Raw genomic sequence first — 144,179 nt, 5'->3', positions numbered from 1 at the left:
GCTTTTTATTATTTTGGAAGGAGTCCATAACTGTTACAGTTGGGAATTAGCTGGTGTAGGAATAAAGTGCTCAAGGAGGGTCTTGATCAAATGAGTTTACTGAACATCGAAGGAGATTACAGACTACAGTATATACAACTCATTAACATCATTATAACATCAACTGAACTCACATTACATTAGGTTAGGTTACAATAATCACGGACGAGGAAGAACTGAACAGACAGGGTATTTGAGCACACGGGAGGTAAAAAGGGAACTGGCGACAGGTGAGTATCAATCAATTAACTAAACAAGAACAGGAAAAATACCAAATAAGTAAACAGACAGTCCATGAATGTAACAGTTCGCCCCCTCCCAGAATGGTGCGTCCTCGCACCGCAAGAGGAATACCAGCGGAACGAGAGTGGGGGTTCTGGAGGCGGGCGTGGGGCAGGCAAGGGGCAGGCGAAGAGGGAGCAAGGAGGTAGGAACCAGGGTGGAGTGGATGGAGGAAGGAGCCAGGGAGGAGCCCGGAGCAGGAGAAGCCAGATGGTGCTCCAGAGACCAGCCAGGACGGAGACGACACCAGGGGGGCGACAGACGGGGACTGCACCGGTGGGTGAGGAGCCTAAGATGGAGCAGCACAGCCACAGAGCCAGGGTGAAGCCGAGGATCTCGGTGGCTCAGACGGAGCAGAAGGCTCAAGTGACCAAGGCGGAGGTGGGGCCCTGGAAGACCACTGCAGAGCCGGAGTGACTGAGGATGGAGGTGGAACTTTTTTGGATCTTGGCTTTTTGTTTTTAAACTCTGATTTATTTATTTGGATAGCTTTGTTTATTTTGCCTTTTGTTCACTCTTTATTTTCAATTGTCTGTGTCATTTTGAGTCTAGTCTTGTTTTTGTGTATTGTCCTGTCTTGCCAGATTTCCTGGCCACTGAACCCCACTGCCTGGAAACAGCTCACCTCTCTCACGTGTCAAGTCTCTGGTCTTGTGAGTCTCTACCTGGCGACTAGACTGGTGACATTTGAGTTTCACTTAAAGCTACGGGTTTCCTGTGTCTACCTGGCCCTTCCTCTGGAGCTGCCTACTCTGTGCTTGGGCCCGTGGTCTTCTTGGGCTGTCTCAGTGGTCATCCCTCCTGCCCGTTGTCTGCCCTGCCCATCTGTTTGAACTGTTTCACTGCAAATTCCCCCAGCTGTCCCAGTCTATGTTTTGTTAATAAAATACCCTTGTCTGCTCATTCTGCATTTGGGTCCCATTTCTGGCAGATCCCTGACAAACATCATTATAACATCAACTGAACTCACATCACGTTAGGTTACAATAATCACGGACAAGGAAGAACTGAACAGACAGGGTATTTGAGCACACAGGAGGTAATGAGGGAACTGGCCACAGGTGGAGATCAATCAATTAACTTAACAAAAACAGGAAAAATACCAAATATGGAAACAGACAGTCCATGAATGTAACAATAACAGTGTTAAACAAGCCACTTCGTTTTGCCAGCAGGTGGCGCTAAGACTATAATCAAATACGGGCATGTTGATGTATTCAGGACAGGACTCTTATCAGACGTGTGAATTTTGGAGCAGATCGGACATTGCTTGACTGAATTAAAACAACTTCCTGTTTCACTGCATTATTAGCATGCTTTAACACTAAGCTAAGTGTTGCTAGCATTTTTTAGTATGTTTCTAAGAATGTTGGCAGCCTATTAAGCACTTCCTGACACTTTTTAAAATGTTCCTAGGAGTTCATAACAGTGTTAACCTTGTCACTTCCTGTTGCCAGCAGGTGGTGCTATGAAATTATAACTGAATTTGGGCATCGGTGTTTGTTCAGGGCATAACACCTATCAAACGTGAAGTTTGGGGCAGATCGGACAATACTTGCCTGAGTGAGAGCAAATTCCTGTTTTATAGTATTAAAAGCATGCTTTAGTACTTAATTAATGTTGTTAGCATGTTTGAGAATATTTATAGCATGTTTAGCACACAATGGCAGTGCTCTGAACTGGATCAAGGAATGAAAACGAAAACCGGAAAACGAATGAAATTTTGACAGGAACATAACCAGAAACAGAAACAAAATCAAATTTCATTGTTTCCGAACAGAATCGAAAATTTCAAATGGCCTTAATAATGTTATTTTATCGTTTCATTTAATATTTGAAATTTGCTGTCAACCAATCACGAATTCCAGCAGTAAGGCATATGCAAATGTGATGCTAAAGCCAACAAGTGCAATGTCCGCTCAGCTGTGGACTCATCATAGTCAAGTCTCAATGGCAATGCACCGCCTTCAGGGTCAAATTGGGCCTGATGTTGCAGCGCAAAAGGGGCCTATTTTTTCTTGGCGTTGGTGCATTTGCATTCGACACTCAAGCGGCAGCATGCCTTTCCTGCCCAACTGAGGACCACGGCTCTCCTTTGATTATTCCCAACTTTGAGAAGCTCCGCTCACCGGACTCATTGGACACCATCATGCACAGATGCGCAACCCAATTTCGACTTTTGGAAACGTCTGAGAAAGATTCAACAATGACAAAAGCTCATACGAGCTCTGCTGATTCGTTCACAGTCACCGGTTGTTCGCATGAATGCAGCAAACTGTATCAGCTAATTTTGACCGATTAAGAATCAGTTAAACGGTTTAAAAAGTAATTTATTAATTTTCAGTAAATTATCAGTTTGCTGCATGGTTAAAATACACTACGCGTAAATATATATATATATATATATATATAGGGATGTTCATTTGTGTTATTTTTATAGGCAAAGAATATTGTTATAGGCAAAAAAAAAAAAAAAACGTTATTAACTGGTATTTCTTCCACCCGAACCAGTTTTGGAATGGTAATAATATCAGAGGAACACAGAACAGAAACGTTAAAATATCAATTCTGCTCTGAGTGAATCGGCTAAGTGAGCTACTAGAATGTTTAAGTGTGTATCTAACATGTTGCCAGTGTATTTAGCACTTGCTATAACCGAATACGGGCATGTTTCTAGCATGTTGCCAGCCTATTTAACACTTGTTGACACTTTGTAATATGTTCCTAGAAGTCCATAATAGTGTTAACCATAGCACGTCCTGTTACCAGCAGGTGGCGCTATGATTATAACTGAATTTGGGCATGAGTATTTGTTCAGGACAGAACACCTATCACACGTGTGAAGTTTGGGGCAGATCGGACATTGTTTGCCTGAGTTACTGAATTGCCTTGAGCAACTTCCTGTTTCATGGTAAAATATAAAAAATTTATCAGGCTGCCAGGGACACAAAGGTCTTATGATGACGCTCACCAAATTTGAAGATAATCTGATTAAACTGTAGGAGGAGTTCGTCAAAGTACGAGGCATGGAAATTACAAAAACTGCACAAAAATCGTTTTAATTTAAAATAACTTACTTCCTGTTGGGTTTTGGATTTTGTATCTTGCCACACCCACTTCTGAAACCTGTATCAGATGTAAATTTTCACCAGTTCTGATGTGTGTGCAAAGTTTCATGAGTTTTGGAGCATGTTTAAACCCTCAAAAATTGAAGCCCTCATTTCGGAGAAGAAGAAGAAGAAGCGGAGGAAGAAAAATAATAAACAGAGCAATTCCAAGAGGGTCCTCGCACCAACGCTGTTCGGGCCCTAAATAGACAGATAGATAAATAGATGAGAAATAGTAAACTTCTGATACATGTGGGACACAAAAGTGGAAACACTTCAGGAGTGTTGAAGTCATCTTCAGATTGGTTGAATTCTACAAGATATACGCTAGACGTGTGGTTTCCGCCTGGAAACAAAGATCCCGTTGCGCCAAACCCCCTCACGAAAGAAAAAAGCTGTCATGTTTACAACTGTGATGACGAACACTTATCAGGATCAACTAAATGCTGGATTTTCAAAAATATGTGATATATTTAAAGTTCTTTAAAATCTTTAAAGTGCCCCTAGATGTCACAGTTGTAATTAGTGCTAGGGATAGTAAATTATCTCTCCCTTGTGTCCTGCAAAATCACATCTGCTATCCTGCTAAGGAGAAATAGCCACTTTAGCCAGGTGTCACCCTTCTAGTAATGTCAAAGATTTTAGTTTTTGTTTAGTTTTAGTTAGACCTCTGGTCTAAATGTTTATCAAATTAGATTTACAAAATGTTGTTTATAAACTTAATACATATACATATACATTTTTTCTGGGTACTTGTCTTCTGGTTTCTAATGATAATTTTCTACTTTTTTTTTTTTAGAGTGCATCACAGCAGTACATTGTTTCACAAGCCATTTCAATTTCAGGCATACATACTAAGGTGGCTTGTCAGACTGACCTTCCTCTGTTTAGGACAGTTGCAACAAACCGAATTGGCTAAAATATCTGTTGGCACTCAACTTTTCCGGCAGTACACTGAAATATATATTTCAGACAATAAATTTGTTGTAGTTTTTTCCAGTCATACTCTGTGTTGTTTATCTTTGCACTACATGCAAATTTTTATATATATTAATGTTTTAATTATCAGGCTCACAGGCAAAGTGAGATTTATATTTATAGACCACTCTAAAGAAGAGGAAGGATTGAATGTAGGTTGAAAAGGGTTGAGTCACAAATGTTCTAAGTAAAATATATATATCATATGTGCTATTAAGAGGATATACAAACAAAAGATAGAAAGGTAAATTTACATGAGTAATTATTTTCTTTTTATAGGTTTGTGCAAAGGTCTATGGTGACACAAAATACATTGTTTTCAAAACATGTCTGCTTGAGCTTTTTGCAACCTGTCCTAAATGTAAGTCTAAGTCTGATGTGCAGACACAATGAATGGGTACATTTGTGACAATGAGCCAGCTTTGGCCCAAATGTAATTACCTCAGGAAATGGCAGAGCCAGCCGATAGTTTGAGGTACATCTGTTGGAAAAATACTCTTATCAGCTGCCACCTATTTTACAGGAGGATCATTCATTCATGTATAGAACTTTAAGTGTGCACAATTTTAGATTGTGTTCTCTATATTACCATTTTACTTATTTTCTGTATTCATAGATTTGCAAGGCCATGGAGTTGTACATTTTCCAGTACAACACTTTCAGAAGACATTGTCTTATAGATTTGTAGAGCCAGCCATTATACACACTTTGTAAAATCATCACATTTTTGTCATGATATGTATAGCATTCAGCCAAATATGGTAGCTACACAGTAATGCACATGGAGAGCAAAATGATTTTGGACCTCCGGCTACTTCAGGTATGTTACCTGTTTTATATAAAAACATGACAGACCTCTAAAATATTTTATTGCTTTTATTGCAATTTTTTTGCTGCATACCTAGAGCAATAAAGATGGTAGAAGTTATTACATGGAAGAAGAAGGCCTAAAGAGATTTCTGAATCTGTTGGAGTGTAAAAGTTTAGCTGTGGACTACATAGCGACCATGTCTACTGATCCGCTATGTCATCCACATCAGGACCAGAGAAAGTGGCCAAGTGGACTTCACTGGTGGACCATCTTCAGAATGTGCATGTGCACAACAATTCAATTTTTCCGAGATTTGAACATCCTGATCGAGCATCTAATAATCCAAAGAAATGGACTGAACTAGGTAATTACAGATGTTCATTCTATGCTATCAAATTTGAGTAATGTTTAACAAGTGCTATGCTATTATTACAACAATATTTAAAAAAATAATAATTTGTGATTTTTCTATTTGAATGGTATCTATTGTACAATAATATATTTTCATTACAATGTAGGGTTGCTGGCAATCCACAAGGTTGAAAAAATCCTATGCAACAAATGCTTTCTCAAAGATGTCGAGAAGCTGTAACCATTTTAAAACTTCCTCACTAGAGGCTTTCCACAGCCTGATCCTCTGCTTCACTGTACCTTGCAGTACTGCATCACAACGAGAATGCAAACAGAGAACAAGGCAGTTCACAAAATGGTCTTCCCCAAGTCCAAAAAGGGACAATGCACTGGCCTTTGAAAACTGATCCAACATACAGTAAGTTAAGAAACTTTTTTAATGCAGTAAAGTAAAATATTTATATACATATTTGACAGTCATTTTTGGGGGGCAGATTACGTGGAGGAGCTGTTGAGGCTCGTTTTCAACCCCACTCCATTTGTCGATCAGTTTAAGACAATCCCCATTCCCACAGATTTTGTTCGGAGTTTGAGAGACCATCAAAGGAGGAAAAAGTTGCCCACCGTGTCTCCAGATTCACTCAAGAGGTGGTCGGAAGCCAGCACACTGAACAGCCGAGTCTGGAACACAGGCTACAACACAGGATGGAATTACAATTCAGACATGTCAACCCAAGTAGCCCCAGCACCAGCTAATAAAGCTGCGATACAACAGATGATGAAATTCCACAGAATATTTAAGATTCATGCCCAAATGGTAACATTGTAACAATTGTGACAAATTGTACATTTTTAATATAAAACTTTATTTCAGAACAAAACTGGGTTCAATGTCATCGTTTCTTGAGTTAAATTAGGTGAAAACATCTTAGTTTCCAAAAAAAAAAAAAAAAAACTCCATAACATTACACTAAAACTAAATATTGCAGAAATGTATTATGCAACCTGTCTTACTTCGAAGGTTTTCACCTTCTTTTGGCATTCTGATACAGCTCCCCCACACGTACACATTAAACAGTATGTGACCCTTTCCTTAACCTTAGGGGTTAATTAAATTAATTTATTTAACATGAATCCTGGATTCCCAGTTTTTGGATGGTGAATTGGGCCAGTAGCTCCTCTTTATAATTACATAAAAATATATTTTATTATTTTATTTTATTTTTTCAAACAAACACAGAATTTATAACAAAATATATAACACCACAAATTGTTGCTAATGCACAAAGAAACCTCTTCTCAAGACATTATACAATACTAAACTGTCCGAAAAGGAGTGGGATGAAGCAATAGTTTATTCTTTTTCCCACCCCCTATGCACTTTCAAACATTCTTTAATATATTACATCCGTCCCTTTTCTTTTCTATATTTCTACCCATTTAACTAATTCATAATTACTAAACACCAACTTTACTCCAAAACACCATTCTTACTATAATCAAGACAGTTAACATTTTAACCCTCACAACAAAGTTTTTAGACTTTGATATAAACTGTTTCATATTTATACAATGCTTTAACCCCTGCTCCAAACCATTCCACAACCACACCCCACAAACAGAAATACACATACTTTTTAAAGATGTTCTTATATTAATCTTTTTAAAATTTGACTCTTCCTTCATGTTGTACCTACCCTGTGTCACGGTTTACGCTGCCTGAAGGAATACGGAGTCGAGGATAAACGGAATAAGGCTTTTAATATATACCATTCATGGAGCACAGCGATAGACACACGTAAGTGAGTGATTTAGTCACAAGTGAGGCATCAAGTGAGGAGACCCGACAAAACAGAACTGAAAGGACAAGGCTTATGTACAAAGGATAATTGAGGAAACACAGGTGGATGGCATGACTAAATTAACAGGGACATGGAACACATGAGGAATAGAATAGACACACCTGGGAACTAATCAAACCAAACACGGAAAGACAGAAACTGGGTCACGGGCAAAAACACACTAAATGAGTCCAGGTGTGACACCCTGCCTTTCCAGAATGTTTTTTTTTTTTTTTTTTTTTTTTTTTTTGCAAATTCCCCGTAAGTAACTTCTTTCTTGATTTAAATTTAATTGGTGCAGTTTTAAATTTAACCAACTCAGTGAACTTCAGTATATTAGACTATAAAAATAATCAATTTGTCTCTTCCAGATATCCTACATTATTAATAATTCTAATTGCTCCCTTTTGTAATATACTTATCGATTGTAAATTGGTTTTGTAGGTATTTTCCTAGCTTTCCACACCATAACTTAAATACGGTAATATAAAAGTGTTGTAAATAATATGCATTGATTTCTTATCCAGAATATGTCTTTAAGAATTGCTATAGTCTTTGCCAGTTTTCCTTTAACATATTTTATTTGTGGCAAAACTTAATTTCATATACTCCTTCTATATTTACATTATCAATTTTCAATTCCACTTGAGGGTTTATTTTATAGCTTCTAAATAACAATCTTTGTTTTACTAATATTTAATGACAGTTTATTTACATCAAACTACTGTTTTATTTTGTGGATTTCTATTGTGATCACTTCAAGAAGCTGTTGTAAATTATCCCCAGAACAAAAAAATATTTGTATCATCTGCAAATAAAATACATTTTAATATATCTGATACCCTACACGTCACTGATGTAAATGAAACAATGTTTGACCTAATACCGATCCTTATGTCAATCAAGGATAAAATAAGTTTTCCTCCTGTACCTGTCACACACAGACTCGGGAACAGAAGGTTACAGTTTTTTTTTTATAACAGTTATACATGTAAATCGGGAGAGATGCAGGGGTGAGAAAGCAGAGGAGTTGAGCAGGGTTTTGATGACTGGACAAAGGCTTTCTCGGTAACGATAATGGGGTGACCAGGATGAAGGAATAGTTGCATACACCTCAGGGGAAACGCAGGAGAGGATATCTTGAAGGAGGGAATCGCTGGAGACATGCAGGAGGAATGCTTTAGGAACTCTGGAGGAACACAGGGGTCTAGGAGGATAGTGCTGACAAAGAGGTAGCTAGAGAGGTTAGTAGCAAGTCAATGCTAATAGCTTGAAACCAGGAGATTTCAACTGTGCAGCTACAAGATCGGACAAATGAAAGTGTCTTATTCGTGACCAGATGTGAATAATGTGTGTAACATGTCGATAGAATTGACCCGGAGGTAATATAGCCTCGGTTAATGACATAATCGGAGCGCACCTGCAACACGGGCTATAAATAGATAAGCCACAGGTGCATCAACAGGATATTTTGAAGAGCAGTCTGAAGAGCAGTCCTGGGACATCTTCAGCATGGCAACACATCGCAGCATCTCGTTCCGCTTTCTCAGGGAACAAGGTTACAGTTAAGTAACCGGGAACATTCCCTTTCTAAAGCTACAGTCGATGCTGTGCTGCTCAGCGGATTGGGAACGAGAATATGCCCACGCCGCCGTGCTTGAAAATGTCTGGACACCTAAGGTTGTGCAGGTGTGCTTCCAAACCATAAGAAAGCCTCAGACATTAGCTTGTGATGTTGACTCAAGGACATGAAAGCCCGGAGTACCATAAACGTCCACTATAGAATCTTATGAATGTGTGCGGAGAGGACCAACCTGCCGAATCACAAACCTTTTGTAAGCTGTTGTAAGCCGACCCTCTCAGTGGAAGAGGAACATGTTCTACCAATTTTAACACTTATTTTTAAAGGGGATGTTAGATGTTCCGTGTCCTGAAAGATGGCAGGAAACACTGGAACATATAATATCTCACCGAAAACCACAGCACTGAGATGATACAGATATGCGATTATGCGCTATGTACTGACTCCATTTATTTTTCTGACTAGGCTCAAGGGTACCCATCATATCGAACATGGTCCTGTTAAATCTTTAAGGCTGGGGATCACCTTGTGGGTGATAAGGTAAGGTTCTCCATTTCTTCACCCCTAGCATAGTCAGCATGTCAGCCACCAAACTGCCTCTCAAAATCCCTGCCTTGGTCTGAGTGTATTTGAGTAAGAAGACCATAATATATTAAATACTTTTCCCATGATGTCTTTGACACTGTAGAAGCTTTTTGGTCCCTCGTAGGAAAAGCTTGAGCATAACATGTGTTTCACTTATTTGCAGTACCTGCAGAAGATGGATACACCTGCAGAAGTTCATTTAAAGGTCGGCACAACCTTGAGAAATCCTTCACAGAATGCAGGTTGTCTTAGGGTGACCATATGCACCATTCATACGGGACACGTCCCAGCCAGGATTATTTTTTTTTAATTAATTTAATATTTCCTAAAATATCCAGGTTTTGGCTATTTGTACTGTGCAGATTGATTGTTGTGAATCATGAGAGCTATAAAGAGCAGAGCAGACTGCTTTTGCTTTTGAATCGCTTTTACGTGTATGTTCGTTAGTGACTTGAAGGATTGTGGCGCACTTTGTTTTTTTGTTTTTTTTGGATTTGTGCGCAGCAACGCTTCAAGTCAATCGAACGAACAAACACGTGCGCATATTTGCATAGCTTTGATTGTTCTCTCTAGAGCTCACCTTCTCACACGCAGCCCCACGATTGGTCGACTATGTACAATATCTGCATGTTATTGGTCAAGCTGCTCTGGATGTTTAAGGCATTATTAAAATTCTGGCTGGGACGTGTCCCGTATGAACGGCGCATATGGTCACCCTAGGTTGTCTCTGTCACTGTCTGGGGCTGAGCCCAGGATACAACAGTCTCGATCTTGGAAGGATCAGTGGATATTCCATCTTGTGACACTTGACACTTGTCGGTGGAGATCTTTTGTCCCTCATCTCTCAACCTATCAAGGGCTTTCAAAAGAAGTCTTTTAAAACCAGCAGCCATATCACCCTGGAACCCAAGACCGGTTTCCCACTAAAGCTAAGCAGGGCTGAGCCTGGTCAGTACCTGGACGGGAGACCTCCTGGGAAAACTAGGTTGCTGCTGGAAGAGGTGCTAGTGAGGCCAACAGGGAGTGCTCACCCTGTGGTCTGTGTGGGTCCTAGCGCCCCAGTGTAGTGATGGGGACACTATACTGTCAACAAGCACCGTCATTCGGGTGAGACGTTAAACCGAGGTCCTGACTCTCTCTGGTCATGTAAAATCCCAGGATGTCTTTTGAAAAAGTGTAGAGGTGTGACCTCGGCATCGTGGCTAAATTCGCCCATTGGCCCCCTACCATCATGGCCTCCAAACAATCCCCATATCCACTGATTGGCTTCATCACTCTGTCTCCTCTCCACCAGTAATCTGGTATGTGGTGGGTGTTTTGGTGCACTATGGCTGCCGTAGCATTATCCAGGCGGATGCTGCATACTGGTGGTGGATGAGGAGATACCCCCTGACTATGTAAGGCAATATATAAAGAAAAGTGCTATATAAATGTAATGAATTATTGTTATTATTATTATTAAAAGGCACTTTTCGTCCTCATAGATTGTTCATCCAAAAATGATTAAATCATCCAAGTACACTAGCAGTTCCAAAAAGTTCATATCCCGACAGTGCGTTCCATTACTCTTTGGAAAGTGCCCGGTGCTCCGCAGATGCCTTGAGGCATTCTCTCAAATTCATAGAACCCCACCAGTCAGATGAACACTGTCTCCTCCTCCACAGTATTCGCTTGTTAAGTCTGACATCATGTAGCAGCGCTTCCGTGTCCAAACACTCTATCAGTTACCACGAGGAAACAACAAAAGGTGCTAATATAAACTCACAATCTGATAGAATACTAGCGAAAAGGTTATGATCTTAACCTTTAACTCCATACCGAAGTCCCATATAGCCAGACAATGAAAATATAAATATAAAAAATATATCTAAAAATTATTTGTGTTTGGGACGCTGTGAGCACGGAGACTGTAGTGTATACCGTAAGTTTGAAAGCGTTTAGCTTAAATTATTAATATGAATAAACAGTGCTCATAAACGGCTGCTGAGGTCGTATTCACAAGTAAAGCGAGTTGAGGCTTGGACCCGGAAACAGCGCTTCTTACGTCATCACTTAACAACCGAATACTGGTCTGGTACAGTCCATTGGTTGAGAGTCAGATGGTCCACACACATTCTAATCTTCCCAGACTTTTTGTGCACTACAACAATGGACGTTGCATAGGGGCTGCAGTACTCTCATATAATGCCATTGCTCTGCAGTTCTTGTAAGTGCAGTCACACATCTTTGAAATCAGCGGGGGCAAGACGACAAGATCTTTCTCTAAAAGGGCGTGAGTCATTCAACCTTATCTTATGAGTGGTGCTTTTTTGGAACATCCAACATCCCACTCATGTAGAGAAAACACTTTTCTCTGCATCATTTTCTCACGCAATCTTTGTTTTGCTTCCTTTGGCACTTGAGAATCTCCAAAATCAAAAGATGCAGCAGTCAAAAGTATTTTGTTCTGGTGGCTGTTTGGCGGAAAGTTGAGGCACTAAGGATACTGGAAAAACATGGGCAAGAGGAGTCCCTCATTTCACCTATACTTCTTTTGTAGACATGTTCCTGAAGGTCACTGTGACCCGGTGACTGGATTCAACAGATGCTGAATGAAGTTCAGACCTCGCCTCTAGATCATCAGAGCTTGTGTCCCCAACTGCTGCTCTGTGTACTAGCACTAGAAATTCAGTCATTTGACCAGCAGACTTAAGCAGACCAGGAAGTTGCAGAATTTGATTTGGTGTCAGGACAATAGGGTTATGCTTCACAAATCAGCTGCTCCATGCTTGTCTGGGTCATCCTGTGAAAAATATGTTTGTTAAATAATCTCATACACCTCTCTAATTACAGGATGTATGGTCAACACCAGTGGTCGACTGATATTTCGGCAAGGCGATATTTGGCATTTTTCAAATATCGTCATCGGCTGTTAAGTTTTTCTGCTTGGACGATGTGTTTGAGGTGGGACTTTTATTTTGACTGCACATCTGACTTCAGGAGACTCATAAAACAATATAAGCAACCTTAAAAATAGCATAATAGGGGCCTTAATAATTTGTCAGGGAGTTTTACATACCTGTCTGTTTTTATGGCGACATTTCCACATCTTGAAACGTGATGATGAACAAAACAAACCGTGATTTGTTGTACGACATGTTGGTCAAATGACCTCATGGTGGGCCTTGGCCAATGAAAGCTGCCATGAATTCCAGACCTTCAGTCTCATTAGCAAAGTTATTAGCATGTTGGTAGCATGATTAGCAATTGTGTAGCATGTCATTATCATGTCATAATACGTTTATACTTCATCAACGGTTCGTCCAGCGAAAATAAAATTCAGTATATAATTACAATTCTGTTCATATTACTTCATGGACAATGCGAATACAAACAGAATGATAATTTATAAGATGCGAGCAAGGTAGCACAGAATCTGAGCAAAGTTTAATCTTTAAAAAATTAGGTACTGATACAACTCTTCCAAGTACTGGTGAGTGGTGTAGGCGGTGATGAGGTTCAGGTCACCAGGTTGGTACAGCAGGTGTAATGGTAGTGTCATTTGCCGTCACGTCATTATTTAGAATGAGGGTACTCCGGTAGACTGGTGAGGGGTGGCCCTGATGGCCATCAGTACCAGAGGAAGCTTGACATCCCAATCCTTCTGACTGGTGGACACATACTTCTTCAACATGCTTGCCACTGTCCTGTTGACTCGTTCGACCTGACCTGAGGAAATTGGGTTGATGGCTTATATGAAGCTTGGCCTGTATTCCCAGGAGTTTACATATTTCCTGCATGACCTCGGCGGTGAAGTGGGTTCCTTAGTCAGAGTTGACTCTTAAAGGAAGTCCAAATCTTCAGAAGATGTGGTTCATTAACAGGAAGGCTGTCGTTTCTGCTGTATCATTGGGAGCTGGGAGACACTCTACCCACTTTGTGAATTCGCAAACCATGGTGAAGAATTATTTGTTACCCCGTGTCAACCGTGGCAGAGGTCCTACCCAATCTATTTGGAGGTCTGACCGTGGGAAGGTCATTCCTTTCCATTGTAGTGGTGCACGTGGTTCGGGTTTGCCGGTTGGAACTGGCAACACACCAGGCATCCTTTTACATATTCCGTAACATCTTGCTGCATACCAGGCCAGTACGCCACTTGCTTGAGTGTTTCGTAGGTGGCCTTGGCCTTGGGTGTGAGTCAGCATCATTCCCCTTTGGCCCTGAAGAACTACGAGCTTTGGCGCAGTTAGGGGCTTAGGGGCATATTTGAGAACCCCATCTTTGAGATGCAGCATGTGCTTGATTGAGTAAAGTTGGCGGAGATCAGATGAATTGGATAGGTCGGAGGTGGAAATGCTATGAGTTAGTGGGCCGAAATGTGAGTGGCAATGGTTTGTAGCACTGGATCCAATGCTTGGAGGGTGAGGAAATCATCAGCGGCGAATTAAGGAGTTGCGTGGTGGCAGCGGGTTATGGCTGCCACTGATGGAGTGGGTGGGAGGGCAGGAAATGTCCAGGACTCTCTGTGTAATGGACCTGCTTTGGTGAGGGGATCAGTTTGGTCATTGAGATCTTTGTCTTGTCCTGGTTAACTGAGTGACCTCTGACCTTTTTCCAATAAACGATCATGTCATGTTTGGTGACAATATTATCACATGCTTGGAAGAGTTCCTGATGTTTGACAGGCTTGTTGTTAGCTGTCTTGAATCCATACTTTTTCCATCCAGCTAGATGGCATGTGAAGCTTAGACAGGCATAGATGGAGTCGGTACAGATGAGGAGTTCTTTGTCAACGGGGACCTGATCAGCGGGGACCTGACTCGACTCTGGAAAGTCAACGGGGACCTGATCAGCGGGGACCTGACTCGACTCTGGAAAGTCAACGGAGACCTGATCAGCAGGGACCTGACTCGACTCTGGAGCATCCACTGGGACCTGGAAAAAGTCAACTGGAAACTCTGGAAAGTCAACTGTGGCTTCCATCTTGTGCAGTGGTGCTGGGCTGGTGGCCATCTTGTGCAGTGGCACTGTGCTGGTGGCCACCTTGTGCAGTGGTTTTGGGCTGGCGGCCCCCTTTTGTAGTGGCGCTTGGCTGGCGGCCATCTTGTGCAGTGGCACTGTACTGGCGGCCACCTTGTGCAGTGGCGCTTGGCTGGCGGCCACCTTGTGCAGTGGCACTGTACTGGCGGCCACCTTGTGCAGTGGCGCTGGGCTGGTGGCCATCTTGTGCATTTGTGCTGGGCTGGTGGCCATCTTGTGCAGTGGCTCTGGGCTGGCGGCCATCTTGTGCAGTGGAGCTGAGCTGGTGGCCATCTTGTTAGGAGACACAGGCGTAGATTCAGCCATCTTGTCTGGAGACACAAGTGTAGATGGTGTATCCCATAAACCACGATAGTGTAGGTACTTGGTGAAACCATAAAAATTCTAGGACCTCCAGCCCCTTCATCTCCCACCATGGAAAAGGGTCGTCCAGGCAGTGATTTAGTAAATCCTTTAATGCCTCATTGTTATTTTGCAGCCCTACCGCCATGGCCCATAACACCTGAGCCAGACCACCCACCTCACACCCCCCTTGACAAAGGGTGGTCAAGCTCTGGAGTCTCCTCCTCCGCTCGTTCATGGTTTCTGGGGGGACGGATTTGAATTCCCACACTGCTGAATCTAGGTTGGATGGAGTCCTTCTGTCGCGAATCGCACATAAAACTGGTAGATACAAATGCAGTTTATTTAGGGGAATCAAAAAATCATTATCCAGTCAGGCAAAAGGTTAATATCCAGAAAAGCAGTCCAAAAACATGAAACGCGACAAACACCAGGGAACACGAAAAAGCAGGGTGACATAAAGCAGGGACTCCATGATAATGATAGAAACAAACAGGGTATATATAGACAGGTGAAAACAATGAAAGTGGGAGCAATTAACAGTAATGAATCCATACAAAGGCTTGTGGGAAATGCAGTACCTGCAGTGGGGTGACTATATGGGGAAGTGAGACCACTAGTGGACACCCAGGGATACACAGACCAGACACTGTGACAATAAGTTCCTACAATTTCTGCATTGCTAGTGACAACCATAACTTTTGATTTGTTGCCATAATACTTTGCACAGTTTTTTTTTTTTTTTTTTGTTTTTTTTTCTTCTCTGCAGTTCTGAAAGAATAAAGTGCAGGACTATGTGTCAGACTCAGATTCAGACTATGGTGAATCCTGAAGCCCAGAAGTCATTTTGAGACAGATAACCTTGGCTCTTATAAACAAACACCTAAGCCTAATTTTAAAACCAGTTTCTGCCCTTGTTTAACTAGTTTCACTCCCTCGGGCTCTGGCTGCAGTTTTGATCAGGTTCCTCCAGACTGAACCACAAGGGCGTATGCTAAAGCATGGCTGAGATCCTTACGGATTCTCTTGAGGGACAAAAAGGTTTTGGGTCCTCTTATCACTGACAGAGCGCTTCTAACTCTATCACAACTGGGCAGCATCAGCCACGCACCCATTCCCAAGAAGATAGAGACGTTGATGCTGACCCCTGGGGTGATTCTCCAACTATGGTACTTTTTCTGTCCTTGACAGATATAAAAACTAAAAAACATTTGTTGTTGGCTAGCGCTCTGGGTTTAAGAAAAGCGCATTACAAATAAAATGTATTATTATTATTATTTCCACTTTTTTAACACTTACTACATGTGTAGGGGAACCTTTATATGTATTAAAAAATCATTGTTCAATTCTGTTGTTTTATATAAAATAGGAGGCATTTTATATGCGGTTTTTTACTATTTTTCCTCTGTCCCTAGGCCAGACTTTGAGTCTTCAACCTTATCTCACTTAAAATCTAACACTGATATAATTTTAAATTCAAACAGAAAGTATACATTATAACCCGGTTCATTCAAATCTAATGTTTTTTTTTATATTTATTTTTAATTTTACATATTTTAAACACGTGGAAAACACGTGTCCCTTGGGTTCACTGTCATTTCCACACCTCTGCATTAAATGCAATCCCAGGCTCAGTGCTCTAGATATGTATACTCAGTAACCATAGTAACTGACACTCCAGAGGAAAAGAATGGTCCCAGCAGAGGTTAATAAATTGGAGATATACCAAGGTAAATATGAGAAATACTGCAAGTATGTTTATTGTATGTAATTTCTGAACCGCTCATAATTAATTCAGACAGAAACATTTCTGGATTTTTACAATTTCATCAGGTGATATTTGAGATTATTTAATGCTAACTCTAAAACTAATGCTAACAGGCTAGTCAAACATGAGATATTAGAGGGAAAGGTGGAAAATGTCATTTCCACAACCGTCTTTTCCACATCTGTCTCCATGGAGAAGTAGTTTGTCTCCAAAGTAGTTTGCCTATAGTACTAAAAATATAGTGTAAACACATAAACTTTACATATAATGTCATAGAGAATGTTTTAAATTGAGATATTTTATTGTTTCCAACTAAATCTGACATAGTCTCTCTGTTGTTCTTTAAAATGGCACCCAAAACATCAGCAGAGAAGTCCAGACTATTCAGGGAAAGACTAAAATCGGATCCAATTTTCCAAGTTCCTAAGGAAAGACGGAGAAAGATATGAAAAGAAAAAACAGCAAGGACTTAAGTCTGTCAATGAAATGTCAGTAAGCGACTGTGACGAGTGGGGCTGGGCCGAGAGTCGTGGGAATGGAGCGAGGCCAGTGGAGTGATTGGAAATAAGCGACACCTGCGACACTTACCAGTCTCGAGTCCCACGGAGGAGATAGGAAGGATATAAAATAGGAGCGAGGACAGAGAAGGACGATAGAGGACCAGGCCTGGATTTTAGTTGTGTTTGGTATTTGTTTTCAATAATAATAAAATAAAGACCCCTCACGGATGACTGCCGCGCTGTTTTGTCTTTATTTTATTATTAAAGTAATTTGATTGTCCGCCAGCTCCCGCCTCCTTCTTCCCATGAAAGAACATTGTTACAGCGACAAAAATAATAATAATAGTTATCTTTTTATTACTACTACTCTTAGGCCAGTTGTTCATCAATTCACTATCCCTGTTTGAAATAAAAATAAGAATAAACTTCAAACTTGAATTTGATATTCTATTGTGTCCTACACATTAAGGTCATGACTCACTTTTGCATTTCCATCATTTATAATTCTACTACAGGTTTTATATCTGAAATGTTATTTTCACCATAACCTGCCTTTCCCTTGTCATTTCCACAACCACAAATATTTTTGGTAAAACATAAAATAAAATAAATAAAAGTTAAGGTAATGATGGTAGTGTCGATTATTTAGCAGTTAAGGGTAAAGTATATGTATATGAGTTGAAAAATATCAGATTTGAAAATGTCAGAAATATGAATGAAAGGGTTCGGTGGCTTAGTGTTCAGCGTTTTTTTTTTTTTTTTTTTTTTGGTGTTAACTGTGTAAAATCTTCAAAGTTGCATTTCAGAAAAATAAATCTATTTACAATTTGGAAAGATGCAAGTCTAATGTGTAACCCAATATATTTATAACTACAAATATTTAAATGGAAATTACAATTTATTTTGCGATGTCTTGAAATAAAAAATAAAAAAAACATATTTTTCCATAAAGATCAGCACAGCCAACTTCAGGGCAGGTATCTAGGCATACTGGGGAAACAAATTATGCCAGTAATATTTTAATAAAAAATGTTTCATTTTCTGAAAATGTCCAGGTCCAAAAAGTATCATAGTTGGAGAATCACCCCCCTATAATGATATCATCCAGGTTATTTCTGAGAGCAAATTGGGTCGAGCGGATGAGGATGATCACAGTGGCGAGGAAGATGATGGTTCTGAGGCCGTAAGCGTCGATGTGAATGGCCCTGTGGTCTGGAGTCAGAACGATTGGTGTGGCGAGCACAAGGCCAGCACATTTTCAAACATGAGCCTTGGACCCTCTCGCAGGAGGAACAGTGTCTTCAAATCTTTCACGCCCGAGAGGAGGTGAAGAAGAGGAGGAAAAAGAAGAAAAGGTTAATGATGAAGTCAACAGGAAGGCATTCATGAAAATGTGTACAATAGTGCTTGGGCACAAGAGAGCCAGCTAACTCAGGTACAAGCCTTTTCAACTTACAGTTTCAAATGCTAATGTCCTTCCTCATGAGTTCTTTGAAAAATGCAAATTAAACTTGTGATTTCCTCACTATGCAAAGCTCTTTTGAATTGCCTGTGTGGAGAAAGAGTTTTTTTTTGTTGTTGTTGTTGTCAAAATGTGTAGTTACGACGTCTACCAGCAGGGGGATAATTTATGAAAAAAATGTGTATTTAGTTAATTTATTCTGTGTATTCTATTTGAATTTTGGGGAATTATGTTTTAATGGTTTAGTTAGATTTAAATAATCAAAAATTAACTGATTTCAATTCAATTAGCAGATTGAAACAATGTAAAATCACAAACAAATTGAATGTTAGCAATTATTATTATTATTATTATTATTATTACAGTAATAATGCCCTATGAAATTCTGAACTCATCTGTTTTTATATTTAGTTTTTTAGGATTTAATAAAAACATTTTGGTAATCAAATGAATGCGTAAAACCTTACCATCTTAATTAGTCTTTTAGAATGTAATCAAATACAATTTGAACAGTTTTTTTTCTTTTTTTGGCAAATAAAGGTGCCAAAACTTGGAAGAACAGATGTCTACCCTTTATATTCCTTTAAAATAATAACAATAGTAGTAGTACACTGAGAAGTACATTTTAGTATACAGCAGTAATATATTTGTCATAATTTCTTCAAGATTTATGACCAAAGCTTTATCAGATGAAATGGTCAAATGTTGATGAAGTGACTCTCAGAGTAGATCTGGAGGTGAAGCTAATTAATTCACATATTTATAAAAGAAATTATGACTAGATTCCATATACATCTTCATGCTAACCAGCAAAAGCTTGACCATTCAGCTACAAGTCATTGCAGAAAGTAAAGTTAGTTTTGAAAGGCATATGAATGCAATAAAATTCATACATTGTATGTGTTACTGAAGTGTTTTGAAGGACACTATATTCACTGAAACGAAATAGATTTGCAATATTTGCATGTCACATGCTGTTTTCTCTTCTTTCCAACTGTTTGCTGTTTTTCAGTCTCCTCTGGGGTCTGACAGAAAAGCTAAATAAAGAGTTTCAGCACGTCTTCACCTTGAAACTACCCTGATAAAGCAAATGTATGGAAGTTTCCACTAAAATATTGAGCAGCACAGATGTTTTTAGCATTGATAATAATCAGAAACATCTCTTCAGCAGCAAATCATCATATTAGAATGATTTCTGAAGGATCATGTAGTGATTCTGAAAAATCAAATTTGATCAGAGCATTAAATGACATATTACAATACATTCACAAAGAAAACAGATATTTTACGTTGTAATAATATTTCAAAATTGTACTGTATTTTGTATAAAATAAATGCAGGCGGGCAGAAGATACTTTTTTTTTTTTTCAAAAACATTAAAATACCCCAACCCCAAACTTTTTTAGTGTATATGCATTGACCTCTTCTTAAGCTGTTGACCGCAGTGCTGGAGAAGAATTTATCAGTCCAGTGGAAGGAAGAGTATATGAGTGTGGATGTAGCCTTGTATAAGGCTACATCCACATGAAGCCAGAGCTTTACCTATCCGATCTTATTTTTTTCCTTGTCTCAAGAAATATCTTTGTCCACAGGAATCCTCAAAACTGACACAAAATGATGTAGTATACATGCCAGACCAGTATGTGGCTCTGTAATTCTGCCACAGAGATACACTAAAAATGGTGAAGAAGACCGCATAAACCTTGCATGCGGTATACTAACTAACATGGAACAATACATTTATTAATCTGTGTTAATATTATGTAATAAAAAGACAATCGTTCTGTGTTTGTTCATGTTTTTGTTGCTGTTACGTGGCGTAGGCTGATGGCGTCATCGTTTCAGAAAATATACAGGCTGTGTTTGAAATGGCACACTTGTCTACTGCTCACTGCTCAGTACACAGTATACACTGCCTACAATTTTTAAAGAATAGGGTGTGAAACAGTATACAATAAGCAACAAATGTTGACAACAAATTAGTAATGTGCTAAAGTGTTGTCACATGACAAAACATTAATTCAGTACAGATGCTGAGGTTGTCACCTCACAAATAAATGTACTAATGGACTCACTGTCCACACGAAACAAAAAGGCAGCTTTTTCAAATGCGTCTCTCTATCGCCACCTGGCTGCAGCTTTGCGTCACTGTCCGAGTGTGAGGAAGAGCAGGAAGCTGCAGATTAGTTACAGGGGTTAGGGCTGATAAATATTGTTGATTGTTCTAACATAAATAATAACATACGTAACGAAAGCCCAGTCAGCAGCATCTGTAGAAATCTTTTTCCACTAACTGAAAATGTTGGTATTTTTGACTCGTTCCACACAAAAGTGGAAGTCAAAATGATCAAAAACCTTTACTGGCATGATCGACAAGTTCAAGACAAAAACACACAGAAAGAACCACACACAAATGTATTAAGATAATAGAATAGCAAATTTTTTTATAAAATAATATTAAAATAATTGTTAATATAATGCTCATATTATTGAAAATATTATTAATAGAATAATAATTCTAACATAAAATGTAAATTCTGTCTTTAGTACACAGTACACAGAGTAAGTAGTACACAGTGCATTAATAATCAGATCACATTATAGAGCACTTAATAATTTGGCCGACAGATACAAGTATTTTATTGGCATAATTGACACACACACACACACAGAGAGAGAGAGAGAGGGAGAAGTGAAAAATAAAAGTACAAAAAATAACTCCAAAACTAATAATAATAAATAATAATAATAATTGCAATATGTAAAATTTTGCTTGTGAGTTTAATTTGGCTGACAAAGACAATAATTGACTCAACTAAGACAAACACACACACAAAACAAGAATTTAAAGATAACAGAAAAAAAATAAGATGAAAATAAGACTAAAAAATTATATTGGAATAATAATAGCAAATTAAATTAAATTAAATTAAATTAAATTAAATTAAATTAAATTAAATTAAATTAAATTAAATTAAATTAAATTAAATTAAATTAAATTAAATTAAATTATTTAACACATTAAGACTTAACTGTTGTGCAGGCATAGACAGACTAGTGAATATGAAAATCTGATCAAATGTGTAGTGCACATATTAATTTGACTGACAGTCTTCCCTCAGTAACATATGTTTGTGGAATAAAAAAAAAGAGGAATTAGACGTGACTTTTTCAAAGTATCTCTCTCTCATATCTCTAAACTGACCACATGTAGGCCTTTTTAGCCGGTGTGCCTCAACTGTGCCAGTGTCACTTCTTCTGGAAGCCATGTTTGTCTGTGTCTGATTTTCTCGATCATCTCCAGACATATGAACGAATCATGATTTCGCCACATGCTTGTTCTGATCTCTCTCTCTGTCTGGTGCTCTCAGGCATGCAGTGAATATGCTGTCTGCTCTCCCGTTGAGCTGTCTAGACGTTCTGGTATCTGCGCCTCTGGCTCCAGACTCACACCAGATGAATGGAGCCAACATTGACTCTGTGTGCACAACCTGCTCATGTACATGGAGAGAAAACTGGAGCAGGTGAAGAGAGAGTGAAACATCTTTTACCTTGATATGTTGAGAATAAATCATTCATTAATCTATAAAACACACTGTATTAGTCTGCATCTGCTCTTTGTGCTCAGGTTTACACACTCTGGTTGACTCAGAGCACAGCTGAAACAAGTATCTATTTCTATTTTCCAAAGTTTATGTATTGCTATTGACTGTTCAAATACGGAGTTTTGTGCATCATGTGCATGTGTGTGTGTGTGTTAGTGAGAGAGAGAGGGCCTCCCCATCTACTACAGAAGTACACTGGATATGGAAATGCTGCTGGGCTCCTGGCCACTAGAGGCTTGCTCGGAGGTCAAAGGTCAAATCATCAGACACACAGTACTCTAGTGATTCAGACTCGGACAGCGAGGAGTACTGGCAAATCAAAAACCGAGTGAATCCAGTGACGGGACAGGTGGAGGAGGAGCAGCCCGAGCCGATCGAGGGAATGACAGAGGAGGAGAAAGAGGAGGAGCCTCACCGGCTCATCAGTCTTTTTAACAAACTCTCAAAGTGAGGAACTAAAACCACTGAAAAACCCCATACACACATACTGCTTTAATACTCTTTAATACTTTAATACTCTTAAATAGTATCTTTAATACTTTAATACTCATATCTTTTCCTAAATGGGGATAATATGATTCAGCCAATGTAATTGAACGAAGAAGGTCAGCTGGTGCCGCTGTCAGAGCTCAGGGACCTTTCAATGGAGGAAATCAGAGGAAGAACATGATTATCTGGAGAACGAATATCTAGTTTTAACAGTTTATGGCATAACCTCATCTAAACATACCTGAATATATCGAATCAATTAAAGGTGCCATATGCAAAAATTGAGGTAAAAATATCCATAACATGACCTGCACGCATCAAAAGAATGAGAAGAAATAAGGGCGATGATGTCATAAAAAAAATGGCAAGTTATAGTGCTGCAGAGATATGAACCTTAATTAGCATTAGCATTACTAGCCCCGGCCCGACAAGTGTCGTAATACCAGTTTCGGCCATGGGAGGCGGTATGCTGGCAACATAACCACCAGCCAACCTGCAATACACGAATAACTCGCACGGCTTGTGGGCGTGTACTTGAACCTGATTTCAATCGTGTGGAAATTACAGCACACTACTTCATTTCAGTTCAGGAAAGAGACCTTCACCCGCTACAGGGAAACAACCCCGCGAAACACAAATCAAATCCGATAAGAAAAGGACCAGAGTAAACATCAGCACTGCTTTCAATCGCTGGGGAAAACTGATTGACCTGAAAGAAATGAGGTTCGACTCAGAACTTGCAACATTTCTTTTGGATTGGTAAGCTAACGTTAGATGCTGTTAGTATTTCGCTAGAAGTCTGTTTTATATGTTTGTGTATTTGTTTTCGGGAAGTTATAACATAGAAATGTATCGAAGGCTGTTCGATAAACATGCTTATGTTAGCGATGGCTAACCGTAGCTGCGTTTGATAATTAGCTATCTATAACTTACCCGTTGTTTTATTTCATAACTAACCTGCTCTGTCTAGTCTATTGGTCTCCGTGTCCTCTTTGCTCCGTGGTTTTTCTGTGCGTGAGAAAATTGATGTGTGGCGTGAAAGCGTGTGAAAAGAGTCAATTGTGTGTGTCTCACGGTGAATGCTTGAGAGTTGGCAGCTCTGGTTACGTTGGTTGGCGCTAGCTTTGATCAGATGTCTGATGTTTACCAATGATGTTGACAGAATGCTGTCTGTCAAATTAATTTAATTCAAATAATGTGTATATACAACTCATAATAATGTAATATTAACAAAAGAATATGAACATATTCAGTGGTAAAGGTGAAGGGGAGTAGCTTGAAGATGTCATGTTTCAAAATCACTTGACATCACCCAACGTTCCTCTGGAGGCAAAACCTCCTCTTAGGCTTCAGCTATGGCTGTAGTGTTGTTGTGAAGGTAGAGGCGGAGCATAGAGACTATGCCATTTCTCGTTTGTTACTCTAGAGCAGACCAATTCACTTTATTGAGACATACTGCCCCCATCTGGTATGGAATGTGGAGTATGACTTGATTTTTTGTGCCAGACATGACAGATGGCACCTTTAAGACACTTTAATTAACACATGACCGACCTCAAAAGTTTGGATCAAAATGATTTGTTTAAATAAACAAATTCTTTTATTTAGCATGGATGCAATAAATTCATCAAAGTGACAGTAAAGATATTTGTGATGTTACAGAAGATAAAACATTAAAATGCTTTACAGTCTCCACAGAAATTCTCAACATTCTCAACATTGATCATAATCAGAAATATTTCTCAAGCAGCAAATCAGCATATTGAATGATTTCTGAAGGACCGTGTCACACTGAAGACTGGAGAATAATGCTGAAAAAATCTGTTTCGATAACAGCAATAATAATATTTTAAAATATTAATATTAAAATATTTAAAATGACACTAAAATAGAAAACAAATTGATTTTAGTAACATTTCAAATTTTCTACAGTATTTCTTATCAAGTAAAAGCAGCTTTGGTTGGCATTTTGTTATTAAAATTGAAAAATCTTACCAAACTTTTGAAAGGTAGGTTTTTTATATATATATATATATATATATATATATATATATATATATATATATATATAATAAAGATTGCATCATAATTATGCAATTAGTCAATGTATTTATGTGTTATGAAGGACTTTGTGTTCTTTAAATGTTCACTTCTTTTCGCTATTGTCCTGAACAGGTGGCAGGACATTGTTACACAAATGTTAAACTTACATGTGACTGAATCATCGTTATAGAACTGGCTCAAATGATTCACACAAAAATCTGACATTACAGCTTACAAACTAATTTTACTCTTCAAAATCAATATCTTTCCAATTAAATGATTGGAACAGGGCATAATGCAGAATATACATTTTCTTGACATATCCATGACATTGAAGAACAGGCCTGGAAAACACATTGAAATCCCTGAAATTTCCAGGTTTTACATGACCACAATACTAAGTGCCAACCTCTTAGTTCATATCAGCGGAAAAGAAAGCTGAAGAAACACGACATGTCAGTGGAACAACAGCTCAGATGACTGCCAAAGATAAAACCACAATCAAATTCAGGCCAAGACTACAAAGCATACTGTAAAAAGACATCATCAAGAGAACCGTAGTAGTGTAAAACAGACTCGAAACGCACATTAGACTTGGATTTGAGCACTTTTTAAATGTTTCAATCCTCGTTCTTTCATCATAGCACACAATACAACATCTATTTGAAAACTGACCGCACTTGTAAACTCATCTTTGTATTTTTATCCTCAGAATCAGTGACAATTCCTTTGTACTATTCCTGAAATCCTGCTCTCCAGTATTAGTCCACACACCTTTAATAAATACAATTATCCATGGAGTCACCGCTAAGTAAACTGTTTCAGTTTAGGAGCCCAGTAAAAGTGTGCAGTCAAGTCTTTCTAACACAGCTCCATCATTTGCTCCAGAGAGAGCTGGAGCTCCACCGACTGCAGTGAAGACGCCCCGTTTTCAACAGCCATCGTCTTCAAATCCTCCAGTGAAGTCAGAATAACCTAAGCATATAAAGAGAGAGCAGATGGGAAAGTTGAAAATGAAACATAATACATTTTTTCTTTTATAACATACATTTTATATGCAAAGATATAACATTTGGTGCAGATGTTGATATTTATACGGTCAGATGGAAACATGAGTCAGACAGACTTTTATAACAGCATAAGTGTATAAACATAAAATGCATATAAATCACTCTATATCTCCTAATAGTATGTCTTAGTAAGATTTTATTAAATGCAACATTTTTACAATTATACTTTAGGCGTTATATTTGCTATAAATGTGTGATCTCTCAATCAGATGACAGACAGCGTGTACTAGATTGTGTTTTGATCATGGCTTATATTAAATATATAAATATTACAAATATATATTTTAAAAAATATATTATTTGCTCAGGCCTAACCTCTATCATGATGAGTTTCTTCTCCCATGGCTTCTTTTTGGGGTCGGGCCACTTCTCTCCCAGAAAGAAGTAAAGAGTGCAGGAAGGAGATTCTTGGCTTGTCTGCATAAACTCCATCAAACCTGAACGAATGACATCCAGCACACCTTTCAAGTGACCAGACTAACATACAAGAATCTGCTAAATATTTGTAACCACCAACGTTCAACAATGTCTGAACAAATACACAATTGAATATTTTCAATTTAATTTATGAGAAAAACATGCTACCTGACCCATGTGAACCATTTTGTTCATATATGGGAACAGACTTCTATCACGCAACAATTTGATTCTCAAAAATGTATTTACTCACTGAAATGGCTGGGAGAAAGCACACACTAGATCTCACCTGATATATACTCTCTGAAGAAGTAGATGGTTTCAGGTTTGTTTTTGGAGAGCTCTCTGGGTGTTTGGCTGTTTTCGTGTTTGCAGAGACCCCAGTAGATCCTGCTCAATCCCCAGCGGTGACCCCAAACCACGCCATCCAATCTCCTGATCTCCAGACCCCCCAGATTGTTCAGAATTTCATTCGTATGCTTGGCCTGGATCTGATCCACAATAGCTTCGGGACTAGGCAGCCGGACCACTGGTAGATCAGCCCTGCCCATCAAGTTGGACTCGTCCCTGTGGGAGTTAACAGGATACTGTTAGGTTCTCATCTGAATGAAACATAACCAGTGGTGCTAATTTGTAGATTAGTGATGAATCATGTCTAAAAATACACACATGTTTCCCTGATACGTCAATCTGAAACCAATATCATTCTCCACCAACTGTTCCTTTACCATCTTCCCTTTATAATAAACCTTAATCCGAAAAAACGTCTCTGTGAGGAAAACATATTAATAGAAATAAAACTGTGTGAGTAATCAAACACCAGTAGTAGATGTGAATATTTGATGATCTTGGGATCCACCTACCCAGTTTTGGCATAGGAATACTCCCCTGATGACCTACACCTTCAACATCTGGTTGATACGCAGCCGTCGCCCCCTCAGCCGAAGAAAAGGGCGCATGAGTATCCATTATGTGATAATGGGATTCTGGACATGGACTGGTTTCTTGGAAGAGTCCTTGATCTCCGAGCCCCAGATATAACTGATCAGGATTCCAAACTTCATGAACTGGAACAAAAATGAAGACTGTACGCATACACAATACACAGTACACTGCCCTTTAAATCAGTATATACGGGTCTTCTGCTCACCAATGCTGCACTTATTACAGAAAGTAAAAACCACCAGTGTTCTGGAATATTTTTGAAGTTTGCAGAAATTTATATCCCAAATTTAGGATGATTTCTAAAGGATCATGTGACACTGAAGACTGGGGTAATGATGCTGAAAATTCAGCACAGGAATAAATTACATTTTATAAATGTATATTCATATAGAAAACCGTTATTTTATATTGTACTGATTTTACTGTGTTTTTAATTAAATTAATAAATAAATGCAGACTTGGTGTGCATAAGAGACGTTAAAAAAAATCATATCCATTCGACAGATAGCATAATATAATAATATAGTATAATATAATAATCTATATATATAAGTATATATAATAAACTTAATTCCTTCTAGAATGGATGGATATATAATAAAACAATTATCGTTTCAAATAAATAAAAGTGGTTTATTGGTATGATTGTAAAAAAATAAAAAAATACATACTATAATACTATAGGATAAAATACTATATTGAACATTATCCAACCATACGGAGACTACAGACCCAAAATAAAGGTAATCAAATCAATTAATCTATAGCATATAACACTTAGTCCTACCTACAACCTGCTATAATGAAAATACAATATAATTTCTAGTCTTTTCAATCTACCTCGTGAGGGACTTTCTTTAAGGTTTAGTTCTGTGAAATCTTGCTCCAAGCCTTGGGGTGGATGTGCTAAGAAATATAAAGTAAAACACTGTCATCACGATGAAAGGCCTGCGTCACAAATTTATATAACAAATGCAAAATGCTGTCTTACTAGTGAACACGTCGCTATCCTCCAAATACAGATCTGGTGAGAACTAAAAAATAAAAAACAGATGTCCCAAGTCAGTGTGTGTATGTCTTATCTGATGCCAGAGGCTTGAGAGAGAGTGCTTTAAAGAAGAAAAAAACTGATACTTGCATCAGTCTCTTGAGAGCCCTCGGATCCTAAAGCTGGAGAGGAGAGAAAACAAATATCTGATTTAACAGTGCAATCAATCTTCTTAATAGCAGCAAGCACAAATGTGATGTTTTCTACCTGCAGAATGAGCTTCAGATGGAAACTGATAGACTTTGTGTGGATTAGCGGCATCGTTCTTGTTGTCAAGTATCATCTTGAAGCCTTTTGCTCGAAGAGCGCTACGGAAGTTTCTCTTCCAGACAGAGTTATCTCCATTTATCCTGCCATCTCCCGCAGCGCTCGTCTGAGCCCAGGCCTGACGGGACAAAATACAGATATCAGAAGAAAGGGACACACTGTGGTTACAGCATGTCTGCTCTGATGATAATGATAATATACTTTTGTACTGAATGATTTATATTGATATAAGTATTTACTCCGAGATACTTCCAAAAATTCTACAATGCATTACTTGCATTAAATGTAATATGTGGTTTTGCCTGATGATAATAAATTTAAATGTATAAATGCTGATTTTAATGGTAGTCTAGTAATTATTTGGTAGAATATAACGTACTAATAATATACCACTGAATTACCGTAGCATATTTGGGGTACTTGAAATAATATAATAATACTTATTTTTTTAACTCATGTAAAATACCATTCCTTACTAAAGAAAAAAGTCTACTTAAGTACAAAATGGATTTAAATGTTTTAAGACATTTAACTGCACATTATTTGCAATTAAATGAAAATATATTACGGTTTAAATGAACATTAAATTCAGTTTTGACCCATTGAAGTAGGACTCATTTACCTATTTATATGTAATTACATAATTGTTTTATGTGATTAAAATTTATGGCCAAATTCACTGACGAGTATCAGCAAAAATATGTTAATGTAACTTTTATTAAACCATGTGTGCCATGTATTTACATATATTTGTAATTAAGCATTTGTAACACTGCTACAAATGCGTATTGATTTATATAAAGTTGCAATTTATTTCATTTAAAAATATTGTTTAGTACGGTATGTTACTTTAGAGCACGACAAAACACCTTAAAGTGAAACTTTTAATTTGACATTATTACAAAGTTTCATAAATATTATATTACCTGCACGTACATTTACACATTTTGTAGACCTACTTGTAAGTGCACATTTAATATAATTAAACGCACTTCTCTCCACAAGGGATGCCACAAATAAGGCACAGCAATCACTGTCCTGAAACAGGGTCTTCTATATAGAAATGTATTAATGATGAATGACAGATAATGTGTATTTTCACCTTGAATATGAGGACATCATCACTGTTGGAGTCCTGTCTTAAAGCATGCTTCCAGGGAATGCTAAACTGTCCCTGTTCTTTATTGATCCAACACACTCCAGGATAACCTCCACTTTGGATTTGTTCACACAGCCAGGGAACAAAGAGCGGTTTTGTTTGAGCCATGATGCAATCAACCCACCAATGTACCTGCACCTACAAACAACACAACCAAAACCATACTGAAATATCCTTACAACTGCAACAAAAAAAACCCATTAAATACAGCTGTCAGTCACTATCTGAATTCATGAACCTTTTATTGTTAACTCTACAATTATAAACACTGTATTACATATCACAGATAACATTTTATTTAAAAAAGGACCTGTTTTAGTAAGACGTTCTGTATAAATATAATACATTCATATAATAAACCGTGAGTACAATAAATAAAACACACTTAAGTTACCGTTCTTTAGTCGTGTGAAGCGACAGCGCGTTCTGTGGCCTCTTGTGTTCTTCAGCGATGTCTGGACGATGAGACGGCTTTCTCTCCTCAGTTGCTGCTTTAATACCGAACTTTCTTCAACAGTTTGTGTCTAACGATCAGGTGTTAAACATTACTCGGGAAATCCATGTCAGTTTCGATTTCCCAAATTGACGTCACTGCACGCGACGCTCCGAGTCTCTTGCCTCAGATGAGCGCTAGATGGCGAGACGACCATTCAACAGAAGATCTCTATGTGCTCTTTTTTATTATTGAAATACATAATAGGGTTTGAGCAACCTAAAAATCATTAACGACGTTTTTAAACATATTTTTGCTTTAATTAGTTACTTTAATGTGATAGTAATCAGTACATTTATCAGATGTGAATTTGACGCTGAGCTGTACATCCCTTGTATCATTTAATAATCCTGACATTGTTTAATTCAATGATAATATATATATAAGGGTTGTCAAACGATTAATCGTTTAATACCTTAATATTAAAATAAATACCTTTTTTTATACAGTCTATTATAAATATACACCCATACATGTAGAAATGTTATATGTGTATTTACATATAAATTATATAAATATATACATATACATTTAAAATAAATTATAGTGTGTTATATTTATATATACATAAATATACACAGTACACACATATTACATGAACTTTTATTTTGGATGATATTAATCGTTTGACAGCACTATATATATAAAAACCAGGACAAGCCTATTTGTATTTCATGTTATGAATAGTTACCATATTATGATCATCAAAACAAAACTGTCCTCCTTCTCAATCTGTCTATGAAACTAAGAATGTAAAGGTCATTAAGGTCATGAAAAATGCAATATAACCCAGTGGCAATGTACTTTTTGACTTTGCATATTTGCTAGTTTATGTCAATTGTAGGTCAGAGTTGTACTTTCTTGTTATACTTTTGGAAAATATTCCAAACCACTTCTGACTATCATCAGAAAAGGCGACTTTTGAAGTTCCTGGCTGGAAATACCCTGCTGCAATGGTAAGGAACTGAAGATATAGAGAAGAGAAGATATAGAGAACATATGATGTGCAGAACAACAGAAATAATAAACAACAACAACAGGAAAAAGAGGAACTGTAATGAAGTCATGGCCAAAGTTCAAGAAAAAGTACAAACCTCTGCATTTAGTCGTTTAGGGAAGAAAGTTCGGTTGAAGCCAAAAACATTTTCAAAAGATCAGACTCCAGTGTGATTATTAAACCGGTCACATCAGTTCGTTTCCAGAGAACGGAGACTTCTCACCCTAAACCTGAGGAGAAAAGCAGCGTCTCATCCCACACAATGTAGTCGTTGATGGTTTTATTTGTTTGTCAAATACAGGGATAGTCCTTGTACAGAAGAACCGGGAGATTTTTGTCAAGAGCTGTACAATATATACACAAAGGCTTTAGTTTTGAAAGAAGCACAGTATTAGATTGTTCCAAAATAATACTCAGAATACAGACAAAAAAAACAACTAATTTTCATTTTAAATAGTACTAATACATAATCCCTCCCTAATGGGAACCAGATGCTTAGCTCTCGCTTTCAATTCTGTTTATTTTCTCTGTAGAATGCACTGCGATAATACCGTTTGCGTAGCTTGATTAATTGTTCTACTCTGTCTTTCTCTTCTCTTTCTGTAACAGATAAAACCGATAATACATTTTCCATGGTATCTACCCACCTTGGATGAGCAAAAAGGAAGACAGCTCAGAATGTGGCATTTATAACATCTGAAGGAGCATTATTTGAACCGTTTTTATATGAAGCATCACTGGTTTGTATTGTATGTGCGAACACCTGTTAAAAATGTCTTTATAAATAATAAAAATGTCATCACATGTTGTTGCACGCATCATCTTCCCGCGACTGCTTTCCCATCAGCGCTCGTTTATAAAACAGAACCGTCTCTCTTTCTCTCTCGCTCTAGTTTAAGAAAAAAAACACATTTTTGTCTTAAAAAATTATTCATGTAAAATTCAGTCTCAAACTTCCTCCTAGTGTCGTCGCCAGGCGAACTCCTCCTGTCAGTAATTCCCACAATCCCAAAGTATAAAGACTCCCCGCAGTATATTCCTTCAACCGTAGCTCTGTGTACCATTTCCTTCGGATTCAGTGAAAATTCGGTTAAATCGGATCTCAGTTTGGTCACATCCATTTGCCTGAACGTCCAGGAGAGATCCTGCATTTTTACAGGCGTCTGTAAAGAGTTAATAAAGTTACTGTCTCCTCTCTTGTCGCCGTTTAAAAGAACGATTTCTGTAAGGAGGAGGAGGAGGACAGGAGAGCTAGGCAACAATAAACCCAGCTTCTTTGTACATCGAGGCCTCCTTGATTCCTCAACGTTTCTCCGTTGTCTTAAGCTTTGGTGCTGCTGAGGGTCATCAGCTCTAAGAAGGAGTTGAAGAGCGTCTCCAGCCAGCTCTGATTGGCCATGCACTGCTGAACAACTTCCTCTTGTCCGGGATCTTCTGAGGCCTGCTCTATAGTGTTCGTCTGAAAGAAAAGATGGAGTATTTCATTGAAGATTTGCATGGCGCTTGTTTGCTACAGCTGCTTATGGGAAATGCAGTTCAATGCTTACCTCTTTCTTACAGTGTAAGAAGGTATGATATTTATAATGATGCAGAGAGTGGTAGAGACTGTAGAGTCGACATGTTTCTGCTGATAACTTGAGGTCCTGGAGGAGACAGGAAGGGTGACATGTTAGTTCATCTTTTATCCTTTCTACACAGTCACTGTTTATTATATATATAAAAAAATTGCATGTATTTAATTATGTGATATGCTGTTTATGTTCTGTTTCTCTACAAGTAAGCTAAAAAAAGATACTATTACACGTATATGTATATTATTAGTTAATAAAGCAAACTAAATAATTTCAATTTATGAATAATATAATTTTGCATCACCATTTATTGACTAATAAAATACACTACCATTGAAAATCTAGGGTTGCTAAAAAAATATTTTTGCACACCATGGCTGCATGTTTTTTTTTTTTTTTGAAACAGTAAAAATAGTAAAAGTTAACAATTATAATGTGAAATATTATTACAATGTAAAATAACTGTTCTATATTTGATCATATTTTAAAATGTAATTTACGCCTGTGATAAAAACCTGAATTTTCAGAATAGCTACCCCAGACTTCAGTGTCACATGACCCTTCAGAAATCATTCTGATATGCTGATTCGCTGCTCAAGAAACATTTCGGATCAATCCTCAATTTGAAAACAGCTGTGCTGCTATATATTTTTGTGGAAACAGCGACACATTTTTTCTGCAATTTTCACTTTTGATTAATATAATGCAGCCTTGATGAATAAAAGCTTTATACATATATGTATAAATAATAATAAATCAAATCAAATCAAGAATAAATTGACAGCACTATTCATTATATTTCAGAATGCAGGGGTAGGGCTGTGAAGCTGCCATAATCAAACCAGATTCAGATTCAGAAAAAAAAATGTTTTGTTGACCTGTGGTTTGGGAACACTCTTTTTAATGCGGTTCAGCGTTTTGCGGTTGTAGCATTCACCACTCAGTCTGACCCTCACTGTCCCCGAGTCCAGGGGCTCCGCTGTTATCTGAGGGAACGTGTGAAGAGCTTCCTGTGCAGCAAAGACACAAGGGACGGTCCTTAAATGTAGCTTTTAAAATGTTAAAGTCTTCATTTAAATTTAAAAGGAATCTGTGACTTGAGTTAGCATACATGAGAAAATGTAAATGCTGTAAAAGTATAAAAAAATCTGATATTCGATTTAAGTGTTATGAAACAGAAACTGAGCAGTTGAATAGAAAAGAAAAAAAGAAATCAAGCAAGCACAAATAATAAGGTGAAGTACCTGGTGCTGAGAGTTGATGCTGACTCTTTTCAAAAGCTTCCTCTTCTGCTCACTCAGGAGGCTGTCGATCTTGCGCATCGGAGGAAGATAGAGCTCGTCTGAAACAAGCAGTAATGCAGGAGATGGGTGAGTCTGATCGCACGTTCTGATGATGAGAGAGCGCTACGGTCAGTTCGGGAGGAAATCACATTCGCTTACCTTCTGTGTCCTCTAGAGCCTGAATCATGTCCGGGTCGAGTGCTGTACTGACCAGCATCTCCACGTAGCTCCGGTACATCTCACGCATTGCTCGTGTGTTCAGGCCCACTTTCACCGAGACTGCCGGACAGACACACATCAATAACTGCACACTGCATACTCACTGAAAAGTCATTTTGCATTCAAACTGCACTCGAACAAGTCACATTTCACCTGAAAATCCCCCCCAAAATATTATTTATTTTACACAAAAAAATCAAGCATATATTTTACATTTTTCAGACAGTATTTTCATGAAAATCAATGCCTTTAGCAATTTCTCCTCCAATAAATTTTGATTACAGTAATGAACATTTTGTTTTTAAATCTTTCCATTATTCTTGATGTTTCTTAGAAAAAATTGTCTGTAATGCATTTTTTGCATTTTGCTTAATGTTTTATTAATATCTGCATATACATAAAGAGCAAAAAATAAAAACTAGGTGAAATTATTTATAATTAAATGTTCAGATTATGAAAATAAGTATAACTTAAAAAAATCAAGCAAATAATGTCACAATGCAACAAAATATATATTTTATTTTAGGGGCTTTAAATCTTATGTATGGTAATTAGTCTATTATAATTTTGTATGTTGTTATAATATAAATGGTATAAAATAAATAATATAAGAGTTGAACCGAAGTTGAACTGACCTGAGCTTTTTATTCTTTTCTATGCAAAACATAATTTCCTTTTTTGTCTGGGTAAAATATAATAAATGAATATAGTTTCAGCTGTCTTATTGATAAAATAAAAATACAGATTTAAGATGACTGTGACTGTTTTCTGTCAATTTGTCACAAATGCATGCCTTACACATTAAAAGTAAACTCACTTTCATCCTCACTTGCTGATGAGTCTGAGTCTGAGGACGAGGGGACCTCCTTCAGCCACATCCTGCGCTTCTTGGGCGGAGGTTCGGCCTTCACCTTTGGCGGCTGAGGTTTGGCAGAGCGTTCAGTCTTCTTCTCCTGTCCACCGCCCCTCTTCTCCTTCCCTCGTTCTGTCAACGCTGCCCGTTTCTCAGGCTTCTGGGGTGGCGGCGGCGGAGGAGAAGCTTTCTTCTCTTTTTCTTTCTCTTTCTTCTCTTCCTTCTGCTTGGTTTTAAGCACTTTTTCTTTTTCCCGCTGTTCCTTTGGCCGAATGTTGTTCTTCTCACGGGTTTCCCGCGACTCCTTAATCTTCTCTCTGTCTCTCTCTGTCCTCTCTAAGGGAGTCTGGTTGTTGGGGGGTGGCGCTAACTTAGGGAGTGGTTGAGAATGTCTCCTAAAAAGTAAAAAAAAAAACACCTTTATCAAGCATATCAACAGTACAAACATTCAAACTACACTACCCTAGATGGATAAACATTAAGAGCCATCAAATGTAACCATATCAGCATCCACACCAACATATGACAGCATGCTCAAGCGCTTTACGTTTGGATGGATTCTGATAGGCTGTCAATGTTTTTTATCATTCATCTGCTGGGAAAAAAGTGATTCCAGTGATACTGTTCATCTGTTTCCTTGTTTTTTTAAATGTGGAGTGGATTTCCCTGTTCTCATAAAATTTGTAGGATTGTTATACTCTTCGGTGCAAACATCTGAAATCTGAAAAATGCTGCCTTCACATGTACAAACGATGAGGGAACAAGGTTTGCTATCTAACATTTGTACAATATCCTGTCAATGAAGATGCCTGCATCTGCTGGCTTTTAAAGAGATACATTTGCCTATGATTTCTCACAATCCTGTGTATGCAATTTAATGGCTGGTGTAAAAAAAATCAATATTGCTGGAAAAAAGTACATTTGGAAGCTGGAAAGATTTAAGTAACAGTATCAATAAAGCTCATTCGAATCTGTTTTAGATCATTAGGCATAGTTCATTGGTGCCTTGGTAGTCTGAACCCTTGTTAAGGAGATGCCTTCACACTCAAATGTTGTCTGTGAAGTCACTGTCTCATTGATTTGACAAGACAGCAAGATAAAGGGGTCGAAATACCTCAGGTTGACAGTAGGTCTGTGCCAGGGCTTACAGGAACAGACCCTCACATAGTCTTTTTTGTTTATGTTTTCCAGAAACTTCACATACAGCCGCTGGTAGCGCTTTTTAGCATCCCCGAAGAAACCCAGATACTGAGGGGAAGCAGAGGAGAAGGGGACAAAAGAGGACATTAGAAACTCACAGTGACACAAAATTCACCTCATACAAATGCAAAAACAAAACAAAGCACAGAATCACCCTTCACTTAAAGGGACAGTTCCATCAGACAAAAATAGAAAGTCTGCTCATTCTGAAAATGAATAGTAACATTACCAGTAGAAATTTTGTGATGCTTGCCAGCACTAATAAATAAACAGTAGAAACAGCCGAAACATTCTGTGCAGCTTTTCACAAATGATGTGATCGGTCATGACTCACATTACTAGTGGCACAAAACTGTCTCTGTCCATCTTTAATCTCGGGGGAAAACTTCTGGAGCAGAGCTTTCTGTACGCGCCAAATGGGAGGGGGCTCTCTTCCTGTCTGCAGGGCCAACTAGTGAGAGACACACCAGATTAAACCTACATACCACATCGCAAACAATACATTATTGTATAATACACATGCTGGCAAAGATCTAAAAGAGAAACTGAATGCACTGATGTACCTTCAGACTCCTGATGTCCTCAATCCGCACCACAAACTCATCCCTCTCTCTGAAAATACCCTCGCCTCCGCTCTCACTCTCATCCTCATCAGTCTCACCAACAATGGCAGCACCGCTCTGTTTCTGTGCTAAGTGCAATGGTAAAATCTGAGGCGCAGGGGGCTCTTCAGGAGAGGCGGGCTCTGTGATGGATTCCTGTACCGGAGGTGGACTGGGCGAAGGTGGGCTGGAGGATAGAGGAGGCTCTGCAGGAGGAGGAGAGAGGACAGGCACAGAGGAAGCCTCAGGACTAGGTGGAGGCGAGGACTGATGTAGTGGTGATTTCTGAGAGGGGGAAAGATTGTCCTCCTTTTGAGGGAGCGGAGAGGGAAGGGGGAGGGGCGGAAGAGGTGATGGTGAGGAGGTGGAGGAGGGAGCAGGGGATGATGGGGAAACTGGAGGGAGAGACGGGGGAGCTTGGGCTTCGATAGCTTCTTTGGGTGAGTCTGCAAGAGAGAAGAGTACTCATAAATGTTCAGCTTCCCACAGTGTCTTAATAATGCCCTATTTTAAATGGATAGTTCACCCAAAAATGAACATTCTGTCATTAATTACTCACTCTCACGTGGTTCCAAACCCGTAAGACCTTCACCCCTTCACTAATTAGGATATTTTTTGATGAAATCCAGGAGCTTTCTGACCCTCCATAGACGGCAAGAAAACTACTACAAGGCCCAGAAACATAATTGTAACATCATTAAAATTGTCAATGTGACATCAGAGGTTCAAACTTAATTTTATGAAGCTACGAGAATACTTTTTTGCGTGCAAAGAAAACAAAAATAACAACACTCCACCGCCATTTACGGTCAGTACCACAACACATATGTGAGTATCTGACTGGAAGAGAAGAAACTGTTGCATAAAGTCATTATTTTTGTTTTCTTTGCACACAAAAGTAATCTTGTAGCTTCAGAAAATTATAGTTACATGTCTTTATTATAATTCTGGACCTGGAACTTGCTAGTTTCCTTGCTGTTGATGCTGGGTTAGAGAAAGCTCTCAGATTCCATCAAAAATATCTTAATTTGTGTTCCAAAGGACAACTTTCATTATTATCCTACTTTCCAAAAATTACCCTCACCTCCAAATTCGGTGACACTCAGCTGCTCCATATCTGGGACTTTCTCCTTTTCTTCCTCGTCTTGCTTCACAATCTCGTCTACATCCCTCAATTTCTCTTCCATTTCTTCTTCCTGCTCTTCTCTTTGCAATCTTGCAGGCTCAACAGAGTGGGTTTGGGCATTTGAGGGTGGGTGTGTATGCAGTGGTGGTTGAGGGCTGAGGACTGGTGGCTGCTGTGTTGGTGTCAGTGGTTCCAGAGGAGGTGGAGGAGGGGGTGGTGGAAGTGAAGGAGGCTGCATTGAGGAGTTGAGCTGAGGAGTGTCATACAGAGCAGAGATTGCAGAGGAGATGCTCTTTTGCAGGTCCTGGTTCTTTCCGACGGAGTCCTCCTCATCGGACGAGAAGGAGGGCAATGTTTCGAGGTTCCTTTTCAGCTCTTCATCCAAGCGTTTGCATGGGCTAGGACAGCCACCCAAAGACAGTCCTCCATCACTTTCACCATCTCCATATCCAGACACGGCTGCAGCAGCTGGGGGAGGTGGCGGTTGAGGGGATAATGGGCGAATGCCTCCACTTTTCCCAGGAGACGCATCTTCATTTCCAGCGCTGTCAGCTGAGCCCGTTGACATTCCTGATGGCCGTTTTCCAGATTTAAGAAAATCTAGAAATGAGGCAACAAAGCCAGTCTTCTCCGAGTCTTTGTCTTCCAACTAATAGTAGAGTACAGATTTTATCGTTAGATAAAAAAACATAAAAAACATGCTCACAAACACTTGTTTACACTGCATTCTCATACCTCTTGGGATTTTGACTTTTTGTCTTGAGGTCTGTTCATGTCAGGCACTCCGGGAGTCCCAGGGCTCAATCCTAAAGAAGGTGCTGAACCAAGGGAACCATCAGAGAGAGCCGGATCAGTGCCAGACAAGGAGTCTGTCCGCAACAAGGCATCAGAAGATGACATGGTTCCAATAGGAAGTTTAATCTAATAAAGGGAAACAAGACATTACAGAAAATAACGTAATGTTTTCAAAGCAGTTGTCCCATCATTCAAGAACTATTAGTAGGGGCCTATGATCTCAATTTTATTGTTCCCCAAATTTCATTTTAGCTTTTTCCAAATTCCCTTTTTTCCGTTTTAATTTTTGTGGATTACGTTTTTTCCATTTAAAATTTTCTAGACTCTATTTTAATGGTTAAATTTCATATTATTAATAAAAAGGCTTTGAGTCTCGTACCGGCAGGGATTGTTGGTGGGGGGATTGAATGTACAGCGCTCTTTCTCACCTTCAATACCAAGACTGAACCCCCAACTGCTCCCTGTGAGCCACAGCAAAAAATGGCTGCCCATTGATCTGGGTGTGTGTTCACTGCTGTGTGTGTTCACTACTGTGTGTGTGCACTTTGGATGGGACAAATGCAGAGCATTAATTTTTAATATGAGTCACCATACTTGGCCACATTTCCCTTTCAATACTTTTTTCTCCCAAATTCAGTTAATTCAAATAAATAATATACAATAATCTATTAATATTAATAACTAGTAAAAAATAATCATAAATAAGCATTTGTAATTTGTAAAGCATTATTTTTCAGAAATACGGTGTTGCGTATTTATGTTTTTCTAGTAAATTTTCTGGTAAATATTCCTATAAAATGAATGTCTCAATAACAGTTTTATTATTAGTAGCAGTACTATAATCACATTAATAGTGATAAATAACCAAACTTTTATTTTGATTTTCTCAGAATAAATGGCCAAATGCTCCTGAAGTGACTCTCAAAGCAGTTACAGTAATTATGTTTGTGTACTCATATATTAAGATGGCAGCAGCTAAAAAAAATACAAGTGTAATGTAGTGCGGCATTCATTCAAACAGAGACACGCAGAACATCCTGGATTCAAATTTAAAAAGTATTTTTGCCGAATAATATTCACTGACCCTAGTCCATATTGCAATTTGATTTAAGTATGCTGACCTACTTTTGATTTAACTGTCTAAAATTTTGCAAATTCCATGGTGTTCCACTTTATACAGTAAATTCCATTTTTATAAATTGATTTTGTGATAACGTCACTATACTAGGAATGCACTGATAATAACATTCTGGCAGACACTAATAAGCAAGTAATTATTTTAACGTTATGGCTCATAGAGGGAAATGATCATGTAATATAAAATTTTTAATACTGAACAATTCTTGAAAACAACAACAACAAAAAAACTACCACTTTTGCTTGATAACTGATATGGTCCCAATATATTGTCTTCATCTTCAACTATGGGTTTTTTAATTCTCAACAACCTCTCTCAAATTTTTAGGAATATATTTTAAAGTTATTTTTGTTTAACATTTTAACAGCTTACCTTGATGGGTTTGATTGGCTCTTGATGCTGTGGCTGCTGCTGAGATTGGTGATGCATTTGCTGCTGCATGTGTTGCTGATACATCTGATTTTGGTCTTTATTGGCCATCTCCATGTCCATCATGGATTCATCCCGTCTACCTCTGCCTCTTCCTCTTCCTCTGCCTCTGCCTCTTTCAGGAACATATCCTGTTCCATACTCTCCCATCATACCCCTAGAGTGGTGCGGTTCTGGCAATGGGCGTATACGTGGTCGTCCACGTGGCCTTGGTGGTCCTTCTCGTTTAGGCTTTGTGGGCTTCCTGCCTCTTTTCTTCGGTCCATCTTGAGGCATTAACTGCGGAGGGGGACCAAGAGATGGGTATCCAAAATCTAGATCACCCATGAGAGGGCTTAAGGTTCCTCCACCCACACCACTTGATTTGCGACAACTGGACACGAGGTCTGGTATCAGATCAGGAAGTCTGCTTCGGCTGTTGAGGCGAATGTCAGCAGGGACATCTGCCTTATCCTCATCATCTTCAAATTCATATTCCTGTGCATAGCTCTTCTTGGGCAAGGAGTTTGGATCAGGTCTTTCCTTCAGCAGATGGAAGGAACTTGACTTTAGGAGCTTCTTTGGGCGAGAGGAACAGAAGATGGGAGAGGTCAGACCCCCAGATCCAGACCCAGATCCCCCAGTACCTCCCATTTTGGCACCAGATGCCTCCCCCACTGTTCCAGTTGTCCCCATTCCAAGGCCGGCTGGTTGAGATTGGATCAGTCCAAGCTGCTCTGTGTTGACTGTAGATGGGAGCTCATGAGTCTTCAAGGAGTCAAGATCCAAATGCATGGTTCCATTGTCATGTTCCGAAAGATCATGGCAATATTGGCCATACCCTTGGTCACTGTGATGGCCAAGCATATCGTAACTTGGACCTGTATTGTCTCCTCCTCCAGGTGTTGTTTTAATTCCTTCCATTCCTTCCTGCACTGTTTGGCCAGGTGCAACCCCATCTTGACCCTGCCCAGTTCCTCCTGAGCAAGTGGATTTGTACTCCTCCGGACAGAACATATCCTCCATTCCAGGAAAGAATGAGCGGTCCTCATCTGGGAGAAGAGCATCAGGAAAGCAGATGGATGTTAAAGGAACAAACCTCTGGCTATGTTGGCTTTGATTTTGGTTTTGATTTGATTTCACTGCTGAATTTCTGGTGTCAAATTGGGCTTCACCCTGATGCTGCTCAAGTTGAGGTTGTGGAATCTGGGAGGTATGAGAGGGGTGAGACTGTTCCTGTTGCTGAGAAGCTGCTGAGGAGGCCTGTGGAGGAAGGTGATGATGTCTCTGCTGATTAGGATGGGAGGGATGAGGGTGTTGATGGTGGGAGTTAGGATGTTGAGGGCCTTGTGACGATTGTTGCTGTTGGTGGTGATGGTGGGATAGGTGGTGTCCATGTGAAGCTGTCGATAAACTCATGTCTGGTTCAGGAAGATATGAGTGTATCTCGGAGGCATGGTGCTGCGCTTGGTGGTGAGATGAAAGTCTTTGCTGCTCCTGTGATTGACGCCTTTCTACACTTCCTGCATTTCCTGTTCCAGAATTTCCCCTGCTTCCTTCACCTCCTGTCCTCTCATCCACCATTGCTTCCTCTTGGCTAGATGTCCGAGAGAGGGAATGCTCCAGCATGTCTAGTGAAGACTTAGGGCGGCTCTGGTCTTGCTGCTGGGTACCATGACCATAATGACCAGCTGCTTCCATAGCCTGGGACTGAAGCTGGAGTTGGAGCTGGGATGTCTGGGGCTGGGAATGGGTCTCTGCTGACACAACTCCCCCAGTGGCTTCCATAAGGGCCTGCTGGCTTACAGAATGCTGCTGTTGCTGAGCGTCTATCTTGCTGCGGGTGTGGGACAACACAGACTGCAACAAATGAGGGGGTTGGTGAGATTGGTCAGTGGGCGAGTCCATAAGCGACTGTGACTGAGAGTGACGTTGTTGCTGCTGTGGTTGTTGTTGATGTTGTTGTGGATGTGACTGATGATGTTGAGTTTGCTGCTGATGTGCCTGTTGATGTTGATGGTGGTGTTGCTGCACATCTGGTGTCTTGCGTATGTAAGTCATATCTCCTGAATCTTGAGGCTTTTTCTGAAGATCCATGTGTGGGTGAGAGTGCAGGTGTGGGTGGGTGGGTGTATGTGGAGTGTGTTGATGGTGGGAGGTGGAGTGTTGTGGAATGGAGTGTTGGGAATACGGATCACCCTGCCCATAATGCACTACTGATCCCAGAGAATCATGATGATGGTGAGGATGGGAATGTGTTTGATCTGAACTCCCTTGTCCTCCATCACTTACAGTTCTGTTGCTCTTCTGCTGTGGTTGTTGTTGATGTGGTTGTTTATGCTGCTGTTGTTGCTGCTGCTGATGTTGCTGTTGATGCTGTTGTTGTTGGTGCTGTTGCTGTTTCTTTAGGGACATCTCCAACTGACCGTCCAGTCCAGCTCCACTCCCTGTGCCAGAGACAGCAGCATTAGAGGTGGCACTATGTGTTCGAATAACACTCTGAAGGTGGTACCTCTCCTCAGAGCTTTTGCTCATCTCATAAGCAAGCCCCTTATTTCCATCCTGAGCTGGAAGGACTGGAGGCTGCTGGGTGGGCTGTGAGGAATGATGGCTCTGAGGAGCATGATGATGGGATGCTTGAGGAGCAGGACTCTGGGCTTGAAGAAGGTGTTGGATGAGGAAATCATCATCTACATCATCATCCTGTTGTGACCTAGACTCTGTTACACCAAGCATGTTGTTATTAGACTTTGTTTTGGGAGGAGCAGAGGGGTGGTAGGGTTGTGATCGAGGTCCTCTAGTGTCAGGGTACCCTTGTGGAGAAGGCAGAAATGAAGGCGAGAGAACGGAAGATAGATATTTGTTGGATCCTGCTCCAACAGGTGACTGGGCAGGTCGTGACGGTGCAGGAGAATGCAAACCAGGGTGGATGATTCCAGAATTGCTAGATGGAGATGGGCTTGAATCTGGAATGTGGTAAGATCCACCACCTCCTCCACCTCCCACGCTACCGCTGCCTCCAGTTCCTGTACTGCCTCCACTACTACTACCACCAGTTGTTCCACCACTTGCTCCTGACCTAAGAAGAGCAGGTGAGTGTCCTGATGCACCATAACCCATTGAGGGACTTCCAGCACCCGCTAAGGATGGTGGCAGAGACCCATAACCTGAATCAGTACCATATACTGATTCGGCTGAAAATGACTGACTTCCCAAATTCCCATACCCTTTAGCCACTCCAGAGGTCCTAGCTGAAGGAAGATCATGAGTCTGTGGAGAATTGAATCCCCCATATGACTGGGAAAGGTGTGATGGGGGAGGCTGACTTGGAGAGAAAGACTGGGGTTGTGGCTGAGGGGGAGTCTGGCCTGTTAGACCACTCGATGACTTGACTGGAGCCACTGGGGACCCATAGCCCGAGAGGCACGACTTAGGAAGGGTTTGCTGGGTGGAATTAGAGGAGCTCTGATTGGGCTGGGAATGTGACTGTGATGCAGAGGGTACAGTCTGGGTTGGTGGCTGTTGTCGAGAGGATGCAGAAGCAGAAGTGGAGGTAGGAATGGAATTAGACTGACGAGCACTTGCAGATGCAGAAGAGGAGGAAGAGGAGGAAGATGAGGATGAAGCAGAAGAGGCAGAGGGTGGTGTGTGGGGGGTTCTGGAAGAGGATGCAGAAGAGGAGTAACCACTACTTGAACTGCTCTTAGTCCCCTTTCCAGCCCCACCAGAGGATGAGGATGTAGAGGAGCCATAAGAAGGTTGGATTATCGGTCTGTACTGTTCAGTCCTGGGGGAGGGTTTATGGTCTGAGGAAGGACTGTGTTCACCTAGGGGACTACAAGAGAGGCCAGCATGGCGAGTATGAGTGGCTTGCTGATATCCTGACACCCCACAGCTAAGGTAGTGCTGAAGCGGGTGGGGAGTAGATGAGGGTGCTTGTGCTGGAGAGGGACGTTGGTAGTGTTTAATTACACTGTCTTGTCTTGGTATTGTCCGCTCTTGGGATGTTGGCTGAGGTGGAGCAGGGGTAGAGGAAAACACAGAGGCACTGTACAACTGGGAGGACTGGTCTTGAAGCTGAGAGGACAACAAGTTGAATTGATGAGAAGATAAATGGCGGGCAGAAACTGAGGCTGCAGAGGATGCTTGAGCAGATGTCACCCCACCCCCAGTTGGATCATGACTTCCACGGTAAGCTGCAGCTGCACCCTGTGATGACAACAGGCGGTCAAAGCCCAGACTTGACTGAGAAGGCGTCTTGATGTGGAGTAAAGGATCATGGGGTGACAGGAGGCCATTGGAGGTGGGGCTGAAAGTGGGCGTGTCCTGTAAGGACAATGAGGGGGTCACACCAGGAAAGGACCGCCCTGAGAATGGCGCTGGGTGCTGATAGGCAGACAAAGCAGAAGAGGATGAGAAGGATCCAGATCCAGGAAGAGCACCAGAGATGAAAAGCTCTGCAGGGGCAGGAGTGTGCATGGCTAAAATTTGGAGAGAGAAAAAAACACAAAGAAAAGACAAAAGCTAAGGCTATGAAAACACATACTAAAATAATAGTTTAAAAAAACATAATGAGTGCAAAGGCAATGCTGGTTTTCAACATCTGTGCATGTGGAGTCATTACAAGAGCCAATAAATATTTTTTAAAGGGGTGCTATTATGCTTTTTCAGTGTTCAGCTAGTGTTCCCAGGAGAGACGAGCTTAGAGTGGTTACAATCATCCAGGTTTAAATCATACTCAAATTGATTTGATTTTGACACAATATTTAAACTGAAGCTCACACCAGGCAGCTTTGGTAAGAGGCAGGACATTTCCCGACCAGGCGCCAGGGGCTGTCAATCAAAACACACACTTGCCCAGCTAACCAATCATAGCACATCTCGTATTCCAGAAGGCGGGCCTTCATTTGATACAGGAACTATTCAAGCCGTTCATGCCAGACTTCGGAGAGAGGTTTTGTAATAATGTAAAATAAGTGAAAAATAATGTTTTTCGAACAACCTAGTATGAAAGCCTGTTCTAGTACAACCCCAAAACAAAATTAAGACTTTGGAAAAGAGCATAATAGGACCCCTTTAATATGTGGCTTACAAGTTATTGCTTTGGCTACAGTGTTGTCAGTGCTGGCTGAATGCACTTACAGTTTACCAGCATTTCCTCCATACATTTAACATATCTGATGCAAATAGTGACTGTGCATGCTTGATCTGATCCTTATCAAATATCAAATTTTGTGCAAACTTCATATAACTCCGTAAGCTAAGCTTACCGGTCTGCCATGATGGAGTGCGAAACTGAGATAGAAGGGATGAGGCAGAGGGAGGCGGCTGTGGACCCCGGGACTCTAGTGCAGATATAAGGTTCATAACCGATGGATCTGGGCCTGATGGACTTGCATGGTGCAGCCCAGCATCAAAAAGTCCAGACAGGCCTATGAAAACCAGACATATGGAAAAACAAAGCATGTAATGAGCACATTTAGTAAACAAAGCAGTTATTCTATACAAAAGATATATGTAAACCTGGACCACAAAACCAGTCACAAATAGTGCAGGTATATTTGTAGCAATTACCAAAAATCATTAGGATATTAATTAAAGATCATGTTCCATTAAAATATTTTGTTAATTTCCTACCATAAATATATTAAAACTTCATTTTTGATTAGTAATATGCATTCCTAAGGGCTTCATTTGGATACCTTTAAAGGCGATTTTCTCAATATTTAGATTTGTTTGCACCATCAGATTTCAGAAATTCGGCCTAATGTTTACCTATCCTAACAAACCATACATCAATGGAAATTTTATTTATTCAGATGATGTATAAATCTCAATTTTGAAAAACTGACATTTAAGAAATGTTTTGTGGTCCAGTGTCACATATCCTCTTAATAAGGGACATCAAATGTATGGGTGCATCTGTAAAAAGTCAATACAACAACAAAAATATAAATGTAACAATAGTAGTCTCTCTACTAACTGTGTAATACAAAATATTATGCTTTCAAATGATCACGTCTTATGTACATACTTTTATTCACATGCACTTGGTCAAAACACTTGTCTTTGCCGAGTACTGATATAAACACAATGGATTTGGTCAATGTAAACAGACCTGCTTCTCATTCGAAACTCTTACAGCAGTTATTCATACATACTAATATATTATATTTTTTAGTCATGCAGTGCAGACTACTTTTCTTTAGTTTCTTATTGCATTTGATAACTTTTTAGATACTTGTTGTATACTTGAAAACTACAAGCTAGGGCAATAAATCAATAAAAAATAATTATATTTATCGCAATTTAAGAGAAAACTGAATTAATGACTTTATTCAACAATTTGTGGAGGAGACGAATTGTTGAATGAAGTCATTATTTTTGTACCGGGAGCGATGGAGTTTCTGCAAATGGCAATAGGACACTGGGAGGAGCCAGAGGAGCTTGATTTTTTCACAGATTATCTGTCTCATATTCTACTGTGAGGACATAACGACAGGTTTCACAAATATGTAAAAAATATATTTTTTACTAAAGTTACCTACAGCAGCTTTAATTTTGGGGTGAACTAACCCATTAAACAGCGCTGTGAGATCCAGTTTAAAGCACTTGAATTCAGCGAACAAAACAAATGACTGTGATTTTAAAGGGTTAGTTCACCCAAAAATCTAAATTATGTAATTAATAACTCACCCTCATGTCGTTCCAAACCCGTGAGACCTCCGTTTATCTTTGGAACACAGTTTAAGATATTTTACATTTAGTCCGAGAGCTCTCAATGCCTCCACTGAAACTGTGTGTACGGCAGTGTTGGGTAAGTTACTCAAAAAAAGTAATCCATTACAAATTACTAATTACTGCTGTAAAATTGTAATTTGATTACATTACTGATTACTGCATGTAAAAAGTAATCAGATTACTAATTACTTTACTTTCAAGTTACTTTGAAAACCTATTAAGGAAAAAAACTACAAACAAAGTGAAACTCAGTTCTTTCCGTAATTTAATATTGACTGAAAAATATTACAGAAATATGAAAACAGCAACTTGAATTAAAGATCCAATGCATTTCTATAACTTAACATTCTTAACATAAACTTGCTTAACAATGAAAACTGTAGTCTTTTTAAATGTATCTACAGTATGTCTTAACTAGGCCTACATATGGGCTGTCATTCCAAGGAAGCTTCTATTATTACAAGTCCAGATGTCTGCAGTTGTGGAGACATATTCCAAACGCTCGAATGTTTTTTTAAGTTCATACTCCATATCCGCATAGGACTGTCACTTTTCATTCGAAAATCGATTGCACAATCGATAAGACCAACCAAAATAAGTTTCGAAAATGAAAATCGGGGATCGATTTTGACCAAACTATTAATTTAAAAATAATTAAACAATCAAAAAAATATAGATGTAAAAAAAACTCCTGTTGGGGCTTAATTTATATCATCTTACGCGGGCTCGGGCTTGCGCTCCGGTTTGTGAGGTAAATGAGCGGTCATGTGATGTGTTTCAATTAGCGCTAGAAAGATGTTAAATGGATGCTGAGTAGATGCAACAGAGGCTTGCCTCCGGCGAAAATAAGTTTTGGTTGCACCAGCAACTAAAGCAAAGTTCTGGGGTGTGGAAAAGTTTTGACCATGTTTATAATGAGAATAATGAGTGAATAATGACGCACCATCAGTGAGCGCAGGAACATGCTGAAGACATCTACAGTGGATGTCTAGTTATAGGCCAAATGAGTCTATGTCTATTTAGAGTGCTGAGATGTTACGATGTTACAGATGACTTATTTTATTTCTTTATTCAAACTTCCAAGTGGCCTAGTCTACGTTAGTTATGAATAAATTATGTTAAACATGTATAAATGACTCATTGTTGACAAAAGGCAAAAGAGCTGTGTGTGTATGCGCACATCTGAATGTAGGGCTGCAAAGGGGTTCGGGCTTTTAAAAAGCTGTCAATCAAAATGTACTTCTCGGGCTCGGGCCGAAACCTGTCGAGCTCGGGTCCTGTCGGGCCTAACTTTTAAGGCCCGATTACAGCTCTAATGCCAATAAATAATAAATATTGCTGACTCGTTTCCAAGCGCTCTCTTTACGTTCGTCCGATATGTGGCGTTGAAAAAGGAAACGTCTTTTTTTTAGACATGGAAAATCGATTTTACAATCGATTCAATGAAGACTTATGTCTTAAAAATCGAAAATGCTTTTTACACAAAAGTGACAGCCCTATATCCGCATAGCATTTATCTAGATACCTTGCAAATGTCTTTCGGTCCTGCAAGGGTACAGAGCTGTCCGTCACGGGTATCATCGTAAGCAAGTCTCTTAAAATGACTGCGATTCCACAGTCGACAAGGGCAGCATTTCCTCCACCACACACGCTGCTACAGCTCTTCACCTGTCCAGAAGTTACCTTCCCTCCCGATCTTGAACAAAAATCTCCGTCCATTTTAACAGCACGAGTTCTCCAGTAATTCATTAAAGCACATGCTCAATAGCTGAGGCAGCCGCCCCAAAACGTGATTAGAAATGCATTTTAATTTATTTAATTTAATATTTTTTCTTACCAATACATTTGTAACGCAAGTAACTTAATTTTATTGACATCAATAACTGTAATCAAATTACATTTATTTCAAATGTAATGAGTTACATTACTGCATTGTACATTACTTTGTAATGGCATAACTTGCTTGAAAGGACTTTGGTACGGTCTACTGTCCATGTCCAGAAAGGTAAGAAAAACATCTTCAAAGTAGTCCATGTGACATCAGAGTAGGGCTGGACGATTATGGCCTAAAATCAAAACCTCGATTGGTTAACCAGTTTACCTCGATTACGATTAATGAACGATTATTTAGTTTGGGTTTTTTTTTTTTTTTTTTTTTGCTCTTATAGTTCACTGACAAGGTTTGTATTGTAAATATGATTGACTATCAGCAGTTATTTTATCTATGTTCGTAACATTTCTTACTAGGGTTGGGTATCTTTTGAATTTTATCAATTCTGATTCTTATCGATTCCTAGTTTGATTCCAATAAGATAAAAAAATCCAATATAAAAAAAATAAAAAATTTATTAATGTCAAACATAAAACACTGCAAAAGGAATTTTGCCTGTGATTAAAAAAAATACCATAGCAAAAACAACTAGATTAATATAAATTTCAAATATTAAAGTGTTAAAGACAAGTAATAAGATAGGTCAGTAATAAGAAAGGAACAAACAAATAAATTAGCCATATCATAAACAAATACAACTTAACTAAATTTCAGGTACAGAAACTGTAATTAAAAGTTTAAAAACACTGCATAGTTTTCTTTTTATAAATAAAATAAAGATTAATCAAGTAAAGTTATTAAATATATTCAGTCAAGATCAGTGAATGATTTTCTTTTGTTCTTTGATTAACATTAATGACAGACAGTGCGTTTATTAGGCTGATGTCTCTTTAAGCAAAAATACTGTACATGTGTATTTTCTTTCTCATTGGTTTACGTTCACGTAAGACAAAAACGGCTGTGTTTATGATGATATACTAAAGTAGTTTTCTGTATCATAGTTTCGACTCGGAACAACCTTTTCTACAGTTAAAATACACAGAACAGTCCGAGAACGGACACAAACTGGGAACCCGCAACGCGACCGCCGACCGCTGCTCTCTGTGCACGCGCTTGTGCTTCATGTGCGCTGCACACAAACATGCTATAATAAGTTCAGCGCAGACAACTAGTTTCTGTATTCCTCTGTGCGCGTGATCTTCATAGCTACTGTTTATATGAGTGTTCGTGCCACAATGCAGCTGCGTGAACATGGGAGCTCGAAATAATAATACACACCCGATCGTCTCATCGCTTAAATGTCCAAACCATAAAACAAATACAACTGACAAAGTTTACTGAAAACGCAAGGCTCGCGTGCCACCACTATGTGTTGAACCGGCGTTCACGTGTTTTGCTTTTATGCCACTGACGGGAGAGCAGAGTCATGTGGTTACACATGCGCTAGTATGCTTTTAAGGGGGAAGTGTTAACAGGATTAAAAAAACTAAATAACCGATGTGGAAAAATCATTAGAGATTATGTATTTCGGTTTTGATTATTTTTCGATTAATCGTCCAGTCCTACATCAGAGGGTCAGTTAGAATTTTTTGAAGCATTGAAAATACATTTTGGTCCAAAAATAGCAAAAAACTACGACTTTATTCAGCATTGTCTTCTCTTTCGGGTCTGTTGTGAGCGCATTCACTGCAGTTTAGTGATGTCCGGTTCGCAAACGAATCATTCGATGTAACGGACCTTCTTGAACCAGTTCACCAAATCAAACTGAATTGTTTTAAATGGTTCGCATCTCCAGTACGCATTAATCCACAAATTACTTAAGCTGTTAACTTTTTTAAAGTGGCTGACACTCCAATATCCAACCAATATCCCGGAGTAATTCATTTACTCAAACAGTACATCACTCTAATTTGCAGATTATCAATATAATTATTAATATTAAAACAGTTTTCAGGATTCTCTGATGAATAGAAAGATCCAAAGATCAACATTTATCTGAAATAAAAAGCTTTCGTAATATTATAAACACCATTCTATTCAAAAGCATGGAGTCAGTATGATTTATTAAGAAATTTTCTTTTATTTAGCAAGGATGCTTTAAACTGATCAAAGTGATAATAAGACATTTATAACGCTCCAAAAGATTTCTATTTCAGATAAATGCTGTTCTTCTGAACTTTCTATTCATCAAAGAAACCTGAAATTCAACTCTACTAATACTCAACTAATAAATTATTTTTGAGCAGCAAATCAGAATATAAGTATGATTTCTGAAGGATCATGTGACTGGAGTAATGATGATACAAATACAGCCTTGAAATCAGAGGAATAAATTATATTTAAAAAAGTTATTTTAAATACTAAAAATATTTTAAATTGTTACTGTTTTTGCAGTTTTTTGGATCGAATAAATGCAGGCTTGGTGAGCATAAGAGAATTCTTTAAAAACAATACAATTCTTACTGTTCAAAAACTTTGGATTGGTTGTGTATGTTACCCTATATTTTTATATATTAATATTAATATTAGATTAAAGATATTAATATTAATTAGGTGAGTCTGAGAGGATCACTTAACAGTGATTTCACATTTCTTGTTTGTATGAAGGCTAAATACAAATAAAAGGTGATCATTAATTTATTTGTGCTGGGGGTTTTTTCTTTCTAAATTTGTATATGCTTTTCATTTTTCATAAGTTTGTATGCACAGACATCTTTTGTGGGCGTTCTTGGCCGTTTTTACTAGGCTTTTTCTTAAGTGTTCATATCGATATCGGAATTATATCGCATCAACCGAAATTAAGAAATATGTCAGGATATAAATTTTGGCTATGTCGTCCAGCCCTAAATTGCAGTTGCATTTTTTTAAACTATAGTATTTAGATTATGGTTTCTCATACAAATACCTAAAAACCATATATTTATATTTAACTAAGTTATTGAGGTGCTATATGTGTGGTTTTAACTGTGATCATCAGGATTTAAACGCATGCTACTATGGAAGACCAATGATTGATTTAAAAAAAAAAACATCAGAATTATTTAATGAAACCATATAAATATGAGCTTGCTATAATATTTACTGAAGTTGCTGAATTTGATAATGAACAAAAATTTGCATCTGCTTCCTACTTCCAGCTACTACTAATATCAAATGTGCATTTCTAAGAGGCAAAAAAGTATTATTATTATTAATATTATCAGGCAAAATAAACCTGTCTCTTGATTTGAAATAATATCACTCTTTAGAACATGCGCTAAAACTAAGAATTGTTTTTTTTTATCTGCCTTTAAACTTTAAACGAAATAATGATTTGATATTTATCATGATAATAAGCAATATCATTTATTTGCCCATACTACTGTAAGCACTGTTTAATTCATTTTTTTTTATCTTTGTTTATCAATTGCTTGTAATTTTTGTTTCGTTATTTTATTACCATTTGTTTACTTGCTTTCAATAACTAGCCTAATTGCTTAAATTAATATTTAACTTTTAAAATGATTTTGCTTGAATATTTGGATGACATTGGCATGGACCACTGAAATTTTAGTACGATGTGTGACAAGACTAGTGCTGACTTACAAATCCTTTGTGGCAAATCAATCATGGTAGTTGGAAGTTAACACATAACTCTATAATAAAAGCTACAATTGGGCACATTGTGCTTCAAAACCTCAGGAATGCAGTGCATCTTCCTATGCGTAGTGTCACGACCATCGAAAATGAACTACCAAACCAGTACGCATCAACATTTTCTGGGCTTGCTGTGATCAACAAATTTCTGTGATCAGTTTATCTGATCATAAATCAATGGCAACATCAATATATGTTCAGCATACATAGATATTCCACAAGTTCTGTGATTCTATACACGTCAACATGATACGAAAAAACCAAACCAGATGTTTGAACGTCAAGTCAGAGTAATGTCACTCACCCAGGCTCCTTCCAGCTGCACCCCAGGCCCCACCCTGGCCAGATCCTCCAGGATGGTGATTGGTAGCATAACCCTGCAGGGGATGGGGAGTGGCGTAGGCTTGGCGATGAAGAAGTTCAGACTCTGGATGTGATGATCTAGAGCTGCCGTACACCAAGCTGATGAACCAGAGATCAACAGGGACTGGGAATTAGTCATCAACGATGCTTGAAGCAAGTGTTAACGTTATTTAACAGTTTGCATTTTTCCTGTGGTAATCTCTGTACAGTAAACTAATGCATAACCAAGCTCGTTAACGAGCAATATTTAAGTAGCAATTTTGTAAGGGGTATTACACTGACTGGTGTACTTGTAATTCAACTCTATTAGGTTTTTGTAATTTCTAATTGGTACAAAATTCATAATTTTAAACAAATAATCTTGTAAAATTCATAATCTGTAATAAGCGTGGATTATATAATAAATCACAGCACACAATGTGTTAAGTGCATTATGAGAAAAAAAGTGGCTTTTATTAATGTTTATTTGTTGTAGAACTCAAAAAGAACAGTCATCCAGCTTTTATAATCTGCTGTTATGTTATTTAATACATAGATTTGTAATATATAATTGTAATATACAACAAAATTGCACTATTAGTTTAGTATTGATGTATTGTTATTATGATGGTAGCAGACAACTATCATTTTCATTATTATTATTGTTATTTTCTATTGTTATTATAAAACTGTGATTTAAAAATATAATAGGGTATGGTTATATTTTATATGATTATTATAAATAATGAGACATATTAGAATGTTTATGATAATGAGGATTATTATATTGTATTATTGTGTCTATTGAGATGGTCCTATTGTTATTGGGTATTTGTAAATAAATATTATAATATGACAAAAATGACAATGGCAGCAACCATATGGTGTAATAAATGGGAATGAATTTAGGGTGGGGGCAAATTATGTTCTACTTCTTTCCACTCCCTTTCAAGCAAGTATTATATGTGCAAATATGTGTGTGAATGTGTGTAACATAATTGTATGTGAGATAAACTGTTCTATGTTTCTATGCATGTACATTAATATATATATATATATATATATATATATATATATATATATATATATATATATATATATTAAAATATAAACAATAATATAAAATATCTGACATAATTACTTAATCTAATATTTACATATCTGGAGCTGAAACATCCCAACTTATCTTTACCTTATCTATTAATAACTGTGGACATCTCATTAAAATTACTTCTCAGACAGCTTTTTGAGATATTGAATTTATACACAAACACACAAAAAATTTACAAATCCTAATTTGAACTGCATGTCATCAAAACCTGCACAATAATATTCTTAAAAAATGTTTTGTTGTGAATATATCCTATATTCCAAATGATTAACATTGTTATTCTTTTTCTTATTATTATATTTAGATTATGTGGGCTGTACAACAGAAACGTGGTCATTTAATCTTAAACTTATTATGGAGATTTTCTCATTCATTCTCCTTCTCAGATATTACGAAGACTATAAAATAAAGCACCTGGACAGCATTTTTGAGATATTAAATTATACTTACAAATAAAACAAATGAATGTTATATGGCGAATGAAATACATCCCATCAGACATCAGCCACTGTCATGCTATATAAAGGACTATTCTATATTGTTAATAACTTGTTTCGTGAATAGTACTGGCTTTTATTATTATTATTATTATCTCGTCACTGTTATATCTTCGAACTGTAAGTCGTCATGTACGTTAAGTAAATTACTTTTTTAATCGAAAATATTAAAATGCAACACTAATTATGATCATTTAATAAAAATAAGAAACAATGTGTTGTTTATTTTGTTGACTAGAATTCACGTCTTAGTGTGTGACAGGGAGCTTAGCATTGGAGGCTAACTCGTTAGCAGCGCAGCTCGCTTCACGGATGTCTCAACGGAAACGATGGGCGTTTTTATCATTTTTCTCTGGCCTGAAGTAAAACCTAACATAGGTTCCAGATACAATTTTTTTTTAGATCAATACCAGGCCCACATGCGACAATAGCATGATGAGGTTAGCTAGCGTCAGCTGAAGGGGAGGTTAGCTCCTCATCATCAGAGGCCGCGTAGCATTGTTTCCACGATTTCTAAACCAACGAGGAATGTTTTTCAACAAAACGCTAATATCGCACACGTGCATTTCCAACGCAAATGCTACGTTTAATTCTGGCATGGCGTGTTTTAATCAACGGGAGCGTTTAAACGGTTGCAAATATAAGCGGATCGCGTTTTTTTAGCGATCTTTGCTCGGTGGGCTTGACCCTAAATGAATCTACGAGGGGGTCTGTACTAAAATCGTGCGAGCAGACTTCACCCCGCCCCCCACCTTTTTTCTTCCCTCTCCTCCCCAAACCGCACATTAGTCCATCAATCACACTTGAATTTGCAAAGCTGCAATCCCTCGCTTATTTGAATAACAATGGCTACACTAATACCTTCTGACATCCTACGCAAATGCATCGTCAGAGTCAGATGCAAATGCACGGGTTTGCACGGTGTGTTTTGTCCCGAACAGCGGACATGATTCTGTGTTTTCAGCATGGCTGCATGCTCACCTCGCTTTGGCCGATCTCTCGTAGCTCCATCCGGCTCCTGCGCCCAGATCACCGAAGCCAGCTCCCGGGTAATTTCTGTCCATCGCTCCGCAGTAACGCGCGGCTGGATGCGAGCGAACGGTTTCGGTGCAAAACTCTCTTCTGCACAGCAAGATCGCGCCGCCGTTGTCAGTTTTTAATCATTCTTCCTGGTCAGAGACGACTCGCGAGAGTCCATACGAGTGAAAAATAGCATATTGAAAAAAAGGGAGAGGGAAATGGAGGGGAGGAGGAGATGAGTGCGTGATAGAGGGGGTGTTCACCGACCACCTCCGAAGAAATAACTCACCTCCTTTTCAGCCTTATCTCGTTTAAAACCAGATCAAGTAATGCCATGCTCCTGGCACGCTGCGAGGAATTCGGTTTGACCGATAAATTACCGATGGACGCATATGACCGTATACGTCCTTTCCCTTGTTTCTCCTCCCCTTACTTTACTTGTATGAAATATGCAATGTGCATCGACCGTTAAACGCCTGCTAACGTTACATTACGCATGCAACAATATTGCAAGCGAATTTTGAGAATAATAGCACGCGCTACATTTAAATTCCACCCACAGCTAGTAGCGCGAGCTAAGTAAGTTAGCCCTGTGTCGACGCATCAAAATAAGATGGTGCTGCTGATGTGTTTTCGGTCGAATCCCGATCCTTTTCCCTTCGCTCGCTTGCGCTTTGCGTGCGACTCAACGGCGTCTGAAAGCAACGCCGCGCGCAGATCCCGCACGGTTCGCTTGAACGTCGAGCTCGAGGCCTCCCTTTTTCATAATATTAGTCATTTTCCTCAGAAGACGCCATTTTTGAAGGCGGCTGGTTCTCTCTCTTCTCCCTCCCCTCTGTCTCTCTCATGCTCTGGTCCACCTCACCTCCTCGAACAGAAGCTGTTCCCGGAACACATTGCTCTCTCTCTTATTCGAGAATGGTCAGAGACCAGAGAAGGGGGAGACAGATGCACGATGTCTGGCCTTCAAGTGAACAGAGCGTCATTATTGTGGGCTTCGTGTTGTTGCTGTGGTGAAGTCTTCCCCCCACACCTTTGACAATGACCATGAACGGTGACAAATGATTTAGCATATGTTTACATATGCGACCATGGACCACAAAACTAGATTTATACATCATCTGAAAGCTGAAGAAATAAGCTTTCCATTGATGGATGGATTGTTAGGACATTATTTGGAAGAGATACAACTATTTGTAAACTATAAAAAAAAAAAATAGGTGTGTATATATACATAGAGAGAGAGAGAGAGAGAGAGAGAGAGAGAGAGAGTTGTCCAAATTAAGTTCTTATCAATGCATTTTACTAATAAAACGTGAAGTTTTATATATATTTATGGTGTGCAATTTTCTAAATATCTTCATTGAACATAATCTTTATCCTAATGATTTTTGGCATAAAAGAAAAATCAACAATTTTGGCCCATAGGTTACAATGCATTGTAGGCTGAAATCAGCCTGCTGCCCGACTCTGAATGAAATGGCATTGTAATAATACAGTTATACCAACAGTATTAAGCATTTCTCTACCCTGTGAACAGGCAAAATGGGAGAGTTCTGCCTGTTCTGACAATTAAAATACTTTTATTCACTTAATCTAATGTGGTTATGTTTATTCAGTCATAAGTTAAAAACATAACATATTTCACAACAATGTTTTTTCCACATTGATTTAAAATGGGATAATCTTGTACCATATTGATATACAATATATCAAAGACTGTTCGACGCCTCAGGAGGGGGAAGCAGTGCCCTACCAACACTGTTTACAGTAGAGATGGGCACCTGTTGACCTCAACTGGGGATATCGTCGGGCGGTGGAAGGAATACTTCGAGGATCTTCTCAATCCCACCGACTTGTGTTCCGTTGAGGAAGCAGTGGCTGGGGACTCGGAGGGGCACTCGTCCATCACCCGGGCTGAAGTCATCGAGGTAGTTAAAAAGCTCCTCGGTGGCAAGGCACCGGGGGTGGACGAGATCCGCCCCGAGTACCTCAAGTCTCTGGATGTTGTGGGGCTGTCTTGGCTGGCACGCCTCTGCAACATCGCATGGCGGTTGGGGACAGTACCTCTGGACTGGCAGACCGGGGTGGTGGTCCCTCTTTTCAAGAAGGGGGACCGGAGAGTGTGTTCCAACTATAGGGGGATCACACTTCTCAGCCTCCCTGGAAAAGTCTATGCCAGGGTACTGGAGAGGAGAATTCGGCCGATAGTGGAACCTCGGATCCAGGAGGAACAGTGTGGTTTTCGTCCCGGTCGTGGAACACTGGACCAGCTCTATACCCTTTCCAGGGTGCTGGAGGGTTCATGGGAGTTTGCCCAACCAGTCCACATGTGTTTTGTGGACTTGGAGAAGGCATTCGACCGTGTTCCTCGCGACATCCTGTGGAGGGTGCTCCGGGAGTATGGGGTCGGCGGCTCCCTACTTAGGGCTGTTCGGTCCCTGTACGACCGGAGCAAGAGCTTGGTTCGCATTGCCGGCAGTAAGTCAGACCTGTTCCCGGTGCATGTTGGACTCCGGCAGGGCTGCCCTTTGTCACCGGTTCTGTTCATAATTTTTATGGACAGAATTTCTAGGCGCAGCCAAGGGCCGGAGAGTGTCCGGTTTGGGGACCATACGATTTCGTCGCTGCTTTTTGCGGATGATGTTGTCGTGTTGGCATCCTCAGACCAGGACCTTCAGTGTGCATTGGGACGGTTTGCAGCCGAGTGTGAATCGGCTGGGATGAGAATCAGCACCTCCAAGTCCGAGGCCATGGTTCTCAGTCGGAAAAGGGTGGATTGCCCACTTCAGGTTGGTGGAGAGTTCCTGCCTCAAGTGGAGGAGTTCAGGTATCTTGGAGTCTTGTTCACGAGTGAGGGAAGGATGGAACGTGAGATTGACAGACGGATCGGTGCAGCTTCTGCAGTAATGCGGTCGCTGTACCGGTCTGTCGTGGTGAAGAAGGAGCTGAGCTGTAAGGCAAAGCTCTCGATTTACCGGTCAATCTACGTTCCTACTCTCACCTATGGTCATGAGCTGTGGGTCATGACCGAAAGGACAAGATCCCGGATACAGGCGGCCGAAATGAGCTTTCTCCGTCGGGTGGCTGGGCGCTCCCTTAGAGATAGGGTGAGAAGCTCGGTCACTCGGGAGGAGCTCAGAGTAGAGCCGTTGCTCCTCCACATCGAGAGGAGCCAGCTGAGGTGGCTCGGGCATCTATTTCGGATGCCTCCTGGACGCCTTCCCAGGGAGGTGTTCCAGGCACGTCTCACCGGGAGGAGGCCCCGGGGAAGACCTAGGACACGCTGGAGGGACTATGTCTCCCGGCTGGCCTGGGAACGCCTCGGGGTCCCCCCGGAAGAGCTGGAGGAAGTGGCTAGGGAGAGGGAAGTCTGGGCGTCTCTGCTTAGACTGTTGCCCCCGCGACCCGGCCCCGGATAAGCGGAAGATGATGGATGGATGGATGGATGGATGGATGGATGGATATATCAAAGAGTAAGAAAATATATTCCGACAAGTAAAGTGAAGTGCATTTTATTACATCAAGCTTTCCCAAACTGGGAATGTGACGGAGCTGCAGGGGGTTTATGAGTTTATTGAAAAGCTAATAATTAATTAAATCATACAAATGTTAAGTTGAAACAAATAATTTTAAGATGAAAAAAAAAACTAACTATAAAATGTAATATTTAATATGTTTACCTGCATGTTGCAGAACCAATGAAAATGCAAATATGATACTTCATTATTTAAAAAAATAATAATAATAACAAAATGTTTTTTAATTTATCGGGTGTACATCAAGTAAATATATTAGGTGAAAGAGGTCCAGGTAACCAAAAAAAAAAAAACTTGTGAATTTGTGAATTTTGCATTCAAATGATGTGTAGGTCCAGAAAACCAGAAGACTTTCTGACTGAATATAAGCAGTGGGCTATTTTAGAAAAGAAAATTAAAAAGAGGATTTATGGAGAATCAATAAATTATGAATAAATTATTGCTATTTTGTAAACAAAATGGAATCCATACAAAAGTAAATGCTGTCTAATTACAAGTATTTTATAATTTAATCTAATTATAAGTATAGTTTCATGGATGGGGCTTAGTTTAAACCAGGACTTAGTTAAATTAAGTTATTGAAGCAGCTTTTATAAAAATAAAAAATGCCTTCAAAAAAAAAACCTCATGTGTGCATCTTGAAAACAACAGCAATGACATTTTAAAATATGTAAGAGCAAGATATTTTCAGTTGAGACGGCTCAAACATGCATTTTAGTCTGGGACTAGCCTTAAACCTTGTCTGTGAAAAATACTACAGATTAATTACAGATGAAATGTAAATTAAAAGTTAAATACTACATTTGTTTAGAAAATAGCCAATTATCAAGTAACTCTAAAATGTTTTAAAAATTAATGTAATGTAATGTATCTGAAAACTAGTAAATTAAGATGTAACTACAGAGTGGTAGCTAAATAAAGATTAGTGAAAGTTTTTTTTAATATACACAAAATGTACATTTTGTACAAATGCAAGTATTAAACATATATTCATGGAGTATGTTTTACTGGAAAATATAAGTCTTTTTACTTTCATAGTGTTTAATTCAACATGCTACTTGCTGTAATTGTGAAATTCACTTACAATGTCTGAGTAAAAAAAAAAATCTGCACTTTTTTTTGTCTTCACTTACTAAAATAACTTTTGGAAGAAAGTTGGCCTACGATTTCAGTCTTGGAAAAATTCCATAGTTCAGTGCCTTTAATGTAAATATATGCAAACTTTACTAGCAATTTAAAATTGTTTCAAACTAAATCCTAAGCTATGTTTTTGTTTGACTGGTTTGATTACAAGCAAGCATTATACATTGATGTTTCCAATTTTAATCACTGTAAGAAATAAATCAGCAGAAAAACAGAAAAGTACTGGTAGAACATAATCTGTTAAATGTTACAACACAATGCAATGTATGAAAGCCATACATTTATACAGTCCCCATTACCCATGCAATATTTTTACATTAAAATAAGATTCAAACAGTAAAACAAAATAACTGAGCTGTTTAGCCACATAATTTGGATGTCCCAATGTAGCTTTAAACTTTAATCATCTACAAATACCCAAAACTAATAACTCATGCATTAAGGCTGGCAATAAGCATAGCTATGAACAAAATGTCTTTTCTACAGTATGTGTATTTAGTATGTTCATCTTATTATTATCACATTATTATAAATGTACATTTTGAAATTGGATAAACTCCAGGTGTTTCAGTGTAGATTTAAACTCAAAACCAGGGGGATAGCAAGACTTTAATATTCATGATGATAAGCAACACTGCTGTGTAAAATACACACAGTCACCACAAGTTTAGCTGGCAACTTTTTGCTTATGGTAAATTAAATATGAACTTTTAATGTTAATATGCGCGGATGTCACTCTCACCGTGACCGCTGGGAGGCGCTCTCTCCATCTCTATAATGAACACCAGCAGATCACTGCCATCTAGCGGTGAGAGAAGAACACAGCAGCAGCCGTCTGCTCGATGAAAGGCCAATCAATAGGTGAAAAACACGTCAAAGAAAGCCCCTTAATACCCTGCTGGGCATTTAATTCAAGTTTATCTAATTAAGATGGATGTGAAACACGTACCAGAGTAAATGGCCCACGGGAAAAAGTTCCATTTGGGTTTTGAATAGTCTAATAAAAAAAAAAAAAAAAGATTTGCATTTCCTGAAGGAAATACGATCAATTGCAAATCAGAGCCACTCCAGCACACAAAACCAACAGCGATGATAGATATTAATATATTCAAGGTAGACTAATCATATTTAACTATGGAAAACAATGTAAAAAATTAAGTATACAAAAAATGAAATTATGTCTGTCTTTACTACATACTGAGCGCTTAATATTCTTTATTAGTAAAAATTAATTAGAGAGGTAAAGACTGACGCTCCTACTTTTCAGTCATAATAGTTATATATATATATGTATATATATATATATATATATATATATATATATATATATATATATATATTTATATATATATATATATAATAACTTGTAAATAAGATTTTTTTTTTTTATCTAACTTCTCTTTTTTTAATATAGGCCTAAATAAATATACAAAGTAAATTTTATTACAACCAAAATATACATTTTACCAAACTGTAGGGTGGGAATAATTTGATTGTATGTATAATAACACATGCAGATGAGTAAAACAAAAGCTGTGGGTTTGTAAACTTTGTTGGTTATTTTTATTGACGCCTATTAAATTGATTACGTAGACCTTCCTGAATCCATTTCGCTTCTCTCTCCCACACACACACACACACACACACTTTCAAAGCTGAAATCGAAAGAACAATTTGATCTGACTCTCTGAGACTCTCTGTGCATCGTGAACACACACTGTGCACAAACGTCCAGATGCACGATCATGATCCATTCACTGTCATCGAATGAGATGTCAACATAGAGTTAAAATTCTGTTGAGGGCTGGGAAACACATTGCAAGCATACATACATACATACATACATAACCACAGATAGAAAAGCAAATGAAACCTGGCCGGTTTTAACATGAAAATCAATATTGCATTGGCAATGCTGTTCCTAGATATTTCGTCCTGTTGTTATTCCTAAAAATACATATGTTAACCAACTGATGGCCAGCTAAGACAATACAAGTTATGATATGTCCAGATAGTTGTGCCATTCCCTGATGCAAAAATATAATACATATGCTATTCCTATCTTTTTTTGCAACAAAAATGAAAAGTGTTTTTTCTTAGATTTGGACTGGTTGGTTCTTAATGATCACGGTTTGTATGCCCAAAACTGGATACATTGCTTTACCTAATTAAATATGATAAGATATGATGGTCCATCGGTCACATTATGTAATTAGACTTTTAGTGCCAATCAATTTCCATACAATAAATAAATGAAAAATGGAAAACAGCTGACACAAAGACAACTTAAAATTGACAAAGACACACAAAACTGGATCACATTTAGCAGATTCATGACAACTGTTGAGCAGAGAAGCCATTTGTACAGAGAGTGTCCCTCTTTCAGATATATTACGCTGGATCTTAGAGATCAATTTCCTATTTCATACCGTGTCATAATCATAATTAGAGACAAATTGATGTGAATGTACATATTTTGTGATGGCACGAGCAAGGTCTGTGGCCTAGACAATGGTTTTATTTTTCTTCAAATACCATAAAATTTTCAATTTCCTCTTGAGGTCGAAGGTACAGCACATTTTTCTCATCAGATAATGCCCAGAGGAAGTCTTTCTTTCCTTTTCTTCTTAAAGGTGAAGTGTGTGATTTTTTAATTTTTGTAATATTGTCTTCTATTCCAGCTTTATTCTTAAAAAATGAAGGGGTGTTTTTGAGCCTTTCAGTAGACTGTTCTTAAAAAGAACAGTTTTTCTTAGTGAGAAATGTTAATCATTTAAAGAACCTTTTGTGGAATGGAATGATTCCATGGATGTTAAAAGTTCTTCATGAAACCATAAAAAGAACCTTTATTTTTAAGAGTGCAGGGAAAACTTGAACTAAAAGCAACTTTGCTTCAACCAATGGTGTGAGTTTGGGGGCGTGGCTATCTGTTTGACTGGCAGGTGAGGGGGAGGGTTCAGGAAATCTTGTAATTATTTTTGCATTTCCATTCATTGATGCCAGTGACAGAAAACTGACACATCCTTAAAGTGTATTTTTTCCATTTTTAAACCAACAAAGCACGCATGTTTGCTTGTCTAAAAGAACAGTGCAATTTGCAATAGATTATGCTGCAATTCCCCCAAAACATGTATTTTTAATACCTCAGGCATTCGATTCTTTCTTAAACATACATATGTACACCTACTGGACATTTTTTTTAATCCTCAGGAAAGATATACAAATAAATTATTTTCAATAAACCAAAATCCACAAATAAAATCAACGACATTCACTTGGTTGGCTTCACCCAAAAGTCTTGCAGCAACAGAGAAATTGGATGAATGTGATCCTTTCACATTTTGGACTGATTCCCGTTTGCTCTACATGTGAACTCTTGTTGGAGACTACAGTCACCGGAATCCTCCGTTTGTCAGATGCTCTCTTACGTTTGAGCTGCCAAAAGGGTGAACCGAGGCTAGATTTTGAAGGTGAACGCACGCAGAAACGCAGGCATTAGGGGCTGAAGCTTGACCTTATTTAGCATGCAGCATTTCTACAGAGAGTGAAAATGAAGTTAGCTAATGACACAGGGCTGGTGAGCAACGGTCATAAAATCACCATGAGTCTGTCCGCTCAAGGAGGTAATCATGTTTTAAAAAGATCCAGCATGTGAATCTTTTGTAGCTTATTGATTTTTATTGCATATGACTGAGCACTCTTGGTGCTGATAGCTTTTGGATCTAAATCTCTACATATTTTCTGGGAGGATAAAAATTCAGAATAAATTGGACTAATGTCTCTGTTGCTATAATTACTCGATTGGTGAAACGGAGACCTGGTCTGGAAGGAACAGATGGTGTGCTACCCCCAACCGAAACCTTTCCTTTCACCAATGTCATTAAAAAGCCAAGTTCTGCACATTACATCCAAATCACGTGAGGGAAAATACAGCACAAATCAAAGCATTGTCCAGGATGATCGATTAAATACGTTTGAGAACAAAGTGCTCCTCGGATCCCTGACTGTTCAATAGATCCCATGTTCTTGAACAATGCGTATCAGTTTTTGGTTTCATTAGACTTTCAAAAAGCTCCTTTAAAAACACATTTGACCATCATGCTGTTCTGAGGTGAGAAGGGGAGAAGGAACGTTTGAGTAAAGTCCTGACTGAACATTTCTTGCTCAGGGCTGTGATTGTGTTCCACTGGAGGAAAGTAGGCGGGTTCTTTCTCTTCCAGACCCCCTGCGCTGGAGTAAAACCCCGCCCTCTCCACACTCCACCCACTCGCAGCGGTCGGCTCCGCCCTCTGAGCGCCGGGAGTTCTGTCTGGTTGGTGTTCTAGGAGGGCGACTGTTCTTCTCATCTAGTGCAGAGCAAACAAAGACTATAGAAGAGTGGAAGCATGCTAGATGAATTTATGACATGTGTCTGTTCTCACCTGAAAGAGTCTGCGTCATGGTCTGATCGTGACCACTGAGCAACTGGGCTTGAATCGTTTCAACAACTCGTCTAAATCTGTGACTTGGACCTAAAAATTCAAATTCACACACACACATACTCATATAACTTCAGTGATGTGTAGTGAACCCCTGGCTTATGGAAATATATTGTATCTAACACTTGCTATTTATTATTTATCATACTTTTATTATTTAGCATAGTCTTATGAACATTTAAATAAGAAATACTGCTCACTGAAAACACATCAAATAAAGTTCCATTTCGTTTGAATGAAAATGATTTCCATTCTAAACTCTAATGTAACAACATTTCATCTTCACTTGCTATAATGATATAATCATACTATATGAAATTAAAATTTCATGAAAATCTGTAAAAATTATTTTCTGGAAAAAATGCATTAAATAAAATAAAAATTTGTGTAAAAGTGTAAATGTATAAATTTGCATGTTAAAATCAATGGAGCATTTATATAACAGTTTATATAATCATACTTTTTATTAAAATCAAGGTGTCGTTAACATTTTTTAATTTTATAAAAAATATAAATATTTAAAGCACTGCAAAAAATGCATTTAAATAGATCAGGTTTAACAGTAACAGGTTATTTATGCCAATTTAAATGTTCTATTCCATTCAATGGAAATCATTTAAGGCTAATGCAACCACTGTATCTTAAACCTTTTATAATATCCATAATAGTTTATATAATGCTACTTTTTATTAAATCTAAAGTCTCATGAACATTTTTAAATATTTGTATGACACTGCATATTGCTTCAAAATTATAAATAATAATAATGCATTGAAAATCAAAAGCATTCAACTAGACATAGAGATGATGTCTCCTGATGAAACTTTATTTAGTGTGTAAAATTGAGTGAACACTATTTCATGTTTTGTTTTGTTTTGTTTCTGTACCATAAATGAAACGCTCTGATACACTTGAATGGAAGTGGACACGCAAATCATTACCAAACAGATAGTACTTCTTCTCACCTGATATGAGGCTAAAAGTTACACTGTAGAGCCCATAATCCTTCTGTCCGTCCCTGTCTCTGTCCCGCTCTCGTTCTCTTTCCCCCTCAGAGAAGGAGATGTCTACCTGAAATCTGACGGGTTTCTGGAAGACAGACGGACCTCCAGAAGTCTTGTACTCCGCACGGAAACTGGTCTGAGAGATTACGCTGTGACTGAGCGAGGGAATCTGAAGACAAACACATGAGAGAGAGAACTGTTCCTTACTGCTGCATACATTATCAATGTGTGGTCATGTTCAATTATTATGGGTGAATTTGGATTGGTTTTTGTCACAATTTATGGGGTTGAGTTAATGAGATGCAGAATATAGCTGTAATTTCAGGTTATTTATTTCTCTACATTGCACAAGTGTGGGACAAAACAGTAAAATATTTTAGTTATTTTTGTAAAATAATACAATGATGCATCTTTTTTTTAATATGCAAAATATTTTATAGATATTTAAAGAGCTAAACAGAGTTTTTAACTTGATGTAATGTCTTAAAATTGTGAGATGTGATGCAACAATCATATGCATGAATGCATCTTGTATTAGGTTTCCAAAATGGTTTGCTGTTTGTTTGTTTTTTTGGTCACAGTAAATGTAACGTCTTATAGTATCTTCACATATCAAATATTGCTATACTCAAAATTACAAATATGCTTAAAATCCATAGAAAACATTGATATATTCAAAAGTCTGGGATTCATATTTCTATTTCTTTATATAAGAAATGTATAGACTTATTTGGAAAATTTGAATTAAAAGCAACTTTGGTTCAACCAATGATGTGAGTTTGGGGGCGTGGTTATCTGTTTGACTGGCAGGTGAGGGTTCAGGAAATCTTGTAATTATTTTTGCATTTGCATTCAGCGATGCTAGTGACAGAAAACTGACACATCTTTAAAGTGTATTTTTTCAATTTTTTAACCAACAAAGCACGCATGTTTGCTTGTCTAAAAGAACAGTGCACTTTGCCATAGATTATGTTGCAATTCCCCCAAAACATGTATTTTTAATACCTCAGGCATTCGATTCTTTCTTAAACATACATATGTACACCTAATGGACATTTTTTATCCTCAGGAATGATATACAAATAAATTATTTTCAATAAATCAAAATCCACAAATAAAATCAATGACAATAGACTTATTCAGTAATGATGCATTAAATTAATGTTGCAAAGTATTTCAAATAAATGCCATCTTTTGAATTTTCCATTCATCAAAGAATCTTGAAAAAAAAAATGAAGCAGCATAGCAATTTTAAACATGAATAACAATAAGAAATCAAGCAAATCAGCATATTAGAATGATTTCTGAAGATCATGTGACACTGAAGACTAAAGTAATGATGCTGAATATTCAGCTTTGAACACAGGAATAAATTATATTTTACTATATATTAAATAAGTTATTTTTAATTGTAATAATGTCAAACAATATTGCTGTATTTTTTGATCAAATAAATATAGCATTGTGGAGCATCAGAGACTTTCACAATATTAAAAAATCTACTAGTGAATATGGGAGCGATTTAGTTTCTTAAACTGCCTAATCATGCACGGAGCAGCTGACTCACAGAGAGGAAGGCATGGACGATATCCGCTTTAATGCCACTAAAAGGTTTGTCTCTGATGACCACAGAAATCTGCTCTTCTTTCTCCAGACTGATGAAATTCCCAAACCAGGACCTTTTAGCCAGCCTGTGGGACCACAAACAGAGAGACAGACAGACAGACACTTGGGTAATCTGTAAGACTCATCACAATGATGCAGCACACTGAAGAATTAAAAGCTGGAGATCATTATCGTTAATATATTTCCCTGAATAACACATGCAAGTCGCCATGACGTCGTTGAGCATTGTCATCTGACACATTTCATTTTTAGGATCTGCAGGATGGCATTTAAACACTGAAGGGCACTGTTTGCAATATTTATTATATAGAATTTACTGTATGTGTATCGATGATGTTTCTTTTTCATATGCAAATTACACAGTAACAAAAATGGTCAGACACCTTGAAAAAAAACCTTTTACAAATTAATGAAACATAAAATTGTGCAACATACAGTGAGTCCTTTCAAATAAAATGCAATGCTTTCCAAATGATTTTTCCAGATTATTTGACAGACCTCTTGGCAATATACATGTGTTATTGGGTTGGCAAGTGTTTCTTACTCTGGGCTTGATTCTGGTGTTAAACTGGACATGTCCTCCGAGGTTGGCACTGTTTGGAAAGTAAGAGTAAGAATGAAGAATAGATCAAATACAACCTGACATTGATTCAATTCAATTATTTAACCATTATTTTATATTTCAGAGGTTAGAGATCCAGGGACCCCCAAAGGACTGCAGGCAGTGATATTTTAGTATCATACATTATTATAGTTTTTTTAAATAGCATATTTTGAATTATATTATATTTTTATTATGTTTTAAGTTTACTTAATTTTTATTAAATATGTCTATATATTTTTATTTATTATTTTTATTTATTTACTTAAACTGTAAATTTTATATTGGCAACTAATTGAAAAAAAAATAGAAACTAAATATTTTTTTTGTTAACATTTATTATATTTCAAGCAACTATTTTTTCATGGTTTTGTTTTAGTTTTAGTTTATGTTAATGATAATAACCCTTGCTGCAATGTGACCTGCAGAAAAGGTCATAGAAAATGAAATACGGTTGTAATTAATCAATCAATAGAATTCTGGTTTCCAGTGTCATAAATAATGGAGTTTACCATGCAATAAATAATTTTATTCTATTGACAGCCACAGTTTGATGTTTTTCTTCAAGTGAGCACATCTAAAAGCTCTCTAATAATCGAATTATTACTCTTATGGCAGAAAAATGATACAGTGTTAGCTAAATAGTAGGGGTAAATATAATATAATATAATATAATATAATATAATATAATATAATATAATAACATTCTTATTTATCGGATCAAAAATGGTTCTTTAGGGCTCCATGGCATCAGAATGTTTGAAAATTTCTCCTCTATTTGATGAAATACTTAAAAAGGAAAGACATCGGGGCCCACCCTGCAGCTTGCGGCGGTGGAACCGCGGTGATCCCAACAGGTTGTTCTTCAGCGAGTTGAGGCGTGTCCTCCAGTAGGCGGAGCTACTGGCCACCATGCCGCCGCCTCCCCCTGGACTAGAGGGTGGGGTCAAGGAGAGTGAGCCCACGCCCACACTTCCTCCCTCAGCTCGGGAGGAAGAAGAGGAAGAGGAGGAGGAGGGTGGGGTAGCGGTGCAGGGGTGGGGTTGATGCACAGGGGTACCCAGCGGGGTGGGCAGGGGAGAGCCCTGAGGGGTGACCTGAGACATGGGATACAGGCTTTTAGTCACCGACTTCAGCAACGCAGATGGAGAAGGAAAGAAGAGGAAACGGGGAATGGACGACAGGAAGGGGGAAGGGGAGGGAGAGCAGGAGGAGGAGGAAGAGGAGGGCAAGGGGAAGGACTTCATGGACTGGAGGCGTTCGGGTGCAGTTTTAGATGGAAGCGTCTGTGTTTTGGGTTCATGCGATCGGTTTGGATGAGCGTTGGTGCTGCCGCTTCCCGCTTTGGTGACGGCAACTACCTCCGGCTCGCTGAAGGTAAAGACAGAGCTCTGATGGGGTAAGGAGGAGGAGGAGCGGGGTGGAAGAGTGAAGGCCGTGGCAGATGGAGAGAGAAACAGGAGTGAAAATGAGCAATGGCAGGTGATACAGCTTTAGTGCACAGTGATGGTGTACAGATGATGTGTGAGTGTGTGATTAAAGTGTACTTCAGTTTTTACAAGTATGTACGGGTTTGTGTACAGTGCGCATGACACAACTTATTTTCATCAGAACAGTACATGCCAGTGATGCGCCGTCAATGTATAAACCACCCCGCCTGCTAAAAAAGAAAAAGAAAATATTGTACCCGACCCGCTTCCTGACCCGCATTTTTTACAAGTAGTAAATGCATCGCCCCTTTATGTTAATTTAATAACTAAATAGGCTTTAGCCTACAGGATAATAAGCATTATGACCGCACACAAAGCTTGCCACAAAGAACCGGTAATGATTATGAATGTGCAAGGAGACATTTAATTGTTTAGTAAAAAATTTGTGTTTTCTGTGTCGCTGCTAAGATGAAGTTGACGATGCGGACTCACCATGAACACCAGAGAGAAATGCACATTTCATTTGGATAACATAATCAGAGAGTAGCCTATTCATTTTGGTTTGAATATTTTGATTTAAAAGTAGATATTTCAAGCTTTCTGTAATATATTGCCTAAATTTCTTTTTAAACGCACAGACTAAAAGATTAAGACACTTACCTGACCCAAAATATCACCCAAAGTTTCTACAGCTTTTTCTTAGCTATTTCAGAATCTGGAAAAATGACTGGAGCAACCTTGTTACTGCAGTCGGTAGAGCGATGAATGAGTGTGAAGTACGGCATGATAAATGCTCGTCACTTCTGCCGAAACTTTGTCAGCCTGTGGGTCATTTGGTTTATTGTAAAACGATTGCACTGATTTGCATGTTTCTTGATGATGTGCATTTTTTCTGTGGTTCTCACATGCATCATGTCGCTTCATGTCGTATTCTCCACCATGTCCCACAGAAAAACTGCTTTTGCATTAAATGCAAAAAGCTTTCTCTGCTTCGCCATATACAGGTCTTAACCAAGAGTATGTTGCGGTCCATTCGCTTCTCTTTTTCGTGGCCACATTGGCCATGGCTGCTTAACCTGACCGAACAACGCACGCGTGCTCCAATTTGAGATTGTTGAATGTTGAGGAGGAGTTCGTGCACCAGTCAACAGTTTGATTGACGTACGACTCAATCTGTCGACTAACACTTTTATTGCTCTCCTCTGAACTATTGGACATAAATTAACACTACGCCTATGAACGTATCCGTGTATTTATTAGGCAGGGTCGAATGAAAAAGCAGGACAGATGCTGAATTTGCGTGAGGCGGGACAAAGGGTAAAATTGCTGTACAGTACAGCATAAAGCGGTAACTCTATAATCACACCAGTAATTCAGCCAATAAAGTGTAGGCCTATGTATTTCAAAATTGTGCCTAATACTATATAAATTATAAAGGTTTAATTGGCATCTTTATTTCAAACGACCTGTCCAACCGCGACCCGAATATCATTAAAAATATTTTTGGATGACACGTAACCATGGGTGACCGCAGGCACCCGCTCATTTCGGATCAACCCGTGCATCACTGGTACATGCGTACTCTATGCACGCAACATGATTTTTATAACCATGTATGCTTTATAAGCATAAGTTACACATGCACATTGAATTTGTTTTGCATTAATCAGTTGCTCCACAAGGTGGCAACACCGTCCTGGCCCATTGTCTCACAGTAAAGAGTGAAACAAAAAAAATACATTAAACATGCAAAGCAGCTGCATTTACTTTAAACTGTGCCACTCTGAGACACTAAAAACACCTGATCATGAGCTGCCCACGTATAAATGAACTCTTAAGCACGCAGTACAATGGACTATATGCTTATTTAAAATACACACTGTGGTGCACATTAACACACTGTCAGAGAGAAAAAAAGAGTAAGAAAGTGCAACCGGTACACTGATGTATCATTAGTGCAAGAAAATTAGTATTCAACTATTCTGTATTAATAAAAAAAAATCTGTATTTTTGACAACATTGCTGCTGAGAAACTCATTTTTTGGTGAACTATCTCTTTAGTAGAGAAATAAGGTTGGCAGACAGGTACTTACCCTAGGACTGCTCAGAGGACTAGATGAGAGGCCCGTTGATGCTCCGCTTACAGATCGAGATCTGGATCGAGCGTGGCAGTCAAGAGTCAGTAATGCTAAATTCCAAACATCCATATATGCTAAATGTGAATGCGACTGCATGCGTACCTTTGGCTGTGCGTGGAGGTGTCCAGTGCTCTTCGTGGGGTTGTGGGTGAGCTCTGCTCCGTCACACTCAGCACCTCCAGACTCTTCCTCTCTGGCCGGCAGCGGCCGTAACGTGTCAACATGGGTGAGTCTACACGCTTCCGTGGAGGGTCTATATAGATATACAGAACACAGAGTTTACAGAGCGGTGTGCCTGTAGCTCAAAACAGAAGAGTATAGCACTAGCAACAGCAAGGTCATGCGTTCAGTTACCAGGGAATGCATAACATCTATACAAAAGATGGGTTTTGCAGCGAATGCCATTAGAAGAACCATTTTATACATTTGAATAAACCTTTTTCAATATAAAGAACCTTGTGGAATGCAAAAATTCTATGAAGGTTAAAGATTGTTCATGGAATTAGATGTTAAAAAATAACCTTTATTTTTAAGAGTGACTCTGAATGAATGAAATACACTGTGTTTTCCAGAAAAAAGTGACAGCAGATCAAAATTGCATTGTTGAGAGAAAAAGAACTGGTAAAACACCTGTAAATCAAATGTTAACACACATATGAACAGTATGAAGAGGTATTTTTTATTCCACAAAAAGCAACAATGAGAAATGTTATTATAAAATAAACATAAACAGACCTGTGTCTGGATTTGTTTGGATTTATGTTTGACATTGAATGTGCTGCAATCTCAAGAACTGGTGTATTTTATGTGCTCTTTGCATTCTTGACATTAAAGGGATAGGCCACCCAAAAAAAACTATAATAATTTACTCACCCTCATGTTATTCCGAACTTGTATTGTTTTCTGTGAGAACACAAAATAAGATATTTTGAAAAATGTTACCAAAGCGTTTCAGTTCCCACTGACTTTCAATGTATTTTTTGTCCATATAACGAAAGTCACTAGGAACAGAAACCGTTTGGTTACCAACATTCTCCAAAAAATCCTCTAATGTTCCAGAAACAAAAGAAATGCAAGTTTGGATTGACACGAGGTGAGTAAATGACAGCATTTGTATTTTTGGGTGCTCTATCACTTTAACATTTCACACCTGACCTTCATTCCCCAACATGCAGTAATTAGCTTTGGGTAAAAGTGTCTGCCAAATGTATAAATGTAGTACATATGGTTTAACATGAGTGAGTAACTTTAAATTCTTGACTTTATTTAACTGTGTTCATGAAAGAGACACGTACCAATGTCATTTCTGGGAGGAAGATCCTCATCCTCATAGCTAGGATAGCGCTCTTTACGGTCTAACAGGAGATAATAGATCATCTTCTCCTGGTTATCTCTGAGGAAAAAAGCGAGAGACAGAAAAGTGAAAAACAATATTAACCCTATCAAGCCTACTGTAAGGCCTACTTTTTAAGGGCTTTAAATAATCAACATGAGCCAAACCTTGCTGAAAAACCGGCTGTACACAATTTACTACATGCCTTCTGTCATCTGATTGATAAATCATACTTTTTTAAAGCAAGTTTTTAGTATAATTGTAAAAATGCTAAAGTATGTATGCAAACTTTTTTTTTTTTTTTTTTTTAGTTTTTAGAAGGTTCTATACATAGTTCCATTTAAAAAAAATAAAAACAAACAAACAAATCTGATTATTATATCATACGTGAGGCTTGACAGGGTTAAAGATGAACTCGATTTTTATGTTTTCTGAATGAAAAATGCACATGATGCAAAAAGTGCTAATGTTACGCTCACTCTTCACACTGCAGGTCTTGGGCCAGTTTAACCCGATCCCTGAAACAGCCCAGAGAATACATGCTGTCCAGCACATCTGGGTCCAGCTCTGTCAGAGACATGATCCGTCCCATGCTCACACGCCTCGGGGGCGGCTGCTCCGGACACGGCTCATTACGTCCAGCTCTTCATCACACACAAACAAACAAACACACATACGAATGTGAGCTGCTTGCACAAATCATCTGCAGTTTGGGCTGCTATTAAAGACGTGAGATGAAATCATTTCATATCGTTTCAATACAAACTATTTATTCATGAAATTCATCCATAAATACACTTTCACCGAATCACTGTGGATTGACTACAGTGATAGAGAGAATATAAATAAATAATCAATACTTACTGATACCAGGCATGTTTCTGGATGGCCTCTAGCTGCAGAAGGAAAACGGTGTATTTATCAGAGTCTGTTCACAGGCAGATGGCGCTACAACATTATAAGCTGAAGATTTTTTTAAATCTGAATTATCAGCTGCACAAAATGAGTCACTGTTATAAAGGTTTTGGTGTAAATGCAATAAGAACTCAGCCCAAACATGCATACAGAGACCTTTTACAAGTTATCTACTAAATGTAATCCACAAATCATTAATTATCCTTCAATGGCATGATGTAACAAAACTTTGTTTTGGTGGTGTGACTTGGCTAGTTTTATACACACTTCAAACCACTGAATCGAAAAATAAATGATTGTTTCATTCTATTCCAAATCCTGAACAAAAATCATCACGGTTTACACAAAAATATTAGGCAGCAACTCTTTTCAACATTGATTATAATCAAAAATGTTCGTTGTCTGGCAAATCAGCATATTAGTATGATTTCTGAAAGATACCGTGACACAGTGACATGTAATGCTGAAAATTCAGATTTGCATCACAAGAATAGATTACATTTTTAAACGTTTTTAAATGCTCACCACAGGATAAAAAATTACAACGTTCACAATTCACACTCAAAATGTCTTCAAATTGCAAGATATAAACTCTTGCGAGATATAAACCTGCAATTTTTAGAAGGAAAGTTCAAATTATGGAATAAAAACTCACAATTGCTAGATAATTGTGGGATAAAACTTCACAGTTACCTTTTTATGTTTTATTTTGTGGCAGAAAAAAACAAAATAAAGAATAATAAAACTCAGAATAAAAAAAAAAGTCAGAATATATACTGTAAACTCAAAATTCTGAGAAATAAACTGTGAGAAATTGTGAGATAATCTTGCAATATTGAAATCATGAAAAAAGTCTGAACTGTGAAACAAAGTAGAAAATTATTCCATAGTAGAAACTGGCTTCCTCAGAAAACAGCTCATTTAAATTGTAACAATATTTCACAATATTGCTGTTTTTTTTTCAGTATTTTGATCAACTACCGGTATATTCAGCCTGTTTGGACATTAGAGACTTCATTCATTCATTCAAAAAAAAAATATATATATATATATATATATATATATATATTAAACAAAAAATTACAGACCTTAACCTGTTAAATGTCACCCCGTCCCGTATACGGGACGCCTACGTTGACTATACTATATTAAAATCAATTTTAATCTATTCTTGACAAACTATATATCGTTGGAAAGGTCTAAGACTTCCAAATATATATTATACCAATATTTTTTGTTAAAAATTATGTAGGAAAAGTAATAGATGAATTTATGACAAGAGTGCACCCTCAGAAATCTACATTACAAAAGGAGCTTTGACCTTTGCTTAAAAAAAAGACTTCCTTGTTGCCTTTTTCTCTATCACATTTTAGAAATCATCAGAAGTTATATATCACTTAAAAACACAAACACATGTTTTCAGTCATGAAATATAAAAATTTAGGTTTGTATCATGCACATTCAAGTCTATCTTCAAAAACGTGAGTGACAGTTATCAGGTTAAACTTTTGTAGTATAAAACATAGACCTTAATCCATAGAACACATACAGTATTAAGTAAACTAAACTTTGGTTTTTTTATAGCTGACAAACCACCACAGTAATGAGGGACTGAAGGAAAGAAGCCACAGTACGTATGTACAAACGATCCATCCAGCATCATACATTTACAAAAAAATTTGCCAAACGTTTGCTTCTGCATTTCTGTGCTTTTGTGGAGTAGTGTATGTTTCTCACCACATCCAAGCAAACCAACGAGAAAGCTTAATCACAGTACTCCCTCACCGTGACTCTTTTTTCAGGATTGACCTCGATCATGGCCCGCAGCAGAGCCTGGCAGTCGGGAGGGATGAAATGTGGCATGTGGAAGACTCCACTCTTCACCTTCTCCAGCAGCTGCCGCAGGTTATCGTGGTCGAAGGGCAGTGCACCCTGAGGACAGCAGACAGAAATGGTAGATGGTAGTGACATGCAAGGAGTGTTTCAGTTATTTGCTTAGCAGCCTATGAGCTAAAAATGAGTAATAAGTGATAAGTGAGGGAAAGTAAAATGCTCTCCGACAAGCTGAGAGAAACAGAGGGAGCTGAAGCGATTTCCTCACCACTAGCAGAGCAAAGAGAATGACTCCACAGCTCCATACATCAGCCCGTCGGCCGTCATATTTCTCACCCTGCAGCAGAAACCGAAGGTAGAAGTAAGATCAAAGGTTCACCTTCAGACAGAATTATGCTCTTAAACATACAGGTTACTACTTTTTAGATGTATACACCTACCCTGATAACCTCTGGACATGCATAATGAGGAGATCTGCAAATAGTTTGGGAAAACAGAATATGGATGGGTGTGAGAAAGTATAGTTTGTTTTAAAATAACAAAGCTGTTTCATTTACTTATTGTTATTTATTTATATAAAGCTGGGTCAAATTCAGGCAAAAATGCAAAAGCACACCCCTTGAGCTTAAGAGGTTGTACAAAATGTAATTGAACAATAAGGAATAGGAAGCTGTATTAAGTTATGTATAATTATGTTGGCTTGAAAAGCCAGTACTGATCTACTATTCAAGCTTTTTCTTCTTCTAAGACTTAAAATTAATTAAGCCTTCAAGCTTTAACCAACTAATTCGGCACAGATCTTCAGGGTTTGTTTCATCTCAGTGTGCTAAAACATGCTAGGAATGAGCTAAAATGCCAGGACATGCTATATATACTGGCAACATATTAAAATGGGCAAGCTTCATGTTTAAAATGTTAGCAATCCCTAATACATAGCTAAAACATTCTAGCTGTTAGGGCATGCTAAAACTCGCTAGTTAAGTGTTAAAACATGCTAGCTATGTTCTGAAACATGCTAGCAACAATATAAAATGTGCTGGAAATGAGATGCCACATAGTAGCAATGTAAACATGCATACATGCCAGCCTTGTGCTAAAATGTTAACAGCACCTAACAAAAGGTTAAAACTAAACAAAGAATATGTTATATGCTAGCAACATGATAAAACCTGCTAGCTAATTGCTAAAACATGCTAATAGAATGTTAAAACATGCTAGGAAAACCTACATGCTAGTTGCATACTAAAACATTCTAGCAACAAACTAAAATGTGCTAGTAATGTGATGAAGCATCTTCTTATTTGGAGTTTTATGATGGTTGGTGCATTTGTGATGAAGCATAAAAGCAAATAGTAATATATAAAAAGCTAGCAACTTGTTACTGGATGACTTCAGGTTAAAAATGTTAGCAATGCCCAATACAATGTGAAAATATGCTAGCAGTGCTAAAACATGTTGGGACATGCTAAAACATGCTAGCTAAGTGCTAAAACATGATATGACATGTAAACATGCTAGCTATGTACTTAAACATGCTAGCAACAAAATAAAATGTGCGAATGATATGAAACATGGTAAAAACATGCTAGCAACATATTAAATCATACTAGCTTCATGCTAAACAACACCTATATGACTAATGTTAAAACTAAGTACAAACGGTTAAAAACATCCGAGCAACATGCTAAAGCCTGCTACCTAAGTGCAAAATCATGCAATCAATATGCAACAATGTAAAATGTGCTAGCAAAATCATGAAGCATGGCAGCAATATATAAAAACATGGTAAATCCTAGCAACATAGTAAATCATGCTAGAAACAAAGTAAAACATGATAGCTTCATGATAAATGTTAACATCTAACTAACAAGGTGACAAAACATGCTTAAAACCATGCTAGTAACATTCTAGCGACGTGATAAAACATGTAAACAATGTGTTAAAACATGCTAAGAACATTTTAAATTAAAACAATCTAGCAGTGGTAAAACATGTTAACAGTAAATAGTAAAAAAAAGTAGAAAAGGGGCCATGAACTGCTTTTGTTTTTTATTTTGTAGTGTTCTCGGAGGTTCACTTTTTGCATCAAAAAGCATCATAATTTAGAATAGGCTATTTTATATCCTGTTTTCTTTAATGCTCTGTTTGAATTGGTAGATTGTAGACTTGAAAGTAAATGCCACTGCTATGATCAGCTAACAGTTGTGTATGTCTGACAGCCAATGTCCTTCACAGATGGACGCTGCACTGAAGCATAAAAACTCAGAACATAACAAACCAAATCTGTTTAAAAGACAAAGCAATAAGGATCATGTAATATGAACAGTTACTCACACCTGTGTATTGCAACATTACTCTCAGATCCAACATTTGGCAAAGCATCATCTTTTGGCTTCAATCTTTTGAAAATCCGGGTTAAATTGTGCCTTGTTTGTAAACAAATCCATGCCAAAATTAAGTGAACAAAGGACAGAATCCTAAAAATAAAGGTCCTGTTCTTCGTGATCCCATGTTTCAAACTTTAGTTAGTGTGTAATGTTGTTGTTAGAGTATAAATAGTATCTGTCCACATGTAAAACTATATGTGCAGCACATTTTGCTGAGAATAGCTTCCTCAATCTCAATCAGTTTCGCCGGATTCGCACAAAGATTATTCTTGAAAGATGGAGCAGTTCCCACTTTGTCTGGAGAAGTCCTTGTTTATGGACCACAACCGGTAAGTGTATTTTATTATTTAAGTTGGTGCGTTTAACAGTTTCTGTAACTTATTATACAAAGGGCAACGCTGTTTAGCTTTGTTAACTAGATGTTAGGGCTGTGCCAAAAATCAAATGCGATTTTCATGCGCATCTCGTCTGTGAAGGCGCTCCTGTGATTAGAAGTACATCTCCAGCACGTGCGTTCAGATCAGGACTGCCAGGTTTTCAAAACAAATCCTACCCACTTGCTTCTCAAAACTAGCCCAATTGCGTTTCCAGGAGGGCAGCGTGCGCTAAGATGGTGTCGAATCACAACACAGGAACCGCTGGCACAATCAGAATTCGTTACGTATTTCTGAAGGAGGGACTTTATAGAAACAAGGAAGACATCCGCCTGTTTTTTTGACAGTGAAAACAGCGGTATAAAGATAAGTAAATTGTGTGAAAAAAACTGTTTTTTTTTACACTCGAAACATGAACACGTTATATTGCACACTGTAAACACAATCAAAGCTTCAAAAAAGCACGAAAAACTGGACCTTTAATGTTGGGATCAGACGGAAGGCAATGCAAAGACACTGCACTGTACAGCGTCTTGTTGTCTTCTGAGCAATCTTTATCACTTGGTTTCTGCATAGACCTGCGTTCACCTCTCAGTATTTACACAACGTGCATGAATCAGTGGGCGGGGCTAAACTGGCAGTGATGTAGAAGCAGGTGTTGATCTTCTAACGTGGAGGTGATGTTTAGCCACACTATTACATCATAGAGTCATACAGTCCATAAGCTGTCGTTTTGGCAAACTGGATTCAGTATAAGCTTTTTTTAGGCTAACAAGTAAGTTCTTAGTTCTGGAACTTACAGGATGTTTTTATAGCACAATTACATCTTATATATTTTTTGTTTGTTTCTCAGTTCATGACCCCTTTAAAGTCTTTTCAAGCTAAAATGTATTTATATTGCCAAACAAATTCACTTAGCAACTTTCCTTTGTTAAACAAATGTCTAGTGGTAGCTAGGTATGACATTTTGACATCTAATTCAACGACATTCACACATTCTTAAGTGTGCTTTAATTTTCAAAACCTGTATATTTTGTACTTTAACATAGTTTAAAACAGTTTGGATCAGATAGCATGCAGTATCAGAATTATCCATTTCATACTGCAATGAACGCAGCTTTAAGTGCAATAAAGCAAGCAAAAAGCATTAATACTCACACGCATACACAATACTCACCCACAGCTTGTCTCTAGCAGACTGTCTCCCACCTGTAGTGAGGCCATGCCAAAGTCTGCAATCCTGATATTGTTCCTCTCGTCCAGCAGGAGGTTTTCTGGCTTCAAGTCTCTATGACTACAATAGCACAGAGGACAACCGGCTCTGAACATGTCGTTCACCAGCAAACAACCCGCCACAGAAAACATACTTTGGAACATATATAGTGTCTATATAATTTATTCTTGTCTTTGACAAAGGCATACACCTGCATCATCATGTACATATGAATATATGAGGGAATAAAAACTCCTTTATTATGTTGAAAACAAACCATTATCAATAACTGTGTCAGTAGGGTTAATAATCACTGCTAAAATGCCCCCTTGAGAAAGTTGATTTGATTGTTTTTCTTTTTTTTTCAGTCCCAAATTATATGATGCAGTGTTTTTTCAGCATTGTTTACATTCTGTTATTGCTTTTGTTAAGATTTCTTACATTTCTATATTTTACAAATAAATTGTATTTGTGATGCGGTCAGTGTGGAATTTAATCACTTTCAGCAAAACTGTGTGTGTGTGTGTGTGTGTGTAGTTATTTATGTCTTACCATATGGAGTGACTATGACAGAAGTGCAGAGCAGATATGATTTGTCTGAAGAACTTTCGTGCCTCTTTAGGTGTCAGTCTGCCCTTCTTCACCAAATAGTCAAACAGTTCTCCTCCTGAAACATGCTCCAGTACCAAATATCTGCATGAATGGAACCAGAGAAAGAGTGGGAAAAAATGCTTCAATATAGGAACAAATGAGGAGCAGGAAGAACAATGTTGAGTGAAGCCTTGAAGAAAGCATGCAAAAGTGTGGCAACTCACAGATATTTGTTGTTCTCATAAACATCATGGAGTTTCAACACGTGTGGATGTTCAATCAGTTTCAAAATAGCAATTTCTCTCTCCACCTGGTTGAATGAGTAAAAGGAAAGATTATATTTACCACTCGTTATATTGCATTATCTATTTATCATCTTTATAAATAGCAATTCAATTCAAAATAGCAAATTTTTTTGATAAATCTGTCATAACTGTTTTTCATTTAAATATTTAAAACAAATTTACTTATGTATTTTTTAGTCAACATATTTTTTATTTTCATTTAAAAAATTATTAGCTTCAAAAACAGAAAAAATAACTGAAACTGAAATAAAAAGGTATGAAAATGATATAGACAAAAACTAATAAAATGGTAAAAAATGAATAACTAAAACGTTTCCTAAAAAGAAAATGGAAAACACACTGTAAATTTCAGTTTGTTAACTTACTAAGAATCCTTGCAAACTTATTGCCTCAGAAAAATCTAGATAAGGTCACTTATCATAATTAAATTTTAATAAATTGGCTTTTGAGTAAATTTGAATATGCAGAGCAACCTCAACTAGATTTTTCAGAGGCGATAAGTGCGAGATATTTTCAGTTTAAAATTTACAGTGAAAATAATGAATAAAAATTCAAAATATTTATAAAAACTTTAATAGTATCTCAGTGATACTAAAATAACAATGAAATATTCTCTATCTGATGCATTACTGTAGCATACTGTGACATAGTAGGCTACTTTCAACATTTAGAATATTATCATTTAATTTTAAAATGTAAAACTAATTTTAATAACTGTGTAAACTTTACAAAAACCAGAGGATTAAAAAAAAGTGTTAATTGTTTCCTTACCTTCATCAACACGGATTCTGAGAGTTTTTCTCTGTTGACTATTTTGATGGCTACTTTTTGGCCAGTGCTGCAGTGAATCCCGAGCTTCACCAGACCTGTAGTGACACGGCAGACATGCACAAGACATCAGCGACAACTGCTTTGAAAGGAGCAGAAATAATCTAATATGAAAACAATGTCTCCTTACCTGTCTGGCCTTTCCCGAGAGTCTTTTCCAGTCGATATGGCCCAACATACTGAGCTGTCTGGGTCACTGACAGTTCCTTAGACATTTTGCATTTAATATTATCACAGCGCACTGTTTTTGAGTTGAGTTTTTCTAAAATAGTCTTCCAAGGGTCTGCAGCAACCTGGAAATATATCCATGCTGAGCTCGGGGTTCCCTAATATATGTCATACGGGCCTATTTATTATTCTGAACTCTTTGTGTTTGTCATTTAGATGAGGGGAAAGATGCTGATGGCAATGCAGAGATACAGTCAGGTCCATAGAAGCAGCCTAACTCACAGCTCTGCCAATCAAAGTCACCCTTCTCAATTGATCAGGCTTTTCGTTTCCAGTCATTACAGAAAGCCAGGTCCTGTTAGTAAGCTCCTGTTTCTAGATGTATCTACCAGCTGGCCATCGCCTCGTGACAAAAACTCCTCCTGACTAACGGTAGTGTTTGTGGATATAAGTGAACACAAGCCTTCAGTACACTTGTGCTGGGCCTAAACCTCAAGTAAAGGAGCCGGAATCTCGCAAATGCTGTTAAACAAGCAGGTAAATCTCTTGCCGTTTCACACTGAGCAAGACGAGGAGGTCCAGGTCGCTCTGCATCCTCTCGCATCACTGTAGCGGATCTGGCAGCTCTGCTTCATCTCTGCTGCTGATGTTGAGCTGCGGACCGCAGCATCCTCTTCCTTCTCGTCTGCGCCGTGTGTCCGCTCTCGCCGGTCGCTTTGGGGGAAGGGGTTTTGTGGTTTTGATGGTGACTGATACGCGCGCTGATATTTTGCGTGTCTTGACGGTTTCTTTGCGTTGTAAAACGTTATTTTCTCCGCTCTGGTTCCTGGCATCAGCATCCGGGTCCCACACCCTCCTCCTCGTCATCATCGACCCCTCCCTCCACTGCACCTCGCGCCACAGATCTGTCCCTCGCGATACAAATAGTAGAATGATACTTAATTGGCACTGAATCATAAGCATCTTCATGTACCAAATACGTAGCCTACTCCAATAAATCCATGAATCGAGCAATCACATTTTTTTTAATTAAATAATTTTCGGAAATGTATCTTTTTTATAAGCCTTCACATATTTTCAACGTAAAAAAAATTGCAAAAATAAAATAAATACCTAAGAATAAATAATAAAAAAATAAAAACTTTAGGTTTAACTAAGTTGTAATGCTTGAAGAGTGCCTGAGTTCAAAAAGGCCACACAGCCTCAGGTAAGATTTTATGACTTTTTATTATTTTATTTTGATTTATTATTTGTTATTTTTATTTTTTTATTTTGTATTGTTTCTTGTTGTTGTTTTATGTCATTGTGCTTTTTTTTTTTTTTGCACAACCATGAACCTAAACATAAAAACTGAAAATATTTAATAATAATAACAATAATAATAACAAAAAGTATTATTATTATTATAGCCTTATTTTAATTATACATCCAATTATATTAAAGTGATAATAATAATAATAATAATAATAATAATAATAATAATAGCATTATTATATAAAAATATTAGACCAAACAATATCAACATTTTAAGTTGAAAAGTTTAAATTCTTGACAAGTGCTTGAGTTCAACCAGGTCACAAAGCCTCAGATTAATTGTTATTACTTTTTATTATTTTATTTTTATTTGTTATTTTTCATTTGTATTATTGTTCATTGTTGTTGTTTTATGTCATTGTGCTTGTCTGTCACAACCGTGATACATCAACCTCAACATAAAAACTGAAAATGTTTAATATTAATAATAATAATAATAAAATCAAACAATATCAAAATTGTAAGACTTGATGAGGTACACTAAGTTTTAGTATGAGTACTTGAGTTCAACAAGTTCACACAGGCTCAGATGAGTTTTTATTATTTTATGCTAATCGTTTTTCTTTTCTTTTATGCTGCTACTACTAATAATTATTATTTTGTGTAATCGTGCTTATATTTTGTCACAACCATATGTGAATACATTCATACAAATTGCAAATATTTTTTTTTACATCATTGTGCTTATATTTTGTCACAACCATGATATGTGAACCCCTTCACAAAAATTGCTATTTTTTTTTAACCTTTCATAGGTCCTCGCTAGCAGTATACTATAAACTAACATGACTAAAGCATGATTGATATGTGATGAAAATTATGAGAGTGGTTTTGTCAACACCATCAGATTTTCTTCAGTAGATGGTGCTGATAGTCAGGTGCTCTGCCTCTGTCTACAGGCTTACATTCAGTAAACCACACGAGCAGCACTGACAGTGTGCTTGGCATAAGTTACGAAGTATGCAGAACACTGCAAATAAAGGTAGATCAATCCTGCTAAGAAGCTATTTAGTCTCAGTTATTAAGTGTTCACAGTTATGTAGGATGCCTCTTAACCTTTTAATGGTTTATGATGTGTTAAAATCTGTCAGCCTGTGTGTAGTAATGCAAAAATAAGGAAACAATTATAGTATTTTATTCAAAATCAAATGAAATGCACTGTTTTTTACAGTGTGAAATCTGGAAAACAATAATAAAACTGGGTTCTTCTTTTTTCCACAGTTACAGATATCATGGACAACATGAGGGACACCAATGAGACTTCCCAGGATCAAAATAAACATTTCCACTGCTTTCCAGCACTTGCATCCCCTTCACTGTCTTTAGAATGGTTCGGTCCAGTGCAATGTGAGGGAATGCGAAGACATTGGAGGACCCAGAAAGGATGGACCTAAGTTAAAAATAGCAGGGGAAAATCAGACAAAATCAGAATCAACAAATCAATGCATTCATCCAGGCAGAAGATAAATATACACACGGTCACTTCACAGTAAGGAAACCCTTCATAAACTGTGCTACACCAATCTGCAGATACATTTCATAATTTCAGAAAAGCCACAATAATAATAATAATAAAAACATAATACAATTAAAAATATATTGGGTATAACAGTATTTGATACTCACGTGTAAATGCATGACCCCTCAAGAGGCTGCCGTGGCCCCCTTCACACAGGCCTCAAAAGCTTCCAGCAGCTCCTTACAGCCCTCTGCACCCTTCCCCTGAACACTGGACACATATACAGTCTGTTCAGTGAACAGTCAAATAGTCTGCACCCAAGAGAGGATGATTTTGCTGTGCAATGTGTTTGTGCATTGATGTTTTGGACAACTGATCTCATGTCAGGATCAAAGTCACATTCCTTGGAGTCAGAGGGTGTTGTTACATCATCACATGAAAGAGTCTTCAGTGTCATGCTTTTTTTATTTTTATTTTTAAGATATGGCTAGCCGACATTATATACTTATTTTATAAGCAAACTAAAGCTATTTTAAACTATATTTTGTTGTACGAAAAAAAAAAAAAATATATATATATATATATATATATATATATATATATATATATATATATATATCAGACCATGCAAAAATAGATGTGTATGTTTCTTCATGGGAACAGATTTGGAGAAATGTAGTTGTACATCTCTTGCTCACCAATGGATCAATTCAGTGAATGGGTGCCGTCAGAGAGAATGTCAGTTTAACCATCACTTCTGGCCTAATTGAATCCATAATAACACTTCTTACATCGGAAAAGTCCATCTCCTGTTCTCTTCTCACATCGAAATCCACCAACATATTTGTTTAGAACTTTTCTCGCTTGTAAACGGTGCTCAATCTGTGCACATTTCTCTCCTGATTCAAACAAGACGACTTTTACACCGGAGAAAGCAATATGGATATATATCACTTGTATTTCAGACTGGAGTGGTGTGGAAAATTGTGATGTTTTTATCAGCTGTTTGTACTCTCATTCTGACGGCACCCATTCAGGATCCACTGGTGAACGTGATGTAATGCTACATCTGATAAAGAAACAAACTCATCTACGTCTTGGATGGCCTTAGGGGTAGTACGTTTCTAACAAATGTTTATTTTTTTGTGAAATATCTTTGAAAAAAACTATTCTTGAAAAAAATGGACATGGACATTTTCTTCACAGATCACTAGTTAGAAGTCTATCATTAGGTTAAAATCGAATAGACAAGATAATATATAATTCTTAAACGCTAGGTGCTTTCAAAGTCTAGACCAGATCTGCACGTGACGGCGACTATTACCTTCATAAATAATGCAGACATTGCAATACAGGCAATGTAATGTGAGCTGTGAGCAAACCTCCACTCCCTCACCATTCCATGTGTGAGCCTATTTGAAACCAGGCTATATTTACATCACACATATACATTACTAAAGTTCATGCTAAATTTGGCATATTGCTCTGAATGTTGCATACAAACATGAGACATGTTTCTGATTGCATTTTGGCTTGTATGAATTCATGCATATTCATACTCCAAAGACTCAAGCATTTGTTTCATTTAATTTTGTAATCTCAGATGTAGTCTGAATGATTATATAATTAATTTATTACATAAAGCAATGCTCTGTTTCTGACAAATGCTCCATTTTATCTGTAACCAACCAGCCAACCTAGAAGCCATGCACCACAGATGATGACCCCAATTTACAACGCATGCATGCGAGTAAATCAGTTGAGAGATAGTCATAAAGTAGACAGCGCTTCTCTTGTGAATGGTACAACTTGTGCAACACACCGTAAAGTTCACATTATTGTGTCATTGTGTGAGTGCATTGACCTATAACCTTTTGACCTATAAGAAAGCACTCTGCTTTTTTTAATAATTAAAGCTTCATTTGTTCGTGAAAGCATCCAGTGCTGAAAAATGACAGAAACTATTGGAATATGCATCTCCAAAGCTCTGTTGACATCAGATGCAAGCACAAGGGGAACGTGTGTTACAGCAGCATGCTTTAACTTAGTAACACGATGGCTAACATGGGTAATTTTTCACTTGCATCATCACTTTCAAAACCTGTTACCCTCCGGCACCATGTGCTCAATACTGAATCCAACACACATTTAATAGTCTTTTCAAAAAATGTAATTCACAGACCACTACAGATAACCTATATTCAGGGAGGTTTCATGATATTGGTGTATGAACAAAAATAAATGCTGAGCTACAAAGCATGTAACAGTTTTTAATAGGCAAAATTTCAAAATTCAGTGTTGCATTAATGTATATCCTTATTGAGCTTTGACTCACCATTTGTCCAGCTCATCTTTGGGAGCCTTGCACTGAGCAGGAACTTCTTCAGGCATTTTTCTTTCTTTGTGTCACACAATGTCAGAGAGCTGAGAAGAGCCTTTAAGGAAGTACACGGTGAACAACTAATATATATAGGATTACTTCCCAGGCTGTGTGGGAAGGAGGAGGAAGAGAGGGAGGAGAAACAGGCTGCAGAAAGTGTCCGAGAGGGCAGGAGTCACATAGGAAAGGTGACTTTGGCAAAATTAGAACAGAATGGAATGTTCCTTCTTGAAAGGTACATATTGCATAAATTTGGGTATTAATAATACAAGATATCAACAATGTTTCTATTTCAGAATAATGTAAATCAAGATCCAGCATGTCTGTTGGAAATAAATATTCATTCATGAAAAAGGGGTGGATTTAAAACTAATGTTTATTAATTCCTATCCATTTAAAAGTGTGTGTGCGTAAAACATATTCCATACAATTTTCATATCCTCTCTAGTCTTACATTTTGTTGTTAACAGGATGGTGAAATATAACATTTTTATTCATGCACTATCCCTTTATTTTTGACCTCGTCATAACATAAGACATAAAGGAAAGACTCCAATCAAACACCAGATGGCACAGTTTTACATCAAACTACAAAATAAAATAAAATTATCAACATCTATCTATATAGATAGATAGATGGAAACAGACAGATAGACAGACAGACGGATAGAAACAGATAGATAGATAGATAGATAGATAGATAGATAGATAGATAGATAGATAGATAGATAGATAGATAGATAGATAGATAGATAGATAGATAGATAGATAGAAACAGACAGACAGAAAATTTTATATTAACCTAGAATAATGACCATAATTAGAGTGGTTATTATTTATATGAAACGGAAGATAATTTTAATAATATCTGAATCATTCATTTATTTGTAAATTAAAATGTATTCGAATATTTTACTTCTGGTACCACGGTTTTCCCTAAACATTTCAGTGCGTTCACAGTCTCCCTCTAGAGGCCAGTCAGTGAAGCGCCGCTCCGCGCTCTCTCGCTCACTCTAGCGGCGCGCGTGAGCATGTCTCCCGCCTACAGGCAGGCTTCTCGCTGCTCGCGCTGCAGCTGTATTTGTCAGAGACTCAAATCCAAGGGAGACGAACGAGGCGCCATCTTTCGTGCGTTTCTCCCTGCAACGATGAGAAAATAATCTCGAAACCGGTGGTCCATGCCACCTCCAATCTGTAAATAAAGGCGTATATGAAAATAACTCGAACCTGAGACAAAACATCGATTCATAATATAAAGAAAGATATACATTTTCTATCAATAATCCACTGAAGGGGACAGCAAGGTGTTGTCTAGTGTCGCCCATTTCGTGATTCCGGAGCCGATAACGAAAAGGGTTCCTGAAGCGGACACGGATATGGCACAAGCGGCGGGGTTGCTTTACCAAACGGCTTATTTCGTGCTTTGGTGACATTATTGTGCTGTTGAAGCCAAAGCTCGGTGGAATAGTTGCCGAATTCCCTCGGATCGCGCGCCCGTCACGTGGTAGGTTCCTCCTTTTCTTTGTTAGTGGACGAGCAGGCAGACACTTGTGTTACATAAACATAATCATGCAAACCTGTCTACGCTTCCAGTTTAACTCATTTTACCATCAACTGTTGCATTTACAATAATTGAATGTGTAGGTTTAGTAATCGGGGTTCAAAGGCTTGTACGATCGCTTTAAAACAGATTATTTATCTAGTATTTCTCATGCAATAAACTCAAAAGCGCGCCTTAGATCCCCCCTCGTTTTAACTGTTGTTATACAGTCTATGGTTTTAACCATAACAGACCTATATATATATATATATATATATATATATATACATATATATATATATATATATATATATATATGTATATGTATATATCTATGTATATATATATATATATATATATATATATATATATATATATATATATATATAGTTTTTAATCGTACACCACGCAGCCTTATACTAATTTATCAGTTTGAAGCCGGTTCTCGTTCAAATTGGTGGTTAAAATGATTTGCGTAACGCATGCAAAACCATTTGAGATCATACTAAACGTGTGTAACGTTAATGTTCATCTTTACTGTAGTATTAGGGTTGAGACATCAAAGTTAGCAATGCATTAAAAACGTCATCTAGGTGCATTTAATTTATACACGGAAGTGGTGTGAATGTTCATGTGGTTTGTTCAGAATATAACGTTAAAGTACTACTAAAGCGGACCGTTGCACTTGTTCGTTAGCTAGGCATTCGTGTGTGAGATTTTATAAACGATCTTGACGTTAATTTAATATATTACCTATTGTTGATCTGCAGTGTGTATTATACTGGTATTTCCTGTATTGTGTGTACTGTAGGAGTTTGTTTGTTATCGCAGTCATGCGTAGAAAACGCGCTATTTTAATTATTATTAGCGTAAACATACTAAAACTTTAGTTTTTAACGCTTTGTTCTTTGTTAAACATTAACCGAGTTTCTCATGTTTACTACTTGTACATATTAACCTAGTTATGATCTTAAAATCGATAACTCACAGAGTACAAACACCGCATTTGGTTAGAGCATCTCAAATTAAAGATTCCACTAATAAGTTGCTAATTAACATGTCCCAGTTTTACTGTTTAATTGAAATGTAATTGTCGGTTTTAGAAAAAGCGGTTGTTTTCTAGATGGAGCGGGTCGCGCCCTCATGGGCTCCACCATGTTGACATCACGTGACCAGTCCGCTTCCTGTCACGTGGTCAGTCGAGTTACTAATACTACTACTAATAATAATATATTTATTAGTAAACTGTTTTCAGGAAGTGCTTGGGGCGTTTTACAAAGACAAAATTGTGTAAAATAACTACTGAATTTACAGCCGTTAGCAAACTATTGCTAGAGTTGTGAAGGATAAAAGCTAGCTTTAAACAAAAAACTTAACGCAAGTAATATATCGTCAGTAAAATAAAATATCTCTTCTGTCAGTTTATCATTATATGTCCTTTGATAATGCAATGGCGCTAATTATGAATTAGCCACACTGACATGTTTTGTTATTAGTGGAATACTCTACAGTTGTTTGTGTTTTTAGATGAGGTATGGACGGTACATGGTAATTCAAGAGTTGAACCATCTCTATGAAGAGATAGTCTCTTATCTGTTGAGGCCTAAAGGCATATATCCCTAATTCCGTTGACACAGATGGTCTGCTGAGGAGGAGGGGACAATGAGGAGGCTTGCTCTTACATAAGCTTGAATAGAGTAGGTCTTTTTCCCTACTAACGACTATGTAATGGTCCCTGCCGCTCAGTTGAGGTCAGTGAGTTTTTATTCCCTTTTTACTTTGAGGGGAAGAGCATCAGGGAAGATAATTTAATGTCTATGAAGTGCTGATAACACAGATTCCTGCTGGTACATGCTCTGTGTTTATTTTTATATATTCTGTGTATTGAGACTAAAATAAAATTCACAATTTCTGCTATCACTGTTGACCTCTTTATATTTTTAACGTATGTTCCTGGTTTTGGTGTGAATGATCCAACATTGCATGCTATTCCAAAGATTTTTTTCCTCCCAAAACAATATTCGTGATGCCAAAAACTAATCTTATTAGAGGCCTGCTGCCTTGAATTTGGAGAAGGATTATCAGACAGAGATTGCAGTTGTGTTTCAGGTATTTTTTTGTGAAGCTCAGATTGGGCTGTTGTAAGAAAACCTTGAAGATAAGAACACTTCTTAAACAATTGATGTGGAAAAATGAATAAAAAAGCCCCACCCATTGAATATCCTGTTTCAGCCATAAATAGACAGTTTACACAAGTGCAATAGTAATTTTCATTATAAGACAGTAAGTGGACTTAATAGCTTGTCTTACCAGCCGGTTATTATTAAAGTTTAATGAATAGGGTGGGTGGTTGTTGAAGGCCAGCTGGCTTGAATTTTGGAGAAGAAATATCGGACAGAGATTGCAGTTATGTTTAAGGTATTTGGTTTATTTTCCAGATTTGAGCCACAGAAAGAGGTTTGCTGAAACTCTGGGCCTTGTAAGAAAACATTTAAGATAAAAAAGTTAAAATAAAAGTATCCTCACACAATTCATGTGTATATATGGATAAAATCAAGCTCCACCCATTGAGTATACTTTTTAATCATACATGTGAGGATTACACAAGAGCAATGGGTTGCAAACTGCTTTTCTGACATTGGCAAATATTGGTGCAAATATTAGAAATTAAGAACTTTTTTAAACGGTTTGTATCTCCAGCAGTGTCTCCTAAATCTCTTTTTTCCTTTGTAGCCAGGCTGTGTGGGTGGGCTGGAGTGAAGGTTTGGAGGTGCAGGCTGCCGTGCCCATTCCTCGGCCCTGCATGGCTGCGATGGCGCCCGCTTTGACTGACGCCCCAGCCGAAGCCCGCCACATCCGCTTCAAACTTGCCTCTCCCTCATCCACCCTGTCCCCCGACAGCACAGAGAACAACAGCAACGCCAGCAACATCCTCATCTCCGACTCGGTCTCGGACTCTGCCGGTAGCCACACCAACGGCAAGTGTCACATCAGCGCAGACGACGGACAGAGCTTCGCACTTTACCACAGTGTCAAGGGTCTTGAGCAGGAACCACTGTCTAATGCCCCATCTCTGGGCAAGCTGGCACCGTACTTGTGCTCTGATGCCAAACCACTGCCCTCGTCCACCAAAGTCAAGGAGTCGCTGAAGCTGCAAAGTGTCCTCATCAAGCAGTCGGTGCTGAAGAGCCACGGCCTGCTGAGTGGCTCCATATTCCCAAGCGCTGCTGCAGGCGGTGACTTTCTGCTGCGCAAGCGGCACACACTTGAGCTAACCGCAGGTCAGTTGAAGAGCCTCGTCAACGGTGGAAGTACCATGGTGCCTGTAAACGGACTCTCCAAGAAAGTGGCTGTACCTAGTGCGGCCGTGGCTGAGAAAGGCAGCGTGGCCACAGTGAATGGAGACAGTAACCAGCCTTCCACCAATGAGGAAGCGTTGTTATCCGTGTCCTCCAACTCTGTTGGTACCTTTGCAAACTCTGGACAGAACGGAGACATGAAGCCACAACAGAATTTGACACCGAGTGTTCAAGGCTTGTCATCACATAAGGAGCCCACGGCTTTGTTTGAAAGTACAGAGGTTAAAGCAGAACCAGAGAGTCCTGTTGTGGAAACAAACAGTAACAATATCGTTGAATGTCCCTTGTCCCTAAACTCTTCTCCAGTCAATGATGACCTATCGCTTTCGACTCCCAACATGGAGGCTCTGCTCCAGGATCGGGCTCAGCAGAGCCAACACAGGCAAGTGGACATCGAAGGCCGCCTGCTACGTCTTCGCAAGCGGCTGCAGGTGGTGCAGGCCAAACAGGTGCAACGCCATTTCAAACAGCAACTCTCTGGATTTCTGGACCACACTTTGACCCCGACATCTAGCTGTAGGGCGGACCAAGGTGCGTGGAGAGGCACTCGCGCTTCCATGGACACCCACGCACATAATCTGAGTCGGTTTTTGAAGGGTGGTAGGGTGGCTTCGGAACTGGAGCAACTGCATCTGAGCGGCACCACGTATTTGCGAGCGACGGAGGCTCAATTTGACTCGGACGCCACTGAGAGTAGCTCTGGAGGAGAGAGTGACATCGAGGAGGAGGAGCTGGCCAGGGCGGATCTTGAGCAGCGTCATATTAAACTGTAAGTTGTTTTCAAAAAAAAAAGTCTGCTCTCTGTTGTTTGGTGGAGAGTCCCCTCAAACCCTGTCCAGTGAGTTCATTATCATTATCTAACTTTAGCCCCCGAATCTTAAAAATCCAGTGAGCCGAGTCTCACTCTACATATTCTATTTCATAATAATCTATTGAACACAGGTGTAGAAAAGTACTACTTTTGAACTACTTTTTATATGTGCGCCGTGTTTTTAGAATTCTGCGTCATGTGCAAATTTGTTTAAAAGTTAAATTTTTTTAACTTGAGCACAGCATTTTTGGAACACTTTTAGAACACTCTGTCATGCACGAGGTGCATGTGTACTACATGTGAGGAGAGAGCAAAAACTCTTCTACAACCTACAAATGGAAGCTCATAAGTTACTGGTTTGAAACAGTTTAGGCATAAAATACAGTGTACGGGAGACTGTGGTCAACTGGTTTTGGTTGTGTTTGGTGTTAGCATGTTATTAATGGCGAAATTATTTAGATTGAACCATTTATTAATTGGTTTTAGGTGAATAAATTGGATTGGTAATGAACATTTTCTTGCAGTATCCATCATCTTGGTTGGATTTTTTTTTATTTAGTCTCATTAAAGCTTTGTGCAGCATTATCATGGTGAAGCAGGCACATTATGTGGCCTGCTTCACAGGAGCCCCAAGGGAGTGTGGGAGCATGTTTGTGACTGTAGGCCTGTGTGTTCATGCCCTGAACCTTGTAGAGATAGTCACTGTTAATTTCCAGTCTGACCTTGTTTGTACAGTGAGATCATAGATCTTGTTTTCATAACGCAGTCTAGTCTAAAGTCATTTCAGCTGTCCTCCTCCTTATTTGAAAACTTAAGCGGGGTTAAATTTCCTGTTTGGCCCCTTAGGGAGAGTCTGATTCACTGTAGGTGAAAATAAAGAGGGTGAAACCGAGAACCCTGATGTTTTGGTTGGTATTAAAATCAAAGTAAACCACAGGTGATGGATTAAAAAACAGTTCTTTTTAAGCAGTTTCACAGTTCGCTGTTTCATTTTTGTTCCTACTTCCTGTTTGTGTGTATACAGGACAGAGAAGCAGCGTTGTGAGCTCTGCTAAACAGAAGCACATGCATTTCAGACCCCCTGTGCATTATATATTCAAATATTCAGGTGCTAAAATCCTGTTGCTTGGGATTTTAGCCCAATGAGCATTTAGATAAAAATGTTAACATAGTTGATCTGATTTAATATTTACGGAGACAAGTGGCTGGAAAGATTGAGCTTGAATTATAAATGCACGCTTTTTTCAAAGGAGCCATTTAGCAGCTTGCTCACTTGTCTTTGCACCTTTGACCTAAATAATCTGGCATCCGTGAATGCAGTTTTTCGATATCATTTTTGAGCTCACTGAAACATGCTCCAGTTTCTCTAAACGCCACCGTCACACGCTTGAATATATTCTGGGTGTGTGTTTGCTGGCCGAACGCTGATGATGAGAAGCATGATTATGATTTTTCAGCCCGGTTCCTCTCTGACTAATCTCTCTTGGCACGTTTATGACATCACGCTGTGATGGTTGAGAAATTAAAGCATGAGGAACTGCTGCTTGTTGACCTCTGACTGCAGTTAAATCAAGATGAATTTAAACTTTGTGCATCCCAGGACATTGATCCCAAACACCCTCACTCATTATTGGAAGCTTTTAATGGAACACAGCTGCAATGTAAATGGAAGATTTACTTCTACTGCAATTAAAGACCACTTTAATCCACTGAGAGCTGGAGTGACTGCTGGATTGCTTTAAAGAGATGGGGGTTTTAATGGTCTGTGCTCAAAAAGTTGCCAGAAATTGAAAACAAAAGTTGTTTAGTTTCCTTTTATGAGTATGTTGACATGTTGTGGAACGGTTATTGGCTGGTGCAGATAATAGTGTGGGTAAATCTCACGAAAATATCTCCAGGTCACATTTCAGTTCAAAAATCTAAAAGAAAGAAATAAGAAATTATATTTTTTGCGTAAAGCAAAACCTTTGACCTTTTCTTTCTTCTGGGGAACATAAAAGATGTTACTTGAAGAAATATGTCAGTGTTTGTTTTCCATACAATGGAAGTCAGTGGTCCCCAAAACTGTTTGGTTACCATATATATGTTTTTTGTTCCTTTTCGTGTTCCACAGAAGGAGGTCATACAGGTTATTAATGACATTTTCATACTAAAAACACTGTAATGCATACATTTCATTTATGATAAAAGATTCACACATGTATGTCAGAAAACAACAATCAGGAAGTGCCTTTTTATATCTGATAAAGACAAGTATCAGTGTATTTGTTTGAGTTTGAGAAAAACTAGCCAGATTCAGTCCTTCATCCATAAACTGTGCATTCATTTCTATTGTGTTTACATATATAAAAATAGTCATTCATAAAATCTCCAAATCTGCTGTTGGCCTTTGACAAAAGCTGATGTATTTGGGTAGTGCCCCTAGATGTTTGGAAACCATCATAAACACTTATGTTGTCAAGACTTTCAGGATTTTCCTTTTCACCCTGTTCTTTTGTCTCCTCTGTCACTTCTGTCTCTCTCTCGTATTGGAGTCTTTCTTCACCATTGTCCTCTTATGTTCTTTCTCCTCCCATTCTCTCTGTCTGAGCTGAGCCCACTCGTGTTACGTAACCTTTTCCTCTCTTTCACTTTCTCAGACGTTCTCTTTCTTTTCGCCTTGCATTCCTCCACCCCTTTTCACCGTCTTTCCCCCATAATTCCTCTGCATTTCTCTGCCAAGCCTAACCACCTCACATAATTCTCTATTCATCCCCTCTCTCTTTCTCTCCATCCATCTGTTCAATTCTTGCTCTCTTCCTTGCATGCGCTTTTTACATCATGACTCAAGAATTACAGCTGTGCTTTCGACCCCCACAGATAATATGCATTTAATTTGCGTGGATTCTTATATTTCCCCCTCGCACTAGAAATGTACAATTACAGTTTGGTCTGTTAGAGAAGAAAATCCCCAAATACAGAAAAATACAAAATAGTAAAATACAAGAAAAAAAATGTGACAACTTTTTTCCCCCCGATGATTATTTAAAATGTATTGTAAACCTAATAATAAAAATTCAATTAATTCAATGAAGTAACTACATAATAATACTGATTATTATTAAAAATTGCTAAATAAAAGCAAAATAAGAATGATTAATATTGTAACATGTCATTGTAAAATAAAAATAGATTTATTTATATTAACTATTGCCATTTCAAATATTTTTGGCTTAATTTTTTTCCAAACATTGCACCATGAAACTTTGGGAAAATAGTTGGTCCAAATAGGGTTGTGTGATATTGACAAAAAATAATGTCTCTCTTATTTCTTGGATTTTATCGATAACGATAATTTGCAGAGTGTGTTATTGTGCTGGTATCTTAAGGACTACTGTGGACAGCTGAATCCTAAAGTTTTTGATATTCTTCATATTCTGTTTGGTGGTCAGTTCACACTGATAGAATTTAAAATTTTCCAAAAAGTTTAAATTTAAGTTTTTTACCTTTTAAAAAGCATTTTTCTAAAAGTGTGCATTCACTCTCTGACAGCAGATGGTGCTAAACTGCAGAAAATGCAGTCCTTACTCTTGAAACACCACAAATAAACCAGCTGCCCTACTTTCTAAAACATATTTAATAATTTTAAATAGCCAATCTGATTTGTGTATTTGCTAGGATTTTTTTATTGTTAATTTACATTTTACATTAGGGCTTCCTTTTTAACATTAGTTAATTCATTAGTTAACATAAACTGCCAATGAAAAATCTTCTGAACATTCATTAATCCAATATTTAATAACACGTTGATAAAATCTAAAGTTGCAACTGTGTTGTTTAATGAGCTAATATGAACTAAAACTTGTATTTTTTAACAAAGATTAATAACTTCTGCAGCAAATGTAGCTATTGCTCATTGTGAATGTTAATGGTGAACTAAAGAGATCTTATTGTAAAGTGATACCTATGGGTCTTTATAGTTCTTTTGCACTTTAATCGGTGCAAAACTTTTAACTTTATATAGTTTTCTGTATTGCTTTATTGTATTTAAATGTTCAGGTATTTTTGTTTTAAGAAAAAAAAGTTTTTTAATCTGTTATACTGTATTATGAGCACTTTTTTAAAAACTAAATTTCAATACCGTGATAATACCGTTTACCGTGGTAAAAGCATGAGCAATTAATCACAACAGGAACATTAGATACCAGCATATACCTATATCTTAGTTAAAATTATCCAATCCTAACAAACAATACATCAATGGAAAGCTTATTTATTCAGCTTTCAGATGATGTATAAATCTCAATTTAGAAAAATTGAAACTTATGACACTTTTGTGGTCTACGTTCACATATATCGCACACCTAGTTCCAAATGTACATTTAAGCGACCCAGCACTTATTTTTTTCTTCATTTTATTTTATTTTATTTTATTTTTTCAGTTAGCATGCTGCCTTGGAAGCTATCTGCTTATGCAGGCAGTAGACAGGAGGACGGCTTAGCAGACACACTATCATAATGTAGAAGTTCATCTGTCCCAGTTATAATGCTTTCATTTTCTCCTTAACCTAAAACACAGTGTAACCCTTGATTTATGTGAGTGAAAAATAACAGACAGGGCTCCATATAAAACAGTTTGCTAAGCCAGCGTGTCAGTCAGCTGGTATTTATCTGTGTTTTTGGTTCCTCCAGTCCCTCCTTCTCACAGTCTGTAACCAAAGAACAAAGGCAGCAGAACATTCATGCTAAACGATTCTGTCTTTGTACTCCCTCCATCAGCCCAATGTGATTTATGAAACACAATTACGAGATGATTCACTTCACAGCAGGCGCAGTGAGGGAGGACGACTCAAAACACACGCGAATGGAAGAGAAGATGGACGAATGATAACAATTAAAGGGAAAGTTCATCCAGAAATGTCTATTCTATCACTTACTCCCCCTCAAACCTGTATGAGTTCCTTTCATCTGTTGAAAACAAAAGAAGATTGTTGGTTACCAAACAATTGGCAGGAGCCATTGATTATCATAGTCTGGGGGAAAAAAATACTATGGAAGTCAATGGCTATCATCAGCTGTTTTCTATCAGTGTTTGGAACAACTTGGTGCTTGTTTTCGTTTTTGGGTGAACTGTGCCTTCAAGCAGTTGTTATATAGTGAATATAGTCAGTGATAAAAGGTCTGTGAATGGCCACTCTTCACTTCGTGCACCACTGACTTCCAGTCATACGCATTCACAAATGCAACCTCATACGAAGAATATCACATTCATAAGAACAGTTCTCATGAACTCTGACCTGCGAATTCGTATGGTGTGAAGATACATGACCAAAAAAAAAAAAACTATGTAATGTAACAACATGCAAGTATATTGTATATGTTTACATTTTGGATTTATTATCATCATTAGTTCTATTTATGCGTTTATTTTCTTTTTTTAAATATACCGCGGAGTGTGATGTCATATCGCAACCTTTGCAATGTACTTGAAATAAATTAATTAATTAATTAATAATAAATAAATTGGTCGCTTTATTTGGAGCAGGACCTCTGTAGGCCTGGCTTTTGAAATTATACTTCATGGAAGTGGTAACACACAGTTAATCAACCGTTATCAGAAATGATTACACGGCTGTGGAATACTTGATTCTGATTGGTCATTCGCAACATTCCGAGGTATGTTATCCCTCAGTAACAACCGATAAAAGCTGATAACACGGGTTCATCCGGGTAACTGAAGTCGGCGCTGTACTCTTGCTAGGAACAGTTTTTCTTGGCGGAAGCTGTGCGTTTGTTTAGCTAATAAAATATTAAAACTCAAAATGTACAGTTATTTAACTATGTCATGCTGGTATTGTGAACACACTGTCTCGTTTCATACAAACGCAGCTGCTGCCATTTTGGTATGATTGTTTTGTACACCGTAATGGATTATAAGATAACTAACGAACCGGTAAGAATGTAAAACATTTTTATCTTAAATCTTTTAATGCTTTAATTATTTATGTGGTGAAATGTTGTGTAATAAGTGGTTTGACTGCACCATTTCCCTTAAATGTACATCTAGTTTGAACTTGCCGCTTGCTCGTTCACGGAAGTTTTGCGTTCAAATATTTTCACTCAAAATCGATATTTTGTGTCTAATTATTTACTTATGTGGCAAGTAGCCCTGTAATAAGCGGGATAATGTAAATCCAGCCAGTTTTAATCACAGAATAACCCCCTTTAGGGTGATACAAGATTACTGATCCCGATCACCCTGTTGGGGGTTATTCTGTGATAACAACCGGCTGGGTGTACATTATCATTATCCCCACCACTTGTTGAATAATTATCTAAATAGATGTTGATTTGTAGATGATACAGTAGACTAGGCTATAGACTATTATTCAGTCGTATTTTGGTCATATCACCCACCTCTAGACATATTTATCTTTCCCATCATCTCTGAGTTGCAAAGGAAGTTGTTTAAATTCATGCCGACAAGTGTCATTCTGTGGGACTCTTTGACTTTATTTAAAGAGATGATTAATATTGTGGAGTCTGTAGATGACGAGTCAAGATGGGGTTCTGTACTGAATGTGTTTAGCGGTGCCCTCTATGTATTAAACATCATCATTGCAATCTAGATGACTGATTTCTTCTTTAATCTTGACCATCAGGGCTGGAAAAGTCAGACAGAACAAGCCTGAGGGTTTCCTGTTTGTTTAACTGTTCTCACAGCTAACCCTCCCCTAGTTAGCGAAACACTTAAATGTCCAGCTTGTTTAAAAGTGTTTAACCGGATTATTCACTTTTCTGTTTCAGATGGAGGAGAGCAGAAGGGCGGTTTGCCAGGGAAAGAGCCACAATCATCAGTCACTGGACTTGGCTGCAGGCTCAGATTTCAGACCTGGAGTACCGTATCCGACAGCAGGTCGACATCTCCCGCCAGCTCCGCTCCAGCAAGGTTAGCAGACGCTTGATGTGTTATAAGACAAAAACAGCATCCAGGTTCAGGAATGTTTGAAATTGGGAATTGGTTTAATGTAATTTGGCTGTGTATAAAGGTGTTTTATACATTTTTTGCATGCTTTCTGCAGGGTCCTGTGGAGCTGGGAGACTCCGCCCATTCTTGCCAGAAAACCGTAAATATGACGGAGACTAAAGAAAATGTCCCAACCTCAAAAACATTCCAGAATTTCACAGAATCCCAGTCTCGCTTGGCGGACACATCTGAGATTGACATCTCCATTAGGTTCGGACTATTTTAGTAGTTAATTTTGCAATTTTTCTTATATTTATATCATGGAAATTAAGTATCAAAATATTAGATACCTTAAAAAAAACTGAATAAATAGTAAATAAACACAAAAAGTGCAAAGTAACAAGTAGTAAAAAAGAAAAATGCACAAAGAACTTTTTTAATGCAAGTGGAATGTACTGTTTAAGTAAATATAATGAGCTATATATTGTGCCAAATAAAAGTCTACTGCTGTTATACCTTCAGTCATTTTGAATTTAAATTACCTTGACTTTTGAGATTTTCTCAAATAATTTTCCTTGTATGATTTCTGAACACATAATATGTATAAGACACGTTTGGACAATATGAAGTTGTAGCTTTTGCATCTTTTCTGAAAAGATATTTAACAAGTGATTTGTTTAAAATGTAGGTTATGTTAAAAAACGTAATGTTTGCTGCACTTGGAATAGAATTTTCTTTAACTAAAGGGTTAATAAAGAAAAAGTAACTTTAAACATGTTGTAGTTACATTAATTTGACTAGTTACAAATAAATAAATGGAATTGAGAATCGGTCAAACATTCTGGAAAAATTGAGATTTGCATTTTTTGTAAAATCACCCAGCCCTAATTACAGTACATAATAGGTATGTACGGTAACGATATGATAATGTTGTGATATGAAGTCCACGATACAATATTTATTGAAGTGTTTTTTTTTTTTTAAAGGCAAGTGAAAAATTGAAATAAAATAAAAAAAACTTTGATACATTCTAGAGTTAAATTATTCTATCTAATGCACTTTGAGAGTTCAAAATGAAGAGCTATTAATATATAAATTAACATAATCAAACATTATCAGTGAGGTATAAAATACAGTTAACAGGCCATTCTTGTAAAATTAACTCGGTGTGAATGCAGTGGGGTCTTATATCACCATGGAATCATATTATTCATAAGCTTGGCTAAAAACTGGATTTTATGTTGTTTCCTCTTATTCTCATTTCAGTAGTGTGGCAGAAGTGTCTGACACATGCTCGTCAAGTCCAGACAGCAGCTGTACATCTGCACGTACACGGCCACTGTTGACCTGCAGGAGACGACGTCTTATCCACCCAAACACTGTCCACAATCTCAACGGCAAGGTGCGTTTATCTGGAGTTTGTTGGTTTGAATGTATCAATATTGAAGGAGCAGATTTCTGGCTGCCTTTTAAGTGTATCTGAAGTGAGCGTCATTCCTTTATCAGTTTCAGAGAGTGTCTTTCTCACCTCCATGTGTGTGTGAGGTCAACGGCTCGTGTGTCATGTGTGGCGGTGCTCCTCCCCTCTCCAAACCAGACTTACCGTTTAATCGCCCTCTGCTGGAGAGAGTCGCACATCAAGACCGCAGCATCCACCCGGTTCTTTCCATGCAATCAGGTGAGGTGCACAGTCAGATGCAATTAGAGCTAACAGCTATTTTCACAGTAGATTTTTCTTCAAATATACAGTGTGATTTTATGTATGCAGTATGACGATATCACTTTAAATAAAGTGGTTTTATTATATAAAATGATTGTGTATACATATGCATGTTTTAATTTTTATTTTATATATATATATATATATATATATATATGGATGGATGGATTGAACCCCTCAAAGTCGCTTTATTCGGTTAGCTTAGTTTTTAAATAAACTAAATATATGTAAAGAATGATTGACGACGGGCCGTTGAGTTCTTCGAAAATAATGCACACTCGAGGTGGTGATGTGACCACAATGTGAAGTGTTGTTTTCTACTTAAAATGCTTTAAGATTTAGGGAATTTGGACGACACAAGTTTAATAAAATAGATTTTATTAACAAAAGATAGACAAGAGTAATCAACAGCCACTAAGTGAATACCATAAATGAAATAGGAGTAAAGTGATTAAGATGCATAAAATGCAAGCGATTATGTTTGGTGTTGCTTTGTCATAACTACATTATCTGAGAAGATAAACACTTGCAACTCTGAAACAAGTAAGGTGAAGAACCTTATTATGCATTAAATACGTGAAAGATTATTTATCAACTGAAATCAGTTACCTAACATCTAATGTAAATTAGAAAAATAATTAACTGATATTATACAACAATGCCAAGGTCTCTGGAAGAGGTTTGGATAAGTGATATGTACGTTCTCTGTGCTCGAGTGAGCAGTGGTCCAATGGTTGTGCTGGTAACAAAATCTCGAACACACAGATGTGACCCTGGAGTAGGTGCAGGAGAGAGAGAGAGATAACTGATAAAAAGAGATGTTGGGCAAAGAAAATAACAGAAAGGAATAATAGAAACGGAAGAAGGAGAGTAATATTGAGGAACTGATGGCGGAGTGAACCATGAACCCATTTCCTTGTTTTGTAGGTCATTGGCAGGCCCTTCTTGATCATTAGTGCATGACCTAGTTGTGGTCTCGTCTTGTTTTATACACACTACAATATGGCGCTCAGAATAGCAATGCTGAGGTCAATACTTCCACAGGTTTTCTTCTCACAATCATTTTGTTCTTGTTTGCCAAACCCATTGGCTGAAAAGAGATGAAGAAATGGAGAGAAATGTGGAAAAAAATATATATTAAAGAAAGAATAAGATTTTTAAGATATATATATTCTTGTTCACATTTTCATTTTTAATAATGAACCTACAGGATGAGCATATAGGCGTATGCATTTATTTATTAATGATGAGTACAGATGAACAGAGACTGTTCCATCAATTTTCATGTTCAACACACACCCCGCAGTGACAGCGGAGGCCACTAAAAACAACTAAATATGCCAAGATTTCTCGATTTGAATAGATTCTCATTTTTATGAACCAATATAGATTCTTAAATTCCAATCGATGCTGTTTTCAGTTGATGAATGAACCGTACATATAGTGCGCCTCCCATCCAATAAATCACAATCATAGGCTGAGCTGTGTTATAATGGTAATTAATAGCGTACTCTTTAATGTGGCGTGATAGATCACTGTTGACACTTCAGATAAAGTGAAGCAGCAGTGCATGTGTGCATAATCAAAGGCATTGCATAAGACTTGTGACAATTGTATTTTTGTTCTGGAGCGGATGATCTTGCGCTCTGCTCAGTTAACGTGACCTTTGATATTGACCTTTGATAACATATGTGCTGTCAAAACGATTAATCATGAATAATCACATCCAAAATAAAAGTTTTTGTTTACGAAATATATGTATGTTAAATGTTAACTATAAATAAATACACACATATTTTGAAAATAATTACATGTATATATATTTATATTCTTAAATTATATATATATATATATATATATATATATATATATATATATATATATATATAATCATATTTTTGTGAAATGTGTTCATGCAAGTGTTTATATTTTGGATATGATTAATTAATATATATAAAATATAGTATCATTTTTTTTATTAGTTTTTGCTGTCCTAGATTTGTTAAAATTTAATTAAATATAATGTTTCCGTATTATAACATTTCTCTTCTTTCCTCTGGTTTGTCTGTCAGATGTGGCTCTCAGCTTACAGTTGAAGAAGGTCTTGAGATCTCATTGGCAGACTCGTCCGTTTGACAGGATCAAACCGCTGAAGAAGACCTCTCTCAAAAACAAGCTCTCCATCACTCCATCCTCCTCCTCCCTCTCCAAACACAAATTCAGACTGTCACACTCGCATGCGGCTGCAGTCCGTGAGTACACACACATTTCTGCTCACAGCCACTGACTGTGACGGAGCGACTGAAGTCATTCATTATTCATTCTTTCTCTCTGTCAGGGTTGGCCCGTCACAAGAGCAGGTCACAGAGGCTGCACAGGCTACAGGTGGACAACATCTCATGTGTCCCAAAGCTGGACACACTCACACCCTGCAGGCCGGATCGTGTCCTGGTCCGGAGTCACAGCAGGAAGAGGGTCAGAGAGCATTCACTGGACAGAGCAGACTGTGAGTGCAATGCTTTCCATACAGACATGACTACTCTGACTACCCTGGATATGTCTTATACGGCCTGTCTAATGAATACTTTAGGTTATTTCAGCTATGCACAGTTACTGACAGCAGCATAGAATAAAGCATGCAGTCATAAACTCACGTTTCTGTAGACCCAGGGTCAGATATTAATAAGTGCTTGGGGCAAAAAAGACATAAAAAATGAATGCAAGAGACCAGGATAAATAATGTCCATGCACAATTATACTAAACCAGTCATGACTGTCATGGTTGAACATAAAAAGTCTTATGGCATTTAGATATTGTATTATAAGAAGCATTATTACATCAAGGGGAATAATTGGCATTCATTTCTTTGACAAAATATTGCAGCCCTATCCTGTAATGAGCTCTTGTTTTTTTGTCTTTATAATTTATAATTTTTAACTTTATGTAGGCTATTTAAAATTATATTAATCTCATACCATTATGCCATGTCGGATGCAGCTCTTGTGCCACCTTTGCTATTCAAGTCACTTTTATTTCTATAGCCCTTTATACAATAAAGTTTATTTCAAAGCAGTTTTATAGTTCTAAACAAAGAAATAGTGATTCAGTGACGCAAACAAAAAATTCAGTTCCACCAAAAAGCTGCCCTAAAAAAGACGCAAGTAAATAGTGTAAAATTACTTTTGTTCATAACATTTTATTGATAAAATACTGTAGTATTCTGATTCGTGAATTGATTGAAATATCGTCTCTAAATGGAAAAGTACCAAACAGCTCAGTGAGACCAAAACTTCATTTAATTTGAAATGAAATGGTCAGTAAGCCATATGGGTGTCTTAAATGTTTGTGTGTGTGTATATATATATATATATATATATATATATATATATATATATATATATATATATATATTTATTTTTTCTTTTCTCATATAGCACCAAAAGTGGTGATGGATGCATGTCCAAGTCCCTGTGCGTCTCTGTCCAGCCTTCACTCCTCCAACACCAGTCCATTGACCAGACAGCTCTCCCTCCCGGTCGAGAGCAGCACTCCTCTGGGAAACAGCATGGTACGGTCATTATTTTCAATAGTTTTGGCCTGAGCCAAAAGCGTTCTGAACATGTGGCACAGTTAAACTTTAAATGACTCGAGTTTGAATCCCAGCTTGTGGGACAGCCACATCCCCCTTCCCCCTCCACTTTGCTTCCTAGCCACTCAACAGTATACTATTTAATATTGGCAAAAACATGCCAAAATAAATCTTTGTGCAGTCTTAAATGGTACTTAACACACAGGGCTTACATTTAAGGGTGAAAGAACAGGAATCATAATATGTCCTAATGGGGATTGTTAAATGCCATATTTAAACAAATGTCAGCAGCATTGTACATTCAAAGTCAGAATACGGTGCTCTTGTCAGGACTTTAAATGCAGCTCATGTGTTCACTTTTCATTCATGTTTTAAACAGCCCATTCGGAGGAGAAGAGGCGAGAGTCCGTTTGATATCAACAACATCGTCATTCCAATGTCAGCGGCCGCCACCACCCGAGTGGAGAAGCTTCAGTACAAGGAGATTCTCACTCCCAGGTGTGTCCTCTTAGTCCACTCTTTATTCAACTCCATGATAACTGACTGTATTTGATACGCAAATTTATAAGCCCTAAAATGATTAACACGATCAAAACACTCTGAAAAACACAATCTGCCACATGCTTTCTGATTGTTAGTTTAGACTTCCATAGCAAGTAAAAGGCCTTATAGTTCTAAAAACATCACTCTTCAGGTGTTTTCCTTCTCAAGTTTGAGCTCCATATTCTCACTTTATGATCATAAAATCCTGATGTTTCAGATATGATACTGAACAAAAAACACACATGCAAACATTTTTATTTTGTCTTTTAATAAACTGTTCCATTTCAAACATCTGCTCTACTCACATCTTATTTCTCTGTTGTTCAGATGGAGGGAAGTGGACGTTTTAGCCAAACCACTGGCAGAGGAAGACAATAACATTCCGGTATAACACCCATCTGTTTTATCCTCCAATATATTCCAATGCAACCTCTTGTCGATCCTCATTAGTGATGTGACCCAATGATTGATCCGTGTAGGTGGAGGACCTTTCAGATGGCGCGTTCACTAAACTCCACCAGCTGTTAGAGGATCAGGAGCGCTCTCGCTGGAGATGGACCGCTCTCGCACCTGCCAAGAGGAGAGGCAGCAGGTCCCTGCCCTACTTGATCTTACCAGACAACGTTTTACCTGTTTTGTGAGTTTATAATTAACCATGTTGCTCCACAGGTCCTATAAATCCCTGGACGGGCGAACGACACCATCGATAGTGGGAACGAACCCTTCGACGCCTCAGCCCTCATCCCCAGACACAAGTCACTTTCACTTCCTGCAGGACTACGGGCCTGTGCCGTCACCCCTGAGCCCACCCAGCCCCGACACACCGTGCTCCCGTGACGCACACACACCTCACACCAGACTGCTGTACAGCGAAGACACGTGCGGCTCCACTTCAGACTGCACCTTTGAGGAGACGGTAACATACACGCTTTCTCACGCCAGTTTAATGATCATCCTGCTCATTCTCTCCGTAGAAAAATTTAAACTTCTAAATTACATTCTGCTTTCTAAAGAGCAATCTGAAATGTAAGCGCTAGTATTTCTGGAAAAGTGTTTCTGTTGCAGCTTAAACGATTAAGTGAACATTTTTACCTTTGGTTAACATTTAATTGTAGGTGTGAAAAATAAGACTTTCAACTTAATACACAATATTTTTTTGTACTTGTTTGGCTTTACAGGAACAGTGTAAAAGACAATTATTTAATTTAGTAAGATTTGTAAGCATTGTTTTTATATAACACAACAAATTAGTAAAATGAACTATTGTTTAGTCTTTTAAAAATATGGCAAAAATGTATTATTTAAATAGTTCTGTAAATTATATAAATACTATTACAATTTAAAAGGACTCTTCTCTGTTTTAATATCTTAAATTCCTGTGATCAAAGCTGAATTATCAGCATCATTACTCCAGTCTTCAGTGTCACATGATCCTTTAGAAATCATTATAATATGCTGATTTACTACTGCTCAATTATTATCAAATGTTTTTGGTGCTAAATAATTAATAGATGTTATTATTAGCAATAGTGAAGACACTTTTTAATAATAAAAGTGGCATATTTTATGTTATGATATTAATATTTAAAATTCATTGCTTTTTTTGTTGTTATGGTGCTTTCACATCCGACGCAAATAAAGTGTTAAGCACAAGTGATTTACATGTTAAGTCAATGCACAGACACGAATAGAAATCCTGCGGCGCAATTCTCACGAATGACGTGATGCGGCTGACGCGGCACTAATTGAGTGATTATCGTGTATCGCGCAAGTTGAAATATCTGAACTTTGGTGAAAAATCGCACCACGTTAACCAATCAGGAGCTTGCTCTAGTAGTGACGTGATTACGATGTAGCAAGCTGAGGCAAAATCCGAAACAACAATGGAGGAATTAAATTTTATGTTTAACCACAAAAGAGACATCAGAGCCAGCAGCAGATGTCAGAATTACTAGCCGAGTCGAGACTGCTATCATCGGTAACATGATCACTGAGCTCCCGTTGATCGCGTGGAGCTGATCGTCTCCGAAATCGGCAAAACACATTTTTAAATGAGCACTGTCTTTATAAAAAAAAAAAAAAACAGCATATTTGAGTTTAAAAAAAACTACTTTCTCGCCTGAAATACTTTTACAACTACATTTCATGACACGATAATAATAATATTTAGAAAATGATCAGAATAAATGGTGGTTGAAATCACAATCCTGCGGTGAACTCGGCTCTAGCAGAAATTCCTCCTATAACAAGAATTCGCGTCTGTTGTGAAGTGATTTTCACGCACTAATGAAGCAAGAAAACGCAAAATGTTCAAGTGTCCAACTACACGTAAATAGCGCGATTTATGTCGTTATGTTATGTTTATGTGGAAATAGGAAGATACATACCTCTACACCATTTAATTTCTTTACTTTTATTTAACCCTGACAGACGGTCCAGCCCTGGGAACCCAGGAGTTTTCCTTTACCTGAGGACCCGATAGTGGAGCCCGAGACAGACAAGAGTCAACCGAGCTTTTCTACATGCCCCAGAGCCGACGCCCACTGCAGGGCGGAGTCAGAGAGCGACACTTCCTCGCCGTGATGATGAACTGATTAACCACCTTAAAACCACACCTCCTATGGCATTAATTGAGAAGAAAACTCATACTAATCAAAACAAAACAAATAAAAAAAATCTGTCAGGACTTCTGCTGTTTGATATTCAAACATCACCAAATTATTTTCACAGTTTTTAGTGAATATTACCGAACATAGAAAGCTAAACCTGTCTTCTAAAACTCTGATGTATGAAAGTTGTTTCCATAAATGTTTTCATAGTCAGCTAAATATATCACTGGGACTTAGTGTGGTATTCTAACCTGTCAGGTGAACACTATGTAGTGCACTGTGTAGCAGACTAAAGAGGGCTTGACCAAAGGGTGCCTCTCTGCTGACTTGTATATGTATGCTTGTGTTGTGAAGTGACAAAAATACTTGTCTGCGTTATTCTCGGTCATGTACCAAGCAGAGATCTCCTCAGTTAAAAAGCACTTCACAGGGCGTCAATATCTTGCTCTCTTTCTCGACCCTCCCTTTTTCTGTCTTTTTAATAATTTTCCAGCAGCGTATGGAGTGTGGCTATGCTGAAGTTCATGGCATTATGTATCTCAATGTTAATGGAGAAATTCCAAGCCTTTTAGTGCACATTAGTTGAGCTCTCACACTTCAGCCCTCGTGTGTTCCCGGCTCCTTCTACATCATCTGTTGAGATTGTACTTTGTATTCCTTCTGAAAGGAGCCAGATGTTTCACACACACCTGCTCTTCTCAGGTTATGCAGTTTTATTGAACCTCATGTTAATAAGGCATTTGTTTTTCTTTCACTTTGTCGGTGTGACCCCATATTAGTGTTCTTATTCCACATTGTCGCCCCTTTGAGAATCTACTTGCTATGCAACTCAACATTATTGTTGTGGCCCTGTCCTTTTTCTGTTTCATACAATCACAGTTGTCTTTTTTTGTGTGTGTGTGTGTCTTTCTCTTCATAGCTGTTTGAGACAGGTTTCATTGTAATTCAGACTGTTTCAAATGTTAAATCATTTGCAGAAAAAAAAGAAAATGAAAAACACTCTTTTGTAAATAGTATCATTAAAACAAATCAACCTCCACCCAGGCTGGATGTTTCATCGATAAACGATAAACCTCTACTGATTCTGTAATGTAATGTTTCTTACACCTCTTCTACATCTTCTTCATTGGAGGCAAGGGTAGAAACCGATGCTTGTGCTTGTGCTGCTCCTGACAACAGGGGAAAGGGATTTTCAATGCCTGGTGCAGACATGTGAGAAATTGCATAAATGACAGGACTTAATTTTATCCATCAGGAGTTAATTAGATCATGAAGAGGTTAAACAGGAGTATGGAGCCATACGTGGTTACTTTCAAACTATTATGGATTTTTTTTTCACACCAAGTACAATAAATCTATAAAGACTGAATTATTATTGTATGGAATGACAGAGGAACTAAGTCTTTGGAAGCATTTATTTTCTCCAGTTGAACGATAAAACATTGACAGCCAATCAGAATCCACCAGACTTTAACCGTTAAAGCGTTTAAACGGCGGATGAGCGCGCCAATAAAATAAACTCAACCATATCTTGCGTTTAAGTGGGGACTAGGCTAATGAAATTATCATCATGGTTATCTTTCTTGTCGTTATTGGTGTAAACAGTTTTATTGCTACCAACCAAAACCGTTAACTATTGAGAAGACTTTCTGATTGGGACAAGGACATGTTTTCCAACGGTAAGTTATCTTTATGAGTATTTGTTAAATGATTATTTAAATGGCTTTAACTTATTGACTATTTTAAGCTGTCAATGCTGCTTTACCTGAAAAATAAATGGTTTAAAACCGCTATGATCACCCTGTTTCAAAAATCAAAACTGCTTTTGATGATATACATCATCCTATATTACAAGAAATTACACATCTTTGATCAATTAAATAGCTCCTGTTTGTCTTTGTACTTGGGGCCCAAGTAAAATAGGTGTATTGAATTTTAGTTTCGAAAAAAAAAAAAAGTTTTATTAGAAGTTAAATTAAATATTTACTTAGGTTTGCTCTTTTTTTATTCTAAAACTGTGTTGTTGTGGGGGGGGGGCATCACAATAATATTTTATCTATAAATGTGTACACAAAAAAGATAAATGAAAAAAAAGATCGTCCCACAGGAGTTAATATTTTTGTCTCAGATTCTTCATAGACATTATTTTAGGCAAGGACACACAGGCAGCTGCATCGGGGAGCAAGGGGGTCTATTTTTTAGCCTACTTTTTTGGAATGTTTAATGATGAACAGTGAGACCTGTAAAATATGTATTAAGAAAGTAAACTGGGTCAGTTGTGATTTCATGTTCACTTGAACAAGGAATCTTTCATGCTAAATTTTCCTTCTTTTGGAAATTAAGGGTGAGTCAATAACAGCATTTAAATTTTTTGGTGACCTTTCATTTTAAGCTAGTTAAGTCATAAAAACAAAAGAATCAGGACATTTGATTAATATCCTTTATTTCCAAATTCACATGTACATCAACAAGAATCATTGTAAAACAGTTATTATTAAAACACACAAACAATATTGACAACCACAGTTCCCAAGCTAAAATTTACAACTGCAAAAATGGTGTATGGAGTCGATGTCAACAGGATGGCAAAACTGCACCCAGAACCATGTCGAAGGTTATAGAGTGAGACATTTAAACCAAAGGACCGACTGACTTTCTTTCCCTCTTCTTGTCCACTGAACACTCACTTACTTCCCCTCTCATCACAACATCAAAACCGTAACAAACAGCTTATCCCATATCCAAGCTCTCTCGACCTTCCCAAAAACACCCTAGTCAGAAAACGTTCAGAAACTTGTTGCCAATTCAAGTTAAAACTCAGCATGCAGATTAAAACGTTGCAGGCATGGCTTCTGAACTCCTCTGCTTATTTTTTATTTTTTTGAAGTCTCTTCAAGTCCTTATACAAACATACAGTCATAAACATACGATAAACATACATTAAATATCTAATGGTGGTTACACGGCTCCATCTCCAACACAAAGAAACAGGGATCGCCGTCTGAGTAGTGCTCTTTTCCACTACTGTCTACATAGATTCCTAATAAGCACATCAGCGATTATGGGATATACGCAAGTATAAGAGGCAACGCAATATCTCAGGCTGCTTACATGAAATGCATGCAAGGAGCAAAGATCATGTGGAGTGGTTCAAAGCTCATTAAACATTCTGTGATAGTGCAGGGGAGAGAATTTAAGCCACATGACTGGCTGAGGTCATTACATCATCGTTCAGTAAAACAGAAGACCTTGACGTAACATTTTACAGCTATAAAGTGGAAGCGGATGACGTGGTCACGTGACGGATCGAAGTTGAACGGCATGCTTGTGCTCGAGTGACGCTTTCCGTGAAGAATACAATACTTGTTATAGTTTATGTCGCCAGAAAATTTATAATACACAACAGTTTGGCAATTCATCTCATCAGAGAAATGAGAAGGACTGTTGGCAGTATTATGGAGGAAGTTTACAGGTGCATAGGTTGTTTTTCCATAAGATACTTCAAATAGCGTTCAGATTCTCACATGCAACCTGTTATTAATAAAACAATAACACTTTACAATGACGTTAGTCAATGCATTTTGAATCAAACTAAAAGACGTTTTTTAAAGCAATTTTTATTCCAGGTCAACTTATTTCCTATTGTTTGTTGTTAGTAAATAAATGTTCAAATGCATTAGTATATGTAGTAATGAACATTTATCGAGATTAATAAATGCTGTAAAAGTATAGTTGATCGTTATTTCATCAGTCTAATGCCAACAACCTGAACCTCATTGTAAAATGTTACCAATCAAACTTTCCTAAACAGCAGACATGTCATAGCTACAATTTTATGTTTGTTAAAAAATATAAATGGAAGGTAAATGTTCTGATAGTTGCCAAGCTAGAAAACAAGCAAAAAAACCAAAAGGGAGGCATTTTCAATTAAGACTGCCAGTAGGCACACAAAAAAAGTGTTTTCATCTTATATACATCCCATATTCATCCACATATTAATACTGTACGAGACGTTTCCTTATGAAGCACTCTGAATTTCATGGCCATTTTAGAAAGAGATGTAGACTTTTTACACAGCGCTGTTATGCACCTGTTTTTCTTCACATAAGCCTTGCAAATCCTTTCAAACACAAACTGTGGGGCTTTAAGTTGCTTTCTTTCTCAAAGTCAAGATACGATGCTCTAATTTTCATTTTAAGCACTACTAAGCGACTTAAATATTCATAATCTCAATCTAATTTTAGCCTGATTTAAAAATGAGAACAATCCTCTCTGAAAGTAAAAATGGGTTCTGTATGAACTGTCCTAAATCCAGGAGCTACCAAAAAACGGCATCATGCATAAGTTAACATATAATGGTCAACAAAAGCCATACAAATACACAAACGTAATTTTGTGTTATTAAATATAGTCAATGGAGGGCAGTCGGAGGACATTTCCAGTTGTTAAAAATGTCCACCGTGGGAACTGCCTTAAAGTGAAGGACGAGGCAAATTCAAAAAGTTCAAAAGCTTCATTGGCCTATAACAAATCTTAAGTATTACAAAATCGAACAGTGACTGCCAAAAGTTACTTGGCGTTGTTTTCTGGGCCACAAAATGACTTTCAGAGAGAGGTTAGAATACCATCAGGTATGCAGAAGAGAATGGGAAGGGCTGGGGTTGGGGGGCGTGGTTTGGTGGTGTGGTCCAATCACAAGCCCTGCTTGGCCAGCGATGCAGACACCTGGTCAGCGAGGGTGGAAAGCTGCGGGGGGTCTGCCATGTTGATGCTGCCAGAAGAGGAGACGGTGCTCAGGCCATGTGGCGACTCCTCTAGAGACACGATTTCTGCGCCATGGTCGGTTCGCGCTTTGGCCTGCTCACGGAACATCAGTTTGTGCGACTCAATCTGGGAAAAGGAAATGGATATAAACTAGTGACCGCAAATGAAACCTCTGAGGTGAAATGGAGAGTATCCAGCTCTGGTTTATGTTGGTTCACAGCAGGCCTGAGATTCTTGAATGGAGATCAAACCTTATTCTGGACTGAATGTCTAATGTAATGGTGCTATTACTGGGAGTATTTGAATAATTACTGAATAATTCTAGATGAGTATATTTGATTTAAGAGCCTTGATTTAAGAGTCAAAATGCTGAATAAAAATATACTTAAATGGAGAAATTAATTAAAAAAAATTGAAAAAAGGGACAAGGGAGCAGATTAAAAAAAAGTTCTTGATATTTCTTTTAACAAGGTGATTATTTTTGCTTGTAGCTATTTTGTAATGATGATTTCACATCCCTCTGTGCCAGAAGATGGCACCCAAGATGCATTTCACCAGATACTTGTGCAAGCTTACAATTACAAGCAACATACAATTTATATTTAATTCATTCATATGAAACATTTTCTCTTTGTTCATCTGCCATTTTACACTATTTATTAAGTTATTTCTTATTTGCAAATGGATTTATCAAATGGTGATGATGATAATTGTTGTTGCCATTCATTTAATTTAATTTAATATTGTTTTTTTTAAAGGCAAGACACTACAGCCATAACCATCTATCTATCTATCCTTTAACAAAATGGTTTGTTGTTATATCATTCATCTAATATATATTTTTAACATTTTATTCTTCAAAACAGAACAATTGTAATACAAATCAACTATTCACCTGTAGTGTCCCCAAATATATGACAGTAAAGTGCTAGATGGTTTGATGTGGATATCTCCCCGTCTTTGAATACTTACGGGAGTCCTCAATCTTTATCTGGGGGTTGCTGAGGAGGATGGGCTCTGGGGACATACTGGCAGATGAGAGGGTGGGGGTATCAGAGGGGTCTGGGGTGACGAAGCCCTCATCTCGGGGCGTATCTGCCCCTCTCCCCTTCTCTCTCTAGAAACGTACCCCAGAGTGGCATAATGGGTGGTGAAATGAACACCATGGTCAACCAAAACAGAAGGAAACACAAAATGATATGGGTTCAACAAAAAGGAAAATGATGGTAACACAAAACTAAATAAATAAATATTAAAATTTAACAATGGAACATGAAATGCTTATGTGTTTTAAATCCCAGTTTAATATGTAGTCATACACATTCACTCAGAAGCTCACGGAATCCAAACAAAGGACAATGAGATGAGATTTCAAAGAAGTTCAATCAGTTCAGGGATTTATTTAAACCTGATCTTCCAAGAACCAAATGATTCAAACCCAGAGATCAGCTGAGACAGATTTACTCAGACATCTGGTTGTAAAATGATAAGGATTTATGAATGTTCTTATTTGACTCTAGGGTGGAGAGTGAATAATTGGAGTATCATATCCCATCAGTGGAGGACATGTGGTCTTACCCTCCTGCTGCCTCCTCCAGGTGTGTGTTTAATGTTGTCCATAGATCCGACCTTTGACTGAGCCTTGAATTCAAGCTTCTCAGACCTGATCTCAATGTTTCCTCCACCTTGAAAAGGCAGGAGAAATTCCTCGTGATTTAACTCAACTCAATGCATAATAATTTGCATGCTCTAAAAACGCTAAGTAAATCTCAAGTCCAAGGTTTGAGCTGTGGTTGCGTTTGGTATCTGCGTGATTTACCTGGTTTGTGGCGGATGTTGTCTTTCGATCCACACTTTGCCTGCACATTGCTCAGATCAATCTTTTTGTGGAGGATTTGGACCTTTGCAGAAAAAAAACCAAGGTTTTTTATTATTCTTCCAGGTAATCCTATAAAAAACTGTACACTTTAGTTTAGGGACAAATTCTCCGTATTAAATAGTTGTTTATTAGCATACATATTACTAGCATATTGGCTACTTATTAGTACTGATATAAAGCACATATTAATGCCTTATTCTACATGAGCATATATTAGAACCCTTAATCCTACCCCAAATCTAAATGTAACTACCTAAGTGTACTTACACTTCGGCGCAAGTCACAGTTAATAAGTTAGTTAGCATGAGAATTGGCCCCCAAAGTAAAGTGTGACCAAAGTAACTAAAGAAAATGCCAGACAGTTGCAAAAGTACAACTGGTCAGTAGCCTTTTGAGTGCCCTGAACATGAAACACCCTCTTGGTGGTTTGGTTGTAAAACCAATTTGTATTTATAGAGATGTAATCTCACCTCAAATGATGATGAACCACAACCCCTTCATTATTTTAGATGGTCATCGGTCTACTAAACTAATTAGTTCTTCACTTTAGACCATAGATTGAGGAGACAGCATGAGAACGGTACAATTGTGTACCATCCTTGCTCCCAAAAATAGAAGCGATGACCTCATAGCCACAGCTGTTGGGGTTTTTTTTCTGTATAAAAAGGCCTCAGTGTCTTTAGGGTGAGGTCAGCTCTCAGCTCTAGCCAACTGCTCAGCATAAAGCAGTACAACAAGACCCCTCTGTGCTAAAGAGCTGATGTCCTTCAACAGAAGATGAGAGCAACTCATCTTGAGTGCATAAGGATCTCTACAGATCAGCCGCTTCGACTTTTAATCAGTGTTCTGACTGTCCTTAATGACAGGTTGGTTGGCATTAAGGGTTTGGATTTTAGTGGTGGTCTGGTCATCTGTTTTTTTAAGGAGACAGGCTTTCCTCAAAGTCAAAATCAGTCTTATAATTATATAGTAAATTGAAGTATTTGAGCTTTCTGTTTTATGTGCAGTGTATTGATTGAATGTCAATGCCACAAAACCATGTTTGTTCTTCTGAGTAAATGCTTAAACATAAATATTCATAATGAATTGATACTGTTTTAGGAGGTTTTGCGACTGATTGCAGATTGAGGTGAAACTATTTAATAAACCACCACAAAACACAGAATTTATGAGATTTAGAGGGTGAGTGATCATAAAGTCCAGGCTAAGAAACCATTCAGTATTATCCCTGCATTAATATAAAACACATTTAGAATAAGTGATTTATATAAATAAAAACACTAATGTTTTAATAAATAACACAGTTACATGTAATCTCAATATGAATATCCATCTTTCATATTGTACATTATGATGACGTGATGCCAAATTTCACTTTTAGCATTTAAAAGCACTGATTTTATATGTTATGCATTTAGACAAAAGCGATAGATCGGTTATTGGCCAAATTGGCTAATTAGTATAAGCCACAATTCTAATATCAGTGTGTCCTCACTATTAACGTCTCTTTAGTAGGATTTTTGGTTAAACACCAACAAACGGGCCCCTGTTTACTCACATTTCCACCTCCAGGTAAATGTTTGATATTATCTTTGGAACCACATCTAGACTGCACGCTACTTAAGTCCAACTTCTGATCGAGAATTTGAACCTGAAAGAGTGAACAGTTTGGGGAAGAGAAGGAGTTATCTGTATTTTTAGCTCGGGACCAGAGAGGAAAGGCTTAGGAAAGGCTTTTTAGACCATGAAAGTGCAGGTGCTTGTGACTTTGACGGGGTAGATGGAACAGGGCTTCCAAATTGCTAATCCCGAGGTTTCCACAAATGGTCATAACTTCAGGAAGAACCAAGACTGAAGGTGTTGAGTTCAACCCATAGTTACTCACACTGCCACCTCCCGGTACATGCTTGATATTGTCTTTGGAGCCACACTTTGACTGGACATTACTAAAGTCCAACTTCTGATCCAATATTTTTACCTGGAAAACCAAGTTGGGAAGAGCAGGAATTACCTTTGTAATTATCTTAGAGATAAAAAGAACTGCCAGTTAGAAAGTGCTTTGTTCTTTCCCATTCACTCTTGACTTAGGCTTCAATGTTCAAAAGTGGAATCGTAAAGACCCTCTTTTACAGTTCAATATCAATTCAAAAGTGTGAGTAGTTAACATAACAGACAGAACTACTACATCGAATGGGAGCGTTCACTTTTTACAAGGTTTCCACAAATGGTCATAACTTCAGGAAGAACCAAGACAGAAGGTGTTGAGTTCATCCTATAGTTACTCACACTGCCACCTCCCGGTACATGTTTCAAATTGTCTTTGGAGCCACACTTTGACTGGACATTACTGAAGTCCACCTTCTGATCGAGAATTTTTACCTGAAAGAGTGCAGAAATCAAGGAAAAGAAGAGTTACTTTTTTGGGTGAAGCCAAACCAGAAACCTTCTGATAAAACCTAAAAAGTACTTTTACTTATAATATCTGAAGTCATACAGTAATTTTAACTTCATGAGGAACATCTCAAGTCAGTAAGGGATGGCTGGGAGATTGATTAGTCTTGATTTTCATCTATCAGTAGTAAGGAATGAAAGAATAATAGTATATTTAGGAGTGAACCGGGTCTGGATACTGTTTTACCCCAATGTAACTTACATTGCCACCTCCGGGTGTGATATTGTCTTTGGACCCACAAAGGGACATTACTAACATCCAACTTCTGATCAAAAGTGTTTACCCGTTTAAAGCAAACGTTCTGAAGTTTTCAATGAACAAAAATACCAAAATGGTACCCTGATTCTCATGAAGCATATTATAAAGTGCTTTCCCAAAATAGACTTGGAATGGCATATATTTTAAATTGTATGCACAACTGGATAGTTACCATACTTGGGACATGTAACCATTACAATACCTTGAGATAATTAGTCAGTTCTCACTGTACAGTATAATTCCTTGCTAACATTTGGCAATCAGTGATAGTTTACTTACTATTTTGAGATGTCAAATGCATTTTGGTGATAATACTCACATTTCCACCTCCTGGCGTATACTTGAGGTTGGCTTTGGAGCCACACTTGGCCTGAACATTACTGAAATCCACCTTCTGATCAAGAATTTGTACCTGTGAAATGAAGAACATTGGGAGAGTTGACTTGAAAGCTCATTTTAGCAAATTAATTTTAGCTGAAATGAATTGCACAGCCAATCCAATTATACTTGTTGCCATTTATATATACATATATATATACATATAAATTTTAGATATTTTTAAAAGTGCACAAATGTTTCACATACTTCAACATAAAAATGTGATTTTAACTGGATCTCAAACATAACTGCAAAGAGAACATTCAAGTGAATCAACTCGAGATGAATTACCCTGCCGCCTCCAGGCTGGTGCTTCAAGTTGTCAGTGGAGCCGATTTTGGATCGTACGTTCTTCAGATCAGGGAGGGGGGCAGCGGCCGACAGTGATGTGGGCGAGCGGTTCTTTGGAGATTTAGGAGTCGAGCGAATCACTGCGACCTTCTTGATTTCATTTCCTGTGGTTGGAGGCTTGCCACCCGCAGCCTTGCTGGCAGGGGACTTGGGAGTGCCGGGGCTGCTGTGCCCGCTGGTCTCCGGGGTCTTAGGAGAGTCTGGGAAACAGTATCGGGTTATGTACATGGCAATAATCTCATAATCAAATCTTCCATTCATCAAAAATATATACAAGATAGATTCCTAGAAACTCCTTTGTGAAAGAAACTCAATTACCTTTTCCATTTTTGGCAGCTGCAGTCATGGCAGGAATCTTTGTTCCGGCAGCATGAGGTCTACTGCTACTAGGAGCCTGGAGATACACAGATATAATATAGAGGAAAAGCAACAGAAATACATTAATAATTATATATTATATTAAATTATAGATTTAAAAAACTGCTAATGAATTTCTTTTTGTCACAAGGATTGGTGTACAATTAAAACTTCAAAAGAAAAATTCAAATCTCTTTTAGAACTAGATTTTATTTTTATACCCTTGACTAAGTTCTTTGAAAATAATAAAAATACTAATAATATTTTGAAAACTATGATAACACAGTGAATTAAATATTCAATATTTTAATATTTGTGTAAAACTAGTTGATATCCAATTTACACACATTATCACCTCTGTATTAACCAACAATTTTTAGTTAGTGTAAATTTAGTTTACCAAGAAGAAAACTTGAAAGAGCTTGAAATAAGTTAAAGAAGAAAAGAGATAATTATCAATTTTGACAATATATTACCAATGCTTTAATATTCTCAAATTATGCAAAAGCTGTAAAATATAATTTAAGGAGCCAAATGCTATACTTGCCTAAACAAGACAAAGAAGTTTGCTATTTTTATTACAAACTTTTTTCTTTTTTTTATCACTGAATGACACTGTTAGCATATTAAAATGGCAATTCTCTAGCAAGACCTGTACACCCACTGTTGAATATTACTGGACAAAAGCACTCATATTTTAAGAAGCATTCATAAAACAAATTAGGAAAATTAATTATTGGCCTAATAGCATGTTTGTCTGCTCAAACATACAGTTTTCTAAAAGCACAATCAATAATCATGAACCCATCCACCGGAAGCACGTAACAGAGCTGCAGCTGAAGTTATGCAGTACAACCGTTCTATTCATGTTGACTATTTTCAGCCGTCAGTGTTGATGCTGTATCCTAAATCAAAGTTAACATCAAAGATGTGTGAATAAGTTGGTCAGTTAGTTGGAAGAGAGAAAAAGTTGCCATTCACCACAACAGACAGTGGACAGGCTGCCAGCAAAACAGATGCAAAGTTAAAGGAATACTCCACCCCAAAATGAATTTTTTTTTATAAATCACTTACTCCCATGTCGTTCCAAACCCATAAAAGCTTTGTTCATCTTCGGAACACAATTTAGATATTTTGGATGAAAACCGGGAGGCTTGTGACTGTCCCATAGACTGCCAGGTAAGTTACTCTGTCAAGGTCCAGAAAAGTATGAAAAGCATCGTCAGAATTGTTCATCTGCCGTTAGTAGTTCAACCGTTACGTTATGACGCGATGAGAATACTTTTTGTATGCAAACAAAAAGAAAGTTTTTTTCATTTTTCGCAGTCTCCTCTGTGTCACTCCACATCACTCAAACTGCCTTAGCTCTTCTTTGTCAGCCGCGCCACAAGGATGCGCTGTTTTCTTTCAAAGGGATTGTTGAATTAAGTCGTTACTTTTGTTCCGAAGATGAACAAAGCTTTTACGGGTTTGGAACGACATGGTGAGTAATGACAAAATTTTCATTTTGGGGTGGAGTATCCCTTTAAAGCACTCTTCATAGAAGCAACAGGTCACGGGGTCCGACACCAGCAGCTGTACTCACTCTTGTCCTGGTTTCTTTGGGCCAAGAACTGGAGGAAGACACTAAGGGAGATCTACTAGAGGATGTCTTTTTGGGGATGGAGGAAGGTGTTTTATGGAATGAAGGTCTGACTTTACTGTTTTTAGGGGTCTTTATATAAAGAGCAGAACAGTAGATGAAAACTCCATGTAGTACAGATAGCGAAAGAAAGAAAAATAAAAGGCAGAAAATACTATAATGTAAATGGAAGAGAACAGAAAGAATATGCCAAATCGCTATAAGCACTCACCCTCTTCTCAGTATCACCATTGGTCTTGGACTGAGCTGTGAAGGACCAAAAAATGCACCAATATGAATACAATCAATACATCAGAAATAGCATGTGAACAAATGTGTTGCTAAAGCTAGTGAGCTGCCCAACCATTACTAGATCACTACTAAACCTCACAAGGGACTAATCTGTAACACTAGAGATTCAAAATCAATTTCAATGCGGTTTGATGTTAACATTGCTAATAAGACGACACAAATACAAAGCACATACTGGATTAAATAGTTTGTTACTGAATCAAATGTTTTTCGTTTATTCTCTAACCTGGCCTGCCATCTTGGATTTTCCCTTTCCTTTTCCATGAAGGATATAAATAATGTTACTTCAGAATTAGAAAGCCTACTTAAAATGTTTACGCCTTAAACAGAATTAGAAAGCCTACTTAAAATGTTTTAGCCTTTTTCTGCAAGCGTCTGAAAAAATGAGCGATTGTGACACTGCAAGGGGATCTCATTATGTTATCACCCCTTAATCTGTACATTTCCACCCTCGGCGCCATCATTTTTATTACACAAGCGACAAAGATGTACAATTCTAATGTCCTGGCGAAAGTTTGAGCAAAATATGCTAACTGTTCTGTCGTTGGCTGCACAGACGAGCACAGAACACTATTTAGAGTCCCAGCCTCAGATTACAGACAGACAACAGAGCAATGGATTTATTGATTCATTTACTGTATATAACACTTCTTCCACACAGATCTAAAATAAACTTGATTTATTTCCCAGCTGTTTTAACTTCACAGACATAACCAACTGTTTTTGTAACTCGTGTGTTTTTAAAGTAAACTTGTGTGTTAATGAGAACTTAGTTTAGTACTCACATGCTGTGACAGCATCTTTCTGTATGTCTGCACTCAGAAAACCGTATATAAGAAGTTTAAACTAATATGGTTTAAAACGCATGATTTTCACCGCAATGAACATGATAATCCTAACCAAAACAGATGTTTTTAGCAGGTATGAGCTGTAATGGTGCAGCTCTATTCTGGAAAAGGGGGCGGAGTGCAGCAGCTCATTTGCATTTAAAGAAACAGGCACAAAAACAGTTTGTTTCTGCTTCCACTCAAAATAGGCATTTTCAAAATAATATAATAAATAATCTGTGGGGTATTTTTAGCTGAACTTCACAGACACATCCTGGGGACACAATAGACTTATATAATATATTTTTAAAAGAGGCATAATATGTTTCCTTTAAGAAACAATTGAGAAAAATAAGCTGTAAATGAAAGTGAGGGGCTCTGTTAAAGCAGCGCTGCACCAGATGGTGTTATGAACACATGCAAGTAACACGTTCATGCACATAGACATGCCAAACTGAATTAATTGAAACATGGCCAGCAAACTTGGATTTCATCAATCGGCACAAAACAGGCTGCAAGACCACTGGAGGGAACAAAAGAATGACAGATTGAGACTGAGTGTAGCAAACAATTGCAGGACAACAGATCGTTCTCCTCAGCACGCTGTTCATTTTGCAGGAAGTTTGTCATAGACAGGAAGTGGTGCATAGCTAAGCAGCTCTGTAAAGAATAGGTGGAGGGAAACCAAGAAAGAGACACTGCATTGGGATTCTGTGAGTTTATCTGGACAGACCTTTGAATTGAGCCACTGGCACCAAGGATTTTCTTGCCGTGGAGACGTTGACACTTTTTGGACAGCCAACTGTGCTTGCAGAGGGAGGAGTGGCTTCTGTCTTTCCGTCATCTTCGGCGGTAACGGTAACGATGTGATCAACTTCTGATAACATAGCATCAGCTTTCTCCTGCACTTCTCCCATTGCTGCCATGTGTTCATGAGAAAGAGTTTGGGAAACACTATGTTCTTTTGTTTCAGAAGGTGCATATTCATCAAGTGTCGCCTGAGCCCTGCAGGCCCATGCAGGAAGCGTTTCTTCTTCAACATTGCTCTCGTTGCCATAAAAAGACAGTTCTTCCTCTTCCTGGAGGGTTTCGCTGTAAGGAGCCGTGGCTTCTACAGTCCTCTCCCTGACGGATGTCAGGTCTTCCAGGGCAGCGCTGCGGACCAGGAAAGTCACAGGTGGCTCGTTCTCCAGAGACAGGCTCCTGGTGCGGTCTGGACTGACTGCTGTCCGCCGATGAAGGGAATGGACCGGTTGTCCAGACCAGCTGCTTCTGAGGAGGTCTTGGTCCTGCTCTAGTATTCTCTGGGGGTCTACACGGTTCCAGTCCGAGTGTTGATCATAACCATCTGATGAAAACCCTGCTGCTAAAGCTGAAAACAAAGCCGCTTTTGCCTGTCACTAATGCACGTCCCCTTCACAGTAGAGGAAAGACAACGGGCATAACAAACTGGTTTGCTGGCCTTTGTTAACATACAAAACAAACAGATGTGATGGAACCCGGACTTCACACTAAACACAGGAATATGAGCTGATAGGTACAACTGAAGGGCAAGATTGCTTGCAAAAAGTGTTTTTTTTTTAATCTGACTTAAACATGTTGTTTTTGTGCCATAAATCCTGAGAAAAAGAAGTACACTTTTGCATACTTTATTTTGTATTTATTGTGGAAATTACATCCGTTAAAATAATATAGTTGTAATGTTAATTTTATGTTATTTACAATTAAATAAAAATGTGACAGTACGTTGAATTATAAGAAAAAAAAATGCACACTCGAGGTGGTGATGCAGCCACGAAGGGTGTGCATTACTTTTCTAATAATTCAATGGAACGGAGTCATTTATTCCGCTAATACTCTCTCTCTCTCTCTCTCTCTCTCTGTGTGTATCTGTCGCTCTCGCTCTCTTTCTAATAACTCAATTAATGATTGCATTAGAATGCTATCAATAGCTAATGCCTCCATTACCAGGTTTAAAATTACATTTGGTACTAGAAAAAGAGGCATTTGATGAAATGTGGAAGAAATAATCCTACTCACAATAGCGATTTAACTACAAAAACCGGATGGATCCCTTTAAATAAATCATTGGATCGTTGTGTGGTAACCGTAGTATAAGCGGAATAATTGACTCTGGACCGCTGAATTATTAGAAAAATAATGCACACCCTGGGTGATGCAGTCATGATGCAGAGCGAAAGCCTGTTGTCAATTATTCCTTACATATTAAATGCAAGTTCTTCTTGACCAACTAAATTAAATATTATTTCATATTTCTACTGTCTTTGAAAAATGGTTACTGAAAAGCATTCATGATAACAACAATATATGCATGTCATGTAAACTGCAACATAAAAAAGTGCAACTTTTTATTGTAATTAATGTAATATTTTACATGTGAGTCAAGATATCAAAATAAGTGTTATCTCTTTTAAGCATGCCAAAAAATGTAAAATGTACTTTTAGTAAGTAGTCTTAAGAAACAATGTCATGAAAATGTGCAGAATTTTTTATTCTTATTATATAAATACAGGTTTTTAAAAAGATACACTTCAAAGATTTCAAGTGCACTTCTTTTCCACAACTATAGCAATTAACAAACAAACACGCCTCCCTTCTGTCATTGGCAGGTTAAAACAGAAACAGCCCTCCCCCCAAACTTCCACCACTGGTTGAACTTAACTGTTTACTTAATAAACACAGCGTTTTTATGTTTGCACTGCGTTTTCACAACCAATGAATGCTTCTATACTATTTAATTCTACACATTTAAGAGAAAAATGATTGCAGCCTGCTCTTTAAAAGCACCTAGCTGCTCCTGATTATTAAAATAAAATTGACATAAGGTATCTTGGTGAATTCACAAAACTAAATAACCAGTACATGATCCAGATCAGTGAGCTGGAGTACTACCAGACAAACATGAAAAAAAAAACAACCAAAAAAAAAAATGACGAGATCATAGCATATTGGCTATTCTACAAAGCATGACACTAATATGGTAGTTGTGAAAGAGAAAAAAAAAAATACTTTACCTGCAGGTGCTGTTCCTCCAGCTTATTAATTATCAGGATATATAGCAAACAGAGAGAAAAACATAAAGGACAACATTAGAGAATAACATAGCATATTATTTCAGCCGCAAAGATGGACTATAAACACTATAACCTAGTATGAAATCACACCATCAACATACTACACTCCATTTCAAAAGCAACAAATACTTGCAATTAAAGCATTGTGACCTGTGAGAGGCTGAGATGCTTTTTGGCACAAAGCATTAATTCCAGACTTGGCATAACCTCACACCTACCCTGGCTAACGCAGCTTGAGCTCTCTGAGGTCTTTGTGACTAATCGCATAGGAACTAATCTGAGAATGGTGCTGGAGTCTCACCCGAGTTTATTTTGATTTAAAAGCCAGAAACCTGTCAGCATGCCTCAGCACAGCAGTGATGTCAAAATCAAACTGTGTGCTTGCAGACATGCATATTACCTTACACTTTACAAATCACCCTGTTGTAAGCATAACATAAAAAGGATTTTGAAGCAAGAAATGGCAATTTAAAACAACTGCTTCCAAGATGGCGTTCTTGTTACCCGTAGGCCTGCTTCAAACAGAAGCAAATGCATCCTGCAGGCTTTAGATATGCAATGAATCAGAAAATAAAAATGCTGTAAAAAAATTAGAAGCATTAGGATGTAAGGCACAAAGGCATCTGCATAAATTAAAGCACAGAAGGGCAGTCAAGCAAAGCATGTCGGTCAAAAGAGGCAGCAGTCGATGGAGCAGAAGATCCATACCACTCGTCATTTCCACTACAGGCTGGCACTGATCCTCTTTCTCTTCCTGTTTTGAATCCCGGGGGCTCTCTATAAAAGAGTCATTTGAACAGTTCACACACCAAGCTACTAAAGAAAGCCCAGGTTTAAAGTCAAAAAGCAAGCCAGAAATGAAAGGTTTAGCTTCACAGCTCAGCTTCAGTGAGACTTTAGTTGGGTTCTGAAAGGAAAGAACTGGATGATAAACTCACACAAGCACTACGACAAAATCAATTCAAAAGGAGAAAAGCATGTTGCAAACAAGCCTGGTCTTGAAACTCTGTATATTTATCAAGGCACAGTTAGAAAAAAGGCAAGCCATTACATAAGTACAAATAAATACTTAAAAAAAAACCTTGTTTAACTTTGTGCTTAATAAAAAAGGCAATTTGAAATGGAAAGGGAAGATGAAATGCATTTGAAAGCATCTTTATTATATGTGCAGCAATGCATACCACATTGCTGTTGCTCAGCAGAGGAGGTGCCTTCAGCATCACTGTGCTCAGCATCCACCTGTTCTTCTGAAAACTCCTCTGTGAGAGAGAACGGTGGTTAAAAAACACATAAGTCACAACTAATGTGGAGTTATCAGATAATCAGTAATCATAGAGACAAGTTTAAAATCTGTTACCTTTTTTCAATTTGACATAATATGCCTCTTAATTGGCAAAAATAACAAGTTTACACAGGTAACAACATTTTAGGTTTTAGTTGGTCCATGAGACCTCAGTATTTCCCTGCAACTGGGTATCTGAACTTGGTTGTAAAAAAAATATATTATTCAGTTCTGTAAGGACACCTGTAAATTTAAAAACGCACTGCTAATTTTACTGTCAAATAAAATATATGGGGAGAAACAGAGGGCATTTGAATGTCCTGGCATAAAAGCAACAACCCCGCAGTGCTGGAAAGTAACTGCTTGTTAAACTAACAAGAAACATTGTTTCTCCAAAAGAAATGTAGCTTTACAAAAAAACATTGGCATTCAAACAGTATAAATCCGAGGTGCGGAAACTTTTACTATGGGTGCTGTGGGCCAAAAGTGAAAACTGTATTATATCCAGCTATTTCATAAAATGTACAGTATAAACATGAAGATATGAAATAGAAATGAAGACGCGGGCCAAATTAAAGGTCACCATGGGTCAGCAGCACTGGCCTGCAGGCCCTGGTTTGGGCTTCTCTGGTTTAAACCTCAAAAAGAGATACTTCAAAAAGTAGACTGCATTAAACACTGAATCATACGCACATCCTCACACGAGGGGCGTTCTGTTTTGCTGAATGTTACTGTTTGAGTCTACTGCATTTTTGTTGGTGTAATCATACCATTCTTATTTTTTTCACAATAGAGTATGCATTAAGAAAGTTGATTTTGATATTATTGAAGCCGACTTCTAAAAGTTAAAACATTTTTTACACAAAACTGAATTAACCGAAAAAAAAAAAATCCAGGATGATAGCTGAAGACAAAGGGATCATATAACACAATAATGGAGTATAGTGCCATTTTATTGCTGCATAACTGGATGACACTGGTGAAAACATCCATGAAATGCTCTGATGACAATTGACTATTATTCAAGTTAGTTTTTTTTTAATGTGCAATACTGTTAATCTATAAAAACAAGCAAAACATGTCATGTAGTTATAGCACAGTACACATAGCAAGGTTGTTTTAAAGAATTGAATAGAAAAGAAATACAAGCCTTTCTGGAAAATCACCTGTAAATTACCACTTCATGTTTGATCAATGTATGAACTTGACCTTTTGCGAGATACTGGTAAATTCGTTAAACCTTTGCTTGTGTGAGAGCAGCTAATGTTTAATAATGTGCTTCTAGAGCCACTACTAGCTTTACTATCTCTAACATACTCACTCTCTGCTGTGTCATTGCAGTATATGTCATTTATTGGTGACACATGCTCTGAGTAGTGTTTCCTCCTTGTGTGTGGCATTACAGGAAGAGCAAAAGGGGAGAAAGTGTGCACTAGTGAAGGCTGTAAACTAGGGAAATATAAACCACGCACTAAAGAATGCAGGGGGTCACAGAGGAAAAAAAGAAGAGTGTTATGGTCCCATTTATGGCATGTGAATACATACAACACAACGGAAGACTCTGTGGCAAGCTGGCACCTTCACAAAAGACTGTCAGTCAATACCAGCACTGTGTTTGTTCCTTTCTTCCATACACATGCTTGGAGTTCAGTGATTGGCTGTGGTTTTAAATAAAAGACTACATTTACAAAACGCTGTGTTCTCAAAAAAAAAAAAAAAAAAAAAAACTAACGAAAAAAGCCGGATTTTCCCAGGACTATATTGCAACATCATTAAATTAAAGGAATAGTTCCCCCAACCCCCCCCACAAAAAATATATATAGTCAGGTCATCTGAGTTTATTCCTGTAAATGAGAGCCCAAACAGCTGATAAAAACATCACAATAATGCACAAGTAGCCTTATCCACAACCCTCCAGACAAAATCAAAACAAATCATGCATTAATGCATTTTCAAAAACAAAAATCGCCATAATCAATAATAATGCTTCCTCCAGTGACCAAGTCCATCCCCTGTTGTCTTCTTACATCAAAATCCACCCACATGTTTGTTTAGACATTAGACATTTTTTCACTGGAGAATATTATGGAAAGAGTTGTGTGAATTACTTGTGGATTATTGTGATGTTTTTGTGATGTCAACTGTTTGGGCTCAAATATTCAGTCTGGTTTCAGGGAGCTACATACTACTGAATCAGCATTGCTGAAGGTTTTAAATGACATCATACTCACTCGGGATGTAGGTTCTGGCTGTATTTTAGTTTTGCTTGATTTGAGTGAAGCATTTGACACTGTAGATCACAATATTCTTTTACACAGACTAGAACATGTAACTGGGCTTCGATGCTCTGTGCTGGAGTGGTTTGCCTTTTATCTCAAAGGTAGAACGTTTTCTGTCAAAGTAGGGAAATGTTTTTCATCCCATGCACCAATATATCACATTGTACCCCAGGGCTCCGTCCTGGGCACTCTTGTTTTTATTATATTTTCTTCCACTTGGTCATATTGTACAGAGACACACTTTTACTGCTTTTATGCCGATGACACTCATCTCTATAATTTCAAAAATAATAATGGTTCTTTGTCCTGTTTGACTGCCTGTTTGACATAAAATGTTGGATGGACATGAACTTCCTACAGTTAAACAATGACAAAACTGAAATTGTTATATTCACCTCACCAGATAGGACCTCTGACATAGTTAATCAGTTTGGTTCTTTATCCTCAAAAGTTCATGACTGTCAAAAATCTTGATATAATTTTTTATTCTAATTAGAGTTTCGATAAGCAGATTACTGCTATTGTTAAAAGTAGTTTCTTTCAGCTAAGATCTATTGCCAAAATCAAGATGAAGCTCTCTAAGAAAGATCTTGAAACCGTTATTCATGCTTTTATTACCTCAAAGTTTAATTATTGCAACTCTTTATACCTGGGTTTGTCTAATTCAACTGTAAATCACCTGCAGATAGTTCAAAACGCAGCAGCCAGGCTTTTGACCGGCACTAAAAAGTGTCAGCACATAACTCCTGTGCTTGCCTCTTTCCACTGGTTACCAGTTAGGTCCCGGGTTGATTTTAAAATTTTGCTTTTTGTTTATAAAGCTTTACATGGCCTTGCCCCTCAGTACATCAGTGATCTTCTTGTCCCATACAATACTTCAAGATCCTTATGTTCTTCCAATCAACTACTTCTCTCTGTTCTTCACTCACATTATAAAACTAAAGGTGACCAGGCCTTCTCAGTGGCTGCTCCCAGACTGTAGAACAGTCTACCTCTCAAAATAAGATCTTCCCCTTCTGTTTCTACTTTTAAATCTTCATTGAAAACTTATCTGTATATTTTATGGTTTAAATGATGGTGTTTATATTTTATGTTTTCAAGTTTTTGATCCAGTGGGTTAATTTTGTTTTACAACCTCTTTACAGCACTTAGGTTGCAACTGTTGTTTTGAAATGTGCTCTTTTAAATTAATCAACTAAACTCTCGTTCTGACGGCACCAATTCACTGCAGAGGATCCATTTGCAAACAAGTGATGTAATTTCCCCAAATCTGTTGATGAAGAAACAATTACATCTACATCTTGGATGGCCTGAAGGTGAGTATAGCAATTTTTTTTTTATTTTGGGGTGAACAATTGCTTTAAGAAACTATAATCTAGTTTTGATTAAACTAATGTACAACGACTGAAGAAATCACAGTAAAGAGTGCCAGATGAGTCCATTTTCATTGTGGTGATTGAGTTACTGAACAAGACAACTGTTTATACTTTTGGTGGAGTAGTGAATGAGGGGGTTTCAATATTGCTCAATGTCCATCGATTGTGCATGCCTTCCTTTGTACCCTGTTGCCTTACATTTTCTGTAACGAAACTGAGAACTTTGTGCTTTTCAAAAGGCTAATGGTCTGCAAAAAAAACCCACACAAAACCGCACACACATGCAGAAGAAAGCAGGGTGTGTAATGGCGTTGAATTAGTACCAGAGAACGTCCTCAGAGGAGGGTGACCCACATGCCTGGATTACAGCGGGACGCAGCTGCAAAGCCTGGATTGAGGGCCCAGTCAAGCATAGCCTTGTGGTTTATGTAAAGGAATTAAAACACAAGGCTGTATCAAAGAGCTGCTGCCACTGCGGTCACATTCATCACTAAAATGTGTATAAAGATCATACGCCCTAGATGGCTTTGATCATTTGATATGTTTAATTTGCTCATGATGGCAGGAAACACACGTAAACGGTAATGTTAATTTATGTTCAGAAGGATAACACATCTGCGTGTATGTCGTATGACTGTGAATTCATGTGCTAATGAAATGATTAATATAATTTTATTATTTAGTAGGCACATGTGCAAATCTTTTCATGATGTATGACACATGTATGATGTAATCAACTTCAACCATTTTGTAAGTTGTTCCAACAAATTTAAGCATAATAACTGAGTGGTGGCCCTGGAACCAACTAATCTTATCTATTTTAATTCAAATTAACAGCTAGACTTTTGCAAAAAAAAAAAATTTAATACTTGAGCTGATATGACTCATACTTAACCTTTCACAACTTCAACGAAAGGCCCATTTTTTTTAGCATAATAGTAACCAAAAAAACTTTAACATAATAGAAACATTGTCAAAACATTGTCAAAAAAAAACAAAAAAAAAACATAAAATACCAAGTTGAGTATTTCTTTGAGTATTTATTGCCCAATTCTCAAAGCTATCAATGCAATTTCATCAAGTTACTATTTTTTTAAAGGATGAAATAAATAAATAAATAAATGCATGTTTGAAAGTTAAAATTCTAAATCTATTAAGAGACAGTTCACCCCAAAATGAAACTTTTGTCATTATTTACTCACCGTTATGTTGTTCCAAACACAAAATAAGATAATCTACAATAAAGGAATTTTGAAGAATCAAACAAATAAAAGTCAATGGGGACCATAAACTGTTTGATTACTAGCACTCAACAAAATACCTTCATTTATGTTCAACATAAAGAAACTTTTGGGTGAAATATCCCTTTAAGTTGTGGTAGAAGGTCCGCTGAATGTGTAAACCATATTCCATACCAGTACGTCCTTCAAAAACAATGAAACCTGTCCTTCAACTACATATACACACACACCCTGTTCACACTGCAAAGCTTGTTTAATAGTTCTGACTAATCGGTATATGTGTGTATTTATTTTGACTGGCTGTGACACAATCAACCTGTTTTCCCATAGAAGCAAGCTCACCTTTCATTGGACAGTCCCCTGGTCTCACGAGCCCCACCGCAATTCCATTCTCCTTATGGAATTGGTTGCCATGGTGATGATCGTTGATGGTCATTCCAGAAAGGGAGGTTGCCATGGTATCACCAGAGTTGTAGTGAGCTGTGTGGCTATTGGGCGAGGAGCTCAATAAATCGTGCTGCTGGTCCATAGCAAGTCCGAATGAGGATACTGAGGGGAGGGGGAGGACAGAGAGTAAAGGTAAGATAGAAAAGAGTGAGATTAGATTAGATTAGATTCAACTTTATTGTCATTATGCAGAGTACAAGTACAGAGCTAATGAAATGCAGTTAGCATCTAACCAGAAGTGCAAGAATATAGTGTTTTATATACATAAAAGTGCAGAGTAAGTAAAGCTATGATATACAGAATGTACAGTGGAGTTGCTATATACAGTATTGAGCAGAGTATATTCAGAATATAAATATGAATGCAATGTAGATATTGTATGTACATTATGAACAGAAGGGTGTAAGAAGAAAAAAAGGAATGAGTTAGTATATTAGCGGTTTGAAAAGCTGATTGTTTTGCTCTGATTCCTTGTGCCAAAATTATGGTGGACAGTAGTGCAATACACAACAAATTTTCCACAACATAATGAAACCACCACAATACAACGGAAGCAAGCCACAACAAAACCAAATTAGCTAAACAACAAAATAAACAACACAATGGAAACAAGCCGCAACACAAAGGAAACAAGTTGTAACCATGGAAACAAGCCACAACGGCAAAGGAAACAAGCTACAACAACAGAAGCAAGCTGTAACCATGGAAACAAGCCACAACACAAAGGAAACAAGCTACAACAACGGAAACAAGCTGTAACCATGGAAACAAGCCACAACGGCAAAGGAAACAAGCTACAACAACAGAAACAAGCTGTAACCAAGGAAACAAGCTGCAACGCAAAGGAAACAAGCTATAACAACGGAAACAACCTACAACACAAAGGAAATGAGCCACAACACAAAGGAAACAAGCAGTAACCATGGAAACAAGCCGCAACACAACAGAAACAAGCCACAACACAAAGGAAACAAGCTGTAACCATGGAAACAAGACACAACGCAAAGGAAACAAGCTGTAACCATGGAAACAAGCCACAACGCAAAAGAAACAAGCTACAACAACGGAAACAAGCTGTAACTATGGAAACAAGCTACAACGCAAAGGAAACAGGCTACAACACAACAAAATTAGCATAACACAACGAAAACAAGCCGCAACACAACGAAAATAGCACAACACAATGGAACAACAGAAATAAGCCGCAACACAAAGGAAGCAAGTTACAACACAACAAAATTAGCACAACAAAACGTAAACAAGTCACAACACAACGAAATTAGTCCTATGTGTTGTGACGATTTTGTTGTGTTGTGCACTACTAGGCCACCGTTCAAAATGGCTTTTCAGTGCTGACAGAATTATTTCAGTTATTTCCGTGAAAAAAATTCAGGTTGAAAATCCACAGTCCATTAGCAGAAACCTCCGAAACAACTGTCAAACCAACCATATGACTTTGGTGAGTCAACAGTAGAGGCGTCCATAAACTTTTCGGAGGACAGCTTGGGTTGAATCAATATCCAATTGGCAGGCTCTGTCTCTTCACACAGGGCTGTCACAAGCTCAATGTAAACAGAGCCAGAGTGCCGGTGTGAACCTGGATATTTATACTGTCAAACATGCCAGTCTAGCTTAAGGTTACTGCCATGCAGCCTAAAATAGTGCAGTCAAGCCAACGTGTCCCTACGCACCTCCTGCAAGCCTTTCTGTAGTCACTTTATTAAACCATTGTATCACACATCATAACACAGTGTACTTGCAAAACTGCTTTGGTATGTAATTTTTTTATAAGATGAAAGATTCACGCCTTATATGACGACAGAATGTAATTAACAATCTAATTGTCAAATTACAGAAAACACCCTTTTTTCCACTGACTGCAATTGTTATTTCTACACGGGACACTCCCACTCTAGAGCTATGAGGTGTCAGAAATCCAAATATTCACTCATTACTACATAATCATTTTGTAATACTATAATCGCTATTCGCTAATATTGAAAATCCATCCCATTAGTGGTACTTGTTATGAGGATATTTAGTTAGCTACCCAGCCTAAAGCAGATTATACATGTTGGATATTTCACAGTCATCCTGATGCGCTATTCAACCTACACACAAACACACACACACACACACACATACTAAACTGTGCCCAGCCCTCCAGACAGCCATTCTGACGTGTGTGCTTGTAGCATTTAGAAATGCTTTTTTTTTTCTAGAACAACATTGTGAAATATTATTACAATTTAAAACAACAGCTTTCTCTTTTAATAGATATATATAGTTTTAAAAATATACTTTTAAATATCCTTTATTACTGTGATGCAAAGCTTTCAGCAGCCATTACTTGGTCTTCAATGTCACATAATTTTTGGAAACAGTTGTGCTGCTTAATATGTTTTTATAACCTGTGATATTTTTTTTTTTTACAAGATTCTTTGATTAATAAAAAGTTCAAAAGAACAGCATTAATTTAAAACAGATTTTTTTCCCGGAACAATTTAAGTCTTTACTATCAGTTTTTCATTAATTTAACATATCCTCACTGAATAAAAGAATGAATTTCTTAAAAGAAAAGACTGCAAGTAAATGATGACGGAACTTTCATTTTTGGGTGAACTATCTATACCTTTATATTTTTAATGAGCTATGTACAGTCAGAAAGTTTCATGCATTATTTAGTTTCATTATCTTAGGTTTCAGAAGTGTCAAGCACTGATGGCAAATTGACCGGAATAAAGAGCAGCATATTATAGTAGATCTACATGATTTAGAGAGGAAATAAGTAAACCTAAGACTGCTGTAGAGCATTACCAGCATCTTCACTGCTACTATACGACTATACAATACACAGCTGTTGATGTAACCCATTAGCATTCATTGAATACTTAACCAACTAGCTCTTCTCTTTCATCTTCTTATGGGTTTTCCTGCTCTGATTTACTAAAAACCACAGCTTAAAGAAAGCTGCATTGGGCAGTGTGAAAAATCTCACCTGTTTTGTGTGCATCTGGCACACAAGCTGTCTGGAGCACAGAATTTGCACAAGATTCAGGATCTTTGTTCTCTCGCCTTTGCTCAAAGCTTACTGTAAACTGGGAATGTGATGACTGCTCAACATTTGTCAGTGTTTACCTTAAACACATCTTCAAATAGAGTAAGTAAACTCTATAGTATAACAAAAAGACTATGACACAGTAGGATCCAAAAGACTTTTGCATTTTTCTAATGTATTCTACTCATTTTACATTATCATCCCAACTGCAGTGAAAAGTTGAACTGACATGACTTACATTTCAGATCATCTTAGTATTTGGTATGCCAAACTTTTGCTTTACCGGTAATTACACCAACAAAGCACGGTTCATGTTCATGCTATCCCATATAATTTGGAAATGGGATTGTCCAAACAACATCTTGTTTTTCAAAGGAAGCAAGAACATCTGGTCATCGGTCACATTGATTATGTGAACTCCTTTGTACAAATTTGCTTATTTAGTAACCTAAATAGTGCATAATCTCAATCTGTTTATTATGCCACAATTTTCCAAATATAAATTAAATTTTTGTATCCCTGATGTTCAACATGAGATTTGGAACACATTGTATGTCCAATGAGTTTGAGTTAAAAGACCTTTTAAAAATGTCCTGACTCCACCTAGTACCATAACACCACATGTCTCCAAGGGCAGTTGAAGAGCACCGTCTAGCCAGGTACTAACATCTGTTGTCTTTTGTGTGTCTGTGCCTCATTCTGAGTGTTAAAGCATTAGAAACATGCACAGTTGGCTCTCTTGTGTGTGTGTGTGTGTGTGTGTGTTCAAGGAACAAGAATGATGTACCTGGCACAGCTCATGGCCCTTCTGCAAACCCACATAAACAGGGTGATTTAGAGGGTGTGTGCAGCTAGAGAAAGCAAAAGGTCAACAAAGATGTTTGCACACCACCTGCTATACTATGCAAAGACATATTCACCACAGAGTAAACACATAAAACCATCCGAAGTGTCAGTAACTGAATGCAGTAATTCAAACGAATATCTTTTTGCAAAGCAGAGGTGAGGGTTAACATGTATAGTTGCCTGGACACAAGATCAGATCGCAGTTGTCTTTCCTTCTTTATAGCCTTTGAGTTGCTAATGGACAACATGTGGCAATAAGTAAGGTGTTCTTAATTTTAAAATGAGGCAATCGGTGGTGTAATACTTAACTAAACTAAAGTAGAGTATACAGTACATACAGTAGTAGTATGGTGATAAGTCAATCTAAATATAGGCCTGGTATCACAAAACTTGGGCCCTATGATTTCCGTGATGCAGAAAATGCGGAAGGAATTGCGGAATCCAGTCATAGTAACAGAATTTACAGTTTAATGCAGAATGTCACGGAATTTGTCTAATTTTTTATGAAGTTATCAAAAGTAGATCATTGCACTTACATCAAATTGTGATATTGACTAATATCTGTAAATATTAAGCCGGAAAAGTCTATCTAAATATGAATCCTGCATGTTCTGCGTGTCTGTGTTTATTGCACACACGGTAGAGCATGTGATGCTCGCGGTGATTTCAGCTTCTGCTGTCTCACTAAATAAGGACGTAAACACATGAAGAGCAGCATCTCCAGAAATGCTCTGAGAGTCACTTCATGAGCATTTTACCGTTTGATTTGAGTACAACTAGCGTCATATCACATACACAGAACTGTAAAGGTATTCACAGTAACCCGTCAAAAAGTCTGGTTTAATTTAAAGAAAAGTATCTGCCAGAAATGTTCAGCAGAATGTCCATAGCCTACTACTACAGCAACTAAAAAGAATAAAACATTATGTTTTTAGAGGTTTATTCACACAACATTTCTTCAGTTTTATTTTTAATAGTAAATCCCCTTAGTTTACCAAAAAAATAAAGTTTGCTTAATTTTCTATAATTAAAAGATAAATTAAATGATTGTTTTATGAAAAAATGTAAAAATGTAAATACTCAACAGAATTTCCAAGGGAAAAAAACATTTCATAAAGGCTATTTTAAGAAGAAATAAAGAATAAACTAAGTTGGGTTTTTTTTGCATTAATATAACTAGAAATTCTTTCATTCATTAATTAGATCGCTCTGTACAAGAAATTGAACAGTATTTATATCATATTTTACCTCTGATTCACACAATGTCTGAACTGTTAGAACTCTCCTGAGCGTGTCCTCTTGTGCGTGTTCTCAGCAGCAGACACGGGCATCTTCTTCTTCTTGCTTTACGGAGAATCGCAGAAGTATTGTTCTTATAAGTCTGCAATCCTCCATAAAGCAAGAAGAAGAATAAGCCTCTTCATGCCCCTGCTTGAAAAAAAAATTGCACAACAGGAAGCCCTCGGGAGAGTTCGGACATTGTGTGAATTAAATGTAACTATTTATACAATATAAATACTGTTCAGTTATTGCACAGACTGATGAGCTGCAGGGTTTAATTTGGTTTTGTTTTATTTTATGTTTTAGCCATGATTCCCATTCACATCCATTGTAAGACTGATAGACTACAATGGTTTGAGCTAAAAATCTTGGTTTGTGTTCTACTGAAGAAACAGTCATCTACATCTTGGATGCCCTGGGGGTAAGCAGATAATCATCAAATTTAATTTTTTTGGTGAACCATCCCTTTTAACTAGACTGTATGCTACTAATAGATGCAGATGAATTCCAACATACACTTCCCTTTAACTGACCGCTGTGAAAGTGATAGTTCAAAAAAACTTGGGAACATTTAATTCTTCTCATGGAGCATCAAGATGGCTCATGAAACGAAACACCCACAGTTACTTTGACAGGATTTCATCAAACTTCTGGGAATTTTGGGCTGTTCTTGTCAGCGTGTGTGGTTCTTGTCATATTGTGGAACTTTTTTTTAATGCTAATTAATCTACTAAACATCTAAAATAGCGATTCATTCTTTTAGTCTTGTTATTGCAAAGATATACATATATGATGATACACTGAGGCAAGGCTGTAACTAGCGTGTTTGCTTCACAGAGCCGTGGTTAACTGAGAAGATGCGCAAATAAACGCTGAAAATGAACGTGGATTTGTGCAGCTTCTCAGTTAACAACGGCTCTGTGTAGTATCAGCTGCTCTATGTGAAATCACGCACCTGATGGAAACTACCGCTGATTAGAAAAAACGGCTTTACTGAAGAGATGCGCATAACGATCGGCCGATCGTGATTGGAGCACCCCTAATATTCAGTATTTGGCTATGTACATCTTACTTCACATTTTTAAAAACTGAAGCAAACTAAAGCAGAGAATTAATGTTTGGTACGTCTGAACAGTACAGCCTTATTTGTTTTAATTGGACATCTTGATTATTTTGACATTGACAATTACTGTCAGATGAGGCAGACCTCCTAAAAATGTAATCTTCATGTCTAAAATAAAATACAATAAATTGTAATGTTAACAATACACAGAGCAGCATCACATCTATCAAATATTAAAGAGGATAAGCTGGTCATTTCTAATTATTTTCTATAATTGTTATGGGCTAAACTGAGGTCCAGTAGACAGTAAAAATGCTCAAATTCTAAAATATATATTTTTTAATCATTGGTGTGTATGTTTGTGTGTGTGTATACCAACTCAACAGGTTTTATTTGTTATGCAACCAGGCAAATCTCTAATCAGCAGATCTGACCATGTCAAAAACTGCTTGTTTGGATTTAGCGATAAATCCATGGATGGCACCAGGAAAAGTCTGAATGTACCTCCTTAGGGTTTATTTGCTTGTTAATCTTGCACTGAAAAACCGTGCTCTCCACTGGCACACACTGGGGTTGTGCTTTAGAATAGCTGAATGTCTGTGATGCTCTCATCACGGATGACTACCCTTGTATCCCTGACCTAAATTTGCTTCACATCGCTTTGAAGCACATTACTCTTCCTCTCTCGGCCCTCGATCCCAACCTCCTTTTGGGCAGGGCCAGTCATGTTCGAATTCAAACACAGTCCCATAACAAGGTCACAAAATGACTCTTCAATATGAAATCCACCAGATCATAATTGCATAAGATCCTAGCAGTCTATGCAGAGCCTGATATTGGATTAGATGTCCAGAGAATACAGACTGTAAATCTGATACCACAAAATGCATTCTGAGTGCTGTGATGACTTAAGCAACTTCTATTATCTCAGTAGCATGTGAAATGATTCTTATGATGAGTCACTCCCTTATAAACTGGGTGTAGAATGATTCCACAGCACTGTGGTGGAAAGACAAATATTCCTTTTAGAAAAGTATGTTCTCTATGTTAAATATGTTATTTGTCTTTTACTGCAGCCCAGCCCATCAAGTAATAAATGTTTTATTATGAAAAAAAAACAATTATTATATTCATATATTTACTAATATTTGGAGAAATATACAAAATACAAAATATATAATCGTCCAGCTCTAATATACATTCTAAATGTGATTATACGCATATTATAAGCATTAACAATGTGCTGATTTAGGATAATAATGTGTATTTTGAACAGCACTATACAAAAAAAAATTGTCTCTGCTTTTGAATTTAGAAATGTATTTTTAAAAAATTATGTAAAATAATCTTCAGATTGAAGTTCACAAAATGCTCTTGTCATGCAGTATAAGACAGATCATCGGGTTCTGCACCAACTTGTGGAATTCATGATGCAGCTTGAGTGCTGCTTTCTTTAAAGTAAAAAGAAGGACAAACCAAATACTGAATTCTGAAATTTTTCAATTCATCTATATACTTATGACTATATGCTATAATTTGGAATAATTTGGAATCATTCAATTACTAATAAAATGCTTCGATCTTCTATTTCGATCTATGTCTCAAGCTTTTGGAGCCCACTTTACATATGCTTCAGTTCATGGCTAACAGCATTCCAGAACAGTCATGCTTAAGTTCTCAGGGCAAAGGACCATGTGGATGCATGTAGACACGGAATTCTGGAATTCTGCTCATCAAGCTTCTGTCAGAGAGGTAATGGCCTAAGTCTCTACAGCTGCAAATTCACCTCAAATTACACAAACAGCTAGGTCTGTGGCAGAAATCCCAATCACATCCTCTCATGACAGTTAGTTTGACGAGACTGGTGTTGCACCAAGCGAAATCCCTCTTTCAGTGTCATGCCAATTAAACCTTCACATGGCTACAGGGCCTTTCGCACCGCTTTAGTTCCAGAACTAAATGTACAGTACTAAGATACTGGGACTATTTTCACTATTCCCAGTACCATTTTAAGGGCTGCATTCACACAGACAGTGTGGACTATGTTTACACAGCGTTTTAAATCATGGTGGGTGAGGGCGTTTTCATGCGAGTTTGGCCAATCAATGTCTCCTTACATCACGGGTAGTACCAGTTGTGCTGGTTAGACCCTGCTCCAGAGTAGAAGCTTATTTGGCCCTGCGTCTCAATGTTCATACTTTCCATCCTAAATAGTATGTGAGATTAGAATAAGTGTGTCCCAAAGCACAGAATGTCGAAAAGAGTATGCCAAAAGTCTACTGATGGTCTACTATTTCAGGTCAATTTTAGAAGTGTGGATCCATGCACACACTAATGCCTAAAATCGGCCACAATCTATTGTGCTTTAGCGAATGATTTAGTCTAGAAATACAAACACAAATAAAACACGTTAAAAAACTACTAACGTGGCAGATGTGCGTGATCGACAGTTAGGTAGAAAGGTTTACAAAAAGGGAGTTACTAATAAACATTTAACCTAGTAAAAAATATTGATTGATTGTTATCCGTGTTATATTTCATCTGCTACAGCTATGTGAACTGTTAAAAATATCCATTTGGTCGTTAACTTTTAAATGCATCATTATGCAGAAAATATAAGCAGAGTTCTTTGCATCAATGAGCTACTTCTTTTCTCTCCAGTAAGGTGGGGAATTGAGATTAAATGTGAAGGATGTTAACTGTGATGAGATGATTGACAGGCCAGTTTACTGTGTGACGTGATAGTATGTCCCAAAGCTTGCCTACTCTTCTACTATACACTCAAAAGTGTGTACTTTTTCTTCACCAAAAGAGTACATACGTTAATGGCGTAGTATAAGTAGGCACACTGAGACCCAGGGTGGTTCTCGAAAAAGGCAGTCCGGTATTAAAATTGCACCCAGTTCCTGTGGTGCGAAAATGCCAAAATTGGGTAGTTCCACAATTAGTTCTGGTACTATGAAAATGTTCCCGCGGTGCGAAAGGCCCTATTATGTCAGAGATTTTATGTCGTTTGTAAGCTTGCCCATATCACTAAACCACAACAATTTGCTCAGATGTTTTCATGCAGCTTAGTGACCATTAAAAATAATAAGCGTGCGCAGCTTATATTTATAATGCTGCAGCTAGCTAAAGTTTATCCTTTTTTTTATTTAAAAAAAAATGATAAACTGAAAAAATTCAAATAATAGAATAGATCATTTTTTTTGATCGTCCCTTTAACACATTCTATTGACTGTAAGGAATATTGCCCATTAAGAGTTTTAATAGAGTAGTAGTAGAGTGGTAGAGTAGCATGTACTTGCAGTGTTACTTATAGAGCAGGTATAGAGAGTATGACAATAAAGTGCAACATTACTTATTTTCAACAGAATGTTCAAAATGCCCAATCAAAATAAAGCGTTGCTGAATGAAAATAAATAAATAAATAAAAATATATATATATAGTCTGGATAACGTTACACCCTTCGAAGAGTCTTGTCAGAGGGGCATGTCTGGTCCTCAACAGTTACTGGGCCCTCGACTGTAATCCAGATTCAGTCACATTAATACAATTTTATACCATCAAACAGCATTCAGCCGCGTGTAATTGCGAAAAAAATGTCATAGAAACCGTCAACTTCAATTACTAAGAAAAAAAGGTGAGGCAACCCAATAACACAACCAGAGAGGCGTGTGCAGGCAATACAAAAAATCCTCAACCCCCATTTTAAATCGGATTACAGTCCACAGGGATGCAATGTAACACAGTGATAATATACCGTAGGTTCGACATCATATGCAGAATAATCCTGGTTACTGAATGAAATTCTGCATCCCCATGATTAGACAACTGTAGCCTAGTGTCGTTGAAGAAAGGCGTTGCATGCCATTATTTGAACACCGAATCAGCATTCGGTCAGCGACGAAGCGTAACCACGATTTGTAATAAAAACGAGTCGTCTATTATTTCAGCGTGATTTCAGACACTGAGACACTGTGATGGCTGAACACAGACGACATGAAGAGCTGGGATCATGGCCGCATCTCTGTTCTTTAGAGATGGAGAGGGAGGAGGTGCGTTCCAACAAAGCATCCTTCAACCAAAATCTATATACAATGAGTTTGAACTCGCAGACATATTCGGATTATTAAGAAGAAACAGCCTAACTTAAATTATTTCTCCATTTTATATGGAAATAGTGGCATTATTCGAATTATTTATGGTCAGTGCAGCAGAAATATTTAGCTAATACTAAAATTACACATTGCACACAACATCTCTCGCAATTTGCGTTCAACTGACAAGAAATAAAGGAAACGTACAGGAATAACGTTTTACGCGTTTAATCTTATAAGAGCAAGACAAGAGGCTACATGGGTATTTGGTGAACAGTCCCATAAATACCGTTACATCTTCGCCTTGTTAATTTTGAATAATTTAGTTACTTAACGTGTTTTTCTTAAGAGACCGGGTATTTCCCACCCCTAATAACCGAGTCGATATTCAAGCATATTCTATATTCAGAGCATTAGTTAATTATCACGTAAGCAGCGCAGGCCCGATTTAACAACATGACATGACCGACGCAGATTTAAAATTGCTACAGGGCACGCATGTTTTACGTTTAATATAAATCTCCTTCGAATGCAGTGCACGAAAACCAGTGGATACACTAATAAATCGCATTTAAACATCCCATACGGCAGCTCTGACAGGTTTTTCCTTACCTGTGCACGGCTCGCTGTTATTGTCTCTCCAGCTGCAGTCGCTCGCTGAGCGCACGAGGAACTGATCGAGAGAGGAGGCGCTAGAGAGACATCACACTCACAATAAACTGCGTTCTTCAGATACAGAGCGAGAAAACAAGCTAAAAAATGTCTGTTTGCTGTAGGTGACTGTATACAGTGGATGGGAATAAGCCGCCTGCAAACCTACACTTTAACCCTACGAATTAATTATTATGTAGCTGCAAAACATCAATCAAAGCGACATTTAATTCAAATAAAGACTGCAAAACATGCTTCGAAGTAAATTACTAAAATAAGACTGTGTGAACTCACACCTAAAAACACTTAGAGACAATTTCTTGGAGACTGAATTCATGCTTGAGCTTTACTTAGAATTAATTCGGTTGCACTTTATTTTGCAAGACATGTACTAGCATGCACTTATAGTGTACTTACAGTGTATTTATCTAAGAAAGTTCTGGTAACACAAGGTTGGGGTAGGGTTAGGTTTAGGGGTAGGTCAAGGGTTAGTACCTAGTTATTAGTTATTGTAATTACTATAATAAGTACATAGTATGTACATGAGGAACAGGACTGTAAAATAAAGTGCTACCACTAATTCTTTGCGGAGTCATATTTGAGTGTCTAAACACCTTTTGCGGCCACTATGTGTCGTATATATTGACCAACCTAGGAGTATTTTCTTGGCTCTTTTCTCATAGCAGTCATGAGACTTGTACTGAAATCAGCTGCTATGTAATCTCCAGGGTGAGCGTGATTTCACCAAGTACAACATGTTCCTGGATCAGCATCCTTGTTGAACCTGGAACAACATATCAATCAACCAATCAGAATTGAGAGATAACTTTTCTGGAAATATCGGTTTTAGGCTTGCAATCAAGGTTAGGTGCTTCTAAAACCTTGTTAATAAGCTATTATTTCCCACTGATTTTATGAATAAGTTATGGGTAGGGTTTGGTTTACGGTCAAGTCTATATTTTTGGACAATAATGTTGATCCAGGATCATGAACAGATGTTGATCCAGGAAAACGTCTTGGCAAAATCACGCTGACCCAATCTCCAGAGATTATTGTACTCTCTAAAGAGCTGTGAGAACGTCTAAGCAAGTAACAGTCTCTTTATCTTCTCACTATTTTCTGGACACGAGCCCAGAGGAACATCTGTTCGGCTAGTTGATTTTCCAGATGGGGATCTGTTTTGACCTGCACTTTCCTGTCTATCAAGTGTTTCTTTATATCCTGATCAGCAAAAGAATTATAGGTCTCTTCCCTTAGCACCTGTTCATAACATGGCAAGTAGGTTTTGAAAGTGGATGCCCCTCTTTTTAAATGCTGGTTTAGTATAAAGTTTAGTATAAAGTGCACGATTTGTGCCAATTTATTGTTGAGAACAAAACATTTAAACAAAAGAATGATAGTAACAATGTGATTTGAGAGAATACAAATATGCAAATACGTAAAATATTTATTGGGATGTATAAAGAGAGGCAGCACTTGCCACCACAAATGAAGAATGGCTCAACTTGTTCAGTTGTCTTCAGCAATTACCACAGGATGTACAATTACAATCAATGTACATGCATGTGCTTTTTAATTAAACATCTCAGAATGCAGCAAATGAAATGGTCAGTGCAACTTTTACCTGGGCATTTTGTGCATCTGACCACAGGTGAAGTAAGCAGTAAACCAGTAGATGGCGAAGTAATGCAGTGTATGCTGAGTTTTCTAGAATATCATGCAATGCTGCTGTATAGATAACATGCAAGAGGGAGGTGCTTATAAAAGCTACATAAAGGGCAATAACAAACTTTACAGTAATATTGTGTGAAAATGTGTGTATTGTGTGTATATGATGTGTTCATTTCAGTACTGAATCATTTTCCTTATTTTGCCAACCATTTGAGATGTAAATCCAGTCTGAGCTCTGAATTAAGCAGGACACTGATCCTAATCCACCCATGAAAAAGGTGACAACAGTGCCTCATAGGTGAAGCATGTTGTTTTTCAAATTTAAAGCGCTTTACAATATTGCTAATGTTTTATACACAAAACAAGAAGCATTAGGACAGCACCTTTTTATATGTTATTTGTTACTCTAATTAATTAAAATAAGAAAAAAAAATCATAATATCTAAAAACAAAACAAAAATACTGTAAAATGGTTAGGTCCGTATATATTTGGACACTGACAATTCTCATAATTTCAGCTCTGTATGCCACCAGAGTAGAATTAAAATGAAACAATCAAGATTAAATTGTTGTGCAGACTAAGTTTGAATTCAAGGGGTTGAACAAAAATATAACAAAAATCTTAGGAATTACAACCATTTTTATACACAGTCCCCACATTTTCAGGCGCTTAAATGTAATTTGACAATTAAATGATCATAAATAAAATGTTGACACCGTTCACATTTCCAATTAAATGCGATCTTTTGTGATCTCCTGTGTGCACGTGAAATGACCCAGAAGTGACCCGCATGCGCAGAGAAGACATCGAGTCCGTTCTGCACCACATACGTAACGCACAG

General features: G+C 37.7%; 5 protein-coding genes, 1 long non-coding RNA gene and 1 pseudogene across 13 annotated transcripts; 2 read left to right on the top strand and 5 right to left on the bottom strand.

The window, feature by feature from the left end:
* Positions 1–14,027: 14,027 nt before the first annotated feature.
* LOC127969320 (uncharacterized) lies at positions 14,028–23,006 on the top strand (annotated as a pseudogene).
* Positions 23,007–25,028: 2,022 nt separating this feature from the next.
* Positions 25,029–30,332, bottom strand: LOC127968762 (interferon regulatory factor 3). The gene is made up of 11 exons (XM_052570100.1): positions 30,105–30,332; positions 29,654–29,848; positions 28,492–28,669; positions 28,375–28,406; positions 28,228–28,270; positions 28,077–28,142; positions 27,155–27,358; positions 26,961–27,060; positions 26,581–26,858; positions 26,190–26,311; positions 25,029–25,779 (listed from the first exon to the last, which is right to left on the bottom strand). Exons 2-11 carry the CDS (start codon positions 29,816–29,818, stop codon positions 25,666–25,668), a joined length of 1,302 nt encoding a protein of 433 aa, XP_052426060.1. The 5' UTR covers positions 29,819–29,848; positions 30,105–30,332; the 3' UTR covers positions 25,029–25,665.
* Positions 30,333–31,465: 1,133 nt separating this feature from the next.
* LOC127968760 (proline-rich protein 12) lies at positions 31,466–56,432 on the bottom strand. Its single transcript, XM_052570099.1, has 16 exons — positions 55,863–56,432; positions 55,535–55,675; positions 52,908–53,065; positions 45,666–45,827; positions 40,360–44,876; positions 38,790–38,975; positions 38,013–38,703; positions 36,890–37,374; positions 36,661–36,777; positions 36,241–36,374; positions 35,091–35,521; positions 34,214–34,333; positions 34,016–34,113; positions 33,650–33,781; positions 32,748–32,843; positions 31,466–32,659 (listed from the first exon to the last, which is right to left on the bottom strand). Exons 1-16 carry the CDS (start codon positions 55,907–55,909, stop codon positions 32,522–32,524), a joined length of 7,653 nt encoding a protein of 2,550 aa, XP_052426059.1. The 5' UTR covers positions 55,910–56,432; the 3' UTR covers positions 31,466–32,521.
* Positions 56,433–63,371: 6,939 nt separating this feature from the next.
* On the bottom strand, positions 63,372–82,353 carry LOC127968776 (serine/threonine-protein kinase BRSK2-like). 2 transcript variants are annotated; one of them, XM_052570111.1, is made up of 19 exons: positions 81,442–82,353; positions 81,255–81,349; positions 80,403–80,488; positions 80,140–80,280; positions 79,552–79,668; positions 76,054–76,087; positions 75,882–75,950; positions 75,566–75,712; positions 73,730–73,761; positions 73,345–73,509; positions 72,828–72,925; positions 71,635–71,785; positions 71,488–71,548; positions 68,782–69,355; positions 67,908–67,956; positions 67,305–67,428; positions 65,699–65,906; positions 64,677–64,766; positions 63,372–64,601 (listed from the first exon to the last, which is right to left on the bottom strand). In XM_052570111.1, the coding sequence occupies exons 1-19, from the start codon at positions 81,524–81,526 to the stop codon at positions 64,420–64,422; spliced, it is 2,508 nt and encodes an 835-aa protein (XP_052426071.1). In that variant the 5' UTR covers positions 81,527–82,353; the 3' UTR covers positions 63,372–64,419. The 2 variants fall into 2 exon arrangements, with proteins under 2 accessions (XP_052426071.1, XP_052426072.1); XM_052570112.1 differs by having other exon boundaries at positions 68,782–69,061.
* Positions 82,354–83,912: 1,559 nt separating this feature from the next.
* On the bottom strand, positions 83,913–88,041 carry LOC127969133 (uncharacterized). Its single transcript, XR_008156221.1, has 4 exons — positions 87,901–88,041; positions 86,588–87,824; positions 84,420–84,522; positions 83,913–84,183 (listed from the first exon to the last, which is right to left on the bottom strand). It is a non-coding gene; the product is annotated as an uncharacterized LOC127969133 (long non-coding RNA).
* On the top strand, positions 87,987–108,789 carry LOC127969132 (KAT8 regulatory NSL complex subunit 1). The gene is made up of 14 exons (XM_052570843.1): positions 87,987–88,136; positions 90,906–92,300; positions 99,129–99,270; positions 99,404–99,558; positions 100,555–100,690; positions 100,795–100,966; positions 103,081–103,260; positions 103,347–103,514; positions 104,444–104,577; positions 104,978–105,096; positions 105,469–105,526; positions 105,621–105,733; positions 105,811–106,057; positions 107,572–108,789. The coding sequence occupies exons 2-14, from the start codon at positions 90,976–90,978 to the stop codon at positions 107,722–107,724; spliced, it is 3,102 nt and encodes a 1,033-aa protein (XP_052426803.1). The 5' UTR covers positions 87,987–88,136; positions 90,906–90,975; the 3' UTR covers positions 107,725–108,789.
* A 1,387-nt stretch (positions 108,790–110,176) lies between these two features.
* Positions 110,177–141,718, bottom strand: LOC127969435 (microtubule-associated protein tau). Of its 7 annotated transcripts, XM_052571373.1 has the most exons (15): positions 141,628–141,718; positions 130,565–130,771; positions 125,226–125,303; positions 124,753–124,821; positions 123,985–124,005; positions 120,043–120,077; positions 119,775–119,903; positions 118,151–118,226; positions 117,773–118,032; positions 117,423–117,515; positions 115,952–116,044; positions 114,334–114,415; positions 114,093–114,199; positions 113,487–113,631; positions 110,177–112,640 (listed from the first exon to the last, which is right to left on the bottom strand). In XM_052571373.1, exons 2-15 carry the CDS (start codon positions 130,749–130,751, stop codon positions 112,636–112,638), a joined length of 1,380 nt encoding a protein of 459 aa, XP_052427333.1. In that variant the 5' UTR covers positions 130,752–130,771; positions 141,628–141,718; the 3' UTR covers positions 110,177–112,635. The 7 variants fall into 7 exon arrangements, with proteins under 7 accessions (XP_052427333.1, XP_052427335.1, XP_052427336.1 ...); XM_052571375.1 differs by lacking the exons at positions 113,487–113,631; positions 115,952–116,044; XM_052571376.1 differs by lacking the exons at positions 113,487–113,631; positions 119,775–119,903.
* Positions 141,719–144,179: the final 2,461 nt, after the last annotated feature.

Source organism: Carassius gibelio, chromosome B12 (assembly GCF_023724105.1).
Source record: "Carassius gibelio isolate Cgi1373 ecotype wild population from Czech Republic chromosome B12, carGib1.2-hapl.c, whole genome shotgun sequence".
NCBI classification, from domain to species: Eukaryota; Metazoa; Chordata; class Actinopteri; order Cypriniformes; family Cyprinidae; genus Carassius; species Carassius gibelio.
The sequence above is the reverse complement of the archived record's forward strand: the minus strand, read 5'-3'. Positions and strand labels throughout refer to the sequence as shown.

Excerpts from the sequence above, each read along its gene's own strand:
- LOC127968762 (XM_052570100.1), bottom strand. The coding sequence starts at position 29,818 with ATGGCTCAAACAAAACCGCTCTTTGTTCCCTGGCTGTGTGAACAAATC. Across the intron at positions 28,143-28,227 it reads GGATAGCGACGTGTTCACTA|CACATCCACCCCAAGGCTTG; the intron begins GTAAGACAGCAT and ends TATATTTCTTAG. Across the intron at positions 27,061-27,154 it reads TATTCCTATGCCAAAACTGG|AGACGTTTTTTCGGATTAAG; the intron begins GTAGGTGGATCC and ends TTTTCCTCACAG.
- LOC127968760 (XM_052570099.1), bottom strand. The coding sequence starts at position 55,909 with ATGGCATTACTTGATCTGGTTTTAAACGAGATAAGGCTGAAAAGGAG. Across the intron at positions 55,676-55,862 it reads GAGATAAGGCTGAAAAGGAG|AAGAGAGTTTTGCACCGAAA; the intron begins GTGAGTTATTTC and ends CTTGCTGTGCAG. Across the intron at positions 53,066-55,534 it reads GAGAGATCGGCCAAAGCGAG|CTTGGTGTACGGCAGCTCTA; the intron begins GTGAGCATGCAG and ends CTGGTTCATCAG.
- LOC127969435 (XM_052571373.1), bottom strand. The coding sequence starts at position 130,751 with ATGGACCAGCAGCACGATTTATTGAGCTCCTCGCCCAATAGCCACACA. Across the intron at positions 119,904-120,042 it reads ATGGTGATACTGAGAAGAGG|ACCCCTAAAAACAGTAAAGT; the intron begins GTGAGTGCTTAT and ends CTTTATATAAAG. Across the intron at positions 116,045-117,422 it reads ATACGCCAGGAGGTGGAAAT|GTTCAAATTCTCGATCAGAA; the intron begins GTGAGTATTATC and ends TCACTCTTTCAG.
- LOC127968776 (XM_052570111.1), bottom strand. The coding sequence starts at position 81,526 with ATGTCTAAGGAACTGTCAGTGACCCAGACAGCTCAGTATGTTGGGCCA. Across the intron at positions 79,669-80,139 it reads TGTCATAGTCACTCCATATG|TCATAGAGACTTGAAGCCAG; the intron begins GTAAGACATAAA and ends GTGCTATTGTAG. Across the intron at positions 71,786-72,827 it reads TCCTCCCAGAAATGACATTG|ACCCTCCACGGAAGCGTGTA; the intron begins GTACGTGTCTCT and ends ATATCTATATAG.
- LOC127969132 (XM_052570843.1), top strand. The coding sequence starts at position 90,976 with ATGGCTGCGATGGCGCCCGCTTTGACTGACGCCCCAGCCGAAGCCCGC. Across the intron at positions 105,097-105,468 it reads AAGGAGATTCTCACTCCCAG|ATGGAGGGAAGTGGACGTTT; the intron begins GTGTGTCCTCTT and ends TCTGTTGTTCAG. Across the intron at positions 106,058-107,571 it reads ACTGCACCTTTGAGGAGACG|ACGGTCCAGCCCTGGGAACC; the intron begins GTAACATACACG and ends TAACCCTGACAG.